This window comes from Ornithorhynchus anatinus, chromosome 18 (assembly GCF_004115215.2).
Source record: "Ornithorhynchus anatinus isolate Pmale09 chromosome 18, mOrnAna1.pri.v4, whole genome shotgun sequence".
Classification (NCBI taxonomy): domain Eukaryota; kingdom Metazoa; phylum Chordata; class Mammalia; order Monotremata; family Ornithorhynchidae; genus Ornithorhynchus; species Ornithorhynchus anatinus.
Genome location: NC_041745.1, coordinates 35,365,319 through 35,487,214, shown reverse-complemented (window position 1 = coordinate 35,487,214; position 121,896 = coordinate 35,365,319). Strand labels below are relative to the sequence as shown.

The window sequence follows — 121,896 nt, the reverse complement described above, 5'->3', positions numbered from 1 at the left end:
ACAGAGTCACAGCTAAGGATGACCAGCAGCCATGGCCCCACCCCGAGCAAGCGTAATAATGATGATCATGGTATTAAGTGCTTACTGTAAGCCCGTCAACGGGCAGGAACTGTCTATCTGTTGCCGACTTGTACATTCCAAGCGCTTAATACAGTGCTCTGCACATAGCGCTCAATAGATACTATTGAATGAATGGATGAATACTATGTGCCAAGCACTGTACTAAGCACTGGAGTAGGTTCAAGATCATCAGATTCCACATGGGGCTCACAGTCTAAGTATGAGGAAGAACAGGTACTGAATCCCCATTTTGCAGATGAGGGAACTGAGGCACAGAAAAGTGAAGCGATTTGCCCAATGTCCCACAGCAGGGAAGTGGTGGAGCTGGGATTAGAACCCAGGTCCTCTGATTCCAGGCCCGGCTTTTTCCAATGTCCCATAAAGGAGAAGGAAGAGGCTAGTTGGGGTTGGGGCTATCAGAGGCCTTGCAAACCATTTTAGGTCAGTTGACAGAAGAGTCGCTTTATCTTTGAACACTGGGATACTGAGTGGCTAATTTTCTAGATCTGATGATAGTATCCCTCCCCTCAGAAACTGCCCCGGCCAAACAAGTCTTCCCACCTCCTTCCCTTTGGGCTTGGAAGAGCAGCTGCAGAGCCCTGGGGCAGTCAAACAGGCACGCAGCTTCCTCTCCGCATCCTCTCTTCTGCCACTGAAGATGCCACTGAAGTTTTCCTGTGGGTGTGCGGGGGGCAGGAAAGGCACCTTCCGATGGGGCCTCGCTGTGTGGTCCAGTTGACTGTAGGTTCCGGTGTTTTTGCTTCTCCTAGTTTTTCATATGATCTTGAAGCATCTATAATTATAATGATTATGGTACCTTAAGTACTCTGTGCCGAGCACAGAGAAGTTAAGTGACTTGCCCAAGGTCACGCCCAAGCACAGAGAAGTTGTGACTGGCCCAAGGTCACAGAGCAGGCAGGTGGCAGAGCCAGGATTAGAATCCAGGTTCACCGACTCCCAAGTCTATGACTTTTCCACTAGGCCACACCGCTACGTTCTTCAAAAAAAAGCAGTTCCCATTCTGCCTCTCTCGCAGTTTTCAGCTGAGGTACATCATTGTCTGAATTCATATTTGCTACATCCACATATTTGGATCCACTTTTCTATCCTCCTGTAGCTTTGCCTGGGCCTGTCCTGTCCCAGGGCTAATTACAACAGAAACACTTTGATCCTTTGCACACAGTAAGTGCTCAATAAATACGATTGAATGAACGAATGAATCCTGGCCTAAGATAAACAGCAGTGAGAAAAGATGCTTTCCTTCGTGTATCAGCAGCATGGCTCAGTGGAAAGAGCTCGGGCTTGGGAGACAGAGGTCATGGGTTCGAATCCCGGCTCTGCCACTTGTCAGCTGTGTGACTGTGGGCAAGTCACTTCACTTCTCCGTGCCTCAGTGACCTCATCTGTAAAATGGGGATGAAGACTGTGAGTCTCACGTGGGACAACCTGATGTCCCTGTATCTCCCCCAGTGCTTAGAACAGTGCTCTGCACATAGTAAGCGCTTAACAAATACCAACATTATTATCAAGTCATTCATTCATTCAATAGTATTTATTGAGCACTTACTATGTGCAGAGCACTGTACTAAGCGCTTGGAATGTACACATCGGTAACAGAGACTGTCCCTGCCCTTTGACGGGCTTACAGTCTAATCGGGGGATACGGACAGACAAGAACAATAGCGATAAATAGAATCTAGGGGATGAACATCTCATTAAAACAATAGCAAATAAATAGAATTAAGGCGATGTACATTTCATTAACAAAATAAATAGGGTAATGAAAATATATACAGTTGAGCAGATGAGTACAGTGCAGAGGGGAGGGGAAGGGAGAGGGGGAGGAGCAGAGGGAAATGGGGAGAAAAGAGGGTTTAGCTGCAGAGAGGTGAAGGGGAGAGGTAGTTGTATTTATGGAGTGCTTCCTGTGTGCAGAGCACTGCACTAAGCGCTTGGAGTGAGGTTGGTGGAGCCCCGGGGGGTCAGGGGGTTGGGAAGCAGCGTGGCTCAGTGGAAAAGAGCCTGGGCTTCGGAGTCAGAGGTCATGAGTTCAACTCCCAGCTCTGCCACTTGTCAGCTGGGTGACCTTGGGCCAGTCACTTCACTTCTCTGTGCCTCAGTTCCCTCATCTGTAAAATGGGGATTAACTGTGAGCCTCACATGGGACAACCTGATTACCCTGTATCTCCCCCAGCGCTTAGAACAGTGCTCGGCACATAGTAAGCGCTTAACAAATACCAACATTATTAGGAAAGGTCACGGGAGCAGGAGGCCAAGGTGGGGGCCGTGCGGCCTCCGGGCAGAAGGGGGCGCTGTGGGCGGCGGCGGGGCGGGGGATAGAGCGCCGCGGGAGCGCGGGGCGGGCCGTCCACATCTCGTTGGCCGCGCGGGGGCTTTCGGGCCGGCGGCGGGCGGATGGCGGCGCCAGGGAGGCTTCCCCGCCAGTCCGACCTGCGCCTCTGCCAGGACGCCGGCTTCCCCGCGCCCCGATGTCCTCACGGTGCGTCTGGGCCCAGGGCTCGGGGACACCCTGGGAAGAATAAGAATAATCATCCTAATGTTGGGATTGGTTAAGCGCTTACTATGTGCAGAGCACTGTTCTAAGCGCTGCGGGAGATACAGGGTCATCAGCTTGGCCCACGTGAGGCTCCCAGGCTTCATCCCCATTTTGCAGATGAGGTCACTGAGGCCCAGAGAAATGAAATGACTTGACTACAGCCCCCCAGCAGACAAGGGGCAGAGCCGGGATTCGAACCCATGACCTCTGACTCCCCAGCCCGGGCTCTTTCCACTGAGCCACGCTGCTTCTCTGAGATAAGAATAATCTTCATAATGTTGGGATTTGTTAAGCGCTTATTATGTACAGAGCACTGTTCTAAGCGCTGCGGGAGATACAGGGTCATCAGGTGGTCCCACGTGAGGCTCACAGTCTTCATCCCCATTTTCCAGATGAGGGAACTGAGGTACAGAGGAGTGAAGTGACTTGCCCACAGTCACCCAGCTGACAAGTGGCAGAGCCGGGATTCGAACCCATGACCTCTGACTCCCCAGCCTGGGCTCTTTCCCCTGAGCCAGGATGTGTTGGTAGGGGTTAAGCTTTTACTATGTGCGAAGCACTGTTCTAAGCGCTGGGGGGATACAAGGTCAAGCGCTTAGTACAGTGCTGTGCACATAGTAAGCGCTCAATAAATACTATTGAATGAATGAATCATGTTTGCCCCACGTGGGGCTCCCAGGCTTCATCCCCATAACCGAGGCCCAGAGAAGGGAAGGGACTCGCCCAAAGTCACACAGCTGACAAGCGACGGAGTCGGGATTCGAACCCACGACCCCCGACTCCCCAGCCCGGGCTCTCTCCACTGAGCCAAGCTGCTTGTCTGCTGTGTGGCCGGGGGCAGGTCACTTCACTTCTCTGGGCCTCAGTTCCCTCATCTGGAAAATGGGGATGAAAACTGGGAGCCCCACGTGGGTCAGGGACTGTGGCCAATTCATTCATTCAATAGTATTTATCGAGCGCTTACTATGTGCAGAGCACTGTATTAAGCGCTTGGAATGGACAATTCGGCAGCAGATAGAGACAATCCCTGCCCAATCACGGGCTCACAGTCTAATCAGGAGAGACAGACAAAAACAAGACAACATAATCATGATAAATAGAATCAAAGGGATGGACACCTCATTAACAAAATAAATAGGGTAATAAAAATATAGAAAAATGAGCATAGTGTTGAGGAGAGGGGAAGGGAGAGGGGGAGGAGCAGAGGGAAAGGGGTCTTAGCTGAAGGGAGGTGAAGGGGGGAAGGGGGAGGGAGCAGAGGGCAGAGGGAATCCCACTTGTATCTACCCAAGCGCTTAGTACAGTGCCTGACCCATAGTAAGTGCTTAACAAATGCCACCATATTATTATCATTATTACAAGCTAATCCAGTTGGGCACAGTCCATGTCCCATGTGGGGCTCACAGTCTTAATTCCCATTTTACAGATAAGGTAACTGAGGCACAGAGAAGTGAAACGACTTGCCCGGGGTCACACAGCAGACAAGTGGTGATGTGGTATTGAAACCCAGAACCTCCAGACCGTTAGCTCCTAGAGAGCAGGGAACATAATAATGTTCGTATTTGTTAAGTGCTTACTATGTGCCAAGCACTGTTCTAAGCGCTGGGGTAGATACAAGGTAATCAGGTTGTCCCACATGGAGCTCACAGTCTTCAACCCCATTTTACAGATGAGGTAACTGGGGCACAGAGAAGTTAAGTGACTTGCCACGTCTGCCAACTCTTACATCGTTCCCTCCCGAGTGCTCAGCCCAGTGCTCTGCACACAGTAAGCACTCAGTAGATATCATTGATTGAGAGTTCCGGGAAACACCACTCAACCAGCTCACGGGGTGATGAGCTGGAAAGCAAACGTGATGCTTTAAGTGTCTCATTCATTCAGTGGTATTTATTGAGCGCTTACTATGTGCAGAGCACTGTACTAAGCGCTTGGAACGTACAATTCGGCCACAGAGAGGGAGGTGAGGACTCGCAGACCAAGCAGAGAGACCCGGCCCCGACGATCACCGTTCACTTTTTTCTTCTTCAGGCCCCACTCTCCTGTTTGTGAAGGGGAATCAAGGAGAAGAAGCGGCAAGAAGATTTTATGCGTGCTCGGCCTGTAGGGATAGGAAAGACTGCCATTTTTTTCAGTGGGAAGATGAAAAGGTATGTCGGCGTTTTTACACGATGGCTTTCCATTTCCCCCTGTGATAATAATCATAATCGTGGTATTTGTTAAGTGCTTCCTATGTGCCAAACACCGTGCTAAGCGGTGGGGTGGATCCAAGGAAATCCAGTTGGACACTGTCCCTGGCCCACAGAGGGGCTCCCAGTCTCCATCCATTTTCCAGATGAGGGAACTGAGGGACAAAGAAGTGAAGTGACCTGCCCAGGTTCACACAGCAGCGGAGCCGGGTTTTGAACCCAGATCCTCCTGTTACCAGGCCCATGCTCTATCCACTAGGCCACACTGCTGCCACTTTTAAGAAGCGGTGTGGCTTAGTGGAAAGAGCCCAGGCTTGGGAGTCAGAAGTCACGGATTCTCCGCCACTTGGGCAAGTCACTTGACTGTGCCGGTTACCTCATCTATAAAATGGGGATTAAGACTTGTGAGGCCCACAGTATCTCCCCCAGTGCTTAGAATATTACTTGGCACATACAGCATAACAAATATCATTATCATTAGTATTATTCTATTTGGTCGGAGGATTATATTGAGGTTGTCTGGGGTGTTTGGTAGCTTATCAGCCTGTGAGAAGAGTGAAACGAACTCTAGTTTGAGAGGAGCGTCCGCCGATAAACGATCGGTCGAGAACCAAAGTCCGGAACTCCGGCCAGCAGTGAGTGACCCCAGCATTTTGCAGCTGGTCCCTTCACTAGTTTCCTCCGTTCTCCGTTGTCCTTCTAAGTCAACCCCAAACGATTTTCATTGGGTGCCTGCCCAGTGCACGTCTTCTTGGCACTGTCCTCTCAGTATTCCTGGTGAATCGAATAACTGAATACTGTTTAATGTGAATTTCAAAGACATAGTGCTATGGATTCGTCTTCACCTCAATAAATAGGGAAACATAATGATCCATTTCTAATTGTTGCCAAGCATTTTCAAGACTAATTTAAGTCAACAATTATCCTCAAAACAATAATACTCAAAGTCCCTAATCATGAGGAAAATCAGTATTTAGAAATCAATGAGAAGTGCCCTGGGATCGAGGAGCTTTATTTTGTTGTTGTTGTTTTTGTTAATGATATTTGTTCAGTGCTTACTATGTGTCAAGCCCTGTTCTAAGCGTTAGGGAAGATACAAGTTAATTAGGCTGGATACAGTCCCTGTCCCTTATGGGGTTCATTGTTTAAGAAGGAGGGAGGACAGGGATCGAATCCCTGTTTTGAAGTTGAGGAAACTGAAGACAGAGAAGGTACGGGACTTGCCCCAAATCACACAGCAGACAAGTGGCATTGCTGGATTAGGACCCGGGTGCTGTGGCTCCCAGCCCCATGCTTTATTCTCTAGGCCATGCTTCTTCCCAACATATCTTTTAGTCCAACATGCTCAGTGCTTTTAGTAGTCTGAGATCTTTCCTTTTTCTTCCTTTTGCTGTATCCATTAAAAAAAAACCCCAAACTGGTTTAAAAGAAAAAAGCAGCTCTTTAAATCTCTGCCTGCAACAGTGGACGTGGAAGGTGGTCGTGGAATCTTTGAGTACCAACATTAGTGGAATCTTTGAGTACCAACATTAGGTAAATGTTTTAAAAGAAATTAGCCTTGGGTGGTACTTTTGAGCAGAGTAAGGATTTTCACACCCTGGAAACCTGTGTAAAAAAGTCCCTGGGCTAAGATCTATTTCAGTCCAGCCCCCTGGTTCTTCCTCCTCACTCCACTTTGGGGAATCCCTGCCCTGAAGATTAGCCTTCCTCTCCATCCTGAGATCTGGGGTAGGTGATAGTCGTATTTATTGAGTGCTTACTGTGTGCAGAACACTGTACGAAGTGCCTGGGAGAGGACAGTATAACAATAGACACAATCCCTGCCCACATCTAGCTTGCAGTTCAGAGGAAGAGGCTGACATTAATATAAATAAATGAACTACAGCTATGTACATAAATGCCATGGGGCTGGGCGGAGGGATAAATAAAGGGAGCAAGTCAGAGCCGCAGAAGGGAGTGGAAGAAGAGGAAAGGAGGGCTTAGGGAAGGAAGGCCTCTTGGAGGAGATGGGCCTTCAAAAGGCAATGAAACAAGTCAACAAAAATAAGCGAAAGCACGGCTGAAGTTCAGGCTAAATGTGTTTTTAAATTATTTCCTAGCCGTCTTGTACAGGCCTTCAAGTGCAGTAAGGTAGAGCTAGAGATGGGGTGTTTTTTCACGGTTGCACCCAGTAAGCACTCAATAAATACCATCGATTGATTTTGTCTTGGACAGAGTTACTACAAATATGTGTCACTGAATTTGGGAATCAGTGGTATTTACTGAGCGGTTACTCAGGGCGGAGCACTGTACCTACTAAGCTTTTGGGAGAATACGGTAGAGCTGGTAGACAGATACTATCCCTGTCTTCACAAATCTAACAATGTAGCAGGAGAGCCAGGAGCTCAAATGAAGTACAGGTAGCGAGAAGGAACAGATAGAGTATAATGAGATGTATAATGACATTAAAAGATGAGAGAATTTAAATGTGAAAATGTAGGGTCTCGGAAGCACCAAATCAAACAAATCAGGGGTTTGGAGGAGACAGCCAAATATGAACATTTTTGAGTTGCTTTTTAAAGCATCGTTGGACCGAGCGATCTGTCCCATTGCCCTTTTCAAGATGTTCTGAGAAGCCCCAGTCTCGGGACATAAAATTGCTGGAAAGCAGAAACCACCCAGAACTCAGTTTTGAATTCTCTTGTGATATCATAGCTCTCTGATGCGGTTTTCTGGGGAAAGGCTGTCAACTAGTTGAGCTTTTACATTTCAGTTTGACGGGTTTTTCTCTTTTCAGGACCTCTTTGAGAATGTGAATTTACGTGGCCTCTGCTTCTTTTCAGTTGTCAGAAGCAAGACTTGCTGCCCGAGAAGCTTACAACCGCAGTTGCCAACCGCCTCTGTCTCACGTGCAGTATGTGGAAAGGTGCCCAGCCTATTATTACTAAGACAGCACATCCTGATACTTCTCGCTGTCCCTCGATGAAACAAATGGGTAACGGCAATATTTGGGAAGGAGGAAAATGGGTGTGATTTGGTTTGAAAAATAGTACGAGCTTTTCATTCATTCAGTCATATTTACTGAGTGCTTATGGTGTGTAGAATACTGTACAAAGCGCTTGGGAGTGTACAGTACAATAATAAATAGACATATTCCCTTCCCACAATGAGCTTACAGTCTATAGAGGGAACTAATAAAATGCTTCCCAGAGTGAGAAGAAATTAATTCCAGTATGTCCAAACTGTTGTATTGTTTGCCTTTACATGTAATTTTTTTTCCATCCTGCTTATTGTCTTCACGGAACTTGGGAGTACAGGGTGGAAGCTTGCAGAAAGCTTTTGCCTCTCTCTAAAACAGAATATTTGTTTGCTGTCCTTTAGGCTTAGAATCCAGTGGCTGTTTTCCATTAGATACTCTTCCAAAATCTGGGCCAAAACGTGATGACCCTTTCCTTACCATAGGCCCTAGAGTCCTTTAGAAACCATATTTGAATGCTAAAATCAGCATTAATTTCTGTGCCCCCACATTGCTCTGTCTGGTTGATATTTCCTTTGGTGGTATTTTTTCAATGCTCATTTTAATTCAGATTTACAAAGTCTGCTATTAGGGAAATGCCACAAACATAATTTGTCTACTCTAGAAAAGGCAAATGGAACATCAAATGGAGATCAATAAAAATGACATTTCAAAATGCTAGCCTGCAATTTGTGAGCATGCTGCGCTGAGCAGTCAAAATGCTTTTTTACTGGGTATGTGTAGAAAATGGGACTAAGGTACAAAACTGAATAATCAGCAGGCTCTCATGTCTTCACATTGTTCCTACCAACATTTTCAATCTCTGCATTTAATTATTTTAAATTTAAAAGCTTATGCTGAACGATCATCGTCTCGCTGAGGAAAAAACTTTACCCTCTTTCGTACCTTCCAGAGCGAAGCATCATTAAGAACAACGAATGACACTTCCTGATGAAGTCAGCTAAGACCCGTTTGCTACCAATCAGGAAAAATGAAATGAATCCCTAGTCTTGATTCATGTTTTTTCAAGGCCTATAATTTTTTTATGGTATTATGTTAAGCGTTTTCTATGTGTCAAGCACTGTTCTAAACTCTGGGGCAAATACTTATCAGGTTGGCTTATCAGGTTGGACGTCATCCCTGTCTCACGTGGGGCTCACAGTCTAAATTGGAGGGAGGAGGATTTAATCCCCATTTTTCAGATGAGGTAACTGAGGCACAGAGCAGGGAAGTGACTTGCCCAGTGTCATACAGTAAGCAATTGGCGGAGCTGGAATTAGAACCCAGGTCCTCTGACTCCCAGATCTTTGCTCTTTCACCCAGACAGGGCTGCTAGGCCATGACGAACAGTAACTAGCAATCTGGAGATTGAATTAAATGATTTGTTTGATTTGATGGTTGAGTATCTGCTGAAGAACTCTAGGTCCTGGAAGGGAGGACCCTGTAGAGTTTGGTTGAGCTGGATAACGTGGAATTTAGGAAAAGGCGAGTCAGGATCCAACATCTTCTGTGTCCTTTAGTATCCACTGACTAGGAATGCAGAGTATTCTAAATCTGCATTAGAGGAATTCAGTTGTTTTTTTTTTTTTAATGGTATTTGTTAAGTGCCTAGTATGTTCTAGGTGCTGTACTGAGAGCTGGCGTTGATACAAGATAATCAGGTGGGACACAGTGCATGTCCCATGTTGTACTGAAGTGAAAAAATCACCCCCCAAACAAGTGACAATACTTGGACATGGGTATTATTATTATTTTTTTAACTTGAAATACCCCTGAATCTGCGTGGTGTAAACCCACCCCTTGTTTGGGGAGAGCCCAGTGAAGATCTGCCCTGGAGTCTACCTTAAGCATCCTGACATCACCCCCACCGCATTGGCCAACTGCAAGGCAGAGTTTTTCCGTGCCATTGCTGACCAGCCCAAGGAGGAGACCCTCCCTGACCAATCGCAGGTCATCATCCCATTACGAGCTGGAAATGGGCCTGCTAATTCTATTGTATCGTACTCTCCCAAGCGCTTAGAACAATGCTCTGCACATAGTAAGTGCTCAATAAATACAGTCGATTGATTGATCATCGGCCTGGGTTCGATGGGTTGGTCAGGGAAGGTCTCTGAGTGAAGAGCATGCCCTCCTCCAGGGTAGAGTGAGGTAATCAGTTAATCAGTGGTATTTATTTAAGTGCTTTCTATGTGCAGAGCACTGTACTAAGCGCTCGGGAGTACAACAGAATTAGCAGGCCCGTTCCCCGCCCATAAGCTTTCAGTCTAGACAGGGAGACAGACATTATTATGAAGAAATCAGTAGTTTATATAATTTAGAGGTATAATTTCGATCTCTGGCACTCCTGGAAGCAGCTATCAGTCGGGCGGATGGCGGGACCAGTCCGTCAGCACAAAGAGAGAAGCCTCTCGGCAAGTACGCCCCGTCTACTCTGAATGAAAAAGAGGCCAAACTTCAGCCCAAAGAGGGCCTTAACAACGAGAGGCTGCATCTCTGGAAAGACACGGTGGGGGTGTTTCTTACCTCCACAGAGGTAGATCGAACTTGGCCTGGGGAGGATAGAAGACAGAGGCAAAACTCAAGGGCAGCGTTGTTGCTTGGGACCAGGGACCGTTTGGGGAGATCAGCTCAAAGGCCTTTAGCCTGTCCCTCTGTAGACTGTAAGATCACTGTGGATGACAGATGTGTCTGCCAACTCTGTTGTATTTTTCGAAGTGCCTAGTACAGTGCCCTGCACGTAGTAAACACTCATTAAATGCCATTGTTGGTGATGATGATGGTCCCCAGAAAGTCCTCAAAGCCCTGGTTTGCTGTCCGCTGACACGGCTGCTCGTCTAAGGAGCTCTATGGGTGAGGGAGGAAGAGGATGCCCTTCGGCCTGGGCTGAATCTGGGTGGGCCCAAGGATTAATTGAAGGTCTCGATGAGAAGCAGCATGGCTTAGTGGAAAGAGCACCGACCTGGGAGTCAGGGGACCTGGGTTCTAATCCCAACTGCATCACTGTGGCCAAGTCGCGTCGCTTCTCTGGACCTCAGTTTCCTCAGCTGCAAAATGGGGACTAAGTACCTGGTCTCCATTCTACTTAGACTGCCAGTCCCATGTGAGTCAGAGACTTTGACCAGCCTAATTTTCTTGTATCTGCCTCATTGCTTAGTACAGTGTTTGGCACATAGTGAATAGAGAAGCAGCAAGGCTTGGTGAGTAGAGCACAGGCCTGGGGATCAGAAGGACCTGGGCTCTGATCTCAGGTCTGCTACTACTGGTCTGCTGTATGACCTTGGGCAAGTCACTTAACTTTTTGGGGCCTCAGTTACCTCATCTGTAAATTGGTGATGAAGACTGTGAGCCCCAGATGGAACATTCTGTCCAACCTGATTACCTTATATCTACCCCAGTGCCTAGCATATAGTAAGCGCTTAGCAAATGCCATTAAAAAAGGTGCTTAATATTTTTATTATTATTATCACCAGAAGTCATTGTCCTCTGGGCAAAGCAGTTGCCCCGCCCCACCAACCCTGGGTCCTCTCTGCACAGCAGATAGAGCAGAATTTGTTTTTCAAATCCTTCCCAATTGTCCCCGTGCCTCCAGTGTATTAAACGTAATTTAGCCTCTGTGCTGAGGAAGGAGCTCACCCTGCCAGGATCTGAGGCGAAATGCCTACAGTGCTACTTGGCTTTCTTACCCTGGAGTTGGCTGTGGTTAAACTGAGTTGAAGAAAGCCAGACGTTAGCTCCCTCCCTCCTCCCTTTTTACCGACTGCAGTGGTTGGGATTTAAATTGCTGAAATTTCTGCTTTCATCCTAGATAAGAGCAGCTAAAGATCTGTTATCATATGAATAGGAACTTTTGTGCTATTTTCAAGATAAACCTATTTTTATCTTAGACCTTCAGGAGACGACGAAGCCGTGGCTTCCAAGATACTTCGAGGTGAACCTTAGTGCCCGGGAGAAAGTGAAAGAAAACCTTTCACTGACTTCCAAATTCACTCCCATACCCATTGTCCCCACCAGCTGTTCCAGACATTCAGCTCCCTTCTCAAACCTCCTGTTCCTCTGCCCCGACCGTCTCTTTCTCTCCTACATCCCCTCCAATCTGGCTTCCACTCCCTTCACACCACAGAAAGAGCCCTCTCTAAGGTAACCATTGACCTTCTTTCTCACCAAATCTGATGGTCTCTACTCCGTCCTAATCCCCCTAGACCTTTCAGCCACCTTTGATGCTGTAGACCAACCGCTTCTTGAAACTGTATCCAACCTCGGATTCGCTGACACGTCCCTCTCTTGGTTCTCCTATCTCTCTGACCCCTCCTTCTCAGTCTCTTTTGTTGGCTCCTCTTCTGCCTCCCGCCCTCTGGCAGTAGGAATTCCTCAAGGCTCATTTCTAGATCCTCTTCTGTTCTTCCTCTACACCCACTCCCTTGGAGAACTCATTCACTTCCATGGCATCAGTTACCATCTCTGTGCAGGTGATTCCCAAATCTACATCTCCAGCCCTGAAGTCTCTTTCCCTGCAGTCTTGCATTTTTTCCTATCTTCAAGACATTCTACTTGGGTTTCCCGCCAACACCTTAAATTAAACATGTCCGGATCTGAACTCCTTATCTTCCCACCCGAGCCCCGTCCTCCCCCTGTCTTTCCCATCACTGTAGGCAACACCACTATCCTCCCTACCTCACACACCCATAACCTTGGCATTGTCTTTGACTCGTCTTTCTCATTCCACCCACATATTCAGTCTGTCACCAAATCCTGTCGGTTCTACCTTCACAATATTGCTAAAATCTGCCCTTTCCTCTCCATCCAAACTGCTACCGTGCTGATTCAAGCACTTATCCTATCCACCTCGACTACTGCGTCTGCCTCCTCGCTGACTTACCAGCTTCTCGTCTCTCCCCACTCCAATCTATACTTTACTCTGCTGTACAAATCATTTATCAACTAAAACGTTCCATTCGCGTCTCCCCACTCAAGAACCTCCAATGGCTGCCCATCCACCTCCACAACAAACGGAAACTCCGTACCATCAGATTTAAAGCACTCAACCAGCTCGCACCAACCTACCTCACCTCACTAATCTATAGCCCAGCCCCACACTCTCCACTCCTCTAACGCCAGCTTACTCACTGTGCCCCGAACTCATTTATCTCTCCATGGACCCCTTTCCCGCATATTCCTCTAATCTAGAACTCCCTCCACTACCCTCCATATATGCCAGACCACCACTCTCTCCACTTTCTTTGCATTATTCAGTCCACATCTTCTCCAAAAGGCCTTCCCCGATTAAGTCCTCTTTTCCTCGGCTCGCTCTCCTGCGTTATCAGTGGACTTCAAACTGTTTCCTTTGGACACTTGCTATTCTTCCTCACCCCCAAACCCGCAACACTTCTGTACATATCTAGAGATTATTCATATTAATGCCTGTCTCTCCCTCTAGACTAAATTCATTATATGGGCAGGGAACGTATCGGTTAATTATGTTGTATTGTACCCTCTCGAGCACTTAGTACAGTGCTCTGCGCATTGTAAGCACTCAGTTAAAGCGATTGATTGACTCTACAGGAAGTTCCCCGATCCTTTGTTCCCCTTGGAGTTTGGGGAATTGATTCCACTGAAACCACAGGAATTTTCAGAACACTTTGATGGTTGTGAGGTAGATATGTGAGAGAGAGAGAGAGAGAGAGAAAGAGATGGGGTGTCTCAGTCGTTCAGATCACTTTTTCCTTCCTTAGATGGGGGGCGTTAGGGATGTTAGTTGGCATGGTACACCCAGACCGTGAAGGTGGATTGAAAAGAGCAGCCATCACATGGTTCCTTCACGCACCTTCCTAAAGGTGTCATTGTCGGAGCCTGGATGAGAGATTGCTTATGTCATTATCTAGCGCCTCATGGCCACGTAAACTCCTCTATTGGTTACAGAGGTACACGCTAGAGCCCTGTACTAATCACCCCCTCCCTGAGGTGGCTAATAATAAATACTCTCCCTAAAGTGCCTAGAGAGCAGCTTCAGTCACTAGGAGAATTGGGCTCATTGACGGATGTGTTCTTTCTTCAATTTCCTTCAACGAAGCGCAATAGGAATTATGCTGACTTTGGTAAACCTTTTAAGGAGGAAAATAAGAAATCAAATTCAGGACTGCTAGTCAAGACCATATCTTTAAAAAAGCCTTCTGACATATTTCCAGATTATGGACCATGCCTTTCATTTTGGAGGGAGCAGGGGTGATCATGTTTTAATTGGCCTTCATCAATATAACTTTGCTGAGAAGAGAATCGCTTTGTAGCCAGCATCTTTTCTTTAGAAGGTGATTTTTCTTGCTGGTGCGTCGTAAGAATTTGAAGAATGATCTTAACTTTTCATTTTGTAATGACTATTCCATGGAGGTAGTCTGCGTAATACTTAAAAGCCAGAAATCCATGGATTTGTCAATAGACCTAACATTATAGTAGTAATGGTGACCTTAATGTTGTTTGACTAATATATTAAATTCACATTTGAAATGGTTATTGATCTTCATTCACTGGCTAAATTGGAGCATCTCCTTTCTTATAAAATTGCTGATTCTTTTCTACCTTGTAGTTCCTCTCAGCCATAAACCCTGGCCAATATTTCTCAGATTTCTTTTCTTCTTTGTCTGCTATTTGATGTTCTTCTATTTCAGAGTAAAGACAGATACAAACTAAAAAGGTAACTTTGATCATTTGACTATTCAAAATAGGAAAAAATATACTCTCTTTTAGGGATATACAAACTTACCCATTTTTTGTACTTCTTGTTTTGAAGGTACTGGAAATTTATTCAACTACCCCTTTCCCAAAGGAAGTTTTGCCAGAATTGTCAACAGCTGCTGCTGCCAGATGATTGGGGGAAGCACTCAGAGCATCATGTACTTGGGGACATTTCTACTGCCCAGTTAAAAAGGCCCAGTCAACTCCTCTATCCTCTGGAGAACAAGAAGACAAATGCTCAGTATTTGTTTGCTGACAGAAGCTGTCAGTTCTTGGTAGACTTAATTTCTACCCTCGGATTCAAAAGAGTTCTCTCTGTGGGAACTCCAAGGTAAAGCACCCCAAAATCCGCTCTGCCGCTTCCCTTTTAGAGAGATCTGGGGAAGCGGGGGAGAGACGAATGGCTTTTCTAGGAAGTCATGATGATTATCGTGATGTGGTCTTTGTCAAGTAATTAGTATGTGTCCAGCACTGTTCTAAACGCTGGAGTAGATACAGGCCACAGAGAGCTCCTAGTCGGAGTAGGAGGGAGAACAGGTATTGAATCTCCATTTTACACATGAGGAAACTGAGGCGTAGAAAATTTAAACGGCGGATTAGAACCCAGGTCCTCTGACTCCCCGGCCCGACCTCTTTCCTCTAGGCCGCTCTGTGCCTCGGACTGTAAGAACATCGTTTCATTAGCTCAGGTGGAAAGGAGGAATCTGAATCCCAACTCCTTCAATCCCATGCATGGGGGGTTTGGATGCAGGCTGGGGCAGGCACTCTGTCTCCTATCTCAGTCCACTGCCCACAGAAGACACAGGACAGAATGCCCTGCATTAAAATATTTTAACCCAGGAGGACCTGAACTATATTTCCCAGTCATGGCTTCGGTGTTCCTCAAGAAAACAAGATAATATTGGAAGCATTCAAAAAGGCATGCTGAGCTGGCACAGCATCACGTGAAATTACGTGGCACGCTTTGGCCACCTCGATCCAAAGAAAGAAAGCCTAGAAAACACAGAGTATTAATAAACAAAATAGGCATTTTACTGAATAGCCTTTTTTTAAAAAAAAAAAAAAGCTCGTTCTTGTTTCTCTCTAATTTGCGGGTTTTGTTTTTCACATCAGGAAATACGGTCACCTTTAAGCATTAACACAATGGAGAGATTGATTTTTGTACAGTGAGCTTGCCAAATTCCAATGCTTTTTTCATCTGAGAACTCCATCGAATCAGATGTGATTGAAAGAAGAGCCTCAGTCTTTCTGGACTATTTTGCTGGGTCCAGCTGTTGGGTGTTTGTAATTTATTATTAAATTGTTTTCATTAATTGCTTCAGGCTACATGAGCTGATCAGATTGAAAGCATCAGGCGACAAGGAGTCTGGCATAAAAAGCCTCCTGCTGGATATTGATTTTAGGTAAGTTTACAAGGTGTAATATTTAAGTTGTTTTATTTTTCTCCTTGCCTTCTGTTTTGCACAATGTTTCTGGACTTATTTTTTTATTATCTGCATACCCTATCCCAGCTGTGATTTAGAGGACAGAGTTGTTCATGAGGGAAAGCTTTTTGGTGTCTGATGTGTTCTAAACCCCACAAGGCAGCAGAGTTGATTTTTGGACCTTCCCTAACCTGCCCTGCCGACAAAAACTTTGGTATCTATTGGGCTCTTACTGTGTGCAGGGCGCTAGGGAGAATACAGTGCAGCAGAGTTGGTAGACTTGTTCCCTGCCCACAAATTGCTTACAGTATAGCGTCCACCGTCTGCTGCCACAAAGGGGGAGCTGGAGGTGGGAGCTCCAGAAATCCCGACCGGTTCACCCGACCTCACATTCACCCCAGAATCTGTGGGGAGAGGGGGGAGAGAGGGTCACCACCGAGCAGGGACGGAGACCCTCCTATATTGCACTGCTGCCATCCCCAACCAGTAGCTCCGTGGGCCGCCCCAGAGGCTGGCGGGAATCGTTCAATCCCAAAGTGGCATAAAGGCGCCATCTTAGGGGAAAAGATGGAAGGCTAATATTGGCTAAGATTGATTTCCTCAGACTCTAATTACAAATTGGGTATGGAGGATATGAAACCGTATTTTGCAAACTATCATCTGAATATAGTTATTTTAAAAAGATGAATCTCTTAGGTTGATCTCGTGAACTAATTCCATTCAGTTCCTGATTACATTTCCTGTGCAGAATGCGTGTTTCACATTTGGGAGCCGACTCTTATTTAAAGAGAATGAATGGCCAAATTAAATGAATGGACGTCCTTTGGAGCAGTTTTCTAGTGCATTCATCCTTGATTGGTTTTGTTTGGCTTATTCAATGGAGAGAATAATTCTTTGTGGCCAATTTCATTTGAAGAGGGCACTACTGGGAGATTTTTCATAATTTAAAATATGAGTAATTATGCTCACTTGTTTACTTCTTGATGAAAGCTCAATGTTGAAGTCTCTGCTCTTGGCCTGTCCCTGCTTGTGGTGGCTTGCAGTCCAGGTGTCTTAAGCTGCCAGGTTTGGGATTTTTAAGGAATCCGATCAATCGTAAAACTGGCATTTACTGTCTTTGGGGGTGCGGAAAGAGGAAGATAGAGAAGTGCTGATGAAGTAAAAGAACGAAACAAAACAATCCCATTCGCCAAGACTTTGCAAACAAAAGTAACTTATGTCTCATGTCCTTCCTTCCCTAGAGCCCTTGGTTTTCAAATTGAATTCTCCAGGTGCAAAATTATTTGAACCTTCATTTTTTAGGGGGTTCTTTTTGTGGAGAATTTGTGTAATTTAAGGAAGCATGGGTTTATAGAGTGCTGATTTACAGTAATAGTCAATTCCTCACTGGCATGAGCCTTGCCTGAAACCAGCTTTTTTAATATTTTCGTATCATGGACTTCTGAGTCCCCTTGGTACAAATGTGTGTTTATTGAATTATTATTCGATTTCCACCTATTTGGCAAATATGTCAAGGGATATTTGTAGAAGACAGTGACCAACTGTCCTCCTTTTCCACTGACTGCTGTAGAAGAGGAAATGAGCTGAAATTGTAGGAGGGCGGCATTTTCAGCTTGTAAGTGTTGTTGAGGGGAGTTGTGCAGTTTTCTTTTTCGGATGTACCTTTCTTTCAAAAAAGATACATTAGGTTTCTAAGAAAAGTTTGCAGGGGGCCATTATGCCAGGTAACACACCATAACTCTTTGGTTATTTCTTTGCAAAATTTAAATTCTTTCTCATCGCCACTGTCGTCTTCATCATCATCTCCGGAATATTCACTCGGAATCTTTTCATCCAGCTCCTCTGTGTTTGCCCACCCAACTGTGCTTCTCCTCCCTGAATCCCTGGCACGTCAACGCCTCCCCACTTGGACAATTCTCAGACTTTCTATATGCCTGTGTGCCCCTTCCCAGCACCCACCTCTTTAGACTTTCCCACTTAGTCCCTGATGATTCCCTTCCTTGATGGGATGGTTTGGGACTCAACCTGCTGGAATAGCCAGTGTTCCTGGGATTTTTTAGTAGGGTTCCAGTAGGTAGAGATCTTCTGGAATCACATCCCAGTTTTTTGTCTCTTTGTTTTCTGTATATGTTAAGCATCAAGTATTGTTCTAAGCATTGGATTAGATACAAGCTAATCGGGCCAGTTACAGTCCTGGTCTCCCATGGGGATCCCGGTGTAAGTAGGAAGGAGAACAGAGATCTAATCCACATTTAGCAGTTGAAGAAACTGAGGCACAGAGACGTTAAGGGCAAATGGCAGACCTGGGATTAGAACCCAGGTCCTCTGGCTCCCGAGCCTGTGCTTTATCCACTAGGCCACACTGCTTCCCTATGATGGCAGCTTTCCATCAAGCTGGAAGCTACTTGAGGGAAGGGATCGTTTTTTCTTCCTTTATTTTATGTTCCCAAGTGCTTAGTAGTAGTAGTAGTAGTAAATAAATGGCTACTGTGTGGAAATCACTATACTAAGTGCAGAAAGAAGCTATGGATGGGAAATTGCAGTGCTCTGCCCAGAGAAAGCATTAAGTGAATATTGGTGATGATGAGAATGATGATCCTGGCAATGAAGTTTAGGTCAAAAAGAATGATATGGTTTTCAGTGTCCAAAAGGAAGTATTTTGCTAAGCAACTATTTCAAGGCTTTAAAATTAGAAACCTCATACATTATTATCATAATTTCTGCATGAACAAAGATGAAGAAAGCCCAGTAGGCATTTATCTGTAGTTTTGAAAGACCAGCATTTCATAGATGATAAAATGAACCCCTAAATATCCCCATTTGTGAAATCTTGATTGTTCTTCAGAGAACCGAGTAGTGCTTTGTTGTGTAAAGAAAATAGATTTAAATCAACTGGCTTCAATGAATGATTTATCCATGTGTTCACTTGTGTTTTTTAATAGCCCTTATTACTCAAATGTGGCTGAAATTATGTCGGCAACTTTCCTTCGTACGCTGTGTTTAACGGAACTAGAGAGTTCATTTGAAAGTAAAATGACCCCATCAACAAATATGGCTGGAGCTGACCTGGTTCTGGTCACTCTTAGAAGATTTCTAGGGTAGGAGGGAGATGTGACCAATTGGGACACTTCAAGGGGCTGTGGACTAATCGATCATTGGTATTTATTGAGCGCCTACAGTGTGCGGAGCACAAGGCAACAGAGCTGGGAGATGAGCTTCCTGCCCACCAGGAATGTTCCAGAACTTTTGATCCTGCCAGATGGCAATCCACCTCTGGGCCTCAACCCAATCCCAGCATTTTGGCGAGGGCTGGAATTAATCAGTCAGTCGTATTTATTGAGTGCTTACCGTGAGCAAATCACTGTACTGAGCACTTGAGGGAGAACAATAAAATAGAGTTGGTAGAACGCGTTCCCTGCGGTGGCCTGCGCCCAGTAAGTGCTCAGTAAATACGATTGAATGAATGAATGAATGCCCACCACGAGCGGATCAGGCTGATCTTGGAACCAATTGGAACCCCCCTTCCGAGGGTCAGGACTCCATTTCCCATTGGGGTCCTTGGCTTCCAGCCCCCTAATCGCTCCCTGCATCCCAAGTTGCCTTTGCAGCTTGGCCCTGCTGGTCAGAAAAGCTTCACTGGGGCCAATGCCGAGGCCTTATGGCACCCCCCCCCAGGGACACTAGAATGTGATCAGCTTTGGGAAATTAGATTCTTCAGAAAAGAAGATTTTTTCCAGTTCGCCATTTCAGCTATTAGCATAAATATTGACAAATCATCATCTGAGATTATTAAATGCATAAGGTGTAAAGAATTATCCAGACTTACCAACCAGTCCAGTTTGCGTAAAGCTCAAGATATGGGGTCGCATGTAATTTATTACCCAGTTGAAACCCCTGAGTTTCAGAAGTGCCCATCGCTTGGCCACTGACCACGTGAGGTTAAGCAAATCCCCTAGGCTTCTTGTGCCTGCTCATTGATCTGTAAATGAGGGCTTAAAAGTAGTTGCTCCACATGATTGTGGAACAGACTGTGGAGAAGCCACGTGACTTAGTGGATAGAGCATGGCCGTGGGAGTCAGAAGGACCTGGCTTCTAATCCCTGCTCTGCCACTTATCTGCTGTGGGACCTTGAGCAAGTCACTTCTCTGTGCGTCATCTGTATAGTGGGAATTAAGACTGTGAATCCCTTGTGGGACAGGGACTGTGTCCAACCCAATTTGCTTGTATTTACGGCAGTGCTTAGTACAGTTCCTGGAACATAGTAAGCACTTAACAAATAATAATAATAACAATAATAATAAAAATCAATGAGAAATTTGGAGAGCACTTTTGTTTTCCTCAAGAGAAAGCGAACAACCTAAAATCTTTCAATAGGTAATTGTATTTCTTTTTTGAAAATTGATTTTATTCATTAGCTCAATTTAAGTGTGGCTACATGTCTGCTTTTAAAAAATTGTTAAAATTCCTGTAGATTAATAGAAAAACATTATTTTACAGATATTCACAGTTTTATGCCGAAGACAGCTTCTGCCATTACAATATGTTTAACCATCACTTCTTTGACGGAAAGGTAAGGCTCACCAAGCATCTTAAGTGCCGGGATAGGTACAAGATGATCAGGTGGGACCCAGAGCCCGACTCGCGTGGGATTCCTCTTGGTTGTGGAAAGGTGTCCCCACAGTACGAGACCATTCCAGTTAGAACACGATCCATGTGTTAGCCCAAGGAGATGTGGTGTAGGAAGAAACGGTTACGCCCGTGTCCGTGGGGTCAACCAAGCTGGATCGCATGAGGCTTCCCACCTTCTGTCTCAGCCTCACTGTGCTGAACCATTCGGGTCCTTGTGCTTCTTTGGGTCTTGCAACTTTACAATATTTAATATAGTAAAAGTAACAGTGAGTGGCAAAGGTTAAAAAGCATAGTGCTATTTGCTACTGCTAATAGAATATAGGAATGTGTCAAAGATTGTCATTCTGTGCTTTGCACATAGTAAGCGCTTAACAAATGCCATCATTCTTATTCATGGGGATCTCTTCGACCCACCTACCTCCCAACCCATTAATTCCCATTGAATCAGTTATTTAATCAATGGTGTTTATTTTTGTGCTTTACTGAGAGCACTGTTCTGAGCACTTGGGAGAGTACAGCAGAGTTGGCAGACACTTTCCCTATCCATGATGATTCTCCCATAACCCAAGTTTCTACAAAAGTGCAACTAATGTGGAATAGCAAAAATAACTTTTTTTTCCAGATACTTCAAAGCCCAAATCTGGGGGAAAGCCATTGATGGCATCCATGAACTAGCACCTTTCAGAAGAACTAAATTCACTTTAAGAGTAAAAATTTTAGGTGAGAAACAAAGGTCACTTTAGGATGGTAGTCATCAAATTATTTACTTGATACTGTTTCTTTGAAACATGTTTCAAATTAATAGTTATTACTACAATGTATCTTGTATATTTCTAAGCATCTTTAAGTATAGCTTAAAGCCATTTGTAGTTTATAAAATCACATGGATAGGCAACCCTATAATCTTACTGAGAATGAAAGCAGAGTAACTATTGTGTTCGCTAGTTGTCTGTTCAGTAGTGTGTTCTCAGAGTAATAGACTTGATGAATGATATTGCTTCTGTTGATCCAGAATACAGTACTTAGAGTTTAAAAGACATCCCTTGTTTTTCTGCCTAGTACTTTTGAGAGATGATTAAATCAGATCATCTATGAAATACGTATTTCTTTTCTGTAGTGGAACTAAATCAATTTCCCAGCTTTTCCTTCTTGGCATATATGTTCGATGTCTAGCAGCTTGTTTGGGAAGTCATTTTTTCATCTTTTTCAAGGTCAATTACAATATTTGTAATTCCTGTTGAATCAGATACAATCAGTGAAATAGGCTAGGCCCGGATGTGGCTATTTACAGGCATGGTAGAGTTCATTTTGCAACTGCCCAGAGATTACTTTATGCTGTGAGGGGAGACAGCGAGGAATTTTGTAATGAACTACATACCACACCTCACATTTTCCACCGGATCTCCTGTCTCCCTTTTACTTTCCAGCTACTCCGTGGCATCTGCTCCCTTTCTTCTGTGACAGCATCAGCTGGCCTTCATTCCCGGTCTGGGGAAAAAGCAATTAGGACTAGATGAAGTGGGAAGATATTTGCCTGTTGGCCGTCTCCCTCACAGCTGTTTGCTAAACCGATTTCATTTATGTTCTCATTTTCATATAAAAAAACCCAACACTTGAAAATGTTTTGAGGCAAGATTATAGTGCCCTTTCTTTCACTCGTATGTGTGTGAACCTACATATATATTTATACATGTATAAACATAGGTGTATATGTGTGTATGCTCTGCACGTGCGCACGCACACACACACACAGAAAGTCTTCCCATCTGGATTGTTAAAAAAATTTTTTGCTATTAATATGAATCCCAAAACAAGATAAGGATAAGATTAAACTCAGATATACCCCAGGTGATCAGTTATGAGAAAGAACGACAGAATCATTAAAACAAGAGGTAATTTTGTCAGGATTTGGGGATGCTTCCTCTTCCTTTTCCAAATTCCTTACTCTACGCCCCCAGTTATCGCGAGGGTGCTGAAATGGAAGAGAGCTTCCGTTTTACAAAAGTTTTCAGAGAGCGGTTAAACTCTGGTCAGGCCTCCTGCACCAGTAGAGGCCTCTGAAGAGCTGCTGGCATGGGATGGGTTAACCTGCACCTGTACCTGCCTTGCTAGCAATAAACATAAGGCCAATGGCAGTGCCAGGACAAGTCAGTCAGTCATATTTATTGAGTGCTTACTATGTGCAGAGCAGTGTGCTAAGCACTTGGAACAGCATAATATCACAATATTAACAGACATTCATTGCCCACAAGGATCTTACAGTCTAGAGGGAGCGGTAGAATGTCTCCTTTCAGATGCCCTTAATCACTTCAAAGGACAGTAACCCTTACCGTCCCCCAGATTCACCCTACTAAGTTCTGTCCATTTTTTTTTTTACTCTGGCCAGGGTTGCCCACTTTCACACCCCATGGAATTTGGAGGGTTTCCAACATCATCTTTGTCCTATCTAGGTCATGTAGCCAGGGGTGTGGAGAGAAGTGACTCTTTAGTCCTGACTGAAAATAATTAACTTCGCCGATTTACCATTCCACAACTGGTAGCGAAGGCCCTCCTCTGGGAAACAGCAGAGGAATCTTGAAGTTTCTCCTTTGATCAAGTGCCTCTTCTAAATCTGCTTCAGCTTTGAAAGGTTCCTGTTGTAATATACAGTGTGTACCCAGTTCTCTGAAACTTAAGCCCAGTTTTTTAGTTTCCTAATTGTTGGCTCACCCTTAATGATGGAGAGTAGAAAAGTGTTGCAAAGTAAGTTGATCAAGGACTTAGTACAGGTGCAGCTTTAAATGCGTAACTTTTCCCGTTAAGTGTACTTTCCACTGTAGAAATATTACAATGCATGTCAAGTGTTAACTTTGTAATTACTAGGAAACTACTCTGTAAAGTGCTGTGAAATGATGTTGCAATGGGTAGTGCCCTGTCCCTAAACAGTTTTGTGGATAAATAAAACTGTGAGTTTATGTATTTTTATGTGCCTGCAAAGGATGTACAGAAATCTTCCTAAATGTAGTACAATGAGTGAAAGATTTAATGTAGAATGCAGGCGTTATATTTCAAGTGAGTGAGGTTTTTTTGGTTAATTTTAGAATTCTCATTGATCCAGGATCCAAATGGATGGCCAAAAGTAACGTAGTTTGTAATTGTTGGTAAACTGAAGACAAATAAATCTTAAATCTAGTTAAAATGGTTGATTCGTGGCAGTGAGGAAACCGGAAAGCAAATATTTTTGATGTGCTAAGGCCAATATAATTCACTTCTAGCTTAGCGGAGAAAATCTCATTTTGATCTGAAACATATGGCCCTCCAGTGCTATGGCCTCTGAAGGTTCTCAGATAATGTTAGCCAAGAGAATCAGCCCGTTACCGAGTTGGACCATACTGTCTGCATTGCCGAAGCTTGTAGAGATGCTAGCTCATCTGAACATATGCTGCCACAAGCGCTTAGGACAGTGCTCTGCACAAATAAGTGCTCAATGCATAAGATTGATTACCACCACCGATGTTTCTGTCGTCTTCAGAGAGTGTCCATTCTAACCCGTCCTTCAATTTGGGGGAATTTTCCCTTCTCTCTTCTAGGCTTCTCTGGAAATCTGCCGAAAATTTTTACAGGAAGACAAAGGCTCAGGAGTCATTATGGTGATGGACCCTCCTTTCGGTGGTTTGGTGGAGCCTCTGGCATTTACGTTCAGGAAGCTGATGGCTCTGTGGAGAGAGGGCTGTGACAGTGGTAGGTATTTCATGTATCCTGGTAGGAAAGTCAATATTGTTTACTTCTAGAGTCATGTGAGCAGCTAAACAGAGGAAAATATTGAATCAGTGCATCCATGAAATAACTAACAAAAGGGAACTGAAATATTAGTAACTTCCTGTCCATAGATAACTTATTTGAGGAGGTGATGAGCAAATGTTAGTGGGATTTGTGTTTATATGGCATTGTGGTATTGGAAAGAGCACGGGCTTTGGAGTCAGGGCTCATGAGTTCGAATCCCAGCTCTGCCACTTGTCAGCTGTGTGACTGTGGGCAAGTCACTTAACTTCTCTGTGCCTCAGTTCCCTCATCTGTAAAATGGGGATTAAGACTGTGAGTCCCAAGTGACAACCTGATTCCCCTGTGTCTACCCCAGCGCTTAGAACAGTGCTTGGCACATAGTAAGCGCTTAACAAATACCAACATTATTATTATTGTGGTATGTATAAATGGAGAGTGGAGACACTTTCAGTCCAACTAGTTTATGAAACTTAAAGTGCAGGTCACTATAGATGTCCAAATTTTCACAGATATTGCCATCTGAGTCCATTTATTTTTTCCGAGATGCAGGTAGGTGTTAGCTCTTGAACCAGAGCATTGAAGAACTCAGATTGGAAGGGATATTTGGCGTAAGGATCCCAGTTAGCCTCTAATTGGTGGTCTGGGTGTAGCCCTAACAGTAGACTCGGCAGTGGAGGTGGAGATGCAAGCCATGAAATGGGAAGCAACTTCAAATTCTTGAGACATGTATGGTTCATGTTCTTAGTGACCTCAATTAAACTTCCACACTGTAAGTAATCAGCGTTCTTTTCAAAGAAAAGTGTGACTCAGTGCATCTAGATCATTTTCGTCTTCTTTATACGTTTCCTTGAATACTGTTTCCTTTTTTCAGAAGGCAAATTAGCTCTATATTCAGGTAGCCTTCACCCATTTTGGGGACCTATTTAGGGATAAGCTAAATGCCTGGGGCACTTTAGCAAACAGCAAATTTTAACTGTTATGCGGACCAGCGTTTGCCATCTTAGAATATTTGGGCTACTGTTAATTAAAACTATAATCGTAATAATAACAATAAGAAGTAGAAGAATGGTATCTGTTGAACTTTTGAGCCCAAGGACTTTTTCATCCTACAAATGCTGGGTGCTCTTTATCCAGCGCATTTTGTTTGTCTTTAATATTCATGTTACATTTATATTCTTCTTTGTTTTGTGATAGGTGACAGTAGTAAGGAGCTGCCCATTTTCTGGATTTTCCCCTATTTCTTTGAATCTCGCATTCTCCAGTTTTTCCCCACTTTCAGCATGCTGGATTATCAGGTAATCATGGGAGACAGGTGTACAAGGATTGCGGGAGAGTGCCCAGGACCCGTGAAAATCAGAAGCCAAAAATGGCCAAGAGGGAGAGGGACAGTTCAAGGGAGGGAAAATGGGACTAATTTGGTGGCCCAGGCTAAGATTTGTGGTCCAGTGTTGTCAGAATCCAAAGGGGAACCTGGCCTCACTCCCAGGGGGATGGGGGATACAGGGGCTATTCCAGCACCCATGATTGGGTAAGGGAATTATTTTAGGGTCCGGGTTGTGCAAGGCTCCTCTGCTTGTGCCCAGAGGAGTGGATGCATGGGTTTTCACGTCTTTCTTTACCTCCCTCCTCAGTTTGTGCTTGACACTTCTCTCCCTTCATTCAAGTCTTTTCAATGGAATCTTGCATTCTTTCCTTGAAGGTTTCTCGTTCTCCTTAATCTCCCTTCCTTCCATCACGGCCCATGCTGACAGAAATCCTTAGAACCCCGTGGCTGCCATAAATCTCTTTCAGTGGATGGGAAGGAAGTTTTCATTCCGGCTAAATAGTCCCGAGGAGTTGGCTTCCAACAATCAGCCTTAAATTGTATCGTAGTTTTTTTAAAAAAAATAGTATTTGTTAAGCACTTACTATGTACCAGGCACTGTACTAAACACTGGAGTAGATACAGGCTTATCAGGTTGGACACAGTCCCGGTCCCACATGGGGCTCACAGTCTTAATCCCCATTTTACAGATGAGAGAATTGAGTCACAGAGAAGTGAAGTGACTTATCGAAGGTCACACCGCAGACAGGTGCCCGAACCAGGATTAGAACCCAGGTGCTGACTCTCAGGCCCGTGCTCTATCCACTAAGCCACATTGCTTCTCTGTTGTGCTGTGCTGTGCTCCAAGGGTTGTGGAAGGTAAAAATAACACATGGCTTAGGCCTTTATTGATGTCAGAGGCACACCATATTCAACCTAACCCATCCAGATGCTGTGGCAAAAAAAATCTTGTTTGTGTACAAATTAAAAGTTATTTGGGAGATTCTCCGGTTTCCCTTAGTCTGTACAGTGCTTCTTCCCATTAATCAGTTCCATTGGGAGAAATGTTCTTGCTGGAAATGCCTCTCATTATCATTGCAAATGAAATATCGGAGATAATGAAGGGGAAATGGTGTATCGGTTTCACCAATAGAGAGAGGTGCAATTTGTAAAATTGTGTTTGCTTTACTGCACTTCATAAGAGGGCTGTATGGGAGACTGAAGCTATGAAATACAGATACATGGTAGAAATACATTAATTAACCCTAACAGCATGCATTTTACATACCATATGTTTATGGTTGATTAGCACAACAACCCCACATTTAAAAATAATAATCATCTCAATTAGGCTGTGTAAACCAAGCCATCAACTACCTTCTTGTCACAAGCATTCTCTAACTCCTAGAGTAACCGTAAAGAATCTCCCTTTTTTGCTCCTTCCATCTACTCCCTTTTGAATTGTACAAGACCTGTCATAGAAATGGTAACTGTTCCTCTTCAAAATATTATTATGTAAAATATTATTATTCTTTAGTGCCTAAAAACTTCCAAAGATTTATTCAGAATTATTTAGTGTAAAATACTCTTTTGAAGTCATTTCTAATTAGTTTTTCTCTTTGGCTCTAATTAGCTTGTCCAACCCCAAACATTGTTTGAATTCTTTCAGCGCATCTTCGGGGTTTAATTTAAAATGACCTTTCTCTTTTTTGAATGATGAACATCCGTTGTGTTGCATCTGAATAGCAGTCAGGTACAATCTTATTAAAAAATAAAGCCTCCCACCTGAAAAATCCCCAAAGCATGATTAAAACGAGAAGTTTGTATCTGAATAAAATGTGAATCTCTCCCCTTTCTCTCACTGTCTGAATAGCGGCAACTATTTTGTTTTTCCCCTTCGACTGTGTTGACTTGTTTGTGTGTTTCTGTCCAAGCCTAAAACCTAATAATCCTCTCAGTGTTTCGTTCAGTAATACTCAAGGAATTATCCTCAGAGCTGTTTGAGTCCTCTCAACTGTAAACTTGTTGTGGGCAGGGAACATATCTGCCAACTCTGTTGTATTGTACAGTGCTCTGCACACAGTAAGCACTCAGTAAATAGTATTAATTTATTGAGCATAATGGTCAAAGCATCCATATTACTAGGGGATAGGGTAATTGAAATCCACAAGAGATGTCGAAATCTCTTGTTCCTTATCAATTTCCACCTTCTGCACACCAACTCTTACCAGAACTGCAGACAAGATGGAAGGTCAATTAATTTTCCCCTCTTTTCCTTCCCTTCCTCACTCAGAGGGACTAATGAGAAGTGAGATGTCCACGAGGAAGTAAGGGAAAGGACTGGCCCTCTTTCTCTCTGCTGTAGCTATGGACATGGACATTTGGGAGCAGAGGAATCTGCTCATCCCCATATTAGCCCAACTTGCCCAGATTTCCTGTCGTGACCTTCTTTGCCACAGCCCTGTGCTGCTGATGTAATGGTTATCTAGGGGGGCAAGGGAAAAGGAGCCCCTCAGGACACCAGCCTCTTCTCATCCCAAATGAAACAGGGTTTCAGGACAGGAACAGTGATGTCAGCAGGGCGAGGGAATTGAACCCTCAAGCATGGAACTTTTAAATCATTTTTAAAAAATAATTAAAGCAAAAATCCCTGAGGTCTTGCTCCATTCTAGCAGGGGACTGAAGCTACTAGCAGCAAGTTGCTGACTTTATTTGGTGGGTGTTTTTTGTTGGGTTGTTTTTTTTTCCAAACCAATCCCATGGGCATCATGAGTAGCTGTGCAAATCTTCAACCAGATCCAATTTAAGTATCAGAGCTGCAGTTCAATTGATGCACTGTGATTTCATATAAACGCTTGATCGGCGGGCTGGTTAGCCCGTTCCATACTTATTACTATTGGGTTTCTCGTCTCCCCCTCATGACAGTTTTTCCTACTTTTATTCATTCTAGCACTGCTTCAGCACTCCCCCGACACCCCCTCAAAAAACCCCAACAAGTTACAGAGGTTTGCTAGGTTTGCCCAATTCATGTTCTTTCAAAATGTTAAAGCAATGAGCATTCATTGAGAAACAGCATGGCCATGGCAAGTCACTTCACTTCTCTGCGCCTTAGTTACCTCATCTGTAAAATGGGGATTAAAATTGTGAGCCCCTTGAGCTGTGTCCAACCTGATTATCTTGTGTCTACTCCAGTGCTTAGTACAATGCCTGGCACATAGTAAGTGCTTAACAAATGCTATTTTTAAAAAAAGGTAGGTGGCTTGAAGGGCATATAGAAAATCAAGAGAGACAAAATAATGCAACTGAAATAATTTTAACTCTGTATTGGCTCATAAAATAGCATACTATATTGAGAAAGATTTTAAATTTAGAGAAAAAGATGCTGCATTTAATAGCAAGAGATGGGAAATCTTTAGAATACATTTCACCACTTTCTAGTTCATCTCATGATTTTGTAGGCCTCTCTGGAGCTACCTACATTTGAGCAGAATTGATCAATTGAATGTGTCCTTTGTAATTTTTTGGCAACATAAATGCTGTGTATTTTAACTACTCTGCTTTAACATGTAAATTGGAGTGTGAATGGGTTTTTACACCCTAAAGTTGTGTTTAAATATGTTTATTAAAAACATATTTTTTTACATTTTCACCTCCCTAGGTAGACTATGATAATCATGCACTTTATAAACATGGAAAGACAGGTAGAAAGCAGTCACCTGTGCGTATTTTCAGCAATATCCCTCCAAACAAAATCATTCTTCCTGCCGAAGAGGGTTACAGGTAAGGTGCTGAGAAGTTCTTTAACGTACTTGATCCATTGCAATAATGTGACACAAATTTGAAACCAAAGACTGTCATTGCTGACTCATTTATTGTAGATATTTCCAGGGCAACTTATATTCTTTATATAATTTTATGTTTTAAATTGATTTGCAGAAAGCTCATTTGATGTAATACTAATTTAGCAATGCCCATCTTCAGGTTTTGTTCTGTGTGTCAGCGATATGTTTCTTCGGAGAATCAACACTGCGAGATCTGCAATTCATGCACATCTAAGGTACTGTGACTAAAATCCAGGTACTATTTTACCTTTGAGGAAAAAATGGACACAGTTTCTGTAGCTTGATTTTTTTTTATTACATTTTCTGTTTTGGGAAGGTCCTCAAGTTTTTGCAAATCCTAGTATTCCGCATGTACTTACTGAGCACTCAACTCTGGCTCTGATCTAGGGCAGATGTTAAGATAATACAGCTAATTTTTTTTTTTTCCAGAAGCAGTCTGCTCCTAATGTACCACTTCTGTTTATTATCTAAAGGTGGAATGATCTGTAGTCTCTATATTGCACGTGTTCTTGTAACTCGACAGAATAGTAAAAGGCATGAAATAGCAGTTAATTGTCAGGCATTCGGCGAGCGGATTCACCGGGTGCAGAACACTGACTGCACACCATAAGGAGGGTCAAAGGAAGGAGAAGATGAGGTCTTGAGAAGCTTCTTTGTTTTTGGGATGGGATTAGGGATGAGGGAACAAATACACAGAATAGGAAGAGGTGAAATAAATGATCGAAATAAATGATCGAAATAGATGAATGTAAAGAAAGGAAACGCCCATTATTTACTGAGCTAATTAACAAAAACATCTATGCATATCTGGAAATTTAATTATCAGCGGTATTTATTGAGCACCTACTAAGTAGTCAGCCCTTTATTAAGCACTTGATATACTACATCAGAAGTAAGACATACGTTCCCTGCCCTCGAGCAGGTTACAGTGAGTGTCATACATTTTCTGGGAGAGGTGAAATTGGACAAGATTCATTCATTCAATAGTATTTATTGAGCATTTACTATGTGCAGAGCACTGTACTACAAGATGTAGGGTCTGGTGTCAGATTGCCACTCAATTATCCAGATATTCTGCAGTATTGGGTGCTTAATGAATATACATACTAAAGGAATACTGGAATGATGAAGGAGCAGTTACTCAGAGAAGACCCAATTGGAAGATTGGAAGAGGTGGATTTTTAATATGGTTTTAAAAGAGGGAAGTACTATGGTTTGTTGCAGAACAAGAGAGTGGAAGCTTACTTAACTGGAGCAGAGATGACAGGCAGGAGGATTGTGTGTCACAAAAGCAGTTTGGTAGGAGGGGAAGAGACACGGAGAGGGATTTTCATAGAATGTGATCCGTACTTGGAAGACATGGAGTTTTGGAATAAAAATGAAGCCTGAGGAGAAAAAAATCAGTCATTGACTTTAAGGTTAAAAGTGTGGGAAAGTAGAAAAATAAGAGTTGTTTTAGAAACTCTTGACTGTTGGCTCGTGGTGGCCAGGGAATGTTTCTGTTTTGTTGTTGTATTGTACTCTCCCAAGTGCTTAGTACAGTGCTCTGCATATAGTAAGTAAATAGCATTGAATGAGTGCTATCATTGGAGGTGAATTTAGGAAAGAGGGGGAGAAGGTGAGTTTAACTTTTATTCCTATTGATCAAACAATCAGTGGTGCTTACTGAGTGCTTAGAGTGTTCAGAACTCAGTACTGAAGCTCTTGGGAAAGTACATGTTATAGACATGGTTGACATGATTCCTGCCCAATTTATTGATGTATGTATTGGGAAGTGTGCTTTGTGACAATTCCCATAATTTTATGACTGCTAATACCTTGCATAAGATGGTTTATGCCACTTTTTGGAGGTATCCATTGTATGCACCAACATGAAGCTACTGGCTAGTCTTTCAGTTGATTTAGAATTTAATTTCAGCCTGTGTTTTAGCATCTTTGAAAACAGGTACAACCCAATCTGCCTGTTACACTTATGTCCTGTAGGCTGTAAGCACCTTGAGGGCATGGATCACATCTACCAACTCTGATGTATTGTACTTTCCCAAGCATTCAGTACAGTGCTCTGCACACAGTAAATACTCAATAAATGCCATAAGAAAAAAAGAACAAATCCATCTCCAAATTAAATTATGTTTTGCTTATAAAACTTGTATCCTAGACATTTGATTATACTCACCAAAATATTTCATTGCTAAATCTAGAAACTTAGCAGGACAGAGAAATAAATAGTATTTTGCAAAGTTTATTTTAACCTATGTTTATAGGATTGCAAATTCCTGTGTCAATTTACCTCTGATTTTATTTCCAATTTTTGATAGGATGGAAGACGATGGCATCATTGCTTCCTTTGCAAAAAATGTGTGAAGCCTTGTAAGTATTAAGGCGTGTTTATCTTTGTATAAAAATACGTGCATATTTGTTAATTTTGCAACCATGTAGTGAATGAAGCCTGGCAGAAATGAAAATGTAACTGAAAAGAAATGGAAAAACAAAAATGCAAGTTGCTTCCATTCAAGACGTAAGATCAGTTTTTTAGCACACTGGCTTGAGAATTTGATAGTGTTTAATTTTTTAAAGTCAAAACCTATGTGAATTGTAGAGCTCATTTTATTGCATCATCAGCAAATGCTTTGAGTAGATAAGGTGAAATGAACATAAATCATTTTAAAATGAAAAGAGTAAGTTGCTTTCCACAGCTCAGTTTTGTTCGATTGTACCAAGTTGGACCACAATCTCCCCATTAAACATTTAGAGTTTTACTCTGAACAGTAGACTAATGTATTTATTAAACAAATAAAACTTAGGTACACATTCCAAGCCCTCTTCTATGTTTTATTTACTCTTATAAGCTGCTTTAAAAAATTTCCGACAACACAAACAGTCCTGAAAATTAGATGATAAAATTAAGTCCATTTTTGTGGTCTCTTAAAATCCAATTCTTGCCTCGCAGCCTGGACTCACTGCAGCATTTGTGATCAATGCGCTCTTCCAAACCACGCTTGCCAGCATGCTGAAGGAGGCTGCTTCATCTGTGGTGAAGCAGATCACAAGTGCAGAACATGTCCTAATCGCTCCAAACATAAGAAGACTGTCAAGTGAGTTGAGTCGTTTTACTTACGAGAAGGAACGCCAGGAGGCATTCTTTTCTCAGTGATTTTTTTTCAAAGAGTGAGCGGTGAGGTTGCCACTCTAGCTCTGACCGTGAGTAGGTAGGGGATCTGTGCTTGGCGAATTAATTATTTCTAGCATCGTTTCAGTGTGACAGGAAAGACACTAAACTTATTTTTTTAAACTGCAACATGGCCTCGTGGAAAGAGCATGGGTCTGGAGGTCAAGAGAACGGGGTTCTATTCCTTGCAGTGCCATTTGTCCTTGGATAAGTCATTTAACTTCTCACAGGCCTCAATTAACTCTTTTGTAAAACGGGGATAAAATACCTGTTCTCTTTCTTTTAGATGGCAGATCTCATGTGGCACAGGGACTGTACCCAATTTGATTATCTTGCATCTACTCCAGTGTTCAGTACAGTGTTTGGCACATAGTAAGCACATAACAAATACCATGCCTATTATTATTATTTTTATTCCAGATGCAAATTCAGATTAGTGAGGGAGTAAGAACAAGAAAGAATTGCTAACACAAATATAGCGAAAAGTAAAGCGATGGCATTTCATTTCTGTTTTGTCATAGTGAATAGACATTTGTAGAAAATCTTTGTAATGACTTTTTAAAAGCCTGGTTCTGGTTATTTTTCAATCTGATACCCTTATATAGTGGAACATGAATCAGATTCTAGGTGGTTTTTCTGTAATACATGTTTCATTATGTGTTTTGACGGAGTGCTTTTGGGAACTTTCCAACAGCACGGACACAGTGCCGTGCAATTCAGAAAAAAGTGGTTTTGCATCAGTCACGGGGTGGGTACTAGAAACTGAGTTTTCCTGAACGCAAGGTTCTTGAGGTGCACAACCCCGACGTTATAGAACAACTGACGGCACTGCCAACATTTGTAGCGATGATTCCAGCCAAGTCAAAAATAATATTATTACTCTGAAAAGAACTAAACTTCCTCAGGGCCCTGGTTTATTGCCAATCAGTCACATCAATCAATGGTATTTATTTAGCTCTTACTGTTTGCAGAGTATTGTACTAAGCACTTGGGCGAGTACACTACAGCGGAGGTGATTTCTCTGCCTGCGAGGAGCTTATAGTTTAGAAGAGGAGACAGACATTAAAATGAATTACATATGTACCTAAGTGCTATGGGGCTGAGGGTGAGGGCAATACCAACTGCTTAAAGGGTAGTGAAGATCCAAGTCCATAGGCAAGGCCGGACGGCGACGAAATAGGGGAGATGAGCATAATTTCAAACGTCCTGAACGGGCTAACCGACATCAGGTACAATCAGAGGAATTAGGGAAAGAGAATACCAAGGGGGTAGATGAGTGTTGTATTTTAAATAGTTGGTATTTTGCTCTGCCCATACTCATTTTTATTTTCTTAGAGGGAATTTTTTATCACTTCTCCTGGGTCATAGTCTAAGCCTGTCATTGTCATCTAAATTGAGAGAAGCAGTGTGGCTTAGTGGAAGGAGCCCGGGTTTAGGAGTCAGAGGTTGTGGGTTCTAATCCCGACTCCACCACTTGTCAGCTGTGTGACTTTAGGCAAGTCACTTAACTTCTCTGTGTCTCATTTACCTCATCTGTAAAATGGGGATTAATAATAATAATAATAATAAAAATAATGTTGGTATTTGTTAAGCGCTTACTATGTGCAGAGCACTGTTTTAAGCGCTGGGGTAGATACAGGGTAATCAGGTTGTCCCACGTGAGGCTAACAGTTAATCCCCATTTTACAGATGAGGTAACTGAGGCACAGAGAAGTTAAGTGACTTGCCCACAATTACACAGCTGACAAGTGGCAGAGCCGGGAGTCGAACCCATAACCTCTGACTCCCAAGTCCGGGCTCTTTCCACTGAGCCACGCTGTTTCCCCGACCGTGAGCCCCACGTGGGAAACCTGATTACCTTATATCTACCCCAGCGCTTAGAACAGTGCTTTGCACATAGTAAGTGCTGAACAAAAACCACCTTTATTATTATTAAATTGTCTTTCCCCTAAATTTTTGGTAATATTTTAAATAATCACTCTTTGGGTGTATTCTTCCTTTAGCAATACTGATTTAGCTGGTGGGCGTTTTGGTTTTTTTTGGCTAGAGCAAATACCAACATTATTAGAGAAGCAGCATGGCTCATTGGAAAGAGCCCAGGCTTGGGAGTCAGAGGTCATGGGTTCGAATCCCAGCTCTGCCACTTGGCAGCTGTGTGACTGTGGGCAAGTCACTTCACTGTGCCTCAGTTACCTCATCTGTAAAATGGGGATTAAGACTGTGACCCTCATATGGGACAACCTGATTACCCTGTATACCCCAGCGCTTAGAACAGTGCTCTGCACAGAGTAAGCACTTAGCATATACCAACATCGTTATTATTATTATTATTAAGTACCCAAAGGTGAGTGATATTTGTAAGAATAGGATAGGTATCTATCTGACCGAGTTCGGTTAAACAGAGCCCTGTTGAAAGGCAGAGAGAAAGACTCCATGTACTTCAACAACTTTCTATGAAAACTGACATCAACAGTATTTATTCACTGCTCTGTGCACTGTATGCAGTTATATGGCTGTCTTACAAACAGGTCACATGAAAGTAGCCCTCGTGCCCTTCAACAATATATTTTCTTAATCTTTTCTTACAAATCAGGCTTTCCTTTGAATTTCCCCAAAGGGGTCATTTTGATAAAACCATCGTGATTTGTACACAGGTTATCTCAGGGTTCTCCATTTTATCACAGTTTCTAAATCTCATCCCTTTAGTTCAGTAGAGAGAACTAATATCTCGGGCGAAATTGTCCTGGCAAAAGCAGGCTCAAATAGTGTTTTCTGTATTCTTCCTGCAGTGTTGCATAGTGGTTGTTACATAGGTTATCGTTCACAGTCACCCTTAAGTATTACTTAGAAAGTATTTTAATCAGTGAAATTTGCAGGCAAAACCGGAAAATATTTGGTTTTTCTCAGATGAAACGCTCATTGAAATAAATTGTCTGGACCTTCTTTGGCACATGGTTAGACGTCAGTGTGCGCAAGGGATATTCTTTACGCTCAATAGTTTTATAGCTGTTATTTATTCATTTGTTTTTCTAACATTTAATCCCCTTTTGTTTTTACTGTGTACTGGAATGATATTGGCTCCCTCTTGTGGATAATGACTCTGAGATTTGTAATATTTGCCCAAAACCCCCATACAATTTGAAGGATGAATCTTGGGTCAATTGAATTCCTGGGATAAATGACTCATTTATTCATAATTTATTTTTCCATAATCCTTATAACTTCTGTTTCAGAGGGAAAGATTGTATCCTCTGACAGCCAGGGTAGTTCAGCTTTACGATGTGGTGGCCATTTTGTGTGGTGGCATTATTCCTTTGAATATTTGGACAGGTCTAAGACATTCTCCTTCAAAACTCATTTTATTTTTTCAGTTCCTCTTCTGAGTGAATCGCTCTGTGCAGTCTAATTACCTGGTTTCTGAGTGAATGAGCAAGAGGGAGTTGTTAATTTTGTGTATCGGGGCAGCTTCGCTAAATTGTCTCACAGATATTTTCCTGGGCTTCAGTAGGTGTGTTAAATCATCATCACACTTCATCAGAGGAATAACCCTTTCATAACAGAAACTAAATGGGGGATCACAAAACTGAGAGCTAGTAGACTGAGAATGACCACTGTGAGAATTATCGTTTACTCCCCAGCTGTTGGACTTTATACTTTAATGTCTATCCAACATGATATAAGGAAATCCAAGTCCAGTTATAGGCCAGACCCTAAATAAATGGGCTCCCATTTAGACCCGATTAACAGTCTTCTGTAAGTTTGGTGGTGTAGCTCCGGAAGATTTACTGCAAAGGGAGAACCGTATTTTGGAACCCTTTTTCAAACAGAGGACTTGCCGTGGCATGAAACCAACCAAGCGAATAAAAAGACAGAGGCACAACCAGAACAGGGTTAAGGATCTGCTGCCCTAGACTTAAACCCATCCGGAGGTCCAGAGTTTCAGGGACAATTCACTGAAGGCAGGAAATGTGTCTACCAACTCTATTCTACTCTCTCAAGCGCTTAGTATGGTGCTGCGCACATAGTAAGTGATCAATAAATACGATTGATTGATTGACCGCTACATACCTATCCTCTTCCCATTGTCGGGTAGGGACTGTCTCTATCTGTTGCCAAATTGTACTTTCCAAGCGCTTAGGACAGTGCTCTGCACATATTAAGCACTCAATAAATATGATTATTCCTCACAGCCCACCGAGCTTGTCTCCGGCCGTCCCCCCGGCTCTCTGCTAAGCTCAAGATGGCAGATATGTCACAGCCCAGCAGGGGACAGGAAGGTGGCCATGCTGTTGGCCTCAGCACCCCATCACTTTCCCCATTGTAGGTTGCCAGAGCCCCAGATTTTGAGCCAGGGCCTTCGTGCTTGCAGGTTTCTGGTACTTTTCTCCAAAGCCGTCCACACCATTCACGGGAGTGTATCTGCCACAGTGAGGCCCAAGCGTTTCGTAGCCTCTTCAACCTTCTCCCACATTCCTGGCCCTCTGCTGCTCCTGCCTTTGATCCCTTGCTTCCCTCTTCAAGTGGCTAGATATAACCAGAGAGTAAATGAGGAGAGAGAGGTGAATTGGGTTTTGGAAAGTATTCGCGTGATTTTTCATGCTGCCTTGCCAGGTACTAGAAATACTTCCCATGTTGACATTTCCAAAGTAAGCAAGCTTCTCAGACTACTCTTTTTTTAAGAATCAGAAGGGAGAGAAGAGGGCTCTTTTTGATTGAGAAGGGCTTTTTCTGGAGTGGAGAGAGCGGAGGTTTATGTCCCAGAGGTGAGCCTCAGTCGCTGTGTTGCCTTGTGTCTTCTCCCCCATTAGTGTAAGTTCCTTGAGGCCAAGAAACATGTGTTAGGCTTTCTTACACTCATCGGGTGCTCAATAAATACTGTTAATGCAGCTGCTAGTATTACAATTATTGGAAAGCAGTCTAGACCAGTGATCTTTATTGGCCTTACCCCAAGTCAGAGCTAGGTATCTAGCAAAGGTAGAGAAGCCATAAGCGTATATGGATTTTAAAAAGGGAAAATGTGTTTATGTCTCTTTGCATACAGAGCAAGTTTTGTTAAAGCTCGTATGGTTGTTCCCCTTTGGGTTGCTAAAGTGTAATGGAGAGCGTAGAGGGCTGGGAATCAGGAGTCTTGCCTGCTGTGTGATTGTGGGCGGGTGACCTAACCTCGCTGGGTCTCACAGTCCTATCTGTCACTGGGAATATATTACCTATTCTGCCCTTCTGTGAGCCCCATGTGGGTCAGAGACTTTGTGCAATCTGATTTCCTTGTGTCTACTCCAATGCTTGGCACATAGTAAGCACTTAATAAAAAATGTTACCCTCCTTCTGTCAGGAACCTATATCCTCTGCCCTGGGGTTTCTCCCAGACATTGCAGAGCCTTCTCCAAGAGGTGCTGAGAATCTGGACTAGGCCTCGGGGCTGAGCCCCAGCACAAATTAACCTCTGGATGCGGGTTAGGATATTTGGCCTCTGGTACTACGGAATCCGCTTCTTCAGCCAGCGCATTGCCAGGAAACTTGAACGACAGCCCTAGGCAGCGCACTTCTATTAGGATATTCAAGAGCTGATAGGCTTTTCTCAAGAATGTGGTAATAAACCTCTCATTCCTAGAGCCACCGAAAATGGGCCAGCGTAGAAAACTGTTAACAGCCAAGCATCTGCACCTTCCCAGTGGGCTATTTCTAACTTTTTGAAGTGAGCTTTCTCTGAGACCTCATTCATTCAGTCCCTGCAAACTCACTGCTTTCTCTAGACTGGAGACTGTACATTATAGGCGGTAGACTTATTGCCTTCTCCAGACTTTAAGCTCACCGCGGGTAGGGAACGTGTCTACCAACTCTGTTTTATTTTACTCTCCCAAGCGCTTAGTACAGTGCTTAATGTCTGTCATCCCCTCTAGACAGTAAACTCATTGTGGGCGGAGAATATGTCTGCGTATTGTTTCATTGTATTCTCCCAAGCACTTAGTACGGTGCTCTGCGCACAGTGAGCAGTCAATAAATAAGATTGAATGAATGAATTAGTGCTCAATGAATATGATCGATTGATTGCTTTAAATGGCACAAGGTAACAGAAGGCAGAGATGGTTTTTTTTTACGTTCTGCAAAGCACACGAAAGAAACAGATGAAAATGCTCAGGGGACAGCCACGTCTCATTTGCCAAGGTTTCTGGATTTAGGAAGATTTGCTGAATTTGAGGAGGGAAGAATTAACTCCAGAGTTTATAAAACAGGATCTGCAATTAGTGTCATCTGTTCCATTTTAGCTAGCTATATATACACCTATGGAACCTCCCAGAGCTTCGTACTTTTTCCAGAAAATGTAACTCGAGGATTTGAAGACAGAAATGCTGTGCAGAGCAGAACAGATGCAAAAAAACAAAAACAAAAAAAAAACACCTTGGTTTCTCATTGGTCTATCTGTTTACCTCCATCATGTGTTTTACCTGGATAGACCGTGCTAAATCACAGTAGCCATCGTTCAAAGAAATTTGTTTTCCTGAACAACATTTTGCCTGGTCAGGCTTCTGACTAGCTTCTTGTTATTAAGCTTAAGGATTTTATGGACTTACACTACTGTAAATTCTTGCAACTCTTGAATCTGTTTATTTTGTAAGCCATTTAATTGGGCCTTAGCATATCATCTGTATTTTCTTGTGCTTTTCCTCTAGCATAATTTAACACCTTGTTTTTCAGAGCTGTCAGAAAGCAGAAGAAAAAAAAGGGAACAAGATGAAAATGGAGACCCTGAAAGACAACCTATGAGTCTTACTTCCATTGTAAGGAAAAAAGAAAAAGGCCTATCGATATTCTTGCTGTTGAATGTTCAGTGACCAAAGAATAAGAAAGATTTATAGATACACCTCTGATGCCATTTTCTGTGAGTGCTGTACTGGACTGAAATCCTGTCCTTTTACAAAGCGATAAACTTAAACTAAGGGCAGACGGTTGCGCTGGTGCCGTAGTAGACAGAATCAGGCCCAGATAGCAGGAGACTAAGATTTTATGCCAGGTTCTATGACCATCTTACTGGTGATCCAGAAACACCTAATATTTTAGTTCTTTGGCCTTCCCCTTTTGTTAATGGGAATAACTCATTCCTGGATTCCACTCCACTCTTATGGATTTTGAGAGAATGAATTAAAAAGTGTATAAGTTTGTGTCTGCAGTGGCTATAGCGGCACAATAATAGGATATTTTGATATTGTGGTGCTAGTTTTATTGAGAATCAAATTCCAAAAAAACGGACCCGCTTAAAAAAAGAGAGACTGTTAAACAATGTTATCATTAAAACCAAATAATATTACATCAGCGTGGTTTTCAACCTGCTTGAAAAGCACAATAAAAATTAATTGCATTATTTCCTGGGGTGGATATGCCTAGGTGTTTAGGTTTCCTGGCAGTTAAGACCTCTGTAAAGATGGATATTATGGTTGTGTTACCATTAAATATTTAAATTTTAAAATATTTTCAGGGTATATTAGTATTAAGCGGCTCATCAGTGTTGACTAGGTTCATAGATTTCTTGGGATTTGCAGATGCAGTGAGATAACTTCTCAGTTTCGAGAGCCCTGATGATGCACATCCAATCCCCTGGTCCTTTTCCTTTCACTTCTCCTCCCTCTCAGACCCTTGGTAGCATTATCACCTAGAGTGTCAGCATATTAGTTGGAGTGTTGCCGCACAGGGTGTCTCCCACTCTCTCCACAACTGTCCTCCCCTGTCCTTTGTGTATAGTGCGGCACGACCAGCCAGCCCCTTACTTTGGGAATGAAGTTGAGGGAGCGGTTCCAAGGGGCCACCTCTCCGTCTCTTCCCCTAACTCAGCAAGTTTCTATCGCAATCACTTTAATCCCTCCCTGTTTTGGGAGGGAGATGTGGTGGTTTTTTTGTTGCTAATCCAACTCTGGGAAATTTCATTGTGAGGTCAAAGCTGATTTAACATTAAACACCAAACTAGCGTGGTCTGGGCAGCGGGCAGGGAGCCATTTACCACTAGCCCAACTTCTCAGCCCTTCCCAGAAACCCGACATCAGCATGGCTACCTCATTGTAACCTGCGGTTCAGGCCGCTAAATTGTCCGACTCGGCCATCTCATTATCCCTATCGGCTCAAGGCAGTTCCCAGAATCCAGGGTGAAGGCAAGAGAGCCTTCATCACTTCCACAGGGCAGGTACCAATCGGGTTGACTCCCACACGCATAAATCGTCTTATGATTTCTAGTTCAACCTCGTGCTCTTCAGCCTGTCGGTACTGATATCTGACCGAAGGGATAAATAACTAATGTCTCTTTTATTTGATAATGTGTAAGCTATGGTTAGCAAGGTTGACTCTGAGGACTGTTCAGGTTGCCAGTGATCTTTCCGGTACAGACACAGACACTGTGACTTTGCTCTAGGAAGAGGGTTCTCTTTTCAGGTTTCCGGAAACACAGACATGAAGATATCGAGAGGCTCTGTCTGCTTCTAGTTATTGCTGCTCCAGGGAGAAGAATGTGCTTAAACCAGATTAGAATGATATTTTAGAATTCTAGTCCTATATCTGGCAACATTTCTTTTAAAAATCTTAATGGAGCACGTTCACAGGACCAAATTGGCAACATAAATCCATCTTTGCTCATTTAGTAGCAACAGTGAATCTTATGTATCAGAACCTTATTTTGGTGTCTGTGCAGATATTCTCTGTGGATCAGAATTGCTCTGGCTACTCACCCTCACCTGCCTACTCTACTGGGTACCTTATAATGACCCAACTGTATTGGCCCCAGTGCTTAGTTTAGTGCTTGGCTCATTGTAAGCACTCAGTAAATGCCTCGATATAAAAAACAGCAAGAAGAAAAATAAATGTGGGGATTGCAGATGGGACCGTTCACTCAAATATAAGCAATGTTGGGAGCAAATCTCGGCTACTCAGTGCCTAACAGGTTCAAGCCCTGTGCATTCCTTGCCCACTATGCTTCATTTAATGCCATCTTTAAGTCATTTTGCTGGAATAATTTGGGCACTAAGTATAAATATGTTCGATGAGGTCATCACTGGGCTTTGTCCCCGCCAACTGATGGTGTTATTCATTATCCTGGACCTTTTGTCAGCAAACTCATGGGTATAAGTGGCTTGTAGTCCCTAATTATATACTCCAAACCCGCAAGAGAAAATGCAGAATTCTTGCAGAATTCTTAGCATTTCTTTCCAGCAGCATTCACAAGGATCCCCAGTGTTATGTTCTTGCATCCTTCCAAAGTGTAATCACAGTTGAGTGCTTGAATACTTCCAAAGTGTAATCACAGTTGAGGTCCTTGCATATCAGATCAAATTTGTTTATACTGAGGGAGCATAGGAAGTGAGAGGGGAAAACGTACAATTGATGCCCATTGAGTTTATATGAGTTTGAAAGAGTACTAATTGCAAGCTGGCCACTGACCTCTCGCCCACATCCTGCCCCTGGCCCGGAACGCCCTCCCTCTTCATATGCGACAGTCGATCCCTCTCCCCACCTTCAAAGCCATATTAAAAGCACATGTCCCCCAAGAGGCCTTCCCTGACTATGCCCTCATTTCATCTTCTCCCACTCCCTTCTGTGTCGCCCTTTCACTTGGATTTCACACCCATTATTCACCCCTTCCTCAGCCCCACACCACTTACATATCCATAATTTATATATATTAATGTGCTCTTGATGGGCAAGGAACATGTCTACCAACTCTCTTATAGTGTACTCTCTCAAGCTCTTAGCACAGTGCTCTGTACACAGTAAGTACTCGATAAATACTATTAATTAGGTGGATCATAGCATCAAATCAATCAGTGATATTATTGAGGGATTACTGTGTATAGAGAACTATACTAAACGCTTGGTAAAAAGTTGGTAGACACATTCCCTGCCCACAATGAGTTTGCAATCTAAAGTGGGAGACATTAATATGTTATTTACAGCAATGTTTATAAATGCTGTGGGGGCTGAGGGTGGGGTGAATAGCAAATGTCCAAAGGGTACAGATCCAAGTGCATAAATGAATAATTTCTGCGAGGCAACGAAGGGAGGTGCAACTAGTTACTTCTGGGATGTGAATGAGTGAACAGAGTTGGAGACTTCTGAATGAAAGATCTGATTCCAGACCACAACTCTCCCAATGTTCAAAGCCCTCCTAAAGTGCCCCCTTTTCCAACAAGGTTTTCCTGTTGGATTTCCCAATAAACTGAGCCACATCATCTCTTCAGCCAGCTTTAACGCTTATGAACTTCCACCCTCCTTGTATTCATGTAGATATGAGAACTTTAATCACTCTAATTGTAAATATTTTATGTTTGTCTTTCCCGTTAAGAGTGGAAGTCCCTTGTGGCCAGGGAATATGTCACTTATTTATTCTATACTTCTTAAATGTCTAGTACAGTGATCTGCACCATGCTGTCGCTTTTACTGCTGGAGAGAGTGCTGAGGACTACCTGTAATCTGTGCTTTACTTTTCAATTCCACTTCCACCAGCAAGCCTTTTGAAGGTGGTGTTGTAGGAGACCAAAAAGGAACAAAATATTCTTGCTGAATTTTATATGAATGGGATATTTTTGAATAAACGTAACCTTCAAGACAACATGCCTTTTCACATTATTTATTGTTGGTTTAGAACTTTTAAATTTAAACTCTCAACTACATTCTAAACAGGAGTCTCACTGCCCTAGGAAACAGTTTACTCCCCTCAGCAACTCCTAGGTGTGGTGTGAAAATGAGATGCCGTTATTTGGAGGAATAGAGTGGGCGGGAGTGTGAAGAAACGGAGTCACTCCAGACCCCTTCCAATGCTGCCGTCAAGTTTTGTATTATTACAGGACTGCCTTCCATGTCACCCAGACAGTTTACCATTTCGAAATATTAGTCCTTAAAATAAATTCTAAGCTCTGTAGCTTAGTTTTACATTAAGCGTGCCTCACTCGAGGCCCAACAAGGAGCTCAGTGTTAGATTTGTAAAATGGTGCACCTCATGGGGGGCCACCTGATCACCCTGTACCTCCCCCAGCGCTTAGAACAGTGTTCGGCACATAGTAAGCGCTGAACAAATACCAACATTATTATTATTTAAAAAGGCCATAGAGAATCAAGTTGTCTCATCATCTTAACTCCACTTACTGGTCCTGAATGTTTTTCAGGGATGCTAGGCACTTGAAACGGTCGCAGGGTTCTGCGGTACTCCACAAGGAAGAATCCTAGGGAAAGATCAGCAGATACCTCCCTTTCCCATTTGGTCTTGACAGTGAAAAAACATATATTGTGCAAATGCTGTTATGGTAACCCCATTACAGACACATAAAGGTCAATTGACAAATCAGTAATCTAACAGCTTGTTAATCAAACCAATTATCGACTCCTTTTTTATCCCTGACCCCAATAAATCGTCTTCTCCAGGACATCACACGTTCAAACAGTGGTGTTTATTGAGCACGTAAATCTGTCAGTGGTATTTACTGAACTCTTATCTTACTGGCACAGAGCCCTGTACTAAGAGCTCTTGCGAGAATACCACACAGTAGAGTTGACAGACATGATCTCTGTCCTCAAGGATCTTACAGGTGATGATTCAACTTTCTGGAAAAGGCAAAGATTTTTGAAGATTGGGATTTTAGGGGAGACCCTGAAGTCTCACTCCTTCCATCCCCCAACTGGGGATGGAGTCCTGAGAAGAGTCTGTCAGTCTTTCTCTGGGGAATAGCCCCATCTGACCCCGAGGAAGGGGTCATGGCTGCAGCAATTGTATTGGGAGGGGGCTGCTCCCTAATGAACGAATGCATGACTACAAGGTCATCGGGTTGCCCCCCGTGGGGCTCCCAGGCTCCATCCCCATTTCACAGATGGGGCGACTGAGGCCCAGAGAAGTGAAGCGACTGGCCCGAAGTCTCGCAGCTGAGTGACGGAGGCGGAATTGGAACCCAGGACCTCCGACTCCCAAAGCCGGGCTCTTTCCGTGAGCTGTACGGCTTCGGGAGGTGCAGGGTGAACAGTGCTCTGCGAACAGTGAGCGCTAAATAAAGACGATTGATTGAATGACTGACTGACTGATTGAATGACTGGCTGACTGAATGAATGACTGACTGATTGAATGACTCACTGACTGAATGACTCACTGACGGATTGAATGACTGACTGAATGAATGATTGAATGTCTGATAGACTGAGTGAATGAGTGAATGAGGGCGCGGTTTCCCGCCTCAGCGGGCGCGCGGGCTCCCCGCCCCCGGAAGAAGTCCCGGGCCCGGAAGTGGTTGGGGCGCGCGGAGGGGCGGAGCGGCCTCGCGGAGGCGGCGGGACTTTTTCGGGTGCGGTGAGGCGGCCCCGCGGAGCTGTTGGAGGGAGCGCGCGGGACGGGAGCGCGCTTGGAGGAAGGGGTGGGGCCGAGGGCGGGCCGCGCCCCCTGCGCCCCCTGCGCCCCCTGCGCCCCCTGCCGGCCGCGCCCTCTCCCTGCCGCCGCGTGGGCGTCCGTGCGGGCCCGAGCGCCATGCCGGCCTTCAGGCAGGTGGGCGAGAAGCAGCTCCCCCAGGAGATCATTTACATGGCCTGGTCCCCCAAGAGGGACCTCATCGCCTTGGCCAACAGAGTCGGGGAGGTAAGCAGACGGGGTGGGAACCCTCCCCTGGAGGGGCGGGAAGGAAGGAGGGAGGGAGGGCTGCGTGCTTGCATGCATGCATCGACCCTCCCAACCTCCAGCCTGGCAGCTCGTCGTTGGGCGGGGCTGATCTCTATCCGTTGCCCAGTTCTCCTTTCCCAGCGCCGGCTGCAGTCCTCTGCCCACGGCCAGCGCTCAATTCATTCATTCGGTAGTATTTATTGAGCGCTGACTATGTGCAGAGCACTGGACTGAGCGCTTGGACTGGACAGTTGGGCAACAGAGAGAGAGAGAGAGAGAGACCCTCCCGGCCCAGTGACACAACAAAAACAAAACATCATCCAGGTCAATAGAATCGAGGAGATATACACCTCGTTAACAAAATTAATAGGGTGATAAATGATCTATACAAATGAGCCCGGGGCTGAGGGCAAGGGGGCTCGGTCTGGGAAGGCCTCTTGGAGGAGGTGAGCTCTCAGTAGGGCGATGTGTTGCCGGATTGTACTGTCCAAGCGCTTAGTCCAGTGCTCTGCACAGGGTAAGCCCTCAATCCATTCATTCGGTAGTATTTATTGAGCGCTTACTATGTGCAGAGCACTGGACTAAGCGCCTGGAGTGTACGATTCGACAACAGAGACAATCCCTGCCCAATAACAGGCTCACAGTCTAAATAATAATAATAATAATGTTGGTATTTGCAAAGCGCTTACTATGTGCCGAGCACTGTTCTAAGCACTGGGGTAGAAACAGGGTAATCAGGTCCTCCCACGTGAGGCTCACAAGTAATCCCCATTTTACAGATGAGGGAACTGAGGCACAGAGAAGTTAAGTGACTTGCCCACAGTCACACAGCTGCCAAGTGGCAGAGCCGGGATTCGAACTCATGACCTCGGACTCCCAAGCCCGGCCTCTTTCCACTGAGCCACGCTGCTTCTCTGTAAAAAATAGTACACTGCGTTAGCCAGGAAACGAACCCGGGTCAACTGCTTGGAAGGCAGCTGTGCTCACCACTATACCACCAACAGGGTAATAATGCTGGTATTTAAGCGCTTACTATGTGCAAAGCACCGTTCTAAGCCCTGGGGGGATGCGAGGTGATCAGGTTGTACCACATGAGGCTCACAGTCTTAATCCCCATTTTACAGATGAGGGAACTGAGGCACAGAGAAGTGAAATGACTTGCCCCAAGTCACACAGCTGACAAGAGGCAGAGCCATGACTTCTGACTCCCGAGCCTAGGCTCTTTCCACCGAGCCACGCCGCTTCTCAATCAATAAATGTGATGGATTGAAGGAACGAATGACCCCCTATGCCTCCTTTCAGTCCAGGGTTCCCGTGCTCGTTAACGTATACTGGTGCCATCGACGCCCTGGAATCGGAAACCCCGAGCTTACCCCCCAGGTGGGGGTACACCAAGCTATCCTGCTTGGCAGGACAAGCTTCTGGCTACATGTAGCCAGAATAGCGATGCCCGTGCTCCTTTTGTGGCCATTAGCAATCCTCCAGGTTTGAGCCACTGCTCTGGACACGCAGGAATGATGATGATGGCATTTGTTAAGCGCCTTACTATGTGCCAGGCACTGTACTAAGCACTGGGGGGGATACACGCAAATCGGGTTAGACACAGTCCCTTACCCCCGCACTCAATCCCCACAGCTCCAGCCCAGTCAACCTGTCCGTAACTGGGATGGTGGGCTTGGGAAGGGAGACCAGAGCTCGGAAGCAGGAATGGCATCGCAACTGGGGGGCATCTTCCTCAAACCTGCCGTTACCATTTGCGGTTCGGGTCTCTGCTCCCGGAAGTCATGCTGCCATTCATTCCGAAATATCTCAGTCCCCCTGCCATCTGGGCAGAGGTGGGGAGATTCACTGTCACACGATCTGGTGATAATCCAAACCCGGCAACACCAGTTATATCACAGAAACCGGAGTTTGAAGAAGAGCCTCTTAATTTTTGACCTTTAATTGCTGTTTTTCAGGTTTTGCTCCATCGACTTGCAAACTTTCAGCGGGTTTGGAGTTTACCACCAAACGAAAACACAGGGAAAGAAGTGACATCTTTAGCCTGGCGGCCGGATGGCAAAAGTACTGAGAGAATTATTATGACTACATTTACAGTCACACTGCATTGATGTGCTATGTACAACTCTCATTTATAAAGTAGTTTTGAAACCGCTCCCCTGTCAAAAAATAGATAGAGACGGGAAAGGTAGCTGTGGTGGGGTCTGTGGGCCAACGGGCCGGAAAGACCTGGCCCGGGGGAATGGGAGAGGAGACGGGAGAAGGGCTAGGGTGCCTCTTGATCCTGAGGGAGTCTCTCTAGCTCAATAGACTTCTTCCAATCCCCAGCTGAATCGGGAAAGGGCACAGGTAGGGGTGTGAGCGGAAGCTCTGCTCGTTTTCCCCCCTCACCCAGCCCTTCTTTCCCACCCAAGAGCGTCGCTCCATATCTAACTCATCTAGATGCCTTCAAATGCTGATTAGTCCGGCGTTTCTGATTTGATGGAGTCTCCTATTGGATTATACAGAGAATGAGAAGATTTGGAGAAGAAATGAGTTACCTGTGTTAATCACATTTATTGAGCGCTTATTGTGTGCAGAGCACTGTCCTAACCGCTTAGGAGAGTACAGTACAACAGAGTTGATGGACAACGTTCCCAGTGCAGAACGAGTTTACAGCCTAGAGGGCTGGCTTGATTAATCCTATGATGGAATGTGCTTAGTTTCCAACGATGTCAACTTTTTTCTGTAAAACCTGACACCTAAGTACAGATCCAACTACTGGCTAAATGGCTGCAGGTGGTCTCCTGGATTCCTGGTGATTTGCAATTGCCTCTCTTGCCCCTGAAAATTCTTCAGGGTCGCTGGTAGCTGAGAGTTAACTCTGGCTCCATGAATTAAGTGTTTCTGATGGTCTCCTTCATGAGGTCTGAGTCTGTATTGTCTAGTGCTCAGTAGATTAGAAGGCTCTCTGAGGGAGCTCAGCACACACCTCGTGGTCTAATTGGGTCTATATTTGGCGATTCTCCTATAAAATAACATTTGTTTAGCGGTTGTATTCTGTTCATAAAAGTCGACATTGGCGATTTAATGGTAGTTGAACAGGGATATACGTCGGATTCTGTTGCTAATATTTTCCTGTAATTTCTAAAAGAACATGAATGAGAAAGCTTTTAAGACTTAGTAGATCCCGTAATTTTTTATTCATGTCAGTTTATAGATTTTAGTGTACCGTGATGATAAAGATCCCTGCTAGTGCAGCAGGACATTATTGCTGGGTATTTGTCACGTGTATGGACTGTGTCTTGTGTGAGACTAAACCTCAGGACTCCTGTTTGAAGGCAGACAGTCAAGTCACTAAATACAGTGGCTTAGAAGGGGATTAGATCATGGGTGAAAGGTCATATAATTGCTGTGGTATTTGCATTTGTAGATGTTTGCATTTGTAAATCTAACATTTTTAAATATTTTGATATAATCCCTCCCTTACAAACTCCCCATTGATGTAAAGATTTTTTTTGATCTCAAGGAACATCTATGAGTAAACTTTGTTGAACAGTGAGCCCCAAATTTAAGTGAATCACAAGTAAGAGTTGATTTGTGTAGTTCACCTCACTTGAGCTATAAAGGCAGAACCAACAAATTCATTCAATATACTTGCTTTAGTAATAATAATGTTGGTATTTGTTAAGTGCTTACTATGTGCAGAGCACTGTTCTAAGCGCTGGGGTAGATACAGTGTAATCAGTAGCAGTAGAAATAATCGTAGTTATGGAGTACCTACTAAGTTCAATGTACTGTGCTAAGCATTTAGAAAAGTACAACAGAATAACAATAATAATTGTAATGGTTATGGTATTTAAGCGCTTTCTGTGTGCCAAGCACTGTTCTAAGCGCTGGGGTAGGTACAGGGTCATCAAGTTGTCCCCCTTGGGGCTCACAGTCTTCATCCCCATTTTACAGATGTAACTGAGGCACAGAGAAGTCAAGTGGCTTGCCCAAGGTCACACAGGAGACAAGTGGCAGAGCTGGGTTTTGAACCCACATCCTCTGCCTCCCAAGCCCGTGCTCTTTCCACTAAGTCACCCTGCACAAGGCTCACTTCTGCCTTCAAGGAGTTTACACTCTAATGGAAGAGACAGACATAAAAACATTTGTAAGTGTTGGAATCAGAATGCACTGAGTGTTCGGTTGAATATTCATGTACACACAGGTGCAGAGGATAAACAAATGCATAATTGCTAGAGGTTCTGATGGCTTCATATCATTTGGGGTGCTGGTATTTATTTCGAGGAGGCTACATTTGATTTATGCTAATCCCTTGGTCTTCTATTTCCTTTTCTTATAGTTCTGGCCTTTGGTCTTGCTGATACCAAGAAGGTTATTTTGTGTGACGTAGAAAAACCCGAAAGCTTGCATTCATTCTCTGTGGATACGACCATTACTTATATGCACTGGATGGAAGTAACGGAAGAAAGCAGGTAGATTAAGAATTAAATAAAGTCAAAATTCATATGACATTTAACCTAAAAATATAACTGAACGATTTACATATTTCTGACATTAAAATAAATTTGTTTTGAAATGCAATTCAACCCTCCTTTTGAATGGCTGTTATGGGAGCGATATTGTTTTAATGGTGAAATAGAGGCACATATTCTTCTGTTGTTTCCTGTGTTTAAAGAAAACACATTTTCAGGATCTGGTTTCTCCTTTAAGTCATTTATGGCTGGTGGCAACAAGATGTGTAACTAATTGCTGCTCCATTTGCCTTCCCCATGAATGATCAGACTGTATTGCGATATACTTATATACTTGCTAGTCCTAGGTTATGAAAAATGACCTAGATAGACTCTTGGTTAATAGAAATTCAACCTTCAGTATAGTTTGCTTAGACTGTCCCTATATAATAATAATGTTGATATTTGTTAAGCGCTTACTATGCGCAGAGCACTGTTCTAAGCGCTGGGGTAGATACAGGGTAATCAGGTTGTCCCTCATGAGGCTCACAGTCTCAATCCCCATTTTACAGATGAGGTAACTGAGACACAGAGAAGTTAAGTGACTTGCCCACAGTCACACAGCTGACAAGCGGCAGAGCTGGGATTCGAACCCATGACCTCCGACTCCCAAGCCCGTGCTCTTTCCACTGAGCCATGCTGCTTCTCTAAATCCCAGGGCGTTCAGGCAGTAAGCCAAATTCCCATCCAGTTTGCCTAGTGGTTTGGGAACTCGATTTCAGTCGCTTTAGGAAGCTCATTCCAGTAGAACCAAGGTTTGAACTATCCAGAATGCTCCAAGAACAGTGTCCAGGGTTTGCCGTTTGTTTTCCTTCCAGACCGGTAGCCCTCCTAGAAATGTAAATATTTTTCATTTAATGTTTTCCATATAAACATATTTTCTATTAAGATATAGCTAGATTATGAAAAATGCTCTTAGTAATTACTAATAATAGCTAACCATGGATTTGTATTTTAAATATCATGCAGAGGATGGGAAAACACTTGGAGAACTATCACTCTTAAATGTGGGCAGGTTCTTGACTATTCGGTTTATTGAGCACCTACTGAATACCCAGCACTGTATTAAACATTTAGAAGATTCAGTGGCAGGTAACATAAATATTTAAATCAACGTATATGAGACATACATAGTGCTTCGGGTATAGTGAGTTCGTAAGTGATTGAGGTGGCATAGAAAGGCCGAAATGGTAGTTGGGGATATAAGACAGGAAGATTAATGATAAATTGGAGAAAACCTCCTGGAGGAGGAATATAATCCTATAAAAAGAAGTTTCATGCCACATATAACACAAGGTCACAAAACGTAACGCCACAGTGCAGAGATCATTGAAGAAGCAGTGTAGTTGGTCATGGGCCTGGGTGTCAGAAGGTCACGTGTTCTAATCCCGACACTGCCACTTGTCTGCTGTGTGGCTTTGGGCAAGTCACCTCACTTTTCTGAGCCTCAATTACCTCATCTGTAAAATGGGGGTTAAGATTGTGAGCCCCATGCTGCACTGGGACTGTGTCCAACCCGATTTGCTTGTATCCACCCCAGGGAGTGGCACATAGGAAGCGCTTAACAAATACCATAATTATTAATTACTATTATTATTATCAGTGGGGCCCTACTAATGGCCAAAGCACTGTAGAAGGTTCACCGAGTCCCCTGTGGTGACTGGCAACCACTTTTCCTGGCCTTGACAATTCCGGAGGGCTTTTGGGAGTAGAAGGACAACTCTGGCTTTCTGTACCTCCCCTGGGGATCTTCCCCTTGCCTCTTTGCCCAAGAAGGGAGTCGAGTTGGCCTTCGCTCCCACAGGCAGGATATTGGACCAGCCTGTCCTACATGAAGAGATGAGAGTAAGGGATTCAAAGTTCTAATTCTAAATCTTTTCTCTATTCCTTGTGAGTGGAGTCCTCAATCTAACCCTTTTTCTCAATTGAGTAACTGAATGAGTCGATCTGTACATGAGTCGGATTCCTGTGTTAATAGTATATTAAAGGCTAGTAGTAATAGTATTATTATGAATTATTAGTAGTATTTATTGTTACATTTTACCGAATACTTGGAAAGTACAAAGGAGAGAATGAAACATTCCTTTCCCACAATTAATTTACAGTTTAATTATTCAAGTATATTTCTCTGTCACCGTTTTTCTCAATCACTCTGCCCTCCCTTCTATTTAAAAAGGCGCACATGTAATTAATCCTCTTTCATTGAAGTGATCACTGCGCATCAATATTGAGATGATGAGCTAAAATAAATGGGTGTTCAGAGCTCTGGAAGTAGAATAATAATAATAATTGTAGTGTTTGTTAAGCACTTACTATGTGCCAGGCACTGAATTGAGCACTGAGGAAGATATAAGGAAATCAGATTGGGCAGAGTTCATGTCCCACATAGGGCTCACAGTCTTAATCCCCATTTTACAGATAAGGGAACTGAGGCACAAGAAAAGTTATATGACTTGCCCAAGGTCATGCAGCAGACAAGTGGCAGAGCCGGGATTATACAGTGTGTTTCCGACTCCCATGCCCATGGTCTATCCACTAGGCCATGTTGCTTCTTATTTCATATTGTTTCAATATTATTGCAGAACATTAGATTCCATTTCAGAGTCTACTTGTGAATATTTTGATCTTGATGACTAACAAATGCCAAGTAAATGATCCCAAGATTTTTGACTATTTGGAAATAAATCAGTCAGTGGTATTTACTGAGTGCTTATTGTGTGCAGAGCATTGTACTAAGCACTTGGGAGAGCATAATACAACAGAACTGGTATACATGTTCCCTGCCCACAACAAGCTTACTACCTAGAGAAGTGATGAAGTTCAGCAATGTAGACCCTTGTCTCTTTTCTTTCAAAAATAACTTCTCCGTTTCTTTTTATTCTCTTTAAAACACTGAATGCAGTTTGTTTGAAAAGATTAAATACTTATTGTTTTATATAACATTTTGATTCCATAGTGTTCTAACATCCTTTTATAATGCTGAAGATGAGTCAAACCTCCTCCTTCCTAAACTCCCTGCGTTGCCAAAAAAGTAAGTGTCAGCTTTCGATGTCCTTTTTCAAGTGTGGCCATTTTCACTTTCTTTCTCAATTAACTGTTAATCGTGTCCATGAAAATGTTCATATGTTACATTTGATAATTGCACCTGAAAGCATTCCTCTTCCCAATTTATGTTTTGATGTAGCTATAGCACCACTGCAAAAATCTTTAGGTAAGAAACAACTCCTTTCTCTGACACTCTTTCAAATTCAAGAATTACTATTTATTCCACAGCTTAATAACCTAATTATTTTTATAATTTAGTGAAGAAAAATCAGATGAAATCATGAAGCTCTTGGGTGATGTCAGGTAAATCGTTTTTGACCTTTCTTTGGTAGCCACCCTCTAATAGCAAATAACTTGATGATTGTGCCAGTTTTGAAGAGTGGTAGGAAAAGATTCTATCTTGTGGTGATCCCGTTTCTTTGCTGACATTAGCAGACCTTAAGCATTTTACTGTCGTGAATGTCCATTACTTTTTTTCAAGTGTCTTTCATGACTCAACCTCTAATAGTATCATCCTTTTCATTTTAATTTAAATGCCAGAAAATAAAAGGGGGAAAATAAATCCTAGGGTATTTTGATTTTATTTTTTAAAAAAAATCTCCAAGCTCAGGAAAAGTTTTCCACACTCACCAACTTTTCATCTATATCTTTAAGAGTTGTCATAGGAAGGATGCATACAGTTGATGCTATTAAATTGCTGCTAAAATTTGTGTTTTTATATTTTTAATTCTCACTTCCAGCCTTGATTGCGTTTAGGCTTGATCAAACTTTTTCCTAGGGTATGGGTCTTGGTGAATTTACATAATTACGTTAATATAATTCTGTTAAAAAGGCAGACAATTAAAAATTGGTTGGATTTTGAGTGTTGGATGGTGAATTCCCCACTGCAGGTGGGCCTTAGTTTGTAAATTATAAATAAGTAGTACTTCTTGCCGGGTAAAGAAAATTAAGATCTTAATTATGTAGAACTCCATTGTTCCTAATGTTAATGGTCCTCGATTTGTTCCCTTATTTTTAATTAGGCTTAATGCTCTTGTCCTTGGGGGAGATGCTGGATTTATAGAGATTTATGCTTATGGAATGTATAAAATTGCTATGGTGACTGGGGTAAGTTTTCCTTTTAAATCTTCTCTAGCTTCTCTCTTGAGGTACTTCAACCATATGATTAATGAGAAAGAAAAACTTCTGTTTGCATCTAACTATAGTTGTACTATTAACGATGTTTCAAATGCGAACAGGCTAGTGTTCTGGAAAGAATGATTAATAAGCCGTAGTTTGTGACCTATGAGTTAATTTTTTTTTTTGGAAGCGATGCATTCCACATCCTAGGTCCATCAAATTGAAACGATAGTACCAAAAAAAGAGTGCTTTGATTTATTTCAATAGCTTTTAGTGTGGAGCCTTTTTTTTAGAGTTAGCTATCATATTGAAAGACAAAAATTGCAGTTGCCTTTGGGGTGCAACCGAATCAGGAGCACATATAAAAATCGAATTTGTCTACGGAGTCTAAAATCCAATGAGTGAAGAGTAGCTCTGATCTCCTCCAGCTCCACTTCTTTTGCAAGCTTCTCCGGTCTTCTCCAGCAGGCAGCCAGTAGTATTCATTGAACACATACTGGTTGCAGAGCACTGTGCAAAGCACTTGGGAAAGAACAAAAGAATAAGTACACATGAGGCCTGCCTTCAAGGAGATTACATAATGTACCCAATTTCCGTGCCAATCAATGGAGGAGAACAATTAGCTATATGTGGGCTCAGCAGTAAGAGACTCTGACATCTGCAGAAGTAATTGGTCCACTGAGTGACTCCGGGTTTCTTTTCCCTTCAGAAGGGATTGGCTGGGTTGGAACTGGAGGAAGAGTGAGAGGGGAAAAAGCAGAATCCTTTCATTGGTTCTGGATTTGGAAACATTACCCACTTTTATCCTGGCAAGAGGCAGGAGTCTGAGCAGCCAGCGTTTGTTATCCTGAAGAATTGTCCTTTAAACCATAAGCTTGTTGTGGGCAGGGAGTGTGGGTACCAAAACTGTTACACTGTAGTCTCCCAATTACCATACTTGGCACACAAGAAGTGTTCAATAAATACCATTGATCATGCTGCAAAGGGGAAGTTTGATTTATTTTGCCTCGTATATAGCATTCAAAGGTATGATCTCTTGAGCCCAAACAGAATAGTCTACTAATGTGAAATAAATGAGTAAATTTAATAATTTGGGGATTGAACTGTTTTTCAGGTTGCTGGATCTTGTCTTGGATTATGTTTATCAAGTGATCTGAAATCCCTATCAGTTATTACAGAGGTACAGGTTTCTGGAGACTGTTCTCCAGAAATTACATATTTTCAGGTAAGCAGCATTCTGAATAAAAAATTGTAAATAGAAAGTTGGTCACTACACTGTGTAAAACTGGTTATAATATCCTTAGTTGGAATAGAACGTGGTTAGAGTGTCTCAGTCATTACCGGCTTGTCAAATTCTCCATTAGATTGCATTTTACAGATGAGGCACCGAGAAGTGAGGTGGCTCGTCCAAGATCACACAGCAGACAAGTGGTGGACAAGTTATTAGAACCCCGGTCCTCTGACTCTGAAGCCTGTACTTTTTCCACTAAGCCACACTTCTCCCTTCTGTGTCACCTCTGTACTTGTATCTGAGCCCTTTAAGCGCTTGTTATTTACTTCTCCCTCAGCCCCACAGCATTTACTTACATATCTTTAAATTAATTTAATATCTGTTCCCCCTCCTAGGCTGTACTCTCTGGAACGTATCTACCCACTCTGTTCTACCCTCCCATGTGCGGTGCTCTACACACAATAAATGCTAAATAAGTGCCATGGATTGATTGGGAGGTGCTTCAGTATCTTTCCAGTCAGGGTTGCCACTTGACTTGTTCCTCCAAAATAAACATTGACCACCAGGGAATGCTAATTTTTCCCCCATTATTAGCTCCCATGGAAGGATTTAGCAAATAAAAAACAGAGGAGGGTCCTTAACAGAACTGGGAGCTTCTGAGCAATGGGCAGTATCCTCTTACGGATATTGCATTACACCCATTAGAATGGCTTCCACAGAGGCAGATCATCTTGGTTCTTGAAAACTGTTAAAACTCAATTTTACCTAGTTCTTGAAGCAGGGTAGGGGAAGGCCAGAGGCTACCCCGTTTCTCTTCAGGATCTCCAGAAGACACTTAGGGGACAGTAAATAGAAGATCATATTGTGAATGTATTTAAATTTAAATTAAGCAAACCTCGCTATGGCCCTAAAAGAGGACCTCAGAGTCCAATCACCAAGTGATGTCTTTTGGGTGGTAAGGGACTGTGCTGTCTACCTGTAAATACTTCTTTCTGCCCTTGGAAACATTATTTTTTGGTAGTATTTTCATTAAAGTAAAAGGTCAGCTGATCTGGTTAATGGCAAATTCTATGTCTTGTTTCACAGCTTGATACTAGCCTATTGTCATCTTACTTACCTGAAGTGACTCGGATGGCCAGAAAGTTTACTCACATTTCAACTCTCATACAGGTATTTATTTAGGGTTTACTGTATTAGCCTCTCACCTTACAGATGAGATTTCCTAAATATATGTTTTCACTTCTGAAAATTGATGCTCTAAGATCCAGAGAGTTAGCATTCATGCGTACGCGCACACACTCTCTCTCTCCACCCCCCCGCACCCCTTACCATACTTTACCACAGTGCTTTAGCACACTTCAGAAGATTTGATTGAAATTTACCAGACACTTCTTTTGAGAAATGTTGAGGTGTTTTTTTTTTATCTGCCCCAACTGTTCTGTTAGGATTTCAAAGGGACTGCTCAAAGTTATTAAATACTACAGAGCAGCCATTTTACTTGTGGCTGAACAAGGGAGGCTTTTAGTAGTTGGACCTTTCTGATTTATACCTCTTCTAAAAGCTCAATTTGACAATTGATGATTTGAACAAACAAGCATCTTGGCAAAATATAGACTTAAAGACCATCTAGTATTGTTTCTTTGCAATTTGAAGCAATTTGATTTGCAGGGCAAAGATAAAACCCTTCAACTTAATAAAGACACCGGTGCTATTCTGACTAAATCCATGTAGTTATTCATGAATGAATTAGGATTCCTTTTGGAAATTAAATTAACAGTGGAACAGATAAAATGAATAGTTGTAATTTGGCTTGGTGGAAACTATTTTGTTATATTAATTTCTTGCCCCTTTTTCTTGATAGTATATTAAGTTGTCACTGACGTGCATGTGTGAAGCATGGGAAGAAATTCTGATGCAAATGGACTCCCGCCTAACCAAATTTGTCCAGGTATTGTTTCTGCAGCTTCCAACAAAGAAAATTGACGATGATGTGTCTCATCATTGTTTTTTTGCGTGTTTCTCTTACGTACTTAAGAAATCCCATACTGGAATTTATAAAAAATAATCAAAGATAAAAATTGTCAAAGAAAGTGACATCTCCATTTAGGGTTAAAATAGGAGAGTGAGCCCCCCCCAGTTTCAAAGACTAATTTGAGTGGCTTTATTATATAGCAAAATGATCGATGTAGTGCAATTATTAAACTGTGGAACCACTCTCCCCACCCCCCAACTCAGGCAACTGAGGACAAAACTATTCACTGGTAGCAGCTTAACGTTATTTGACTGTGGGATATTTACATAGAGAGTGATTTCCAAAGAGGCAGAATAAAAAAGTTGGGCAGATGAATTGGAAAAATTTTAGACAGGGTAATTGTTCATATAGCTAAGCAGTTCTGTTTTAGTCATTTAGGTGGCAGAAATCAGCTGACCTACAGAATGGAACGGACCTACAGGGGTGGTGGAATGAATTTATTCCTGCACTCCGGAGTAAAATGTCTTTAGTTCTAAACTGTTGTTCCTCGATAAAATAATTCATTGTGTCTCGATGATATTTAACTACTAGGAAAAGAACACCACCACCTCCGTGCAAGATGAGTTCATGCAGCTGCTGTTGTGGGGGAAAGCGAGGTAATAAGGCAGCTGGCCAACTTGGACATTTGAAAGTGCTTTTAGAGAGCAGCTTAACCAGGTGTCAGCTTGCAGCTGAAAATGACACCCCATTATCCCTCTTTCCTTTGGCAATTTGGGTCGTCTTACGTGGATTTCACTGTATTTATTTCCTTTGAGATTCCTTTAAGACCCTTGCTTGATCTTGCTTGGATTTTCATAATTTTAAATTTCAGTAATTATATGAGGGGACCATATTAAAAACTTTTTTTTTAATATTTTAGCCTCGAACTGCAGGCTCTATTAATGAACCAGTTGACAGTGAAGGTATTGTGAAAATATACTTGTATGTGTGTGCCTTGGGATGGATGTATTTTATAAAGCCTATTGTGCACATTATATTCCATTCTAATTTTTTTCTTCTTTCCATCTAGGGTTTAAAAAAACTTGGTCAATCCATAGAGTCTTCATACTCCAGTATACAAAAATTAGTCATCAGTCACTTGCAGAGGTATGGTGCTGGTTTGGGACTCTTTGACATTGACACTATTGAACTCCAGAGAAAAGCTTTCATAAATTGTCAGGAATCGTATGAGGTTGTCAGAAAAATAGATTGTGTTGAAGGGGTATTGTTTTCAGGACAGATAGAACTGAAAGAGGCTCTTGCTTTTATTTTCTGCCCATAAGTTTTTATCTAGCAGTGTCACTACATATTGTAAGTCATCAACCTTTCCCTGCACCCCTCGCCTTTGAGATTTTCTCTCCCGTCACCACCGTCACACTGAGAAGCAGCGTGGCTCAGTGGAAAGAGCCCGGGCTTGGGAGTCAGAGGGCGTGGGTTCTAATCCTGGCTCTGCCGCTTGTTAGCTGTGTGACTTTGGGCAAGTAACTTAACTTCTCTGGCCCTCAGTTACCTCATCTGTAAAATGGGGATTAAAACTGTGAGCCCCACATGGGACAACCTGATCACCTTGTATTCCCCCCAGCGCTTAGAACAGTGCTTTGCACAAAGTCAGCGCTTAACAAATACCATCATCATCATCACCCCAGCCCATCCCATCTCTCCTCCCTGCCAATCACTCCTCCTGGCTTCTGGCTCAGCTCCATTGACAGTATTAGCTTTGGGCTATTTTCCCAATCTCAGTGTTCCCATTCTGGGGTTCTTGGTCTTCCTTCATTGTTAAATCAAAAGCTGCTATTTCAAGAGATGCAGAGTAGGTGAACCCAGAGTAGGTGAGTCTTGCTTGGGTACAGTGTTGTATTTAACCAGCTCTGGTCAGGTTGCAGAAAGTATTTTTAGGATCGATCACTGGCCTGTCCAGGAGACCAGTGAGTGGAAATATGGACTGGGGTTGAATGTTGATGTTCCAGCCTTAAATTATGGTGAGGTCTTGGGTTCAGAGATGGCTTTTACTTCACTACAGTTCTAGGCTCAAATACTAAAAGATAGATCTATAGGAGCAGCACGAATTGGGGACAGTAATGGTATATTAATTTCATCCTTCAGCAATCTCTGTAGAGAAAATGGGGATTATTTATGAGACAGTGACTGATGTTGCAAGAAGTCCTGGCAAGTAGATTTGAGAATGTACAGTCAGTCTGAAATTTAATCCTGGCTACCTGGAATTTGGAGGGCAAACTGGTAATCAGGGTAAGGAGAGTGAGTGATGGGATAATTAGAGAAATTATGCTTCTCAACCTTGTCTTCCTAGTGGATCTGAGGCCTTATTGTACCATTTAAGTGAATTAAAAGGAATGGCTTTGTGGAAACAGAAATATGAACCTCTTGGATTAGATGCCACTGGAATTGAAGGTAATCAGTTTGCTCCCCAATATAGAATATTAAAATGGCTCCTGTTGCTGTTGCTAATAAATAAATGTTTCTTTTCTTCCTCAGATGCCATTACTGCTGTGGGTTCATTTATCCTGAAAGCAAATGAACTTCTCCAGTAAGTATTAAGCTGAATAGGGATCCTAAAAATCTTTGGGTGTTTTTCTAAAATAAACCGAACGTGAAATTGAAACCATTTTCCTTCGCACAATGTGATTCAGACATTAAAAACCCAATTCTAGTCATCTGCTTGATAGCCCAAAAAAACCCAAAAAACGAAACCCAAGGTGAGGGGTGATTGTCCTAAAACATAAAGCATTTGATTTGTTCAGCATGATTCCAACCCTGGGTTTGCTAAGTGTGGTTCACTAAGTCACAGGAGGGGAATTTAGTAGGTGTGAAATGGGTTGAATGAAATGCATTTCATCCCTTCCTTACCTCAGCGCCCTCTTGGGAGGTAGGTATATTACAGCATGTCATTCCATTTTACAGATGGAGAAACTGAGACAGCAAGAGATTAAGTGCTTGCCTGAAGCCACTCAGCAGTCCTGTACTCTGTCCTCTGAGCCCTGTTTTCTAATTGAAGAAGGAAGTTAGAGAAAAACTCACCAGATAGAATGGTGACACTTTAAACATTGATTTTTGTCTACCGAGTCATTGTCCTGGTCCACCACTGCTGAGCTGTGGTGATCCCAGAGAGATGATGAGATTTCTTTGAGGAGTGAGATGAGCTTGTGACCGTGTCGAAGATTGCTTCTTTTTCAATTCATTTAGCATCACTCCACTGGTAACTTTGCTCTGCTTCATGGAACAAGCCAAAAAGAACAGGGCACAGCAGGTATTTGGAGAATAGGAAGTCTGAGCCAGTGAATGTCCATTTAATCATCAGTTTCCTGTGGTGATTTCTTTAGAGAATGGAAAGTTGGTGTCTTGGAGAATCGGTTACTTGTATGGGCATCTTCAAGAATTTTACTGAGCAATTTTCCAAAGTCTGAAATAACTGAATAAATTATCCTACAGTAATAATAATAGTGACGGCATCTGTTAGGCGCTTATTATGTGTGGAGCACTATTCTAAGCCCTGGCGTAGATACAGGGTAATCAGGATGTCCCACGTGGACTTAATCCCCATTTTACAGCTGAGGTAACTGAGGCACAGAGAAGTCAAGTGACTTGCCCAGAGTCACACAACTGATCAATGGTGGAGCCGGGATTAATAATAATAATAATAATAGCAACAATAGTAATGTTGGTATTTGTTAAGCGCTTACTATGTGCCAAGCACTGTTCTAAACACTGGGATAGATACAGGGTAATCAGGTTGTCCCACGTGAGGCTCACAGTCTTAATCCCCATTTTACAGATGAAGTAACTTAGGCACCGAGAGGTTAAGTGACTTGCCCAAAGTCACACAGCTGACAGGTGTCAGAACGGGGATTAGAACCCATGATCTCTGACTCCCAAGCCCATGCCCTTTCCACTAAGCCACACTACTTCTCTGGAGTTTTAGTTCAGTGTAGAAATTCACAGAGACCTTTAGAGGTCCTTGGGCCCAGTGCTTCAGTGACTTCTTCCAAATGGTGTAGGCAAAGCTATCGAGGGATCCAAAATGGGAATCCTGCTACCATGGTGTAGCGCGAGCTGACGGTCCGTCTCTAGCGAGGGAATGGGAAAACAGTCAGAGGTGGGATGAGGAGTCACCTTCTAGAGTGGGGAAGACCCAAAAGAAGGAAATCTAATCCCTCCTGGGCAGTGTACACCAAAAGCAACCCATCCACAGAGAGCCTTCCTGTCTTACCCCCAACAGTTTCCACTGGGTTGTTCAGTGCCTTATTATAATTCATCAGATGAGAATTTCATTTTCAATCAAAGAATAAATACCTTTAACCTGATATGCCCTGGGTTTTATTAGCCATTTCAATGCAATGGTACTTTCAGAAAGTAACTCTTAATCTTTAAATAGCCTGACTAGAGTAAGTGAAATGAAGTGAATTCACATTGTTATCGTTAATAAAAAAGTTTTTAAGCTTCATAGGCATCAAAAAAGAGTGCTGAAAAAGCGGCGAGCCCAGAACCGAGGCTTAGAAATTAGTCCTTTTTGGACCCGGTTCTGTTATCTCAGGTTCGTGAACAAGTCACTCAGTCTCTTGTTCCCGTGTCCTGCTAAATTCAGTAAGGTTAATAACACTGACCTACCTCCCAGCGGGTTGATGAGATTTAATGTTTTCAAAACGTTTGGAGAATTGGGGGTTAGAGGTGCAATGGAAGCCTCGTGTATTATTTACTTTGAATAATATTTCAGATACATTTTGTGGACTGCTTAAATGATTATCCTTCATCTACATCGCAAAATAATTGCACTCAAAATTAAGATTGTTTGCATGTATTTCAGGGTTATATTTGAGTACAAGCCAATGACATTTGGTTTTGTGGACCAGTTGTGAGGATCGGTGATTGTTCTTGCAAATTGCATTCTGTAATTCCAAAATGATTGGTATAGAACAAATTCTTAATAACTAGTCACCCATTGAGTCTGGTGTTTTTTCATTTTACTGAGCAGTGAGTATTTCCATGATTATGAGACTAATACTGAATATTTTTGCTGATTACTTAACTCTATTAGCAAAAATAGTAAGGAATCTTCCAACTTTCAGCATGCTTTTGAAGATGTCACAGTGTTGTCAGCTCAGTGTGAAACCTGACTTATGTGCTTTTATGTTACAAATGGATCAGTAATTTCCTTTAGAATGTGTCTTTGGGCCTTTGCATAGGGGAAATGTATGATTTTCTAAACCTGTGATTTATCCAAGTAGGATGCAACTAACATTGAGAGTTGCCCATGTTTATAGTTAAAATCAAATTTTTTACTTTCATTATAGTGCAAAATGTTAAAAAATGTTAAGCAAGGGTTTCGTTTATTTGTTTTTGTGTTTAGAGTCATTGACAGCAGTATGAAAAACTTCAAAGCTTTTTTCCGGTGGCTGTATGTGGGTAAGCCTATCTGGGTTTTTACCATTCTTTGTCTAATTCTGGTATTTCTCTAAGAGTGGGAATAAAATTTTGGAATGCTAAGATTATTCTGCTAAAATATTTGAGTTTGCTTTCCCTTCATCACTGTAATAGATTCTCCCTCATGGGATTTATTTTTAGTGAAGAAGTAGAGAAGAGAAATATTTAACATTAAGAGATCTGCATATGTTATCGGAGAGGGTTTGGGCTACTAGCTATATTCTGGAGCATTATTGTTTGTTACCTCATTTGAAGTTTGATAATGTCTCTTTGCAAATGATTGTAAAGAGGAGGTAAATCTTCCAGTGATTAGAGAAGGCAGAAAGCTTGTATTCTTGATTCACTTTGGCCACGGGGCATGACATTAGGCAAATCACTTTATTGCAGGTGCATTTCTCCTACAAGAGACAGGCAGATACCATTCTAGTAAATGCACCTGATGTGAATTATCAGACTATTCCAGACCTCAAAGCCCAATCCACTTGAAAGATCCCTCTTTATCTCCCCCTTTTAGACTGTTAGCCCATAGTTGGGCAGGGATTGTCTCTATCTGTTCCCGAATTGTACATTCCAAGTGCTTAGTACAGTGCTGTGCACACAGTAAGCGCTCAATAAATAAGAAAGAATGATTGAATCCAGATAATCGAGGGCAAAGAGTATCTTGGGGTCTGAGTCGTCAAGAGATTTTGTGTGAATAGACAAAGCCACATTGAGTAAGTCAAAATTCTAGGCTTGTTTTCTAGTTAGGTAAAGTATCTAACCTCTGGCTTCCTGGCAGCTAACGACGCTTTGAGTTTTAGATAACGTGAGCGAAATGTTTCTCTGCTAGGTGAATAGGCTGAAGATTTCCTCTTTAAAACTGGTTTTTCCTTCCAATTTTGCCAGCTATGTTGAGGATGTCAGAAGACCATGTCCTTCCGGAACTGAACAAGGTAGTCGTAACTCTTCCTAGCGAAGGGAATAAAGAAGCTGGACCTGACTGTGAGATGCCCAGTAATGACTGTCGGAATTTTGCTGCCTGGTTAGAGCATCCTGCAAACAGCAGAGGGCCCCAGCTGTCCCAGGAAAACAAAAACAACGCGAGCAAGTATCCTCTGTACAGGGCAGCAGAGAGAGACGCTTCAGGCCTCCTCTGCCAGGAGATAGATTCTCCTCCCGTTTCCCACCTTCATCCTAAAGGCTCCCCAAAGGCCCCTCCGGCTTCCCCTGCACTACGTTAGGACCGAATGGGTGAACTGTGAAGTGGGTGGATTTTTAACTTTGAATTACGAGGCCGGGCTAGGTCATCTCCCGAGGTTTCTTCAGGCCTAAGATTGCATGATCGCTGCAGTCCTTCTAATCTTTGTCGTCGGATTGCTTTCTCCGAAGGGAGAGAAAATCACATATTTTTCTAAATTGTTCAGTAGATGGCAAGATTGTCCCGTTTGTCGATATTCAATGTTGCTCTTATTTGAGTTTATATATATCGCCTAGGTGACGCGTTTGATTTTAACGTAGCTCTTTGTCTTTGTCTGTGTTTGCCTCTGTTTTTGGTAGATGACCCAAAAAGATATCACATTTGTTGCTGATTTTCTTACTGAGCATTTCAATGAGGTAAGAGGGAGCTGTGAGTCTTAATAATATTGTCTATGGAGATTTGAAGCTGCAAAACAATTTATAAGAAGAATGTAAAAAGGTTCAGTTAGCCTAATTAAAAGTCATATTAATGGTCATTTAAAAATTGTTAAACACATGAATTTGAGGATCTATTTTACCTATATTTTATTTTTTTAAAAGCTCATCTTATATTTTGAGACTTGGGTCCTATAAGGTGCAGTAAACTGGTAATTAAACTTACTTTGGAAAACTGCATTCAGTATTGAAAATCAAATTTGGTTTATTTCCAAAAGGAAAAATCACCAGGTTTTACATTAAAATCTGTTTGTGTCCCTTAGGCTCCAGAGCTTTACAATCGAAAAGGAAAATACTTCAATGTAGAACGGGTTGGTCAGGTTTGTAACTTTTCTTAATGAATAAACACCAATGAAATTTAATACCATCCGTATTTAGTCCTTTACCTTGCAAGTACAGAACTTCTAGATCAAGTATATTTATGAATTGAACTGAGAATTGCCCTGCTTTATCAGAGGAACTCAATAAAAGCTGATAATTATTGAATGTTGGCAGCAGGCTGGGTTAGGCAGTGCCCCTGCCCTTCATAAATGTTGATTAGCACAGGTAAAACTATATTATCACTAGCGATGGGGCCCAGGATGAAATTTTGATTTCTTCTGTTGGTCGGGTGCAGGGAAGTAGATCGTTCAAATTTACACTCCCGGCCTCTGCACTGACAGGGCTGTAATCTCTGGGAATCTCTGTGTTGCTTAATCGTGTGCCATTTTGTGCAAGGTGGTCACCTGACAGCCCAAGCCACATACTTTTTCAGAGGGTTTGTCAGGGAGAATCAAATGAAATGGAAACCAAACTTGCTAGGCTCTCTCCTGGCACAATCCCTTGGATCCTGAATTTTTCACTTTGTTCCTTTCTAGTATTTGAAAGATGAAGACGATGATCTTGTTTCACCCCCAAACACAGAAGGAAACCAGTGGTTTGACTTTCTTCAGAATAGCACACATCTTAAAGGTGATAATCAACCGGGAAAACAATGGCCAGGGGCTCCATTCAACCGGTTTCTCATCTTATTCCTCTCTTTCTGTGTTTTTCCTGGTCTCAAGTCTTCAGTCCAGATAAAGAGAGTCCTAAAATAAGAGTCCCATATTTAGAAACATTTTGCCACTGACTGGTATTAATAATTGTATCCCCCAAAATAGCAAGATGGCCTTCCCCTGTGGTCATTATGTTGAAAGAGGTGTGAGTTGATCAGTGATCACCTCTCCACCCCTAGTTAGACTCCCAGGGCCAGGCTGAGAGCCTGATATAAAAAATGATGAGGGTCTTATGTCTGGGGACTTGTTTGTTAATCACTTGTGTTGATGTATGATTATCTGGATCGTCGTATCTGTAAATTCATTCATTCATTCATTCAATAGTATTTATTGAGCGCTTACTATGTGCAGAGCACTGTACTAAGCGCTTGGAATGTACAAATCGGCAACAGATAGAGACAGTCCCTGCCCTTTGACGGGCTTACAGTCTAATCGGGGAGACAGGCAGACAAGAACAATGGCAATAAATAGAGTCAAGGGGAAGAACATCTCATAAAATCAATGGCAGATAAATAAAATCAGGGTGATGTAAGTATGTTAAGGACAGGAATTGGGTCTTTTCTAAGTTTTTGCTTTTGTTTTTTCTGTCTACCTATCCCTCTTCAAGGGCATCAGATATGAACAATTCATAGTCCAGTTTCTTTATAATTATACATTTAATAAGCTCTTGCTATGTGCTAAGCACTGGAGTAGATAACAGGGTTATCAGATTGTACACAGTCCTTGCCCCACAAGGGGCTTACCATCTATTTTATCTTCATTTTATAGATGAGGAAACTGAGGCCCAGGGTGGTTAAATGACTTGCCAAGATCTCCCAATGGCCAGTGGCTTACTTGGGACTAGAACTCAGGTCTCCTCCCTTTTCCTTTCCGCAAGACCATGCTGCCTACCCTTAGCCTTCCCTCGTCCACCTTCCACTCTGTTGTCTTTCTTTGAATTGATTGGTTAGCGAAGAAAGACTTCAACCGGTCAAGAAATACCCTCTCTCCTTGGTTCATCTGTCCTCCATCTAACCTTCTCTCTTTCTGTTTCCAAGTTGCATGGCAGGCAGGGCCACCACTCCAAGGACCCTTTCTGATTTCCAGGAATTGTAGCTAAATATAAATTCTCGGTTATACTGTTGTGGAAGTCCTACTCAACGCAGCTCAATGAGAAAGGAACATGTACACCGTCCTGGGGGCCGTAATGGAGCAGATTGTCCAGCTCCACACTGACCCTATCAGGGGCAGGGTGGGGGAGGTGGACAGGAACGGTCCTGCTCTGGTGAGCCATAGGTGGGAAAACGTTGGAAAATTTCCAGTAGGAAAGCGACTTAGATTAAATAGGGAGTAATAGTAGTGGAATTTATCATGTGTTTATTTTGTGCAGAACACTGTACTGGGAAAAAGAACACAGGTGAAAATTACACAAGGTCCCTTGGCTTTCAAGGGTCTCACAGTCCAAATATAAGGGAGGGGAGGGGATGAAGCACAGAAAGGGTAAGTGAAGGTCGGGCTGGTGTTTTTGGATTCGGTTCTCTTAAGTAGAAGGCTGGGCGAGAAAACCCCCATGACTACAATCCTATCGTCTGAAAAAGAGTCAGTGTGACCCACGTATTACTAATAAGCAATATTCATTGTGATTTTGTTCAATGCTTCAATTTTCCAAAGCTTTTTCATATTAAATATCACATTTCTATACTCATATCATCTTGGGGGGAAGGTGGGAGTGGGGAGGGCTGCCCCAGAATCAAGTTGTTGCCCCCATCGGGTGCTGCAAGCATCTTTCCGATTGGACTAATTTGTAACTTTGTTTCTAGAAAGCCCTTTGCTGTTTCCTTGTTTCCCCCAAAAGTCATTGCACTTTGTTAAAAGAAGGATGGAGGAGATCATTGATCATTGTTTGCAAAAGCCAGCAGTAAGTTTCCAATGAAATGCAGGTATTGATTTAGGAGTAGCAGTCTGTACTATTTTCTGCTCATTCCTGTATAAATGGTTATAGTTCTTACATTAGATGTGTTGTGATTAAACAGTTTCCCAATTTAGAACAGGTGGAAGATTTTGGCCTTGACCACATTGGGACTGAAGCATTTGAATTATTCTCAAATCGTAGGATAAAGTCTCTTGGATTTCTTCTTTAATGGTCTTTTTTTACACTTTAAAAGAACAGAATGGTCCCATTAGGCAAGAGGGGATGGCCTTGCTTCCCCCAAGATCTATCATGGTTTTCTTAACTATTGTGACTTCATCGGAGTTACTTGTGAAAGAAAATTCATTCTAGAGATACCTACAAACTAGGATTTGCAACTGTGAACACCAGGGCTGCTACCAGTTTTTTTTAAAAAAAAACTTTTGGCGTATCGTTGGATTTTTACTGCTCCTCTTTTTTTTATAGGATGTTATTGGCAAATCCGTGCATCAAGCCATCTGTATGCCGTTGTACAAATCAGCTAAGAGGTATTCTCCTTTCCTCCATTTATAGGGGGTAATTTAGCAGTGAATTGAGTGCTTTTCCTGATGTGTTTCTCTTCCTTTTCAGTGAGGACTCCACCCCTAGATTGTTTAAATTGCCCTTCTTGTAAGTGTTTCTCTTTAAATTTGAGTGTACGTTGCCTTTTTTTGTTTTTTTGGAATCCAAACACATTTTATTTTTCTCTCATTTCTTCAGGTGGAATGACAAGTCTTCAAACCTTCATTACGTTCTCTTCACCATGTTGGAAAGTTCGGTTTCTAAAATTTACATTTTGAGGAGACACACTGATATCTCCCGGTAAGGATTAACGGCAGCTTGAATGAGACACGTGCAACCTTTGTTGCCGTTTCACTTCCCCACACTTTGCCTTTTACAGAGGACTCTAATTTGAGTTAAGGCATTTATTAAGCACCAACTATATGCTAAGTGCTAGCTCTAGTTATTCAGTATAAGGTTTTCTACAAACTGGGAGAAGCTCTAACAACTTGAGTTCCAGATCATGCTATTTTTTCTCCTCCAAACTCCGATAACTCCCAGTGATCGTTGTACTTACTGAAGCAGCTTGGCCTAGTGGAAAGATCACAGGACTGAGAGTTGGGAAAGCTGAGTTCTATGCATGGCTCCACCAGTTATCTGCTATATGGCTCTGGGCAGTTTTCTATGCCTTGGTTTCCTCACCTGTAAAATGGGGATCAAATACCTGTTCTCTCTCCTTCTTAGACTGTGTGACCTGTGAGGGACAGGCACTATGTCCAGTGCTTAGAACAATGCTTGGCATATGGTAAGTGTTTAACAAATACCATGATTGTTATTATTATTATCTGAGTATCCTAAATCTGCCTCAGCATTTAGCGGAGTGCTTGGGACATTGTAAATGCTTAATAATAATAATAATAATAATAGTAATAATAATGGTATTTGTTAAGCACTTACTGTGTGCCAAGCACTCTTCTAAGCGCTAGGGTAGATCAAAATAATCAGGTTGTCCCACGTGGGGCTCACAGTCTTAATCCCCATTTTACAGATGAGGTAACTGAGGCACAGAGAAATTCAGTGACTTTCCCAAAGTCACACAGCTGATAAGTGGTGGAGTGGGATTAGAACGCATGACCTGACTCCCAAGCCCGGGCTCTTTCCACTAAGCCATGCTGCTTCTCTACAAATGCTATAATTTTTATGATTGGTATTGAGTTTTAGAAATGTAACTCTGAGCAAGAAAGGGGCTAAAATCCCACCTTGGTAATAACTGCATCTACTTGTTGCCTGGTAATAATCCCAGGAAAACCATTCAGTAATATTTATTGAGCGCTTACTATGTACAGAGCACTATACTAAGCACTTGGCACTGTAGTAACATCACTTTCACAGCCAGGGCTCCAGAGGGTCACAGTCTTAGATTCATTCATTCAATCGTATTTATTGAGCGCTTACTGTGTGCAGAGGACTGTATTAAATGCTTAGAAAGTACAATTGGACAACAAATATTGTGAGCGTCCCCTTGCCACAAAGGGACTAGGGTCCATGTGTAATTCCCACGTATGTATTTTCTTCCAGTGCTTAGTTCAGTGTGCTTAATAAATAGTATTACTACTATTACATAAGCCTGGAATTGGAGTTTAAGTCTTGGGGCCAAGATGAGACTTCAGTGGCCCAAAAAAGAAAGAAAAAAAAAGGTTGGGCTGTGACATTTGGAGAACTACCTTCATCCCACTCAGGAGCCGTAAATTACTGAAGAAAGTAGAGAAGCAGGGCAGCTTAGTGGATAGAGCACGGGCCTGGGAATCAGAAGGAACTGGATTCTAATCCTGACTCCACCACTTGTCTGCTGTGTGACCTTGGGCAAGTTACTTCATTTCTATGCTTCAGTTTCCTCATCGTTAAAATGGGGATGAAGACTGTGAGTTCCAGGTAGGGCATGGATTATGTACAACCTGATTACTTTATATCTACCCAGTACTTAGAACAGTATCTGGCACATAATGAGCACTTAACATACCATAAAAAAATCAAACAGATGATTGGGGTTTAGTCTTACCAGTATCTGTGATGGGAGAAAGACCTGGTTTATGACACATTATCCAAATCATTTCCTATTGTTTCCAATGCAGTTGTTTAAGCGCTTAAAAAGTGTTGGGCTTTCAGTGATTGATCAATTGTATTTATTGAGCATTTACTGTGTGTAGACAGCACTGTATTAAGCACTTAGATGAGTTACTATAGCAGAGTTGGTTCTCTGGATTGGTTTTAAAAGTTCTACTTTCTCTCTTTTTTCCCTCCTCTTCCCAGGCCTGCCAATCATGGATTACTTGCTCTTGAGTTTGGAAATTTCATGAACACCACCAGTGATAATTTGGAAGGAAGGTTAGACCTGAACCTTGTTTAGATGGTGGGAGTCGTCATTTTATGCTATTATTTCCGTATGCCCTTGAATGAATTGGGCTGCTCGGGAAATGATCGAAGAAGACCAAGTCTCTGAGGGAGCTGAGAGGTTGGAGGTTCTAGCTCCTTGGGCAAGGGAGTCATTCCCCTTCTGTGCCTCAGTTTCCTTAGGTATAAAATTGGGCCAACCAGTATGAACCTACCACTCAGGGAGGAGCACCGATCAAGTGATTAATATGCTAGCAATGAACTTTAGAAATGAGAAATGGTACTCGAGGTGGGTTAAAGGCATTTCTTGTTTTCTTCTTTGCTCCACTACTTGTCTCTAGAAGTTAATGATGAGGAGAGCATTTCTTTACAGGGAAAGATTTTGGGACTGTGTTTTTTATATTTTGATGAAAAACTCTCGAGGACTTCCTTATCTCTACTTCCCTGAGAAAATCCAGTCAGTCAGCATAACACCTTTCCTATAAAGCACTCCCCTAAGGCTATTTGTGGCATTTCTAGGACTGTCCTGATTGAAGAGGAAGAACAGAGGCTTAGGTAGGGCCTGAACATTGATCTCTTGTGCATTCTGAACGTTGATCTCAAGTGTGCTCTGTAACCAAGACCCCCTTAACAAGGTTTCCTCTCTTAAGATCATTATTGCATATCCCCATATCTCTAGTTCTGCATCTTCAGACCACTCCAAAGCCGGGGAAATTGGAGAAAACTAAGGCAGTCTAAGAATATCAGTCAATCGTATTTGTTGAGCACTTACCCTGTTCAGAGCACTGTACTAAACGCCCGGAAGAGTACAGTACAAATCTCAAAGCCGAGCAGTGAGCAGGATAAAATAAAACTTTTTATTTTAGTTCCTGATGTATGATTTCACATCAACGGACATTTATTTCTCCCTCAGCTTCTACAGCTGTTTAGACGCGCATTTCTATGACGACGAAACGATAACGGTCGTTCTTAAGGAGAACTCAGAACTAGAAGGAAAGGAGAGAGTCTTGGCCCAGTTGCCGTTGGCTTCTATATATCCTGATGAAGAACATGCAGAGAAGGAGTTCAGTGGGACTCCTGGGAAAAGGTATTGAGCCGTTTTCATTAGTTGCCTCGCAATTAAGGGTTGGAAAATGGAGGAATGGTGCCATCGGGAAAATATGCAGTCAGGGAGTCTGAATTATTAAAGTTATCGTCATCTGATAACAATTGATTGCTTATTCTGTCTTGTTTATTAATAATGATGATGATATTTGTTAAACACTTACTATGTGTCAAGCACTGTTCTAAGTGCTGGGATAGATACAAGATCATCAGGTTGGACACATGCGGTTTATAGTCTTAATCCCCATTTTAAAAGTGACGTAACTTAAGCACAGAGAAGTGAAGTGGCTCGCCCGAGGTCACACAGCAGACAGATGGCAGAGCTGGGTTAGAACCCGGGTCCTTCTGACTCCAGGCCCGTGCTCTATCCACTAGGCCATACTGCTTAGACTCATTATCTGGCAGGGACTGTGGTCCAAGGTAACCTTTGTTAGCAGAAAAACTTGTTAGAGAAGGAAGTACTTCTTGACCCCTTCATGGGTGATAAGGAGGAAGAAAGACCTGCAGGAGGGCAGGGAGTGTCCTAGGAGTAGAGAATGTGCAATTCTTCCCCGCACACACACTCATCTTGGGGAAAGGGGTTAAACTTAGGTTAAGACAGGGTCACCAGGGCTGGATCGATTGGTCAGACTCTTTCCTCTAGGGTTTCCTGGCAGATAGAGCTCACGCTTGAGGTGGGGAAACAAAACCATCAGCAGGAACCCCCTCTGATCCCATACCGCCTTTCATTCAATCAATCAATTGTATTTAGACTGAACCCATCATTGGGCAGGGATTGTCTCTATCTGTTGCCGAATTGTACATTCCAAGTGCTTAGTAGAGTGCTCTGCACATAATAAGCGCTCAATAAATACTATTGAATGAATGAGTGAATTTATTGAGTGCTTACTGTGTGCAGGGCACTGTGCTACGCACTTAGACACGCTCCCTGCCCACAGTGAACTTACCAGGTAGGTCTTATCACATTGCCTGCATGGGCTTGCTACCTCTTCAGAGAGCCTGAACAACGGAGTTCCTGCTGTTTGAAAGAAACACCTGTCTTCCTCCGGGAAGGAGTGAACGGATCATTAAGTGGGCCAAGTGACTATTCTAAAATTCACCTTCGTCTCGGGGAAATGCTGGATCCAAGTGTTGCCTTGTTATTTTCCACACTCTCCCACAGTAGTGAAAGAGAATCGTACCCTCGTGTTGTGGTTTTTACTTTATTTAGGCTGGATGAACAGAGCGATGTTATTCCCACACATACCGTCCTACTGGAGAGTCAGTGGAGAGTCTTGGAGAATATGAAAGCACAATACGTTGCCGTGAATGGTATTCGAAAAGTCTCGTGCGTGGTAAGTGTTTACAGATCGTCTTCTGGGGAAACAAAGGCTTTCCATCTCCGGCTACTTGGACAACTCTAAGATCTGGGAGGGCTTAGTAGGAGATTACTAGGGGCCTTCTGGAGGTTTAATCGTTCATCTCCACCCCCCACCGTTCCCCGGAGCGTGTCGGAGGCGACTGCCTCAGCAGTATCCGTGGATGCTAGAGCTGGATATGGACCCTCGTGAGAGTTGTTTTACAAACAAGTACTCTAGCTAAGAATTTGTACTCCTATTTAGTTGCCTTATACTCTTTTCAGAATCTGCGATTCTGCTACCATACTATTTTGGGGACATTCATTTTCGCCCTCTGAAAGCCACGACAATTTTGTGTTTCCGTAGCTGAGTTCAAATCTCCGTCACGTCCGAGTGTTTGAAATGGATGTGGAAGATGATGGGGAAGTGGAGGAAGAGGAGGAGGAGGAAGAAGAGGAGGAAGAAGAGGAGGAAGAAGAAGAAGAGTTCCACAATGGGCCCGGAGAGCAGGAGGCGCTGAATCAGTCTGCAGACAAGCAGGACAGCAGCGTGTGCGGTGGGTCCGCGGGGCTCGTCGAGGAGGCCGAAGAAGCCGAATCCAACCTGGACACGTAATGGAGTTTCCGGTTAGCGGTGCCCTCCCCGCCTTCCTCAGATCGGACCGGGGCCTAGGGCGTTCTTCAGGTGGTCTTTATTTTTCTTTGTACCAAAGAAATAAACAGTCGTTTGTGTCGCCAATGTTAGTGGACATCATCTAATAGCTGGGTTGGTCTCCTCTTCACACTAGGGGTGTCGGATGGATCTCTGTTGGCTGCAATCTCTTCTTAATGTCTATTTGTGGTTTTTCTTGAGGGAAAATTGGAGGTGAAGGAGGTGGGGCCGGTGTGTGCTGTCCCCAAAAAGCTAACTGTCAGGGACCAGCCCCATTATTCAGGAAGCTATTCCATTTCGGGTTCATTAAATGATTGCGTAGCGGTTAGACGTTTAGACATCTGTTTAAAAAATCTGTCTGCCCTCCCCCCATGTACTTTGTATATGTTACTGTAATATGTCCCTTATAAACTAAAAGCTGGGAACTGTTGTGTTCAGCCTGTAAAATTGCAAAAATGACTGATATGGTCCTATCTGTTATATACCAGAAGAACTGCTCTGGCCCTGAGAAAAAGTCTCCCTTCCCTCTGTTTCTGTTCCAGAATGCTTACTTCTTTGAATCAGTGATAGAAAGGTTGGAGGATGACGGCAACTTCACCTTAGGGGCATTAGAAGTTCTGGCTTCAGCAAAATGGAATTAGCATTAGTACCGATGCCCGTTCTCCCTCCTACTTAGACCGTGAACCCCGAGTGAGACAGGGACTGTATCCAAACTATTCTGGGTCTATCCAGTGCTCAGTAAAGTGCTTGACCCATATGAAGCGCTTAGGAAGTGTCACGCTCATCGTTATTCCCAAGTGACTGGATCTCTTGCTTTTCTCTTTCTGAAAAGAAAGCAGCTGCTGACTTGGATATGGTTCAGGAGAGGAAGAGTGGTTTGAGAGCTGGAGAGCTCTCCCTCAGGTTTCCCAGATTCTATCCGTGTTCTACCTCTAGCCCTTGATGGAAGTTTGGTAACTAGTAAACCGTTTTGGTAGTTTGGTAACTAGTAACCCCATCACTATGCTTTCTGGGTTCACGGCATCACAGTCTGAACTCGAGGAAGCATATTTTATGGTGGTGCCTTGTTTTAAGACGGGTATTAAAGTGCACGAAGAAGTGTGTTTTATTAAGGCTGTCCTTCTCTTCAAGCAGAAACCGTGTCGAGCTAATTTTGATTCTGGAGTACAGCTAAGGACTGCAAAAATCCTCTAGTGTTGCTTTCATTGAGTGTACTGCAAATTCCAGTGGAATATCTACTGTCTCTTCCTAACCTTCGCTCAGCTTGGATACATGTTCTGGCTCTCATGGAATAGTTAAGTTTCAAAAGACGTTCTTGTTCTCAACCCACCTTAATTATCCTTTCTCTCCAGCACATTTAAAATTCACAGTTGTGAAAAAAAATTGCTAATTGAAACAAGAATTATAACAGAACATTAATCGAGTTTATGAGCCCATAAAATAGAACTGAGGATAAACCAATATGTGGGCATCTGCTAAAGAAGGATAAAATTTTAATGAACATTCTTTCATTCTTGACAGACGTCCAGCAGGCAGCCCCCTGCTCAAGTCTGATTTGTCCCAGGATTTAATACCTGGAACCACCTGCTACAGGAAGAAAGCAGATTCTTTAAGTTCCTGCTGTTTGCTAAGGCAACTAGCTGCAGCCTCTTGCCATTTAGTGAACTTCGTGTTTAAACGGTTTATGTGTTTTAGTTCCCTCTGAGAGATAGCATACTTGTGGTCATCTTAAGTCAAAGATTTAACAGCTTATGAAAGAGGAGAGAGGAAATTCGGTTGCCGTGAGGTTGTGGACATAATACTGGGTTTCCAAATTCAGATAAGGAACAGTGTTACACTGTCCAGAGCATTGGTTTAGCCAGTGGCTACCTTGGAACGCTCGAGAACTCTCAGAAGCACCACTTCGTCTCTCCTTTCAACTCTCCGCGAATCATTCTCAAAAAGTTTTGTTGGCCTTCTGAGGTATGGTCATGCCCTAATAATAATAATAATAATATCATTATTATAATACTAATTCAATTGTTATTTGAATCATTATTTGCATTAGTTGGTGAAGCAGCATGTGAATAGTGAATAGAGCCCGGGCCTGGGCGTGAGAAGGTCGAGGGTTCTAATCCCTGCTCAGCCACTTGCCTGCTGTCTAACCTTGGGCAAGTCACTTCACTTCTCTGTGCCTCAGTTACCTCATATGTCAAGTGGGGATTAAGACCGTGAGCCCCACTTGGGACAGGGACTGTGTGTCAAACTCAATTTGCTTTGATCCACCCCAGTGCTTAGTACAGTGTCTGGCACATAGTAAGTGCTTAACAAATACCAGTATGATTATTAGTATTATTGAATTATTCTGCTGCTCTTTGAATTATTATTCAAGAAGCAGTATGGCTTAGAGGATAGAGCATGGGCCCAGGAGTTAGAGGGGCCTGGGTTCTAATCCCAGCTCTGCCACTTGTCTGCTTTGTGACCTCGGGTAAGTCATTTGATTTCTGTGGGCCTCAGTTCCCTCATCTGTAAAATGGGGATTAGGACTCTCAGCCCCATGTGGGACAGGGACTGTGTCCAACCTGATTTGTTTGTATACAGTGCCTGTCACACGATAAGCGCTTCATAACCACAATTATTATTGTTGTTATTAATAACAAGTACTATTATTATTACTACCGATAATAATAAGTATGCTATATACTAAGCCTTGGGTAGGAACAAGATAATTAGGCCGGAACCAGTCCCTAGCCTGCTTGGGCCTCACAGGGTGAGTAGGAGTTAAGAATAGGTGTTCAACTTCCATTTTACAGGAGGGGAAACTGAGACACCAGAAGTGAAGTGACCTGCTCAAGATTACATGCCAACTCCTCTGACTCCCAGGCGCATTCTATTTCCACTAGGCCATGCTAGGACAAAAAATGTCTAGTGCCGTTACAGGAGCAAAGAAGGCAGTAAGTAACAGTACGTCTCCGCTACCAGGTTTGGCCAGCAGGTTTTTAGTAATTCGAATGTTTGTCTCCTAGGTGTTGACATTGGGCTCGTGTTGATCAATCAGTCGATCAGTCATTGTATTTGAGCATCTACTGTGTGCAAAGCAGTGTCCTTTGCACGTGGGAGAGCATACTGGAAGCAAAAGATTTGATTTCTACCCTACGGGGACCTTAATGAGGCTTTGAAGATGGAGACATCCAGCTCATGAGAAACTCTGGAACAGAGGGTCAATAGGGCTCCTCATCAACCCGATCGCCACAAAGCTCCAGTGTGGTTTCAAAGAATCCCGCCAGGATCGCAATACCTCGCTGTCATTGGGAATGCACAAGTCCCATAGACGTCACGTACATCAGAAATACCACAGTCTCGTCGCCTCTCTTCAGGCCAAATGATGTTTTAAAATGTTGTTTTAGGAATGATGGGTTCAGGGGAGGGATTGAGTTTCTAAATGACCCTTTCATCGTGCTGATGGCAATTTCTTCCCGACAGAGGGGTTAGTATCTGAACCCAAAGCAGGGATTCAGACCTATTATCGTGGGAAAACTTTTCCCTATTTCCATTTGGAGAGAACTGCTGCCTCAGTCCCTGTCTATATAAGTAACCTTTTGCTGCTTCCTTTATTTCTGGTATCAAGGCCATCGCTTGAGCAAAACTGAACTTCTGGGAATCAAAACAGTCGGCGTGTTGATCCGGCTTTGGTTTTAAATACGCCGACGCTTCTCGAAAATTGATTTCTTTTTCTCGAATGTGTCGCTGGGGCTTTGGTGCTGGTGTTTAATTATACACGCAAAGCTTTCTCCTTTCTATGACTCTGTTTACCCCAGCAAAGAGCGTGACCAAACCGTCCCCTGCCTGGCCCGTAGCATTTGGAAATCGAGCCCCGAAGGCTGAGTTTCGGCTCAGTGACCATCCGATTCTGGATGAGTGTCTGACGACTGAAACAGCTGGGGGTATTTAGACGGCACTGTTATGCCATTAAGGCTCCCGAGTGATACTTGTAATCTGGCGTGTGCGGAGAAACAACTTAAAACTCAGAGAGATGAGCAGAATACGGTGGTGGCCACGATATTGGCGATAAGTCCGCCCCGTGTCATCAAGCAGTAGAGAAGCAGCGTGGCCTAGTGGTTGGAGCTCGGGCCTGGGAGCAGGACCTGGGTTCTAGTCCCGGCTCTGCCTTTGTCTGCTGTGTGACCTTGGGCAAGTCACTGAACTTCTCTGTGCCTCAGATACCTCATCTGTAAAATGAGGTTAAGACAGCACCAGGTGAGACCGTGTCCAGCCTGATTGGCTTGCATCTACCCCAGCCCTTGGATCCGTTTTTGTTTTAATTGTATTTAAGCACTCACTATGGGTTGGGCTTCTGCTGACCAGGCCTCACAGGGATGTCGCTCCTTGGTTCTCGGGCCCCCACCCGGAAAGAGATCAGCCCACAGATGGCCGTTGGGCGCCGTCACTCTCTGCATGCAACCCAGCCCAGCTCTGAGCTCTGCTGCGTCCCCAACCCGGCCGGGAAACTTCCCCCCCGGCTCCGGTCGAGGGGCTGGGCGTCTCTGAGATGGGGCTTCTCCCTCCTCCTCACCCCCTTCCCAGCCCTCTTGCTCCCCGCTCCTGGCTCTGTCCCCCACAGGGGAAATGGGAGCTACCCCTTCCCCTGCTCCTGGAAGCTGAAACTGCAGCCCCTAGGTGGCCCCACGGGAGGTGTCCGCCCTCTGGAGAGATTCATTCATTCAATCGCATTTATTGAGCGCTTACTGTGTGCAGAGCACTGTACTAAACTCTTGGAAAGTACAATTCAGCAATAAAGACTCTCAGACTCAGACAGTGATTCAAATAACAATTGAATTAGTATTATATTAATGATATTATTATTAGGGCATGACCATCCCGGCTCTGCCACCTGTCAGTTGTGTGACTGTGGGCAAGTCACTTCACTTCTCTGGGCCTCAGTTACCTCATCTGTAAAATGGGGATTATGACTGTGAGCCTCACGAGGGACAACCTCATTATCCTATATCTACCCCAGCGTTTAGAACAGTGCCTGATCACCTTGTATCTACCCCAGCGTTTAGAACAGTGCTCTGCACATAGTAAGCGCTTAATGAATACCAACATTATTACTATTATTAAATGGGCATCAATATAAATAGAATTATAATAACGATGGCATTTATAAAGCACTTACTATGTGCCAAACACCGTTCTAAGCACTGGGGGAAATACAAGGTAATTAGGTTGTCCCATGTGGGGCTCACATTCTTAATCCCCGTTTTATAGATGAGGTAACTGAGGCACAGAGAAGTTAAGCGACTTGCCCGAAGTCACACAGCTAACAAGTGCCGGAGCCGTGATTAGACCCCACGACCTCTGACTCCCAAGCCCGGGCTCTTTCCACTGAGCCACGCTGCTTCAAAACAAGAAAACAGGCGTCAACTACGTGCAGAGACGAGTCCGGACCTGAGCCCAGGTAGGAGGAAGATGCCTCCCGTGACACAGGGCTGGTGTATTGGTGGTCGGAGGAGATGGGGGGAAGGTCAGAGCACCATAATGCCTCGGCTAGCGCCTCCCCCCCCCCCCCCCCCCCCCCCCGGAGCTGCAACGGGCCTCAGATTAAAGCTGCCAGAACCCCTCTCTCCGGGCCGGGCGGACCCAGGGGCAAACCTCTCTGTGTCCAAGTGGCTTCTGAGGCAAAGGTCTCCAGCTCGTGGGATAGACTGCTCAGAGGACAGAAGGGGCCTGGGAGCTTGTGGGGGCAGCAGGCCACGAGGGAGGCAGGCGAGATTTTCAACCTGCTCTAGAAAGCCCTCCGCTGGGCTGGGCTAGCTAGAGTCACTGGGGGCTTTTCCAAGCCGGTCCCACAAGCCTCAGGATGGGGAGTGCCTTTGGATGAAGAGAAAGGAAAAGCGTGGCAAGGCCAGAGAACACGAGAAGCAGATCCGGCTTGGCCCGTAGTCAGTGCTGAGCAAATACCACAGTTATTATTGCAATTATTATTGGCTTGTGGTCGTTGGGGGTGGGGAGGGGAGAGGCAAAGTTTGGGGAAATGGGAGCAGTGCTGGGGGGGATTTGGGGGTCCAGCAGGGGTGCTGAGCACCTCAGCGACCTTGGTGCTATTTTTTTTTTTTAACAGTTTGTTAAGCACTTTCTAGGTGCCAGCCACTGTACTAAGCACTGGGGTAGGTACAAGATAATTGTTCATTCAATAGTATTTATTGAGCGCTCTCTACTGTACTGTACTAAGCGCTTGGAATGTACAATTGGGCAACAGATAGAGACAATCCCTGCCCAATGACGGGCTCACAGTCTAATCGGGGGAGACAGATGGCAGAGCAAAGGAAACCAAAACAAGACAACATTATCACAATAAATAGAAACAAGGGGTTGTACACCTCATTAACACAATAAATAGGGTAATCAGATTGGACACATTCCCTGACCCACACAGGGTTCACAGTCTTAATCCCCATTTTGCGGATGAGGTGACTGAAGCACAGAGAATTTAGGTGACTTTCTCAAGGTCTCACAAGGAGCCAGGATTAGAACCCAGGTCCTCTGACTCCTCGGCCCGTGCTCTTTCCATTGGCTACGCTGCTTCCATTAGCCCTATTAGCATCCTGGCGTTTTGTCTTGTACTTGGCCAAAGGACAATTTTGTCCCTTGCCCTGTGCTGGGCGGCAGGGCTAGGGAACAGCAGAGCATTGGGCTTGCAGCGTCTTCCTCCAGAGAGCTTTCTCCCTCAGCCTAGTGGCGGAAGCACGTGCCCCTGAGATGTGTAAACAGAGATTGATCCGTGTGGCCAACCCTGCCCAGATTTCCTGCACTGATTGACCAGGAGGTCGAGGCTGGTCCCCGGGCGCCTGACTCTTGGACTCTGGGGCTGGCCAGGCGCACGGCTGGATTGCCCGGTCCTGTAGACCACTGACGGCTGAGCCCGGTGTTTTTTCTTCAGCATCCCCACCTCGTCTCAGAGTCAGCCAGAGTCCCTCCTGGAGGCCCTGAATCCCTCCTGGCCTTCCCGACCCCGGGATAACTGATCGGGATAACAGCCCCTTCCTCCACTCCCACCGCTGTGGGCCCCGCACCCCGATCCTGCCCCTGTGCCCCACCCCCACTTCGTGGTACCGTGAGCCTTCGCCATGCCCACAGCCCACCCTGCCATATAATTGTGGTATTTGTTAAGCGCTTACTTTGTGCCAAGCAATGTTCTAAACCCTGGGGAAGAAACAAGATAATGGGGTTGGACACAGTCCCTGCCCCACGTGGGGCTCACGGTCTTAATCCCCATTTTACAGATGAGAAAACTGAGGTACAGAGAAGTGAAGTGATTTGTTCAAGGTCACAGCAGACAAGTGGCAGAGCCAGGATTAGAACCCAGTTCCTCTGGTGCCCAGACCGGTGCTGTATCCACTAGACTGCACTGTTTCTCAATGGCTGCAGTGGCTGCTAGATTTCCCTGCAAGGGAGCAGCCTTTCTACTGGACTGGTGGGGAGGAGGAGGAGAAAGAAGGAAAAAGGAAGAGGGGAAGGGAGGAACATCTGATTACAGAATGGAGAACAAAGAACACTTGCAGGGACAGTCGTGAACAAACAGGTTTCCCACAATGATCATTAAATCATTATGGTGTTAAGCACTGACTGACTCTGGGCAAAGCATTGTTCTAAGCACTGGAATTGATAAAGTATCCACAGATGGGACAGGGTTCCTGTTCCACATGGAGCTCAAAGCCTAAGTAGGAAAGAGAACAGACACATATCTCCATTTTATCCTCATTTATTCTCATTTTACAGATGAGGCAACCGAGGCCCAGAGAAGTTAAGTGCCTTGCCAGGGCCACACAGCAGACAACTGGCAGAACCGGGTTTAGAAGCCAAGTCCTCTGACTCCCAGGCCATCCTTCCTTTCAACTGAATAATAACACTATTAATTAAGCACTTACTCTGGTCAAGCACAGTGCTGACCACTGGGGTAAATACAGGATTATCAGAATAGACAAAGGCTCTTTCATTCATTCATTTATTCAATCGTATTTATTGAGTGCTTACTTTGTGCTGAGCACTGTACTAAGTGCTTGAGAGAGTACAATACAACGATAAACACATTCCTGCCTACAACTAGCTTCGAGTCTAGAGCCATCTATCTCTAGTCTCCTTATCCTCTCCTCATAGAAGGAACAGAGACAGGGAACTCCTCTCCCTCCTCCCTTCCCGGGGCAAGTAGTGAGGCCATGAGCCTGCAGGCCACTGGGGAAGGGAGCACGGAAGGTTTGGCTCAGACCGTGGAGCTCCACGTGGGCCGTCAAGCACTAGGTCGGAGCAGGCCGTGGAGCAGAGCAGGTCGCAGAGAGTAGGGATCCTAACAGGCTGCTGAGCGGGTCACTGAGCAGGCCACCGAGAGAGCCACCAAGCCAGCCCTCCCAGCAGCAGGGCCGGGTCTCCACCACAGGTGGCTTTTATTTCCAAGTTCGGGAGGTCATCGAGGCCAGGTCTGCCCTACAAAGACATTGGAGCTTAAGAAAGATCTGTTTATTTGGGGAGGCTCTGATAAGACCCGAGGCAGAACATTCCACTTCAGCAAATCCAATTTACTGGTAATTGTGTTCTTGCCCCTCCCGGGGAAATTCAACTTACACAACTTCCTCACATGATAAGGCTGAGTTCTGCTCCTCTGGGGCTCTGTACTCTGCCTTGCCAAGTTCCTGGGGCTGAGCAAGAATCCGAGGCAGAGCAAGTGGACACCCCGGGGGGGGGGCAGCTGACCGTTGATTTCAAGGCTGAGCGTTGCCGGAGGATTTAGGGAGGAATGCTGTCTGTCTCACCTGAGGGTCAGCAGGGGTGGAGTTGCCACTGGGGCAGCTCTGCTGTCTGCCCGGGTCCTCTCCCAGAGGCTTGTAGGAGGAAGGGCCATTCTGATAGCAAGAGGCCCAAACAGGGTCGGAGATCCATCTCTTCCCCACCCCAGGTGGCTGCACGCAGATTCCCTACCAGTAAAAATGTGTCCAGCTCAGCTGATTTAAAGTGTTGGGGCTTAGAGCCTGTATGTTGGATACTTAGAAAACTCCTGGAGGCCTTTGGTCCCCAAGTTCTGGTCCAGGACCAGACATTCTGCCTCTGTCCTGGAATACCTTCCCTATTCATATCTAACAGACAAATTACTCTCCCCATCTTCAAAGCCATATTGAAGGCATATCTCCTCCAATTGGCATTGTTCTTGTCTGTCTGTCTCCCCCATTAGACTGTAAGCCCGTCAAAGGGCAGGGACTGTCTCCATCTGTTGCCGATTTGTACATTCCAAGTGCTTAGTACAGTGCTCTGCACATAGTAAGCGCTCAATAAATACTATTGAATGAATGAATTCTGTCCTCCATGAATGAGTATGACATTAGCATACCTTTTCCTCTGTGGAGTTTCCTATTCACGCTAGTTGTTCCCCTACTGTTTCAGTCAGTCAGTCGATTGCATTTATTGAGGGCTTACTGTGTGCAGAGTACTGGGGAGAGTGTAGTACAACAATATAACAGATATATTCCCTGTCCACAGAGAGCTTACAGTCTACAGGGGGAGACAGACTTTAATATAAATAAATAAAATTACAGATATGCACTTAAGTGCCTTGGGGCCGGGAGCGCAGATGAATAAAGAGAGCAAGCCAGGGCAGCACAGAAGGGAGTGGGAGACCAGAAAGGAGGACTTAATCAGGGAAGGCCTCTTGGAGGAGATATGCCTTCATTACGGCTTTGAAGATGGGGAGAGTAATTTGTCTGTTAGATATGAAGAGGGAAGGTATTCCAGGGCAGAGGCAGGATGTGAGTGAAAAGTTGGCGGTGAGATAGATGAGATCGAGGTACAGTGAGAAGGTTGGCATTAGAGGAGCGAAGTGTGTGGGCTGGTTTGCGGTAGGAGAGTATCAAGGCCAGGTAGGAGGAGGCAAGGTGACTGAATACTGTAGGCTGAGATACGGACCCTTTTCTGGCAACAGTTTTGTCTTTTATCTTCGCTAATGATTCATCCAGTCACTGCATGTCTTATTAAACAAAAATAGCTTCTTTATTTAAAGGATTTAACTTTCTAGGAGGGAAGGCCTCTCTTGCTCTATTCTTCTGCTGATCACCTGGCTGTGCATAGCCCACCTTGTCTCTGGAACTTCCCCCCTTTTTAAGCTTCATGCCCTTCACTCGAGTTTCTGTGTGAGTGGTCTTAATTGCCATCCCCCCAGGCCCAAAACTAAGACCACCTACATGGGAACTCAAGTGGCCACGGGGGGCAAGGTGGGGGTTGGGATTCTGGAGCAAGAAGGTGGACTGGAGTTTCCCCCAAGAGACAATCTAGATTTGGGGGTTCAGGCCCGTTCGGGCGACTACCATGTATCAACATTATGTCATGCTTCGGGGCTTCCAAATGTCTGAAATAACTCTGGCCCAGAAGGGGTTGCATGAAATCTTCTACAGTCCCTCTACAACCCAGCCCTCACACTTTGCTCCTCTAGTGCCGACCTTCTCACTGTGCCCGGATCTCGCCTGTCTCACCGCTGACCTATAGCCCAAGTCCTGCTTCTGGCCTGGAACGCCCTCTCTCCTCTAATCCAACAGACAATTACTCTCCTCCTCTTCAAATCCTTATTGAAGGCACATAATAATGTTGGTATTTGTTAAGCGCTTACTATGTGCCGAGCACTGTTCTAAGCGCTGGGGTAGACATAGGGGAATCAGGTTGTCCCACGTGGGGCTCACAGTCTTAATCCCCATTTTACAGATGAGGGAACTGAGGCACAGAGAAGTTAAGTGACTTGCCCACAGTCACACAGCCGACAAGTGGCAGAGCTGGGATTCGAAGTCATGAGCCCTGACTCCAAAGCCCGTGCTCTTTCCACTGAGCCACGCTGAGAGGCCTTCTCAGACTAAGCCCACTTTTCCTCGTCTTTTCCTCCCTTCTACGTTGCCCTGACTTACTCCCTTTGTTCTTCCTCCCGACCCCTCATCACTGACATAAATATCTGTAATTTTATTTATTGTATTGATGTCTGTCTCCCCTACTATAGACTTTAAGCCTGTTGTGGGCAGGGAATGTGACTGTTTATTGTTGTATTGTACTCTTCCAAGCTCTTAGTACAATGCTCTGCACACAGTAAGCGCTCAATAAATATGACAATGAATGAAGAAGCCTCCACCATGAGTGGAGAGAAGGATCTCATTAGCTGCCGAATCCTGGTCTGGCCAGACTTGAGCAGTTTGGAAGTGGTAGGGCTGGGTAGCTTTATGAAAACTTCCTGTCTCCTTTATCATTCCCTGGAGATGTTTGCTCTCCTGCAAACATCAGAGGACGCAATGTGGCTTAGGGGAAAGGGCATGGGCCTGGAAGCCTGAGGACCTGGGTTGTAATCCTAGCTCTGCCACTTATCTGCCATGTGACCATGGGCAAGACACTTACCTTCTCTAAGCCTCAGTTTCCTCATCTGCCAAAAGGGGATTCAATTTCTGTTCTCCCTCCTACTTAGACTGTGGGCCCCAAATGGGAACGGGAATGTGACCAGGCTGATTATCATGTACCTATCTACCCCAGGACCTGGTACGCTGCTTGGCACATAGCAAGCATTTAACAAATATCACAGTTATGATTATCCTACAAGAACTGTTGACTATGTTTTTCACAGCACCCCATCCCACCACCTCGAAAAAGGAAGTTCCAGAGCTCTCTGATCCTTGGAGATCCCTCCCTTCTACGTTACCCTGACTTACTCCCAGCTCCTCTGTGGACGACAGTTTCCCTCGTCCCTAGGGAATCCGCGTGAGGAGGAGGAGGAGGAGGAGGAGGAGGAGGAGAAGGTTAAAAGGTCAATGTCACTTCTGACTTGGTTATGCATGCAGCCCAAAGTTGAGGACAATTCTCAGATTGCCTATTGATTGGTCTTGTGTCTACCCCCCCTCTGAGCAGAGTGCTCAGCAAGTACTTGACAATCTTTATTATTCATTCCAGGCAAAGTTCTGTGTGTTCCAGTGATTTTTCCTCTTCATCTCTTTCCCCTGGAGGGGTCAGAGGCAAGTGTGGGAGATGGGAATTTCTCCTTTTCTCACACTAGCTGGAAGCACATGGCAAGGGAGATAACTTTCTTTCTAGTTGTGAAATTCTTGGTATTCAGAATTGATTTTTACACTGGCCCAGGCCCAAGGCAATTCTGGAAGATAAGGTAGGAACAAAGCTGGGGCCGGCCCATCGAGCTGGAATTGTGGCCTGAGGGTTTAGAGGGATCTGAAGATCTGTCCCCAGCACCGGGCCTCACTTCCCACAATCTCACAGGCCCCGTGGCCAGCCCGAGGCTGGGGAGCAGTCTGCAAGGATGCGAGGATTTTGCCAGTTGCGTTTTCATCCTCGAGGCAGCCAAGGAGTTTGGCAGGAAACATTCAAGAGCTCTCTGGCCAGGGTGGCATAAATGCTTCTAAAAAAAGCCTCCAATTGGAACACTGCCAGTTGGAGCGATTTACCTTTAGACTGAAAGAAGCCAAAGAGGATCTAGGCGAAGGTTGTGTCCTCTCCTGGAAGAGGAGCTGAAGGGAAACGGAAGCCCCTTCCTGCCTGTTTGGGAAAATTGTGAACGTGAGGAAGAGGGGGGTTGTTTCCAAGGGGCTAGAAAAGAATACTAAAGAGAAGTGGGGTGAATTTCCCCAGTAGAAGGGGAAGAGCCGGGGCTCCCTGAGTGAGAGCTGCTCCACTGAAGAGGAGACCAGCTTGGCTCCAAGAGAGCAGAGGAGAGGAGGATAAGTGGGCCCAGAGTGGTATATTAAGGGTCAGTGTCCCCAAAAAGACATTTAGTCAATCAATTGTATTTACCGAGTGCTTACTGTGTGCAGAGCACTATACTAAGCATTTCGGAGAGTACAATAGAATAATAGACACGCTCACTGCCCACAGTGAGTAGACCGGGAGACAGACATTTATATAAATAAATTTAGGATCAGGGAAAGAGGGAAGAGAAGATCGTAAGCTAGATTGTAAGCTCCTTGTGAGCAGGGAGATGGAAGCAGCGTGGCTCAGTGGAAAGAGCATGGGCTTTGGAGTCAAGGCTCATGAGTTCGAATCCCAGCTCTGCCACTTGTCGGCTGTGTGACTGTGGGCAAGTCACTTAACTTCTCTGTGCCTCAGTTCCCTCATCTGTAAAATGGGGATTAAGACTGTGAGCCCCACGTGGGACAACCTGATTCCCCTATGTCTACCCCAGTGCTTAGAACAGTGCTCGGCACATAGTAAGCGCCTAACAAATACCAACATTATTATATTGTATTCTTCCTAGCACTTAGTTCAGGGCTCTGTCCAGAGTAAGCACTCAATAAATGCCACTGATTGAGATTAAGAACTCTAATTCTCATCCTCTGTCAGTCAATCATATTTATTGAGCTTATGGTGTGCAGAGCACTGTACTAAGCATTTGGAAGAGTAAAATATGGCACAATGAGCTTACAGTCTCAGACTGCCATTATTCCTGCCACTTCCTATTTTGGGACATAGATAGATTGAGGAGATGGGGAGACTCTCAATTTCTTCCTAAAGAGACTCAGTTGCCTGGACTCCAAAGGGAAGACTAGAAAATGATGCTGTCCACTGCAGGGTAGTAAATTCCAAAAATAAATCAAAATCAAACGCAACTCTCTCCTTGCCCCTTCAGCACATTCACCCAGCACATTCACCCAGCTCTTTAAGAAATGGAAGGAGAGCTGATTGCTTCTGGGGAAGCCTGAGGCCAAAGAAGAAGGCTTAGAGGAGGGAAAGAGGGCACTCAGTCTGTCTGCCCATTGGGAATTTATTCAACAATGGGAGAAAGGTGCAGGACAGCTCTTGCCCTCCCGAAGCTCATCATTTAATGAGGGAATTAGACATACACAGAAACCAGACTTCTTTTCTGACGGTAGTGATGGTGTAAAGCACACCGGAGGCCTGTCCTCTCCGTTGGAGTCTGCAGGCCTGGCAGGAGCAGGACACGGAAATGTGTGGCCGGGATCTCAAGCCTCCAGAAAATCTGTTTCTCTGCCTCCATGGCTTTGGAATCATTTTCAGACCGATCAAAGGATCTCATATGAACGAGGGAGCGGTTCTTGGGCTGAGGAGGTCTTGGAGTGCTTTCTGGTCTCAGGATAAGGGGCCTACTGGGTTGTCAGGGGATCCCCTCTTGATGAACAGCATTTACTCTGCATCATAGCAGAAATCCTCCCAAATCCAAGCAGAACAGTAAAAAGAAGCAGCTTGGCCTAGTGGAAAGAGCAAGGCACACACTCACACACGCATGCAGTCATGTCCAAACATAAAGAGACTATCTTCTGTCGCGTGGTCACAGCGTTGTTTCAGCCATTGCTGTTTTAGTCATTTCCTCTGCCTCAAGACAACAGTAGCCCCATAGTTTGCCATGGAGGGTTCTCCCCTAAGGTTGATTTGTTGCTAAGAAAGGTCTTTCTCAGCATGATAATGATATCTGCTGGGTCGATCACCGTTGTGTTTTTACAAACTGGCAAATACGCCGTGCTGTCCGCCCCATTTCTTGGAGGGCTTTTTGGTATTAACTGGATGTGGGAAGCCACCGGCATGCCCGAGATCTCAGGGGACCTGGCCAAGGAGGAGTGAGGAATATTCACCATGGGTAACTTTCTCCAGAGCAGGGATCATATCTCTTACTTTCACTGGATTCTCTCAGGTGTCTAGTACAGTACTCCACCCACAGTTGTTGCTCCACCAGCATTAGTGAATGAGGTGGCATGACTTTGCTTGGCTCCTTCAGCGATTGACACAGTGCATGAGAGGAACCGGGAATACCTCATCCTGAGAGCCCCAGATGAGAGTCCTTGTGTGACCCGAGAGGAACCACATCCCCTCTCAAGACCTGGTCCGGTGCCCTGAGCCAAACTGAAGCAGCAGCAATGCTCATGATATTCAGTACCTAATTGAAAAGCTCTTGATGTGCTTTCGGGCGCATCTCACTGCAAGAGATCATATTTTTGTTTCTTCTTTTTTTACGGTATTCATTAAGTGCTTACTGTGTGTCAAACACTGTACTGAGCACTGGGGTAGATATAAGCTAATCGGGATGGAAAGGGTCCATGTTCCAAATGGAGCTCACAGAAGAGTTAAGTGTCTTGTCCAAGGTCACGCATCGGATAAGTGGAAGAGCAGGGATTAGAACCCAGACCCTTGCTCTTTCCACTAGGCCAAGCTGCATCTCTTCTCTGTTCTGCTTGGATTTGGGAGGATTTCTGCTATGAGGCAAGGTAAAAAAAGGTTTTCTCTCCCAAATGGAGAAACTGAAGCACTAAGCGGGTCCGTCGCTCTCGTCAGGTTACAGAGGAGTCAGGAGCAGAACAAGGGGTTGGGACTGTAATCCAGCTGTCTCAGACCAGCACTATCTCCACAAGACCTGAAGAATCTCCAAAACAAACAACTAGTTGAAAAACAAATGGCAGAATATATAGATGATTTAACAGCACTCGTGTTTGTTGCCTTTTTCCAGCAAAAAAAAAGGGGGATTTCCTCTAGGGAGCTGGTAGGGTGGTCTAGTGGAAAGATCACAGGACTGCGAGTCAGCAGACCTGTGGTTCGAGTCCCAGCTCTGTCACAAGCCTGCTGGGTGTCCTTGGGCAAGTCACTTAACCTCTCTGTGTCTCCATTTCCTCATCTGTAAACTGGGGATAAAATAGCTGCTTTATTTCCCTCTTAGACTGAAAGCTCTGTGTTGGACCGGGACTCTGTCCAGTCTGATTATCTAGAATTTACCTCTAAAGTTAGTTCAGTGCTTGGCATATTGTTTAATCAATTCCATCATGATTGGATCATTAGCTCCCACTAGTCTGTAAATTTGTTGTGGATAGGGAATGTGTTTACCAACTCTGTTGCACACTCTGTTGCACTGTACTTTCCCAAGCGCTTAGTACTGTGTTCTACACACAGTAAATGCTCAATAACTATCAGAGAAGCAACATGGTCTAGTGGGTAGGGTATGGGCTTGGGAGTCAGAAGGACCTGGGTTCTAATTCTGGCTCTGCTACTTACCTTCTGTATGACCTTGGAGGAATCATTTAACTTCTCTGTGCCTCAGTTACCTAATCTGTAAAATGGGGATTATTATTTTTATTGAGTAACAATAATAATTATGGTATTTGTTAAGCACTTAATACGTGCCAAGCACTGTTCTAAGGGCTGCGGTAGATACAAGGCAATCAGGTTGGACATAGTCCGTGTCCTAAATGGGGCTCACAGTCTTAATGTCTATTTTAAAGGTGAGGTGACTGAGAAACAGAGAAGTTAAGTGACTTGCCCAATTTCAACAGCGGCAAAGTGGCAGAACTGGGATTAGAACCCACACCCTCTGATTCCCAAGACCATGCTGCTTAAGACTTTGAGCCTTTGGGACATGACCTGTGTCCAAATTGATTACCTAATATATAAATATATCTAAGTAAGCTAAATAAACACTTCAGTGCCGTAAAAAATACCACTGATGATGATAATGGTGATGATGATGATTAGTATAGGTGGAGGTCCTGTGGACCTCCTCATTGATGGGAGGGCCTACCTGATGGACACCTATTGTCCAGTGTCAGGGGCTTGTTGGTGGGTGCTTTTATTTGTTAATGATTTGCAATTTAGATTTGGTGCGCTCAGTGAGCAAAGTCTACTCAGAAACAGGAGAAGTCTTCTGAGGAAGCGGGGAAGCTTGTTTTGTTAAATTAAACAGCTCTCTGTTTTGTGGCAGTACCAAGAGCGGATAGAACAGCAGCAGTGCCAGAAGATTGTCTTGCCTGCTATAAGACTCCAGTAAACAATCTCCACATCTCCCACCCTGCCAACAATCTACGGGGGACTCCAGGAACTGCTGGGGGTAAGAGCACAGGGCTGGACGATTCCCACTGTTCAGTCTGCCTGTCTCTGCCCAGCAGAGTTGAGGATGTCGCGGGCCTGGGACAGACACTGACGGGAAGCTGGGGGTTTGGCTGAGCCCTTGTGAGTTCACCCTCTGGGTTCTGCAAGAGCGAGGGAGATTTAAGTCAGGAAAGAAATGGTTTAGGGCTTCAAGGACCTCAGAAGAAAAATGTTCTGGGAATCAAAAAGATACCTGTTGGTCAGTAGTCATCTATATTTTGTTAATTTAATACTAATAATAACTGTGATATTTGTTAAGGACTTACTACGCGTCAAGCACTATAAAAGGTAGGACCCGATCTCTGTCTCGCATGGGGCTCTAAGGGGGAGAGAGAACAGATATTGAATTCACGTTTTATAGATGAAGGACCTGAGGCCCAGGTAAGTCAAGTGACTTGTCCGAGGGTCACACAGCAGGCAAGTGGTGGAATCAGGATTAGAACCTGGATTCTTAGACTTGGATCCCCATTAGACTGTAAGGTCTCTGTGGGCAGGGAATGTGCCTGTTCTATTGTTATGGTGTATTCTCCCAAGTGCTTAGAACAGTATTCTGCATACCGTAAGCACTCAATAAATACTATAGATTGACTGACTAACTTAGTCTTCCAAGTCTCTGCTCCTTCCCGCAGGCCATGCTGTTTTTATAATGTCTTTGAATTTGCATAATTTCCTTATTTTTCCAATACACTTTCACATCAGTTATTTCATTTTATTCTCACAACATCCCTGGGAGGGAAGGACAAGCATTAAACAGATAAGGAAATTGAGACACAGAGAGGCTAAGTGACTTGTCTGTGGTTCCACAGCGAGCCAAGGGCAGAGACCATAAATCAGTCTATAGTATTTATTGAGTACCTGCTGGGTCCAGAACTCTGAACTAAACCCATATGGAAGCTCAGTGGAGACGGAGCTAGAACCCAGGCCCTCTGACTGCTGACCTCTCTTCACTTAATCATGACCTTCATCCAAAGGCTTTCCAGGACGGCATGCCCGGTGAAAGTTGAAGAATGAGAAGTGCCATCTGTCATCTCGGCCTGGGCCCGAGTGGAAGGCCATTGAGCATTGGTGAGGTTTTGCTTGTTTTGAAGCTGCCATCTCCCTTCAAGGCATCAGGTGACGGGGCTGAGGCCCACTGAGGCCTCCTGTCTGTAAACTTCTTGAGGGCAGGAATCATGTCTTCCCAGTCTTTTATATTGTATTCCTCCAAGAGCTGCCTGTCCTCCCCTTGAGTTTCCCATCCTTCACCATCCTTCCTGTCTCACAAGCCCATAACCTTGACGTTATCCTTGACTCCTCTCTCTCATTCAACCCACGTATTCAATCCATTACTAAATCCTGTCGATTCCACCTTCACAACATCACCAAAATCCGCCCTTTCCTCTCCATCCCAACTACCACCACTTAATCCAATCACTTATCCTATCCTGCCTTGATTACTGTATCAGCCTCCTTGTTGACCTCCCTACCTCCTGTCTCTCTCCACTCCAATCCATACTTCACTCTGCTGCCCAGATCATTTTTTTACAAAAACATTCAGGACATGTTTCCCCACTCCTCAAGAACCTCCTCTGGTTGCCCAATCACCTCCTCATCAAACAAAAACTCCTCACCATTGACTTTAAAGCACTCCATCACCTTGCCCCCTCCTACCTTACCTCGCTACTCTCCTATTACATCCCAGCCCGCACACCTCGATCTTCTAACGCTAACTTTCTCACTATACCTCTATCTTGTCTATTCCACCGCTGACCTCTCGCTCACGTCCTGCTTCTGGCCTGGATTGCCCTCCTTTCTCATATCCGACAGACAGTTACTCTCTCCCTGCCTTCAGAGCCTTATTGAAGGCACATCTCCTCAAAGAGGCCTTCCCTGACTAAGCCCTCTTCTTTTCTCTCACTCCCTTCTGCATCATCCTGACCTGCTCCCTCTGCTTTATTCATCACCCTCCGAGCCCCACAGCAGTAATGTCCATATCTGTAATTTATTTATATTAATGTCCGTCTCCCTCTCTAGACTGTAAGCTCACTGTGGGCAAGGAATGTATCTATTAATTGTTGAATAGTATTCTCCCAAGTGTTTAGTACAGTGTTCTGTGTATGGTAAGCATGCAATAAATATGATTGAATGAATTGAATGAAAAGCAGCATGGCCTAGTGGAAAAAATCTGGACCTGGGAATAAGAGGACCTGAGTTCTACTCCCAGCTCTGCCATTTGTCTCCTGTGTGATCTTGGACAAGTCATTTTAACTTCTCTGGACTTCAATTTCCTCATCTGTAAAATGGGGATTCAATACCTGTTTCACCTTTATTATCTTGTATCTACCCCAGCACTTAGTACAGTGCTTGGCACATAGTAAGCCCTTAACAAGTACCGTAATAGTTATTATTACTGTTATGATAATACAGCATTCAGGACATAGTAATTGCTCGATTGATTGATTGGTCGATTGAGGGGAGGTGACTTAGCAGCATGGGCTCTCCAGGTGCTGGGGCTAATAGTGTTTGTGAGGAAATGTCTCAATTCCCAGGCCATTTTCCCACTCTGCCACTTGCCTGCTGGACCACCCAGCCCATTCCTCCTCTCACAGCCACCCTTCCCTTCCTGAGAAATCTGGGAGAGAATAGTCACTGCCTGGCCCCCTCTGGGCTGACAAGATTGGAGCAGCGAGGAGCAGGATTGGAATCCAGTGCCAGATGGGCAGGCTAACGCATCACCCTAGTGTAAAGGGGCAGACTAAAAGAGATAGTTAATCTCTTCAGCTGCCCCCAGAGGTAAATTTCACCGCCATCTTCAAACCCAAAGGACAGCTTCATAGAGATCTGCACAATGCTTTCAGTGCCCGGTGCATAAGAATGGGTCTAACGGATTTATGTGAGCAATTAAGTATGGAACAATTAAACATGATAAATGAAGGCATACGAAAGGTGACCTCCACTAGTCCAGCAATTGGCACAAAGTAAGCACTTGGCAAATGCAAATAATGTTAATAAAAAGAAAATTACCTGACAAATGCCCTTTCTACTATGAGTTTATGTTTGCACTCGGAGCTGCACCCTTTATTCACCCTCCCTCAGCTCCACAGCACCGATGTCCATATCTGTAATTTATTTATTTATATTAACATCCATCTCCCCCACTAGACTTTAGCTCACTGTGGGTAGGGAATGTGTCTATCATCTCTGTTATATTTTACTCTCCCAAGGGCTTAGAACAATGCCTTGCACACAGTAATTGTTCAATAAATATGATGGATTGAGTGAGTTTAGACTCAGGATATTTTTATAAATATCAACTAGAGTGAATAATCTCAGTGTGGCCTCATGGAAGCAGCATGTTCTGAAAGTTAGTGGACCTGGGTACTAACTCCAGTTCCACCACCTGTCTGCTGTGAGACCTTGGGCAAGTCACTTAACTTTGACTCATCTGTAAAATGGGGATTAAGATGTGAGGCCAATGTGGGACAGGGACTGTGTCCAACTCAATGATCTTGCATCTACCTCAGTGCTTAGTACCGTTCCTGGTGCTTAATAAGTGCTTAATAAATACCATAAAAAAGGAAAACCCAGCAGATTTGGCAGGGGACTGACTGTCAGAGTTGCAGTAGCAAAGAGTTTAGGATCACACCAGGGTTTGGGGTTTCTGGGATGCAGTGTAGGAGTGGATTCTTACAATGTTTGTAACTTGTTTGGAACATGCTGCAAAATCAGCCTTTCCGGCTGATCCTCAGGACCTAGTGACCCAGCTGGTCCCAATTACTGCAAGAGGACGTTTTGAGTGGTAAGTTGGAGCCGTAATTCTGTTTTGCTTCGTCCACCCTATTCTCTTTCATGCATTCATTCAATAGTATTTATCGAGCGCTTACTATGTGCAGAGCACTGTACCAAGCACTTGGAATGTACAATTCGGCAACAGATAGAGACAATCCCTGCCCAATGATGGGCTCTTTCGCTCTGTCTAGCCGATTCTCACTGGGTTTCTCTTCTTTCTCAAGGACCCATCTTTCCTGTGCAGTGCTCTGGGATGGTGAATTGTTTGTTCGCTTCTGTAAAAATAAAGCTTTTTTAAATTAAACTTTGGCCGGAGAAGTGTCTGTTTACCCTTTGACAAACAAGCACTAAGCCTCATTCCTGGTCATGACCAGGTTAAGATGAGTTGTAAGGATGGTTTGTGGTCTGTCTCTTTTGGCCCCGTCAAAGCTGTCGGGGTGAAGGGCAAGGTTTCCTGTTTGCTCCTCTATCAGGGAAATGCAGGTGAACTTCTCTTAGAAAATAATAAAATTGATAATGAATTATCATTACTACTTCCTATGAACCAAGCACTGTTCTAAGTGCTGGGGGAGATACAAGATAATCAGGTTATCCCACATGAGGTTCGCAGTCTTAATCCCCATTTTACAGATGAGGTCACTGAGACACAGAGAAGTTAAGTGACTTGCCCTAAGTCACACAGCTGACAAGTGGCAGAGCCAGGGTTAGAACCCACAACCTCTGACTCCCAAGTCCATGCTCTTTCCACTGAGCCACGCTGCAGAAATACTCAACTCAGTTTCCTATCCCTGCTGGTTGGGTTGTTGCATTAGAATTTGCTTCTGTTTATGTCTTAATTTGGCTTTAGAAGCAGGAGAGGGAGAAGGGTTCAAAACCAAACTAAGCTGTGACTTGGTTTGACTACGTATACATAAACTCTTCAGCAAACTCTTCAGCATATGCGCTAGAGACGTTTGAACAAACCCAAAAGGTGTGCTGTGGGGCAGCTCACATCCAGCTAGTTTCCTCGATGGTAAGAAGCCACGGTTTAGGGAGAAATCACTCTAGCCTCACTGAATTTAGGCAGCTGTTGGGCAAAAAACCTCATAAAAGACTCCCACACCACAATGGCTTTGGGATTTTTCAGAGGTTGGACAGCATCTGGGGAAGGCTTGGGGGAGGAGAGGAGCTGAGAGGTGAAGATCCTCCCTCATATAGTTTCAGGGGTAGTATTGACCAAAATATCCCTTTCCTGAGGAGTCTCCAATCAGTTGATAGTATGTATTGAGCAAACGTTTTGTGCTGAGCACTGAACTAGGAGCTGAGGAGAAGCAGCGTGGCCTAGTGGAAAAAGCACGGGCCTGGGAGTCAGAGGACCTGTGTTCTAATCCCAACTAATAGCAATCTAATACCACCTCTGTTATGCTGTACTACCCCAAGCACCTAGTACAGTGTTCTGCGCATAGCGAATGCTCAATAAATATGATTGATTAATTAATCCCAGCTCCACTGTTTGTGTGTGACCTTGGACAAGTCACTTAACTCCACTGTACCTCAGTTCCCGCATCAGCTAAATGGGGACTCAATACTTGTTCTACTTCCTACTTAGACCGTGAGTCTCGTGCTTAACCTGATTATCTTTTATCTATCTCAGCACTGGGAACAGTGCTTGGCATATAGTAAGCACTTAACAAATTACCACAATTATTCTTAGGAGTAGAAGGGTTGGTAGACTTGTTCCTTCCTAACAAGGAGTTCACAGTCTAATGGGTGATTAGGAATTGAGAACAGCTGGTGCTCCAGAGCCTCTTCCCATCAGCTGCTATTAATCCAGAGCTCCCAGTGAACGCTGCCTCCTCACCACGACCTGTGGGAATTTAGTAACGCCTCAAGGATCTTAGGTGAGCAAACTGACTTTTAGAAGACTGGAAGCAATTTACCAACTTCATTAAGACAGAGGGGAATTTATTAGGTGTGGATCAGACCCTGGCCTTGCCTTTGAGGAACTTATCATCAGTGGAAGATTCACCACTGAGGGGAAAGAGGGCTGAGATAATATCACACTCAACATGCTAGGAGGAAGGGGAACAAAGTCTTTCTGCTTACAGAAAGCCTCAACCAAAAATGTTCTGATCTGAAGCAAGAAGTCCAGGGCATGGCAACACAGTATAGTGTTGGTTGTTGGCTGTGAGATGCTGGTTATTTTCATCCACCGCGTTCGTCAGTCTGCCGGTAAGCTAACGGGGGAGCATCTGTTTAACTGATAAAACAGGAAATCTGACATCTGGATGGAGGCCTGGGAAGGAATCTGGGGGGGGGGGGGAGTTATTCTACTTCTTCAAGCTTTCTTTTGTAGTATTTGCCAGGTGAGGGATGTCTCATGTGCTCTTCTGACTGCCAAGGTGAGGTGAGATTGGGTAGATGTAGGTCAGCCCGAGGCTATTTTTAGCTAAAGGAATGTAGGCTGTGTAATGATCTGTGGATGCAGTGAAAACCGGGATGAGTCAGGATCAAGTTCAGGGTGGGTTGGGAGATAGGACAGGTTCTGGACACCTTTGAACTTTAGGGTATTACCAGCAGCAGACCAGGAAGTTCTGGAGCAGTGAGTTGGGAGTAGGGGCAGCTAGCACAAGATGACACAGGCCGTTGGGAGCCTATCAAGAAATGGTTTGTTTGTTGTTATGTAAAATTCACAAGTCCAGGCTTCATTATCAGATGAGTAACATATCACAGGGTGAGGGGCTGACTAGGAACTCATCTACCGGACACCTGCTTAGGGGACTCTGAGCAGGACTGAAACCTATGTCTTTTGGGGTTGCGCTCATCCTGAGTCTCAGAAATGGCCTTTGGGAGTAGAGCTGGGAGATTTATTCAGGTTTCTGGAAACTGACTGTTGGGTTTGTGTTGAACGAGGGGGCACGTCTCAGGAGTCAGGCTTTCTAGGATCCCTGATGACACAGTTCCCTTCACAGCATAGGGGAAATAAATCTCTCTCATTTTCCCCCTCTTCTATTTCTCCTCTGCCATGACAGCTTTTTCTGCTCCATCTTCATTTCCTTTAGACAGTGAGCTAGTTATGGGCAGTAAATATGTCTACCAACTCTTCACTGTACTTTCTCAAGCACTTAGTACAGTGTTCTGCACACAAGCTCTCAAATACGATTGATTGATCTTCTCTTGCCCTCCTTTTCCTCTTCCTTTCTTTTCTTCTTCCTCCTCCTTCCTCCCTATTCTCATCGTCGCTACTGACTGAGGCCCCAAAGGTGGATAGACCTGGAGGACGAGGGAATCTGTTTCACCAAACAAGCAGAACTTGCCCACAGAAGTCTCAAACTGGTCGAGAGGCGTGAGCCTCCCCCTGCCTTCTGTCCAGCTGGAGACGGTTTCACTGGTGAAGATATTCCTTGTGCACTGCTGAGAAATGGCAGTCGTCCCACCCTTGGGTCCTCCTTGGAGAACAGGATGTCTTAGGGGTGTGTTGCGACGGGATCGGCAATTCGACGGAGGTGAGAGGGACCTGGTTTATCTTTCTAAAGTGTTTCGCTTGTGGAGAGACAGAACATCCAGAGTGGAGGAAAAGACTAAGGTAGAGGAGGAGGAGGAGCCAAAGGAGGAAGGGAGCGAACTGGGCCTTGCCCTTCACTGTAGAAATGAGACCAGGTACTGAGAAGCCACGGTTCTTCACCCTGAGGGAATTGAGGCCCATTTTGCCACCTCTGCCTGGGATCCTTGGGCTTTAGTTTGTGCTGTAGGATCAGACAATGAGGAGGGAGGGTGAACCGAAGAGGGCCTATAGTTAGGAGCACTACCTTGAACATGCAAACAGTGTAGCAGAGGTTTCCCCGATTAACCTCCTGGCCTGACCCCCTAAGAAACACCATCTTCAGCTGGCAGGACAAGATAGGTGGTGGGTGGTTAATGGGAGAGGCACCTCATTCTGGGGACACTCAAACAGTCATTGCTCAGGGAGTTGGTTTTGGCTGGCCAAAAAGGTGCTGGGTGTTTTGAAGCCTCTCTGCTCCTCAGTGAAGAATTAAGAGGGTTTCACTATTTCCAAGGAGGGTGGGCTCATTTCCATGTCTTTGAATCAGATGGCCTAATTATGTGGGCCTTGAGCTTGTGTGTCTCTGCTCGAGTAAGCTATGGGTAGAAGCCCTTTGGGGATTACTGACTGGGAATGGGAAGAGGAAGAAGGTCATTGATCTCATGTGAACCATAGCTCCATCCCAAAGTTCTCTTGTGGATTAAGCTGCGGCCGATCTGTCCTGCCAGGGCTCTGTTCCCAAGTGCCCCGATGGCACCTTTCCTTTTGAACCTTAGAGACAACTGTAGTTGAGAATTGTTCCTGTCAGGCTTGTTACAGGTGGCCAAGGAGCACCCTGAGAGAGAGAGAGAAAATCAGGGTGGTGGTTTCCTGCTGGCCCCTGAATGGCTGACCAGGATCTGGGGTGGAGCTAATATGGTGGGAGAGTGGGAGAAAGAGTCCCTCAGGGTGAGGTGCCCACTGGTTCTATCCACTTTTTTTAATGGTATTAAGCATTACTGTGTGCCAGGCACTGTACTGAGCGCTGGAGTAGGTACAAGCTAATCAGGTTGGACACAGTCCATGTCTCATAGGGGGCTCACAGCCTTTATCAGCGTGGCTTAGTGGCAAGAGCACGGGCTTGGGAGTCAGAGGTCATGGGTTCTAATCCCCATTCTGCCACTTAGCTGTGTTACTTTGGGCAAGTCATTTAACTTCTCTGTGCCTCAGTTATCTCATCTGTAAAATGGGGATTAAGACTGTGAGCCCCACGTGGGACCACCTGATTACCTTGTAACTACCCTAGCACTTAGAACAGTGCTTGGTACATAGTAAACGCTTATAAATACCATCATTATTATTATTAATCCCCATTTGACAGATGAAGTAACGGAGGCACAGAGACATGAACTGACTTGCTCGAGGTCACACAGAAGACGAGTTGGAAGAGTCAGGATTAGAACCCAGGCCCTTCTGACTCTCAGACGTGTGCTCTATCCACTAGGCCTTGTTGTTGAATTGGGAACTTGACCTGTTTTGTTGTCCCTGGACTCCTTTGGGTGCCAACATTGTGTCCTCTGTCTGCCTCTCCTCTGCCCACCTGAACACTGCAGAGCCCAGAGCAATCAGCTTCTCTGGTGTGGTTGGTGGGGAGGCTGCCATTTGCCCAAGTAGTTCTCTGTTTCCTCTCCTCTTTCCTCGGTGGCCTCTGTCATGGTGGATCAATCAATCGGTGGCATTTATTGAGCACCTACTTTGTGCAGAACACTGTATTAAGTGTTTGGGAGAACACAATGAAATAGAGTTGGTAAACACCCATTCAGCTGATTGGCAAGTTTAGAGGAGCAGCGCTCCTCTGACAAGACCCCAAGTAATAATAAAAATAATGATGGTATTTGTTAAGCGCTTACTATGTGCAAAGCACCGTTCTAAGTGCTGGGTGGGATACAAGGTGACCAGGTTGTCCCACGTGGGGCTCATGGTTTTAATCCCCATTTTACAGATGAGGTAACTGAGGCACAGAGAAGTGAAGTGACTTGCTCAAAGTCACAAAGCGGACAAGCGGCGGAGTCAGGATTAGAACCCATGACCTCTGACTCCCAAGTCTGTGCTCCTTCCACTGAGCCATGCTGCTTCTCGTAGGAGCGTGGCCTCGTGGAAAGAGCACAGACCTGAAAGTCAGAGGACCTGGGTTCTAATCCCATCTCTGCCACGTGTCTGTGTGACCTTGGGCAAGTCCGTTGCACCTGCAGGAGAGACCAGCCCTCCAACTCTATTTTTCTAGGTTCTGGGGGGCTTAGTTATTTTGGGAGGGAAATGACACATTTCCATCCTACTTGGGCCCTTAGAAGGGGGCGATTCTGCTGACAAAGATTGTCTGATGTAAAAAATGATCACGTCAGGGTGACGATCTGCCTGGGGCACAATAGGCAGGCTGGCTTAGTGTTGCGTGGGTGATGCTGCTTGGCTGCAAGCTGGCTTGGTGCTGCGTGAGTGATGCTGCTTGGCTGCAAGCTGGCTTGGTGCTGCGTGGGTGATGCTGCTTGGATGCAGGGTGACTGGTGCTGCATGAGTGATGCTGCTTGGATGCAGGCTGGACCACAGGAGAGAGGAGGGGGGAGATGTGGAAAATTGAAAATTGGCCAAGCTTCACTTCTCTCTTCTCTCCATCAGTTCTGCTCTGAATTCTCCTTGGAAAAAGCCCAACCTATCCCCTCCTTTGCTCTGTGGATTTCTCTACCCCTCAAAAGAGGTCCCTTTGCCCTCATATTCTCATCATCATCACTGGTGCCAAGGAAGATTGGGGTCAACATCATCATCACAGGGAGATTCTGGGAGCTGGCAGGGAGGGGCTGCTGCATAAGTGCTTTGGGAAAAAGGCAGTCTTATTAAACCAACAGGACTCTTGCAACCTCAGCTGTAATACTTCCTGCTCTGAGAGATAGGATTCTCAGATACCTTCCAATCTTTTTAATTTTTTTTAAGGTATTTGTTTAGTGCTTACTATGTACTTTGCACTGCACGAAGTGTTGGGGTAGATACAAGATAATCAGGTTGGACACAGTCCGTGTCCCACAAGGGGCTCACAGTTTTGATCCCCATTTTACAGATGAGGTAACTGAGTCACAGAGAAGTTAAGTGACTTGTCCAAGGGCCATTTCCACCTAAGGAACAGATTCAATCAATTGTATTTATTGAGCACTTACTGTTTGCAGAGCAGTATACTAAATGCTTGGGGGAATAAAATGTAATAGAGTTGGTAGACATATTCCCTGACCAGAACGAGCTTACAGTCTAGAGTTTTTCAGGGAAAACCTCCATTTTTGAATGAAAATATTTGGTTGACATAAGAGGTTTCTTTGTAATTTGATTTTATAGTCCAGAGTATTTTTTTGACTTGAGTGATTCCCAGATCTCCTGAATGTTTTCTACAGGTGTCTTGAGAGTGCAGATATCAACACATAGCTCCTGAGAGATGATTTTAATGATTTTTGATGTTACTAAGTTCTCAGACTTCATAAAGGAAGTAAAATTTAACACAGCAAATTCCAGGTTCCTTGTTGAATCCTTGTGTAAGGTTGAACAAAATATAGTATTTATGGTATTTAAGTGCTTACTCTGTGCCAACCACTTGCTAAGCACTGGGGTAGAGACACGGTAATCAGGTTTGACACATTCCCTGTCCCTTATGGGGCTCACAGTCTAAGGAGGATTTAATCCACATTTTACAGATGAGCAAACTGAAGGAGAGAGAAGTTAAGTGACGCTCCGAAGGCCGCGCAGCAACCAATAGTGGAGCCGGGTTTAGAACCAGGTTCTCTAACTCCTAGGCCCGTGCTCTTTCCACTAGGCCACGGTGCTTCTCCTATATCGTGACTAAGACTTGGCCTTATTTGTCCTGAAAACAGTTTTGTCTGCTTGTCTCCTCCATTAGCTCGTAAGATACCTAAGCTCAGAGGTCACGAATCTTGCTTCTGTTCTCCCCCAGTCATTTAGAACATTATGTGGCAATTGATAGCACTTGGCACATAGTACGCGCTTAACAAATAGCATTATCATTATAGGAGCTCAATAAATACCACTGATGATGATGGTGGTGATGACATGTTTGTTCAGTGGCATTTCACTCCACTGGGGATGTGCTATGGGCCCATAATGACAACAGTTCAAAGTACAACCACTCATTCAGCATGGAGCAAATTAGGGCAGAGCTGGGCCTCTTGTCCATCCCGGCCTACCCTTGCCGTTCATTGAAGCCAAAATAGATCTTTCAGGAAGAAATCTGATTTATCTTCTTGTCTAAGAAGTGGTTTGTCTCCGAGGTTTACACTCGACACTAAAATCTGTTTGACATAATAATAATAATAATGTTGGTATTTGTTAAGCGCTTACTATGTGCCGAGCACCGTTCTAAGCGCTGGGGTAGACACGGGAATCAGGTTGTCCCACGTGGGGCTCACAGTCTTAATCCCCATTTTACAGATGAGGTAACCGAGGCACCGAGAAGTTAAGTGACTTGCCCAAAGTCACACAGCTGACAAGTGGCCGAGCCGGGATTCGAACCCATGACCTCTGACTCCAAATCTGTGCCGGTGGGCGAGATCCTTAAAGGACTTTTGCCTTGGCATCAGCTGGATGCCCAAAGAGACAAAAATGGTTTCCCACTATGCCTCTGGTTCAATTCCTCCAGAGCAAGGGTGAGTCATTGGGCAATTTTTAATGTATTGTGTAAGCAGTGGAAAGAGGGTAAACACTGGAGGAGAGGAAGAGAGGCAGTACTGACTGACTTGTCCAGAGGGGACTTATGATCTCTAAGAAGAACAGGTGAGAGCAAAATAAATCTTAGGCAGATGGCCAGGACAAATGTTTTAATAGTGAGGTAATTCTAACTGGCTCCCATCATCCAGTTAGACTGGGTGCTGGGCAATCATTTAAAACCGGACCAGGCAGAATACTCAGGATTTTCATGGCGGGCACTTTGGGAGAGGTATGGACTAAGGCTACTTTCAGAAAGCAAGGGGCAGCCCGAAGATTTGTGAGTCATTGCCTGGGGCCAAGTTGTGTGGGCAGAGGAACCTGATTAATTGGAGCGGAAACAACCTCTCCCAAAGCACCATTATAATCAATCAATCAGTGGCATTTATTGAGCACTTCCTACGTGCAGAGCACTGTCCTAAGAGTTTGGGAGAGTATAATACAGCAGAGTTAGCAGACATGTTCCCTGCCCATAAGAAACTTACAGTCTAGAGGGCTTACATCATAAAGAGGAATAAAAGCACTAATGGGCAGCAGGACCTTGAGTGAACAGTCGATTAATAGTATTCATTGAGTGCTTACTGTGTGCAGAGCACTGTACTAAGCACTTGAGAGAGGACAATACACAAGAGATGGTGGACACTATCCCTGACCTTAAAGATCTTACAGAAGAAGAGAGGAAACTTCCTCTCAGAGGGAGGGCAGTCGTCCTGGAGTCAGGTGGGCCCTCAAGACACTACTCAGTTCATCCCTGTTGCCTCATAGGACGCTTTGGGTATCACAGACCAATATGCACTGAGAGAGAGAGAGAGAGAGGCTCTTCTACCAGGGAGTGAAACCAGAGAAATGAATGCTCAGTGGGGTGATCATTAAGCTTATTTTCAGAATGAGTGTATTTTCCCTCTTGAAAGCTTCACAGACTGGCCCTTGACTCTCCCCAGTTCTATAGTCACATCAGATCTCAACCCCCAGTTTCATCAGGAGGAATCCTATGAATATTTTGTCTATTTGAGGAGGACTGATTAATACTTATGTACTTGAGAATCTATGCTAGGGATAGGACAGAATTAAGCCCCAAATGACAACCACCCCCCAAACTGTTTTGTTTTTAATGGTATTTAAGTGCATACAATGTGCCAGACACTGTTCTATGCACTGGGATAGATAGGAGATAGATTGGACACAGTCCATGTCTCACATGGGGCTCACAGTTTTAATCCCCATTTTAAAGATAAGGTGACTGAGGCACAGAGAAGTTAAGTGACTTACTCAGGGTCACCCAGCAGACAAGTCGTGCTCATTTATCTGGTTTCACTCCCTGGTAGAAAGGACTCCCTCTCTCAGTGCACACTGAAAGGTCTGTGATACCCAAAGTCTCCCGTGAGGCAGCGGGGTTGAACTGGATAATGTCCTGAAGTCCTGCCTGACTCCAGGATGACTATCTTTCCTCTGAGCGGGAGTGTCTCTCTTCTTTTGCAGAGTGCTCCAGAGGAAGAGAGACTGTTAGCTCTTTAAGGGTAGGAATCATGTCTAACGTCTCTATCATATTGCCTTCTCTCAGGCCCGTGCTCTTTCCACTAGGCCACACTGCTTCTATGTTGGCATGGAAGCGTTTTTTCAACTAGGAACGAGATTGAAGGTGAGAGTTCAGGTAGGCAGGAACATCGATATCCTTGCTTAAAATGTTCTTAATAATAATAATAATAATGTTGGTATTTAAGCGCTTACTATGTGCCTAGCACTGTTCTAAGCGCTGGGGTAGACACAGGGGAATCAGGTTGTCCCACGTGGGGCTCACAGTCTTAATCCCCATTTTACAGATGAGGGAACTGAGGCACCGAGAAGTTAAGTGACTTGCCCAAAGTCACACAGCTGGCAAGTGGCAGAGCCGGAGTTCGAACCCATGACCTCTGACTCCAAAGCCCGTGCTCTTTCCAGTGAGCCACGCTGCTTCTCTAAGGAAGCATTCTTCTTCTTTAAGGAAGCATTGGTGTGTGGAGGAAAGTCCCCTTTCTGCCTAATAGGGTGTGTGTCTGTAATGGAACTGCCGTTCTTATTTATGTTTTAGAGAAGATGGATGTATGAGTTTCAGTCTCGAGATCGAATGTGGAAGCAGATGGGCAAAGGGACCTCTCTAGGTGTCCATGAGGCTGTTCATAGGCCCAAACCGGGACTGGCGAGTAGGAATGGATCTAGGGGAGAGGAGCAGGCATCTTCTACGCCCCAAGTGTTTTGGGCCCATGCTTCTTAGAAAAGTTTTCAGGAAAGGGGATGGAATTTGGTGGGGGCCGGGGAGGAACTCTGTCTCTGTATCTCTCCCTCTTTATCTTTCTACATATATAGATATTCAGTCCTCCTACTCGTAATGAGTAATAATTGTAGTGTTCGTTAAGTGTTTACTATGTGACAGTCTGGGTAAACTGTCCTCGAGACAGCCCTGGTTGGAGACCAGACAGCAAAATAAAGGACCTGCTCCCTGCCTCTTTGAGGTGGGCAACCTAAGGCATTGCAGAAAGGTCCGTGGACAACTGTGCAGACACTGACTAGAACATTAAATAAAGAAAATGCCCTAGAGATGTCCCACTTGGGTTGGATTGTGTGAGGAGCACAGCTCAGCAAATCATCAGGAGGGACACCCCCAGGGCCATGTAGTAATAGGACTCCCTTGACGGCCTAGGCCCCTGTGAAAGTGGGAGTTGTTTGCTGGAATAATAAAAATAATTGAGGCATTAAGTGCTTCCTCTGTGTCAAGGACTGGAGTAGATACAAGATAACCAGAGGACACAGTTCCACATGTGACCTATGGCCTAAGTAGAAAGGGGAACAGGAGTTGAATTTCCATTTTACAGATGAGGAACTGAGGTACAGAGGATAAAGTGACTTGCCCAGGTGACATAGCAAGCACATGGCAGAGCGAGATTAGAACCCAGCCAGCCTTTACTCTTTCCATGAGGCCTAGCAGAAGAATGATCTTCACAGTCACTGTGATTCCTCACGGCCACATAATGCTCTCCCCTCTCAGGATCACACCTGGAGAGTTTCTAGTACTCTACGAGTCTCGGCTACGGGAGGCTGAATCGAGCAGAAACATACCCATTCTATTCCTAAATTGGGCAGTGGCTAGTGAATGGAAAGCACTCTGCTCTGAGTCAAAACTCACCTGTGCTGGGCAGCAGCAACTGGGAGACAGTTGAGGGCAGTCACTCAGGTTTACTCTGTGGAAGAAGGCACTGGTAAACCATTCCATAGTTTTACCAAGAAAACTCTATGGATCCATTACCAGAACAATTGCAGATGGAGGTGGGGCGTTCTGGGAGAGATGTCCATGGAGTTGCTATGGGTCGGAGACTAATGAGAAGAAGTGTGGCTTAGTACAAAGATCACGGGCTTGGGAGTCGGAGATTGTGGCTTCTAATCCCATCTCTGCCACTTGTCTGCTGTGTGACCTTGGGCAAGCCACTTCATTTCTCTATGCCTCAGTTACCTCATCTGTAAAATGGGGATGTAGACTGTGAGCCCCACCTTGGACGGACTGATTACCTTGTATCTACCCCAGTGCTTAGAACAGTGTTTGGCACATAGTAAGCCCTTAACAAATACCAACATTATTATTATTATTGCTCAGCAGCGTAAGACAAGACACAATGCTCTCCTCGGGTGGGTGTTTTAGACCTTCTCCACCATGCAAAGGAATAGTGAACTTCCATAGTGTCCCACCATCTCCTTGCTGAGCATCTGGAGGTTGGGCAGGGATGACTGATCTTAGCTATTGAGGTATTCACCATTGTGGAATTCTTCCAGACAGTTGACTCTCCCAGCCAAAATTCATATCAGTTTCTTGTCTCCGATGGGAAAAATGATTGTTTCATTAGCTAAATCTTGTCCAGTACCCACAGTCAGACTGCAACAGGGAGTTTTTGAAACTCACACTAGGCCATTTTTGAAACTCACACTAGGCCACCTCTACAATTTCACCGAGAAAGAGAAGCAGCATGGCCTAGTGGATAGAGTATGGGCCTGGGAGTCAGAAGGACCCAGGATCTAATTCCTACTCTGCCACTTGTCTGCTGTGTGACCTTGAGCAAATCACTTCACTTCTCTGTGCCTCAGTTACTCTCATCTGTCAAATGGGGATTAAGACTAATAGCCCCATGTGGGACAGGGACTGTGTCCAACCTAATTTTCTTGTATTGATCTCCATGCTTAGTACGGTGCCTGGCACATAGTAAGCACTTAACAGATGCCACTATTATTATTATTATTATCAGACACCATCATCAAGTCCAACATGCAAATCTCAGCCAACAGACCAGACCAGTTTTTCTCCCCAAACACACCCTGCCTCTAGGCTTTCTCTATAGAACTGAGAGTCCATTGATAGCCAAGCTGTTCAGTCAGCCAAAAATGTCTTGAGAAATATTTCCATTTCTGTGGGGAAAAAAAATAGGCAAAGAATTTCAGGACTCATAGCCTCAAGTGCTCCTGAGACATGTAGTCCTGGGACTGAGAGCACCAGATCCTCCTGGTACTGGGAGCTTAAGTTGGGCCCGTGATACATTAAATTGTGATGTCATTGTCTTACTGACATTTGGATTTAGGTGTCAGAAATTCCACTTGAGGTTCCATTTGTGTTTATGATTTATTTCTGCCATGGGACATGCCAATCAAGTTAAGGAGCATGTGCGGTCTAAAACACCAAGGTGAAAGAGATAAAAGACTGTGCTAACTGCCCCCAAACTCAGGACTTTTATCATTATATAGCCTAGTGGATAAAGCACAGGCCTGGGCATCAGAGGACCTAATCTTGCCTCTGTTAATTGCTTGCTGTGTGACTTTGGGCAAGTCACTTGTCTTCTCAGCACCTCAGTTTCCTCAACTGTAAAATGGGGATTAAGTCCTATTCCCTCCTATTTAGATTGTGAGTCCCATGTCAGACAGGGACTGTGTCCATCCTGATTAACTTGTATCTATTGCAGTGTGTAGAACAGTCCTTGATGCATAGTAAGCACTTAACAACTATAATAATAATAACTATTAATAAGGCCCCAACCACATTAAACCACTGGATCCACCAACATCACAGACAAAGAAGGAGTCTTGTGGAAATGGCGGGAACCCAGCTGGGCTCATTCAAGGAGGAGGCCCTTAGAAGCACAGAAAACCAGCGGTGTTTGCTCTTTGGGAACCCCAGAATGAGCATTCTTCATTCGATCGTATTTATTGAGCGCTTACTGTGTGGAAAGCACTGTATTAAGCACTTGGGAGAGTAAAATATAACAACAAACCTGCCACGTTCCCCACCCAGACTGAGCTCACAGTCTAGAGGATTAAACGGACAACATTTCTCCAGAGATTCCTTGAAATAATTCAAGACTGCAGCCCCATTGGTGACCTCAGAGCAAGAAGATCATCTGCAGAAATAATTGATTTTCCATTTCTCAGACAGAGCTGGTCACCAGGCCCAGAAGAGCCAGCTGATTCATATTAATTGCCCTTCTGCCTTTTGGATTATTTATACACAATTAGGATGATTGATTCTATGGTTAAATTTCCATCAGCCAAGTGAGATTGTCTGCCTCTGTCCTCAATTCAAAGTGAGCTTCGCTCCTTTTCCAAGAAATACTAACAGGGCGGAGGAGAGGAGAGGAACGGGGCTGCTGATTGGCCCCTGCGGTTTGGGGAAGCATCTCTGGGGAATGACCTTCCCTGGATCACTACTGGGAAGGGGCCCGGGGGTGCTGATGGTGATGATGGTATTTGTTAAGCGCTTACTATGTGTCAAGCACTGTTGTAAGCTCTAGGGTAGATGCAGGCTGAGTAGGTTAAACACAGTCCCTGTCCCACATTGTGGCTCACAATTTCAATCTTCATTTTACAGATGAGGTAATTGAAGTGCAGATGTGAAGTAATAATAATTATGGTATTTGTTAAGCTCTTGCTATGTGCCAGGCACTGTACTAAGTGCAGGGGTGGATACAAGCCAATCGGGTTGGGCACAGTTCCTGTCCTCTGTGGGGCTCGCAGTCTCAATTCTCATTTTACAGATGAGGGAATTGAGGCAGAGAGAAGTGAAGTGGTCGCACAGCAGACAAGCAGTGGAGCTGGGATTAGAACCCATGACCTTCTCATTCCCAGGCCCATGCTCTATCCACTATGCCATGCTGCTAACCAAGGTCACACAGGACACAAGTGGGGGAGCTGGAATTAGAACTCAGGTCCTTCTGATTCCTAGGCCCACGTTCCACTAGGCCAGGCTGCTTCCTGGGACATGGGTCCAGAGCCCCTGCATCCTAGTCCCTGGGTTTTGGCTCACACAGGGCAGAAAACCGAGAGGCACAGGGATTTTACCCAACCTGATTACCCCATATCTACCCCAGTGCTTGACATGTAGTAAGCACTTAACAAATACCACGGTTATGACTAGGAGTCAGAACTATCTGGGTTATCCTCTCGGGTGAGGCATTAGAGTTCAGCGTTGGGGGCAGCTCGGGGAGAGACCAGCCTGGAGAGCAGAAACTGGAATAAGGGTGACACTTCTGCAGAGCAGAGGTACTGAAAACATCTCAGCTTCATAAGGAAAAATGAAAACAGTTCCAGGGACTCACCTTAAAACCTTGGGTTTTCCTCCTCAATTTTTTAGATGGAATGAACATTTAGAAGCATAGCAGACACTTATTGGGCCTCAGTGGGATGAAGCAAAGATGTGATTTTCAGCCAGAAATAGAGGCGGAGAAGTAATTTGGAAGATGAATTTACTCTGTTTTATTTGTGAAAACCAAATTAGAATATGAATTGATTCTGTTTTATTTATGAAAATCCTTAACATTCCCACTGCGGGGAAATGTTGGGTCATGTGGGAGAGGTGGGAGAGGCAGGATAAGTCTGGGGTAGAACAAACTGCTTCAGGATCCTGGGACAGAAATTTCTGCATCACCTCCCCCACTACCCGTTTTGTGTCAGAGCGGGCTTGAGAAACGGGGGTGGATGGTTGGAGCGTCAGATCTTCAGTTCTCTTGAGGTCTTTGGTCCTAAGGTGGTATCAGGAGGAACGAGAGAGTCCTAAACTCCCATCACAGAACCTGGAAATCTGGGCATTTTCTGAGCTGCTTTGGGGATTGTGGCCAAGGTGAAGGTAGAATCTGGTTCCCCTGGATCCTTGAGGTAGCCTTGGACGTTTTATAGCTGGTCCTCTTTCTTTTGAGGTGACCAGAGAACTTTCACAGATAAAATCAAGGCCCACAGAGGCTGGCAAAGTGAGCAATTTTAATCAATTGTATCTATTGATTGCTTATTCATTCAATAGTATTTATTGAGCGCTTACTATGTGCAGAGCACTGTACTAAGCGCTTGGGATGAACAAGTCGGCAACAGATAGAGACAGTCCCTGCCGTTTGACGGGCTTACAGTCTAATCGGGGGAGACGGACAGACAAGAACAATGGCAATAAACAGCGTCAAGGGGAAGAACATCTCGTAAAAACAATGGCAACTAAATAGAATCGAGGCGATGTACAATTCATTAACAAAATAAATAGGGTAACGAAAATATATACAGTTGAGCGGACGAGTACAGTGCTGTGGGGATGGGAAGGGAGAGGTGGAGGAGCAGAGGGAAAAGGGGAAAATGAGGCTTTAGCTGCGGAGAGGTAAAGGGGGGATGGCAGAGGGAGTAGAGGGGAAAGAGGAGCTCAGTCTGGGAACGCCTCTTGGAGGAGGTGATTTTTAAGTAGGGTTTTGAAGAGGGAAAGAGAATCAGTTTGGCGGAGGTGAGGAGGGAGGGCGTTCCGGGACCGCGGGAGGACGTGACCCAGGGGTCGACGGCGGGATAGGCGAGACCGAGGGACGGTGAAGAGGTGGGCGGCAGAGGAGCGGAGCGTGCGGGGTGGGCGGTAGAAAGAGAGAAGGGAGGAGAGGTAGGAAGGGGCAAGGTGATGGAGAGCCTTGAAGCCTAGAGTGAGGAGTTTTTGTTTGGAGCGGAGGTCGATAAGCAACCACTGGAGTTGTTTAAGAAGGGGAGTGACATGCCCAGATCGTTTCTGCAGGAAGATGAGCCGGGCAGCGGAGTGAAGAGTAGACCGGAGCGGGGCGAGAGAGGAGGAAGGGAGGTCAGAGAGAAGGCTGACACAGTAGTCTAGCCGGGATATAACGAGAGCCCGTTATATTGCTTACTAAGTGCAGAGTACTGTACTAAGTGCTTGAGAGAGTACAGTATAGCAGAATTAGCACATACATTCCCTGCCCATAAGGGGTTTACAGTCTAGATGATTTGCCCAAGGTCACAGGATTTGCAGGCCTGGGGCAAAGCTGGAATTGGAACCCAACTCTTCTGACTCCATGTCTCGTGTTCCTTTTACTGAGCCACACTTCCTTTTACTGAGCCACACTGTCTCCCTACCACATTTTGCAGAAGGCCAAAGTAAAGCAACATGGCCTAGTGGATGGAGCCCGTGGCTGGGAGTCAGAAAGACCTGTGTTCTAATTCCCACCCTGCCACTTGGTCTGCTGTGTGACCTTGGCCAAGTCAGTGAACTTCTCTGTGCCTCAGTTACCTCATCTGTCAAATGGGGATTAAGACTGTGAGCCCCTGCATCCTAATTGATTAACTCGTATCTACCCCAGCTCTTAGAACGGTGCCTCGTACATGGTAAGCGCTTAACAAATTCTCGTCTTATGCTGTCGAGTTGCTTCCGACCAATAGGGACTCCGTGGACCCTTCTTTCCCACAGTGCCCCACCTCCGTCTGCAATCGTGCTGGTAGTGTATCCTAGAGTTTTCTCTGTAAAAATCCAGAAGTGGTTTACCATTGCCTCCTTCCACGCAGGAAACTTGAGTCTCCGCCCTCGACTCCCTCCCATGCCGCTGCTGCCCTGCCCTGGTGAGTTTTGATACCATATAAAAACCAAAAGCGACCATTTGCTGCATCCCGTTCAGGCCAGGGCACTTATTCAGAATCATTTCTCTCACTGACCCTAGGAACTCTTTGAGGCCGTAATGTCTACCCCGTGGCCTGGGCCCCCAAGCTCTGTGACTACTGTAGCCCAGGTTCTGACTGGCAGATCAGGTCTGTGTGACGGCTTTGAAGAGGGTGGAAACTCTGTCTTTTCTCCATCTCATCCCTCCATCCTCAGTGGTGCTAAGGGCACACCGGGTCATGTCTTTATCTGGAACAAGATGAATGGTTGGACAGCCAACCCAGGGTTATCAGTCCCGTCGGGGCAGTAATAGAGATGAATTGCACAATGGTAGTATCCAAGCAAGGTCGCCACTCTCCACAATCAAAATGAGCCCCAAATGAAAGAAAGCCATATGACAGAGTAAAACCTTTCTTCACCGAGTCATCTCACCGAAATCACGTGGCAGGTGAGGGAGGTCTTCCCATTCCTTAGCCTCCCTGCCAGAAAATCAATTCTTAAATTATTCATCGGCCCAGATCGGTTCATTTTGAAAGCAATTTCCAGTGCCAGCAAAGCTTTATCAAAGTCGACATTATTTCAAGTTATTGGAGCAGATTAGGTTTATAATTTAATACTTAATCTGTCTTCCAAACACGGTGATCAGATAGATTGTTCTGCTTCCCGAACACCTTGGTTTCAAAGTTCCCTAGGGAATTTATATCCAAGGCTTTTATCTCTTTTCAACTTAGTAAACTAATAAAGCATGATCGTGATAAAGCCAACTAATAAAAAAGATGTTTATTTTTGTTTAGAGTTCTAATCTGCTAATTATTTTTGCTTCTACTGTGGCCCCTGATGTGATATCTCTAGAACCTCTCTTCTCTATTTCATTTGGAAGGGTGTAGCCATTTTCTGTTACACTGGGTTAGAAGGCCTCAGTCCCATTTTTGGGGAAGAGGGGGTCCCTTTGCCATCCACCTACCACCCCTTCATCTCTGTATCTGTGGTCACTCAATCCATCTCTGAATGATCGGTCACCAGCACACCGAGGCCGATCCTTCTCAGCTGGCAGAGAGAATTCCAAGAGTCGGTTGAGTCAGCCTGATGGTTCCCTTCTGTTATCTTGGGTCCTTGGGCCGTGGCTCAGTTTCCCATCAGCTAGTCACCTGTTCCCGAAAGGATCCGCTCTCTGCCCTTCCAGGATCAACAGGCAATAAGGTAGTATCAATATGCATTTATCTGCTCATTTTATAGTACCACTCTATTTTTATCATTGGAATAATGCTAACGAGAATAATAATAATTGTGGTTTTTGTTAAGCACTTACTATGTGCCAAGCATGGTACTAAGCACTGGGGTAAAATACAGGATGATATACCTGGACATACTCGTTTAGATATATTCGGTTAGACTGTGAGCCCGTTACTGGGCAGGGATTGTCTCTTTTGTTTGCTGAATTGTACATTCCAGATGCTTAGTACAGTGCTCTGCACATAGTAAGCGCTCAATAAATACTACTGAATGAATATACTCCCTGGACCAAATGGGGCTCACAGGCTATCTAGGAGAGGGAACGTGTAAACCCATTTTACAGATGAGAAAACTGAGGCCCAGAAAAGTTAAGTGACTTGCCCGTGATCATAGCAGGCAGAGCCGGAATGAAAACTGAAGTCCTCTGATTCCCGGCCTGTGCTCCTTTAGACCGTGAGCCCCAGAAAGGACAGGGATCATGTTGAATTCCCACTGGAGTATTTCTTCCCAGCCCTTAGTACAGTGCTTAGCAAACAGTAAACACCTAAAAAATACTATTACTACTACTGTTCTTTCCACTAAGCCTCACTGCTTCTTATCCAGAGTAGTACCTTTAATAATGCTATGTAGTATTTTTAATAATGCTATTAAGAACCTGTTGAGTCCACACTATTGAGTGTAACACTGATTAAACCCATGGGAAAATTCAGCAGAAGCACAAGGCATTTCCTTTCCCACTGGGAGTTTACACTCTAATGGGGACCGCTATAATGATATTTACAAACAATAGAATTAGAATGAATAATTGAACTCTCTTCACTTGAGTGTAGAGATAAGTGCTAAATTCATAAGTGCTAGAAGTGGCTTTTGAGTTGACAAAACTCAGGATGCAGAGAATTAATCAGGGAAGGCTTGTTGGAGGAGGACTTTGAAGGTGGGAAACACCCAGGTTTGGCTGTTTTGGAGTGGGACTCTATCCCTAAGAAGCATCCCTTTATACTTGGATTATTGCAGCACTTGTCTTCATCACTTTGAAGGTGGAAGGGTTAACTCAGAGCTTTAGAATTCAGATGACCTAAATTTTTAATGCAGTCCCCTACTCGCCCTTGATTTTGAGAGTGAAAGGAAATGAGAGAAAATCTGAAGTAAGGACAGGGCCTATTAAAGCTACAATGGAAAGATTTTAATGCCTTGAGTAATTCTGTTCAGTGGACAGAGTCAAAGTCCCAAATCTCATACATTCCTACACCAACATGTAATTTCCTCATGTTCACTGTTAAAATGAAAACAGCAGGTGAAATATTGACCAAGACCTCTAGGTTCTCCCATAGCATCACTAGTCCCTTCCTTGCCTGAGGGGCCTTGGAAGGCCGACTCTGAACAGTTTGACAATCAGGAGCTGAGTGACTCAGGTTAGAAACGTGTGTGGGGGCAAATAAGGAAGCAGCACTTCGTAGTGGACAGAGCACGGGCCTGGGAGTCAGAAAGTCATAATAGTAATACTGTTAGCATTTGTTAAGTGCTTACTATGTGCCAAGCACTGTTCTAAGCACTGGGGTACATACAAGGTAATCAGTTGTCCCACACAGGGCTCACAGTCTTCATCCTCATTTTACAGATGAGGTCACTGAGGGACAGAGAAGTGAAGTGACTTGCCCAAGACCACACAGCAGACAAGTGACAGAGCCGGGATTAGAATCCATGGAGAAGCAGCGTGGCTCAGTGGAAGGAACCCGGTCTTGAGAGTCAGACGTCATGGGTTCTAATCCCGGCTCTGCCTCTAGCCAGCTGTGTGACCTTGGGCAAGTCACTTCACTTCTCTGTGCCTCAGTTGCCTCATCTCTAAAATGGGGATTAAGACTCTGAGCCCCATGCGGGACAGTGACTGTGTCCAACCCGATTTGCTTATAACCACCCCAGCGCTTAGTACAGTGCCTGGCCCACAGTAAGTGCTTAAATACCACAGTTATTATTATTATTAAATATTTCAAATGGTGGCCAGAAGTTATGACCATATCATTTCCCACTAATATTCATTCAATCATATTTATTGAGCATGTGCAGAGCACTGTACTAGGCGGTTGAGCTTAGTTCTCACAAAGTACATGATGGGAGGGTGGTAATAGTTTGATTAACCTCTCATTATTTCTCCACTCTGTTCTTTCTTCCGTCTGTGTTGTCTATGAGCTTGGGTCCCTAGCCCCTAAGTACTTTGGTACCCACCCTACCTTCACCCCTGATTTGGTGGATACCACTTTCCCTCCACATTGAGCAAAAACTCCTGACTATTGACTTTGAGGTTCTCCATCAGCTCTCTCCTTGCTTAACTGGGACTAGGAGTCAACAAGGCCCAGCTCTGCCACTGTCCGTGTGACCTTGGGCAAGTCACTTAACCTCTCTGGGACCCAGTTTATTCATCTCTAAAATGGGGATAAGATCAACTGGGAGTCTGTGTAGGACGGGGGTTGTGGCCCCTGAGAACCTTACATCTGCCCCTGTGCCTAGCACATAATTAGAGTTTAATCGATCAAGGCATTACTATTTTTATTATTATCTGACCATTTTCCCCTGCTCTTCTGGAGCCCGTGCCCTTTGTCTCCCCGGAGAATCTTCTCACCAACCCTCACTCTCACCTCTCCCTTCTCTAGCCCCTTGCTTCAGCCTCCCCCTGGGTGGAAAATTATCCTCTTTTGAATCTGCCAAACCACAGCTTTCTTGTCTTCAAGCCCATTTAAAGTCTCACTTGCTCCAGGATACCTTCCCTGATTAATTTTCTTCCCCCATTCGTATCCTCCCAACTACCAATCAATCAGGGGTGTTTATTGAGTGCTTATGTGCAGAGTACTGTACTAAGCCCTTGGGAGTTCAGTCAACTTTAAAACACTCACCTTGCAGCTCTCCTACTACAACTCAGCCCACACACTTTATTCCTCTAATGCCAACCTACTCACTGTACCTCGATATCATCTATCTCACCGCTGACCTCTCGTCCACTTCCTGCCTCTGACCTGGAATGCCTCTGTCTTCATGTGCCACAGACAATTACTCTCCCCACCTTCAATAATAATAATGATGATGGTATTTAAGTGCTTACTATGTGCCAAGCACTGTTCTACACTCTGGGATAGACACAGGGTAATAAGGTTATCCCACGTGGGGCTCACACTTTAATCCCCATTTTACAGATGAGGTAATTGAGGCACAGAGAAATTAAGTGACTTGTCTAAAGTCACACAGCAGACAAATGGCAGAGCTGGGATTAGAACCCATGTCCTTTGACTACCAAGCCCATGCTCTTTCCACTAAACCATGCTGCTTCTCTGTCTTATTGAAGGCACATCTCATCCAAGAGGCCTTCCCTGGCAAAGCTCTCATTTCTTCTTCTTCCACTCTTTCAACATGATTTGCTCTCTTTATTCACCTGTCTCTCAGCCCCAAAGTATTCATGAATGCATCTGTAATTTATTTATTTTAATGTCTGTGCCCCCCTCTAGACTTTAAGTTCATGGTGGACAGGGAATGTGTTTACCAACTGTTCTTTGGCACTCTCTCAAGCCCTTAGTACCATGCTCTGCATTCAGTAAGCTCTCAACAACTGATTGATACAATAGAGTTGGTAGATGTGATCGCTGCTCTAAAGGAATTTACAGTCCAGTGGGGAAGATTACAATCTTAGTACCTAGGAACCCACCCGCAGCACCTTTTTGTAAATATCAGTTTACATACTCTAAATACTTATTCACCTATCATTTTTCCATTCTTTTCCTCCTAAATGTCATCTCTCCCATTCAGTTGTAAGCACTTTGGGATAATTAATAGTTTTATGTTTCAAGCCCCTTAAGAGCAACAATTGTGTTTTTTGCTTCTATGGTACTCTCAAAAGCTTGCTGCTGTGCTCTGCAGGCAACAGGCACTCAGTAAATACTTTTGCTTGAGGGGAGAAAGGAAGACAGTCTAGAGATGTAAAAGAGGAGAAAGACAAGAGAAGGAGGCATTAGCTCAAAAAGGAGAGACTTTACAAGCAAATGAAGGCAGCTGTTGGTGGGTCACTAATGTTGCTTTGGGATTCAGGAAGCTCAGGAAGGTTAAGGTACTTTTCCCAGTTTCACATAGCAGATTACAAATTAAACCTAGGAATCTTGAACACTGAAGCCCTGCAGGAGAAATAATTCTTTAGACTGAGAAAGTTTCTCTTCATCATCCCCTTACCTTAGAATTCACCTTAGAATTCTTACCGATCAGCAGATGATGGGGGTTGGGATATGTGTGTGTGTATAAGAAGAATCATGAATCACAGTGAAAAAGACCCAAAACAGCAGAAAAAGTAGGTGGGAAAGTTTGAGATTGGGAAATTGTGATTTCTCCCTGGAAAGAGGCCAGTGAAGTCATTTTTCTTTTTCTACGTGGGTGTTTTCACCTGGTGATGCCTGTCTCTCTGAGTCTATTTCCAGAATGGTGATATTTTAAAGATCTTTAAAATACACATGATAATTCAAAATCCATACAGTGTTCTGAGATAAAGCATCCTCCAGAGTTACATAATCAGCCCCAAGGCAAAATGGAAACTAGTCCAAAAACAAATATGTGCTTTTTGAGCAAGAAATAAAGCCCTCGGCAAAGTCTCTCTTTACCGTAGAGGCTTTTCCCCTGACCATGCGTCATGGAGAATTCTCATAATCCTGGAGCTGCTTTAAAAATGCTTAAAGAGTTACCTATTTGTAAGCGTTTCAAAGGCGGGTATAGCTAGCACATATCAACCGCTTCCCTCTTTTACCTGAAGAGCTATGAGGAGCAGCTGGAGTGCCCGTCCACAATTCCTCTGAAGAGGGAGAAAAATCCAAGCTTGTTAAATAGCCAAGTGACCTTAGAGCTGGGGGCCAGAGAAGCAATTAGAAAAGGAAATTGGGCCGCCGGGTGTCCGTCTTTAGAGAAACAGGTCATGGCCTGTAACACAGTTTTATTTCCCTTGTTTGCTCCTCGAATAGTCAGTCGCTTCTGTCTTGTGGAGGCAGGGATGGCTCAAGGGAAGCTACATCTGGCCCACTGCAGATTAGAGTGGGGTGAGGCCAACTGTTTCCATGCTACCTTGACTAGGCCACAGGTGGGAGCCATTGCCCCAAAAGGGCTTATCCGCCAGCTGAGGGGATGATTCCTTTTTTCCTCATCTCTTGCCGGCCCTCCTGGGTAGGTAGTAGAGGAGTTCAGAGCTGGGAAAGCTGCAGGACGCATCCAGCCGTGTTCCCCTTCTAGTTTGTAAGCTCCATTTTTTTTGTTTGTTTGAATGGTATTTACTGAGCACTATGTGCCAAGCATTGTACTAAGTGTTGGGGTAGAAACAAGCTAATCGATTTGGACACGGTCTTCATCCTTATTGTGCAGATGAGGTAACTGAGCCATAGAGAAGTTAAGTGACTTGCCCACGGTCACGGGGCAGACAAGTGGGGAAGCTGGGATTAGAACCCAGGTTCTCTAAGTCCCAGGCCTGTGTTATTTTTAATAGGTCTTGCTGTTTCTTCCGGGCGTGGATCGTCTCTAACTCAATGATATTGTACTCTCCTTAGTACAGTGCTCTGTATTCAATAAATACCATTGATAGATTGAAGGGCTGCTATGGGTTAATAAGGCTGCAGAGATTCATTCACTTGTATTTATTGAGTGCTTCCTCTGTGCAAAGCACTGTATTAAGTGCTTGGGTGAGTCCCATATAGCAACATACACATGCCTGGAGCTCACTTCTCATCCCAACATCAGAGTGGAAGTGTGCCTCTCCACACAGCTTCAGGAGAGGAAGCAGCTGGATAGAGCACAGATCTGGGAGTCAGAAAGTCCTGGCTTCTAAACCTGATGTCTACTGTGTGGCCTTGGACAAGTCACTTCACTTCTCTGGGCCTCAGTTCCCTAATCTGGAAAATGGGGATTGAGACTGTGAGCCCCATTCATTCATTCAATAGTATTTATTGAGCACTTACTATGTGCAGAGCACGGTACTAGGTGCTTGGAATGTACAAATCGTACTTGGATGGGGACTCTGTCTAGCCTGATTTGCTTGTATCCCCTGTAGGTCTTAGTACAGTGCCTGGCACACAGCAAGGGCTTAAACATCCCCATAAGCCTGGTGAAGAGGGCAGGTGGTTATGGGGTTGGTAGCTTGGAAGGGGCCCCGAGAGGTGCAGATTGCAGGACATTTGGGAAGACTTCCATCTCCCTCTGAAGGACCAGCATCTTCAGAGGCTTGAGTTGAAGCCTAGAGTGGTTGGGATATTAGCAGTGGGGCAAAGAGAGAGAGAGAGAGGTGGGTATGAGGCATTTCCAATCAACCAGGGTACTGTTTGAGCACTTACTGGGTGCATAACACTGTACTAAGTGCTTGGGAGGGTATAATGCAAAAGTTGGTATTCATGTTCCCTGTCCACAAGGCGCTTCTAGTCTAGAGTGGGAGACCCATATTAAAATGTTATTTAGGCCAGGGTATGTTTTATTAGGAGAGTCGTTTATCGCCTAGGAGTTTTTTGTTATGAAGAGGAAATTAGATAAAAGGTTAAAACAGACCAGAGCCCAAAGCTGCTTGGCTTTCTGAGTTTATCTGAGTTCCCTCTCATCTTCTTCTCTTGAAAGTACTAATGAGGTGAAAGTCAAATGAATTTTTGCTCCTTGGAGGGAAAAGATTCAAACTTGCCTAAAATGAAGTCACAACAGAAATGTCCATCCCTGAGCTAGAGGAGACAGTTCAGTTCTTGTGGAGATGGAGTGGACAGCAGCAGCGATGGTGGTTTCTGCTTCGATCTCCTCTTTGTTCAGGGAGCTAATTCAGCTGTGGGTGCCTACAGCCTACAGTATATATTACCAATTATATTATTGTCTGTCTCCCCCTCTTGTGGACAGGGAACAGGTCTGCCAACTCTGTTGCATTGTACTCTCCTGAGTTCCTGGTAGAGTGTTCTGCATACAGTAAGTGCTCAATAAATAGCACCGAGGATGATGATACAGTTCTTTAAAATGCCAGGCAGAGAGAAGCTTGGCTTCGGCTCAGTCACCTGACAGTCCATGCTTGGTTCTCCTCTTTTTTGGAATTAGGACAGTGTTTATGTACCTCACAGGTCTGTTATTAGGCAAAATGAAAGTGTTTTGAGCCCTGATGGTGCTGAGAAATGAGATGTCTCATCTCCATCTGTGAATCACAGGTAACCACGCCTTCTCTTTCTGCCATTTGTTTTTCTTTCCGCCTCTTGCTTAGTGCTGCCTCTCCCCTCGGGGAACCTCGGAGCCCATCCTGGTTTTTCTGGGGAAGCAAGCACAGTCCCTTGGGTTGAAATCACGCGGAGAAATTTAGGACCTCTTCTTGGCTGCCTCGGTCTCTGGCCTTGGGCAAGTGGCTAAACTCTCCGGGCTGGAGGTTTTCCTGTAGCATAGAGCAGAGGATAGAAATCTGCTCCGGCCTAACTTGCGGGAACTGGTAGGAAGCCTATTTCAGTTGGCCCGATTTGATTCAGTACGGAAGTGTGTCATCTCCCTGGGGAGGAGTAGAGGGGCAATTTTAGCTGTTGGGTGAGTAATCTGGCATCTTCCTGTGCCTCAAATGGGATTACCACCCCCACTGAGGTATTCCAACCAGCCACCTTCTTTAGGGGCCACAGATTGTCTTCTGCCAGTGACATTACCAGTTGGGCACCGGCTCTCCCTGGTAGCTCTTATCAATCAGTCAATGATATTTATTGAGCCCTTGTGGCATGCAGAACACTTGTGGACATTTGGGAAAGTACAAACAACAGAGTTGGTAGATGGGGCCTGTGCTCACAAGGAGCTTAAAATTTAAAGCGAGAGGCTAGGGGAAATTCCCCTGACCTAGGTGAATTTGGCCTTCTAGGGCAGGGGACCAAATTGACATTCCCTCTAAGACCCATGTAAAGGCGGCAAAGGGAAGATTCAGCTCAGCAATTATTATTATTAATGGTACCAGTAGTGAAAGACTGTAAGGCCATCATTGGACAGCGATTGTCTCTATCTGTTGCCGAATTGTACATTCCAAGCACTTAGTACAGTGCCCTGCACATAGTAAGCACTCAACAAATACTCTTGAATGAATGAATGAATAGTAATTTTATTAAGCACATACTGTATGTAGAGCACTGAATCAAGGGCTGGGAAAGTACACAGAGGTAGAAATTAGAGAGAGTCCCTGATCCTCAGAGGACTCATAGTCTAAAAACATAAGAGGGGAAGAAAGAACTGGTGGCAGACACATAAGATGTGATGAAACAATAAAATACTAAAGCAGCATAGAAGGCAAGGGCCGCCACACAACCAAAACAAAAATCAGTAGGATGTTGTTGGTAGAGGAGCAGAATTTCAGGCTTCTCATAGCTCAGAGTCTAAGGCATAGCTGGTGTCATAGTACTTGCCCCAGAGGCCACCAGTCTACCTGAAATTTTGAAGAGGATTTACGCTGTGTGTGCTTTTATTAATAATAATGAATGTGCTTTTTGTTAAGCGCTTACTGTGTGCCAGGCACCATATTAAGCAGTGGAGTGGATACGAACAAATCGGGTTAGACACAGTCCCTGACAACAAGGGTCTCACAGTCTCAATCCCCATTTTACAGATGAGATAACTGAGGCCCAGAGAAGTGACTTGCCCAAGGTCACAGAGCAGACAAGTGATGGAGCTGGGTTTAGAACCCATGACCTTCTGACTTCCAGGCCTGTGATCGATCCACTAGGTCATGCTGCTTTTCCTGTTTCCGGTGGGCTGGTGGAATATAGGATGGGGTGGAGCCCCTCTGATGCTAAAGAGAGCCGATGAGGGTTCCCAGGGAACCGATGTGGGTGGTCGTGGGCAGTGGAAGGGACGCTGACAGCACTCTGCAGCTTGAATCCTCGTGGCCTGGAACACGTGGAGAGTATCAGAAGCAGGGGCCCTGGGTGATACAGAGGGAGAGCAGCAGAGTGACCTGGTGAGCTTGATCAGTGCAGGCAGATATTCTGGCCTAGTCAAGTCAAAGCTCCCTTTGATTCTGGAAGACCTTTCTCCACCCAAAATATTGAATAATTGTCTCCACACTCCTCTGCTCTTTGCCCAATGGATCAAAGTTTAGGGATAGAATAGATTTGGTCATATTACAAGAATGAATCCAAGAATGTTTTGAAAGCACTCCTATAGAGTTTTACCTCATTTTATGATAGAAATGCACTTGGAAATTAAAATGACTAATAATGTACTAATGTTCAATAAAATCAATTAATCAATGGTATTTAATGTTTACTGTGTGCATAACACTGTACTGAACATTTAGGAGAGTACAGTGCAAGCCACTGACTGATAAACTGTACATGATGCCACACTCAAAAACCCATCTGCCCCGTTGAACGGATGGGCTACTTCTAATAATGACAAGGATTCATTTCGGAGTGTCATCTCCCTCTCTGCTGTAGTTTATTCATTGATTCTGCTGCATCTCTTTAAATATAAATATCACTCTAAATTTCCATCCCTTTATTCTCAATTTTTGAAATTGAATGATATGAAATGCATTTCATGTCTGTCCAACCCCAACATGATTTAGGAGGAAGAATCTAGTAACCGACAAAGAGAAATGGGGGAGGGGAAGCAGTTTGTCCCTGTTCTGCTTCTCAAGGCTGCGCAGT

The 121,896-nt window shown here is 44.4% G+C and overlaps 2 protein-coding genes across 3 annotated transcripts; both read left to right on the top strand.

Moving 5' to 3' along the window:
* The first annotated feature begins 2,472 nt into the window (after window positions 1-2,472).
* Window positions 2,473-39,959, top strand: ZCCHC4 (zinc finger CCHC-type containing 4). The gene is given in 14 exon segments (XM_001513789.5): window positions 2,473-2,560; window positions 4,646-4,764; window positions 7,626-7,708; window positions 14,580-14,855; window positions 15,847-15,927; window positions 20,446-20,518; window positions 24,147-24,297; window positions 25,534-25,634; window positions 29,301-29,422; window positions 29,624-29,699; window positions 31,803-31,854; window positions 32,435-32,579; window positions 39,350-39,375; window positions 39,378-39,959. Coding segments are annotated over 14 exon segments (1,431 nt in total). The 5' UTR covers window positions 2,473-2,475; the 3' UTR covers window positions 39,419-39,959.
* A 5,138-nt stretch (window positions 39,960-45,097) lies between these two features.
* ANAPC4 (anaphase promoting complex subunit 4) lies at window positions 45,098-73,737 on the top strand. 2 transcript variants are annotated; one of them, XM_001513830.5, is made up of 28 exons: window positions 45,098-45,245; window positions 47,225-47,330; window positions 49,594-49,726; window positions 52,722-52,796; window positions 52,950-52,976; window positions 53,069-53,113; window positions 53,833-53,917; window positions 55,044-55,154; window positions 56,247-56,330; window positions 57,022-57,108; window positions 57,724-57,788; window positions 58,052-58,094; window positions 58,202-58,278; window positions 59,480-59,580; window positions 59,665-59,716; window positions 62,534-62,589; window positions 63,493-63,539; window positions 64,144-64,200; window positions 64,542-64,598; window positions 65,136-65,229; window positions 67,112-67,209; window positions 67,687-67,748; window positions 67,831-67,869; window positions 67,960-68,061; window positions 70,051-70,125; window positions 71,045-71,218; window positions 72,446-72,569; window positions 72,939-73,737. In XM_001513830.5, exons 1-28 carry the CDS (start codon window positions 45,138-45,140, stop codon window positions 73,185-73,187), a joined length of 2,433 nt encoding a protein of 810 aa, XP_001513880.2. In that variant the 5' UTR covers window positions 45,098-45,137; the 3' UTR covers window positions 73,188-73,737. The 2 variants fall into 2 exon arrangements, with proteins under 2 accessions (XP_001513880.2, XP_028902280.1); XM_029046447.2 differs by lacking the exon at window positions 52,950-52,976.
* Window positions 73,738-121,896: the final 48,159 nt, after the last annotated feature.

What these genes read in the sequence shown, in the direction of transcription:
- ANAPC4 (XM_001513830.5), top strand. Translation starts at nt 45,138, where the DNA reads ATGCCGGCCTTCAGGCAGGTGGGCGAGAAGCAGCTCCCCCAGGAGATC. An exon ending in TGGCCAACAGAGTCGGGGAG is followed by an intron (nt 45,246 to 47,224) that starts GTAAGCAGACGG and finishes GCTGTTTTTCAG; the next exon opens with GTTTTGCTCCATCGACTTGC. An exon ending in ACCACTGCAAAAATCTTTAG is followed by an intron (nt 52,977 to 53,068) that starts GTAAGAAACAAC and finishes TTTATAATTTAG; the next exon opens with TGAAGAAAAATCAGATGAAA.